The 144,179-nt window shown below is 40.9% G+C and overlaps 3 protein-coding genes across 4 annotated transcripts; 1 reads left to right on the top strand and 2 right to left on the bottom strand.

The window, feature by feature from the left end:
- Positions 1 to 81,404: 81,404 nt before the first annotated feature.
- CF2H8orf89 (chromosome F2 C8orf89 homolog) lies at positions 81,405 to 107,721 on the bottom strand. 2 transcript variants are annotated; one of them, XM_086696031.1, is made up of 6 exons: positions 107,410 to 107,721; positions 91,211 to 91,374; positions 89,286 to 89,427; positions 85,893 to 85,948; positions 84,137 to 84,172; positions 81,405 to 81,708 (listed from the first exon to the last, which is right to left on the bottom strand). In XM_086696031.1, the coding sequence occupies exons 2-6, from the start codon at positions 91,332 to 91,334 to the stop codon at positions 81,560 to 81,562; spliced, it is 507 nt and encodes a 168-aa protein (XP_086552157.1). In that variant the 5' UTR covers positions 91,335 to 91,374; positions 107,410 to 107,721; the 3' UTR covers positions 81,405 to 81,559. The 2 variants fall into 2 exon arrangements, with proteins under 2 accessions (XP_086552157.1, XP_086552156.1); XM_086696030.1 differs by lacking the exon at positions 84,137 to 84,172 and having other exon boundaries at positions 107,410 to 107,542.
- A 4,895-nt stretch (positions 107,722 to 112,616) lies between these two features.
- RPL7 (ribosomal protein L7) lies at positions 112,617 to 115,836 on the bottom strand. The gene is made up of 7 exons (XM_025922881.2): positions 115,683 to 115,836; positions 114,826 to 114,934; positions 114,364 to 114,530; positions 113,714 to 113,851; positions 113,478 to 113,587; positions 113,002 to 113,211; positions 112,617 to 112,678 (listed from the first exon to the last, which is right to left on the bottom strand). Exons 1-6 carry the CDS (start codon positions 115,694 to 115,696, stop codon positions 113,003 to 113,005), a joined length of 747 nt encoding a protein of 248 aa, XP_025778666.1. The 5' UTR covers positions 115,697 to 115,836; the 3' UTR covers positions 112,617 to 112,678; position 113,002.
- A 796-nt stretch (positions 115,837 to 116,632) lies between these two features.
- RDH10 (retinol dehydrogenase 10) lies at positions 116,633 to 143,962 on the top strand. Its single transcript, XM_025922895.2, has 6 exons — positions 116,633 to 117,692; positions 119,298 to 119,533; positions 139,163 to 139,261; positions 140,447 to 140,592; positions 142,339 to 142,470; positions 142,582 to 143,962. Exons 1-6 carry the CDS (start codon positions 117,404 to 117,406, stop codon positions 142,703 to 142,705), a joined length of 1,026 nt encoding a protein of 341 aa, XP_025778680.1. The 5' UTR covers positions 116,633 to 117,403; the 3' UTR covers positions 142,706 to 143,962.
- The last annotated feature ends 217 nt before the right edge of the window (positions 143,963 to 144,179 follow it).

The following is a 144,179-nucleotide window of genomic DNA, read 5'->3' as shown; positions in this document are numbered from 1 at the left end:
GACATTCTTCCTGGAAGAACGAGAAGGTTCATTCATAGGAAGATGAGAGCTGCCTGGTGGTCCAGGACATGAGTGCTGGGTCCTCTTACAAGCTCTTTGACCTTGGGCCAGTTAATTAAAATTTGTGTGCCTCAGTTTCCTCACTAGTAAAATAATCCCTCCTTTAGAAGGTGGTTGGAAGTATTAAATGAGTTAGTATCTGTAACTCACAAATCTTATTTCAGTGTGTGTTCAATAAATAAATGAGCTGGGTAGGCTCAACATTCCTTTGTGAGGGAAGAATAACTCTTTATTCCTTATTGCTCAGCAAGTTGTTCACACGATTATAACTAATCTCCAAATACACGGGAGCAAGACATTCACTTTATTGCTTCTTTCCACCATCCAGAAGAAATTCCATAAATGAAAGAGTTTATGAGAACCAAATATATATCACCAAACATCTTTCATAAGGGCTCAGATCCAATGCCTACTTAAGGAAGAAAGGCTGCCTCTTTCCTAGGGTGCACCCTTTATTCAAGTCCCCGGGGGACATTCCATATCTGAAATGTAGAAGTTAATGATTCCCAGAGACTACTTTTTGAGATTGTTGAACTGAATTCATCAGTTTATGCCATGTGTGGGTGGGAAGATTTTACAGTTTGCTACCAATTCTTTCCAACTGCTGGAGAAGAAGAATATTCACTCATGGTTGCTTCTTCTAAGGTCATGAGGTCACGGCATAATTTTTTTTCTCTTGTCCTTACAAGGAAATCTTCAAAACTTTCTTTAGACAGGGAACCAAAAATAGTGACAAGGAGAAAGAGTTGCCAAAGATGTGTCCTTCCCCCCTTCTTTATTTCATTTATAGTAAAATCTTAAATCTTTGAGAGCCAGTTTTGCACGTTCCTCTCCCTAGACACTGTTTATTTCAAGTTGTAATTCATGCTGCATTTACACCCTTGCGCTCAGGTTATTTTGTTTAAATATTCCTTTCTGGTTGTTTTTGCGTGCCAATAATTTTCCAGAAAGTTACACTCACCTCTTTCTGTCTCAGCCAAATTTTGCAAGATTTCTGTAGTCTCTGAGAGAGGCAGCAGTGGGTGAAACACCATGGGCTCTGAGGGCAAAAGACATGAGTTCAAGTTCTGGACCCACCATCGGCTTTGAACCCCGGGAAAGACATCTACCATATCTCCTCACTTATGGAATGTGAGTGATGATACTGAAGGCTCTCCTTCCTTCCTCACAGAGCTATTGAGAAGATCAAGTGAAATGATGATGTAGAAGCACTTGAAAGCTCTAGTTAAAAGCAAGTTACATTTATGCTGCAAGCATTTTCCCTACATGCATATCTCACAATAAATAAAGTTAAAATAATCGAATGTGAAAAATATAACTATGACACTTATACATTGTGAAATTTGCAAAACAAAAGATGTCAATTCAAATATGAGGATCCTATTTTTATGTATAATATATATTTATAAGTATATAAATATATAGCATATATATATATATATATACACACACATATATACCATATATGTTTGTAGATATATAGATATATAAATGTAGATGGTAGGGTTCTAGACACATCAGTGCTCTATTCAGGCCTATGAACTTCTGATTTAGCATCTCTGAAATATTAAAAAAAATTTTTTAACGTTTATTTATTTTTTGGGGACAGAGAGAGACAGAGCATGAACGGGGGAGGGGCAGAGAGAGAGGGAGACACAGAATCAGAAACAGGCTCCAGGCTCTGAGCCATCAGCCCAGAGCCCGACGTGGGGCTCGAACTCCCGGACCACGAGATCGTGACCTGGCTGAAGTCGGACGCTTAACCGACTGCGCCACCCAGGCGCCCCTCTCTGAAATATTAGAACCTAGGATTCAGAAAACATACTGCATTTTTTCTGTCCTTGAAACATGCATCTTTTTCTCTTTCAAACGAACTGAGCCCAGGTTTTTAGCGGGGCACACTGATCCCCAGCTACAGGAAAACTGGTCTCATGTTCCCTTACAGTTTGGTGTGGCCATCACAGTTCTGGCCAATGAGAGGTAAGCGGGAGTGTCGTGTGAGGTTTCCAGAAAGTCCTATAAGTTCTGTAATAGGGAGGAGTTGCATCTTATCTCTTCCCTTCTTCCCCCAGCTATCTGAAACGTGGCTGAGATGTCTGATAGTGCAGCCACCATCTCTGGTGTGAGGGAGCAGGCCACGCCCTAGGGAAGGCGAGGGTAACACAAGAAGGGTTCTGTGCAGCTGGTGACAATGGAGTCAACAAACAAAGCCTGGACTACCTGGCTCCAAACTTCTTATGGGCAAGAAGGAATTAAACTACTATCTTGTTTCACTTTTTTGGGGGGTGGAGTGGGGTGGGTGGGAATCTGTTATTCACAGCTGAACCAGCATTAACTGAAAAATGTCTCTCTGTGACCTGTCATTTCCAAAGACGAGTTTTAATCTCTTTCCTAAAGTAAGATGCTGAGAGGCAAAACATAGGATCCCACATGATTATTTGGCAATTCACTGATGATTTGGTGATCAACTCTTGGACTTCGGCAAGCAATATGACTTGCACAGAGGAAAGTTTGGGTCCTGTCAGCCAGAACAAAGCAGGGTGGCTTTTAAGAAGAAATCTGTCTGAGGGGCGCCTGAGTGGCTCAGGTGGTTAAGCAACTGACTTCAGCTCAGGTCATGATCTCACGGTTTGTGGGTTCGAGCCCCACGTCAGGCTCTGTGCTGACAGCTCAGAGCCTGGAGCCTCCTTCAGATTCTGTGTCTCCCTCCCTCTCTGTTCCTCCCCTGCTCATTCTCTGTCTCTCTCTGTCTCTCAAAAATACACAAACATTAAAAAAAAAATTTTTTTTTTAATCTTTCGAAAAGTACAGTGAATGAAGCAGAAGATCACCATGGAGTTGCATGTCACTTGCTCATGGAAGCTGGTCTGACAGAGCAGCACTCCATCCTCAGACACGGGTCTCATGAAGAACCAGGGCGGCGTGTGGAGCAAGGTGGATGAGCACATGTAAGTACCTGAGCCTGTAATTTTGTGCAAGGCATGAAGGGAATCTAGCACAGCAGCATCTGTAGCTGTATTTGGAAACTGATGAGGTGATTAGACAATCCATTCATACTTATTGGGCCACATGATATTTTTGCACTGACAAAATAAATAGCCTTTGTTCTCAGAATGTGTGGGGCTGCACTGTCTTCTTCATTCACTCACTTGGCGACTTTGCATGGAGTGCCTACTGCGTACCGGACTACAGATTGGCACTGGACCGCCTCGCGGACACAGTTCCCCTTTCTGAGATGACATCTTTTATTCTCCCCTCGTCAGAGGCCCTGGTCTGGTCTGAGAAGGCTTCTCTGACCTCTGCAGCCCTGAGCGGTGGTTCCCGGCTCTGCTCCAAGCTCTTGCAGCGCTTTTCATCTACACAACTAACCGGGCACTTGGCAAAGTCTACCTTAAATGTGTTTATATTTATTCTACTGTAACGTGAGTGCCTTGAGTTCAGAGACATACCTTTGGTGTTTAGTAAATGCTTGCGGACAATGTCATATTCATTCCGTACTTGCCAGTTACTTTGGTCAACATTACTTGGACATCTCCTGCAGGCCTCGCACGATACTAAGCACCGGTGAAGAGAAAGGAGGAATGAGACTCAGACTTGGGGACCGCTGGAGAAAGAGAAGTGTGAACAAACCATTACAATGCAACGCCATATATGCAAGCAAAGATCTTGGAGCAAGTGTTTGAGTTGAAGCTTCTGACTTATCCTTGGAAAGACTTCACAGGAGAAGCAGTGTCCCACCTAGCTCTTCAAGGAAGAGGAAAGGCCAAGTGTGTGAAGGAGCGATTTACACACTTTCCACCTCTGGCTCTTCATGATCTCTTGCAAAGTAGGCAGGGCAGTTGCTGTGTCTCCACTTCCCAGGAAGAACCGGGAGCAGAACACGTCAGAACATGTTGTGCAGGAGCTCCTGGCTCTAAAGAGAAGTGAAGTGGGCCCCAAAGTCAAGCTCTGAATCCTAATCCAGTGCTCTTTCTACCGTGCCTCCTGGTTTCCCTAAGTAACGTGGATGACCATGAGTTCAGCCCCGGAGGGGGTCAGGTGTTTCTTATTTTCTCAGCTAAAATGAGTAGAGCAACCCAATTCATTTAATTTATTGCATTTTCCCCTTCCATTTTTCATAATTCCCTCATTTATGAGGCCAGAGTTCTCAATAATTCCCCTTCCTGGAATCTTCCCTAAGGAAATAATCAGAGAGGTGGACATGAATTTATGTACAAAAACTTGCCTAGCAGAACTATTTATAATAACAGAAAATAGGAAGCAACCTAAATTTCCAACAAAAACAGACTAGTGGGCAGGCGCTAAACATCTTTCCAGGTATTTTAATGACATTTTTTAAATGCTTACAATTAATGTTATTATTTTTTTTAACAAAAGGACAGGATAAAAACCCACGATTCCAATTTTGTTGGGTATACATGCCAATATATGCAGAGGAAAAAGAAAGGCTTTCAGCAAGATGCTCACAGTGGCCATCTTGGTGCTATTTGTTTGTATTGTTTATGTTTTTCACAGTGTTCATTTTACCATCAGAAAAATAAATATAAATAAAGATCGTTGAGTAAACTACAAAAGTCATCAAGAAACGGAGACTGGATTCCTGTATTCATTAGGGTTGTCCAGAGAAACAGAAACAGTAGAATGAATATATATATGTATATATATATATATATATATATATATATAATATCTATCGAGAGAGAGAGAGAGAGAGAGAGACATTGATTTATTTTAAGGAATTGGTGCATGTGATGATTATGGAAACTGGCAAGTCCAAATTCTTTAGGGTAAGCAGCAGTCTGGAGACCCAGAGGAGAGTTGATGTTTGAGTTTGAGTCCAAAGATAGTCTTCTAGCTGAATTCTGTCTTATTGAGAGGTCAGCCTTTTTTCTACTAAGGCCTTCAACCAACTGAATGAGATCCACTTATATAATGGAGGCTAACTTGTTTTACTCAAAATCTGCTGACTTAAATCTTAATCTCATCTAAAAAAGACCTTCACAGAAACATTGGGAATAATGTTTGCCCAAATACCTAGCTACTGTGGCCTAGCTAAGTTGACACATAAAATTAACTGTCACATTTCCTGAACTACTTGAGATTTCTCACCTATAGACCCAACCGCTTGAAGACAGAGGCTCTGTCTCCTCCTCTCCATCTCTCTGTCACTCGGCACAGGTCTGGCTCATGGTAGATGTGCAACAGGTGTTAGAATGACTGTGTCAGTGAGTGAGGGAGAAAACTGCTGAGAAGACAGTCAACAATATTCCTAAATTATCAATCCAGAATGTCACAAATCAATAGTCAAGCTTCCTTAGCCTGGGACCTGGTCAGCCTTCAAAGGAAGCCATATCACACCATAAAGGCAGGCCCTGGCCACCACAGTTACCCCACGCCCAAGATTACCCTACCCACGCACATTTCTAGACCTACCAAAAACTTGCCCTGAGCCCAGAGACCACCAAGGACACACAGTCCACCCCAGTGATGTCACCCTGCTGTGAACAATGGTCAGTGGGAGGCACAAGTCCTGTAGGACCAGAGACATGGACCATCTGGGGGCTGCTTGAGTATAGGGTCCTCACTAGACAGCCCCCATTGCCTCAGTCCAGGTAGGTGGCTGTGAGAGCAGCAGTTCACCATGACCTACAGCCAGACAGTGGCCTCTTGCTGCCTCAGCCCCTGCAGAGAGTGTAGAGCTTCTCCAGCCACCACAGAGTCCTCTTTCACTTTCTGACATGGGCGTTTGTCCCCTCTGGGTGTCTTGCTTTGCTGATTATTTCAGACCTGCTTGGGATAGAGTCTATCCTATCCTCTCCAGGAGCCCCAGATCTCCTGACCTGCTGATATTCCACCTCCCTCCAGAGCTTCAGAAGGGCAGGAGTCTGGGTACCCAGTCAGCTCAGAACAGCCTGATTTAGTAAAAACATTCCAATAGCTATAGTCGCCTAGACACAAAGGCCAGGAAATCCCCAGAAAGTGGCCCATGAAGTGATTTGAAAGAAGGAACAGGAGCAAGTTTGCTTTTTATTTTATAATGAATAAAGGTGATGAATAAAAATCTTTAGTCAGTATGGTGATCTTGTTCTAGTTATGCAAAAGGGTTTGTTTGTTTAATGAAAAATCTACTACAAGGAGTAAGTTCTAAGTTCTCACTTATTTCATAAGATAATTCAAGGCACAAAAGTTCTTATTGAGAGAAGGAGACTATGTTTTTATATAGGGATGGGGATAGAAGCTGTGGTTGGTAGACACCTGACCATGTCAACCCCTGTGAGGTGGGGATTAGAGGGCCAGGCTCCGCCCCATAGAGGAGGTCCTGTTAGGTGAACTTGTCCCTTTCCAGGCACAAAAGTGTTGGCATGCAGTCTGGATGGAAGGTGTTAGCTTTACGTACAGCAGGTGAGAAGCATATGGGGGGGGGGGGGGGCAGCGTCCCAGGAAATCAACTGCCTAAAAGGTATGGGTCATAGATGTTGTCTGGTGTGACAAAAGCACACATTTACGGGTCACTTACCCACAGCCAGGCACTGTTCCAAGTGGTTTGCATAGATAATCTCATTTAATGCTCACAATTCCCAATTGAAGTAACTACTAAAATTCTCCTTACTTTAGAAATGTAGAATCTGATGCCTAGAGAGAGGACATGACCTAATTTGCCTAGTACACAACTAGTAAGTGATAGAGCTGGGAGATGATCCCACAACTGTCACTCACAAATGATATACAACATACACACACACAGACACATAGATTTCTTGGGATCCTTAAGTCAGACATCCTTTTTCTTCTCCTCTTACACAGAAATGGCATACACACTCCCTTTCTTACCTCTCCAATCCCAGCCTGAACCAAATTTCTCCTATCCAAGTACTAACCAGGCCCGACCTTGCTTAGCTCCCAAGATCAGACAAGATCAGGCGTGTTCAGGGTGGTGTGGCCGTAGACCTGAACCAAATTTCTGATCCCATCCCTGTTCCGTCTCATTCCATCTCACCCCGACATTCCACCTGCAAATCTAAACAGCCATATTCTGATCTTGACCTTTTCTTCATTGTGTTCCCCTCTGTGAAAGCTCTACACTGAGAAGTCACCACATACAGGATTAATAGGCATTCTATGCCTACTTGATGGCTGCCCCTGAACACCCGTGTCTTTGGCCTTGTCTGTGGAGAGGAGCTGAAGAGCTCTACATGAGGACTCGGGAGACCCCAACTCTACCTCCAGCCCGCAAGGCAGCCCCTTGGGCACAGGGCTCTCACCTCTAAACTGAAGGAATTGGTGTCAGCCATCTCTGAAACACTAACAAATTGTGTTTCAGTGGTCTATTTCCATGGCTACGAGACTGGTGATTCTTCTTTTTGTAGCTTGCCGAGTCAGCTTGGTGGTCTATTCTTTTTGTAACTCTTGCCCGGGTAGTTTGGTGGTCTGTCTTTGGGCAGAGACGAGATATGAGGAGATTTATTTGCGGAAACTGGCCATTCACACACACACACACCTGCTCCTGTCCTCGGGGGCATAAAAAGAGCAAGACCCAAACACTGACGGTGCTTGCATCGTTGCCAAGTCCTGCAGGGGAGCTTCCCGACTCACAGGGTCAAATTTATTCCTCAACTCAGAACAATTTGTTCTCCTTCCTCTCCTTCCAGGATATTTGCGAAGGAGAATTTTAGAATCACTCACAGTCATTCGGTGAAAATAAAAATGGCAGGAGACCAAATGACTAATCTTTTTAAATCAATACTTTTGAGAAAGGTAAATATTTGCAGTGTATCCATTCTGTGCCTTCTACAGCGTTTGGAAAGCACCAAAGAAGGAAAATATCTTCTGGGGGGTCAGGCAGAAACCCAGAGGCTTTAAGAAAGCAGAGTTAGTTCCAGCAGGTCATGGGTAGTTAGGAAAACCACCCCTCACAGAGGTAGGGGAGAGCTTCACCTCAGCCTTTGGAATTTGCTGATGTTTCCTTAGAAGGGAAGGATTGATGCAGGGAATCCAATTCTTTCCAACTTTGCTGGGACTACCCGAAGACAAAATAAATATGCTTAGTGGGTTGGCAGCCAGTGAGGTGGGTGGGGTGCCGATATTCTGTCATTCCTGACCAACTGACTTCTTGCTTTATGAAACCTACCCTCCTTCCCAAGGTAGAATCCCCAAGAACTGCATTGCTTAGCTTTACTCATACCCAAAGTACAAGCATGTAACCAAGGCCAGATATATAATTTGTGGGGCCAAGTGACAATTGAAAAAGTGGAGTCCCTTATTCAAAAAGGAGAAGGGAAAGGTACAGTTAAAGGTACTACAATATAATCCAATTTAAAAAACATTGTTTCTGTTACTCACAAAATGTACTATGGGTAATAGTGATGTATTAGTAACAATGTAAATTTTTAAATTGCAAAAAAATGCCTCATAATTTTATATCAGATAATAGGGAACAATACTTTATTAATGTACTATCTTGACTGATCTTTTCTAACTTGTTTTTCTGAAAATTAACTTATGAGATCCTCAAAATTTATGCTTTTAGCAACATGATTTTCAATGAATATAATCAAAATCAATATAATCAAAAGTGATGTCAATCGGTCCTTAACAAATGTAAGATCACAAATAATTTTTCATAATTTTTTATTTTGATTTTGATTTCTGATGCCACTACTGCAACTATTTCTGAGTTGTTAAGAATGCTTTACAGGCTCTGACAACATTGGGATGCATTTTTCATCAGTTGCCTTGAAATACAAATTTTAGTACATCTAGAGTTGATAATTCTTACAGAATAACTTTTCTGAAAAGATTTAACTCCTCATACAAATCAGTTTTGTGTAGGTCTGAATTTAATTTTAAATGTAAATTTATACAATGACAATTTGATGTTTCCTCTGGCACTTCCTGTAACTTGTTGAGGTCATACAGGAAGCTGAAAGTGTTCTCATAATTTGTACATAATTCAAAAAACCCGTTTACCCATTCCATCACTGTATCTTCAATGGCAAAGACAAATTAACCACAAAGGCACCTGGCTCAGTCGGTTAAGCATCCAACTTCGACTCAGGTCATGTTCTCAAGAGTTCGTGAGTTTGAGCCCCGCGTCGGGCTCTGTGCTGACAGCTCAGAGCCTGGAGCCTGCTTCGGATTCTGTGTGTGTGTGTCTCTCTCTCTGCCCCTCCCCTGCTCACGCTCTGTCTCCTAACAATAAACGTTAAAAAAAATTAAAAAAAAAAAAAAAAAAAAAAGAAACTAACCATAAAACTATCGTCCTTGTTGATAACTGGTTCATCCAAAGCTTCATATAAAATTGTGTTCTTTCCCACCAAATGTGACAATATTAAATTCGAAAATCTCTTTCTAACTCTGTGGATATTTATTTTGCAGTATTGTACAGTTTTCAAAACCAGAGATTTTAACGATTCCCTAACACATTTATTGCAATGTCTTCGTGTCTGCATTTACTTTGCAATAACTCACTAAGTGCCAGCAGTTCCAATCCTGGCTCTCAGGCTCGAGGACAGAAGTTAGATTAGATTCACTGTGTGCATGTTTGCATGGAGGTGGCAAGGATGTGCAGACAACCTGGTTTCCCATTACGGTCCCTGCTCTACCCTCCGCAGAGCTCCTTCTCTCTCCAGGGAGCAGCCGCCACCACCACAGCCGCTGCTTCCTTCCCTGCTGCCGTCACCAGCCAGCAGAGCCCAGGCCCCGGCCCAGCCACCACTAAGGAACTTCATGGTTCCCTGGACTCTCAGAGGTGAGGACATAGGCACCGAGCATCCTCACACCTGTGGGCCTGAGCGCATGTGCGCGCGCTGCTGTCGAGGGCACGTCCTCCATCGTCTCGCCAGACTTCACGTAAAAAACACAAGTTCAAAGGTCAAGTCATTAAGAATTTCAAAGCAGACCATTAAACCAAGCACGGACCCCTTCTGAGAGAGGATCCCTGTTTACCTGCACAGGTTGCGTGCCATGAGGCATGGAAACATGGGTCTAGTGATCAGACACACGCCTGAGAGTGTGATTCAGCAGCGAGCCGTGCGGAGAAACAGGTGTGGCAGGGACGTTTCTGTTTTGCCAGCACGGTGGCCAGGGGAGGCAGGCTGCTTCTGGGGTAGACAGTGGTGGCAGTTTCCACACCGCCGCAACTAGAATGGTAGACGGAGGCAGCAAGGCTTTGATCAAGCCGAGGAGGCGGCGTAGTTCTGGAAGTTATTCCTGAGACCCCAGAGACCATTCCTCTAAATCCTCTGGGGGCCCTCTGAGCCATCCACTATCTGTAATAAATCTCTCTCTGCTTAAACTAGGCCAAATGAATTCTTGTTTGCGTGTAAGACCCCTGATAATATGGTAATTTTACCCATTTTACAGATTGGAGTATTTATAAAGTGGAGTGTTTTTCATCTTACAGATGAAGAGACTAGGGCTCAGAGAGAACTTGCCTATGTCCATGGAACTGATGAATAGTACAGTAAAGGTTCAGACCCAAAGCCTGAGCTCTTAACCACCATACTGCAGTAATTCTTCCTCATACAACATCAGAGAGCTCTGTAAATCATCCTCTATACTGCATCATAACCTCGTACTGAGTATCTGTTCGTTTTTTCCTTGGATAACATATTTCCCTAGGGGGACCTACCTCTTCTGCCCTTGGTAGTATTGTTTACCACATGCCTCAATTGCCCCACAAATGGGAGGTAGGAGAACAGCGCAGCCAATCAGAGTATCCCGTCATTCAAAACACAGTGATGGGCCCAGTGCTGGACTCTTGACTCACACAAAGTCATTTCAAGTCCACTTTGGAGGACTAATACATGTGCTGGGAAAGTGGGTGTCTCCTTCTGAGATTGTAACATTGTAAGTTATTTGGGGCCATTTTTTCTATCCAAATGGGGTAAGAAGCTAACATAGAATTAAGCTGAATTGAGATACTCTGATGATTGATGTCATTTCAGCCACTGGTTCCCGCCATTCCTAAAGCCTATAAGTGATCCAATAAATTTTTCTTTTTACGTCTTCTAGTTCAAGTTGGTGTTCTGTCTGTAAACATTACAACAACAACAACAACACTACAGAGGTATTTCCCATGGCAGAAGGGACAGTAGACTTGAGTCACACTTGTTGGCTACCATCTGCTACCTGCTTCTACAACTGCTTGTGAAGACTTCTTCTTTGGCCCAAATAGCTCCTCACAAGGGACCATATCTCTCCCATTATTGCTTTTCCACTTCACGATGGAGGTCACATTGAGCAGGAACTACTGCTGTAATCACTCACTCTACATATAATTCATGAATCCTTCTTTCTCTTTACCTTCTGTTCCTGTCCATGCCTGACTCTCAAATAAAAGACATTATCAACCCCTGTCAGAGACAGAGAAAGGTATAAAGGAAGAGCTTCTCTCTTTAAAAAAAAAAAAAAAGGGGCGCCTGGGTGGCGCAGTCGGTTAAGCGGCCGACTTCAGCCAGGTCACGATCTCGCGGTCCGTGAGTTCGAGCCCCGCGTCAGGCTCTGGGCCGATGGCTCGGAGCCTGCAGCCTGTTTCCGATTCTGTGTCTCCCTCTCTCTCTGCCCCTCCCCCGTTCATGCTCTGTCTCTCTCTGTCCCAAAAATAAATAAACGTTGAAAAAAAAAAATTAAAAAAAAAAAAAAAAGTTTATTTATTTTGAGAGAGACAGAGACAGCATAAGTTGGGGGGGGGGGGCAGAGAGAAAAAGAGAAAGAGAATTCCAAGTTGGCTTCATGTTGCCAGCAGAGAGCCTGACTCAAGGCTTGAACTCACAAAACCACGAGATCATGACCTGAGCCAAAACCAAGAGTTGGACACTTAACTGACTGAGCCACCCAGGCTCCCCAGAAGAGCTGCTGTTTATTTATTTAATTTTTAAACGTTTATTTCTTTTTGAGAGAGAGACAGACAGAGTGTGAGTGGGGGAGGGTGAGAGAGAGAGGGAGACACAGAATCCAAAGTGGGCTCCAGGCTCTGAGCTGTCAGCACAGAGCCTGATGGCGGGTCTAGAACCCACAAGCTATGAGATCATGACCTGAGCCAAAGCCGGACGCTTAACCAACTGAGCCACCCAGCCGCCCCAAGAACTTCTCTAAGTTATCTATACACTATCTGGTAGTGCCAGTAACAGCATGAAATACTGTGGATCATGTGGCTTCTTATAGATAGTGTGATTAGGTTAACACCAGTGTCTGGGTTTCTTTAGAAATATAAACTAAAAGGTACTAAATGGAACCACAGAGATAATCTCTCTCAGTGTTAGTGTGGGTGGCTCTCACTGTTACACAAAAGATTTCATAGGAAACTGGACATAGCATTACATAACACTGAATCAGAAGTATGCCATTCTTTCCTGGATCTAATCAAGAGGAAACATGAGACAACGGGGAATTAAGGGCCAATCTATAACCAGCCTGTGTCCTTCCCAAATGTCAATGTCATGAAATACAAATAAAGGTGAGGAACAGTTGCAGATTAAAAAAGACCAAAGAGACATGACCACTAAATTCAGCACATGATCGGCACTGATTCCTGTACTAGGAGAAAAAAAAAAAAAAAAAACAACCTATAAATGACATTATTGAGTCAACTGACAAAATTGAAGCGTAGCCTACAGTTAGAAAGAAGTATTTCAGTGATGTTAAATTTCCTGACTATGATCATTACACCATGGTTATAAAAGAGACTATCCTTATTCTTTGGAAATACATACTGGGGTATTAAGGGTGTGGTGTTTGCAGCCTACTCAGTGGTTAAGGAAAGAACTTTAATATATACAGAATGTATATTTTGTATATATACAGAAAGAGAGAGAATGATAAAGCAAATGTGGCCAATGTTCAAAACTGGTAAATCCAGATAAAAGATCTACTGGAGTTCTTTTGTACTATTCTTATACCTTTTACATAAGTTTGAACTTATTTAAAAATAAAAAGCTTCCTACAAAAGAGTTAGTCAGTCTTTCAGGTTTCTTTCTTTTTTCTAAATTTTATTTTAGAGAGAGAGAGTGCTTGCTTGAGTTGGGGTGAGCAGAGTGGGGAAGAGAGAGAGAGAGAGAGAGAGAGAGAGAGAGAGAGAATCCAAAGAAGGTTCCATGCTCAGTGCAAAGCCCAACATGGGGCTCAATCCCATGACCCTGGGATCATGACCTGAGCCAAAGTCAAGAGTCACATGCTCAACCAACTGAGCCAGCCAGGTGCCCCTCACATTTCTTTAACCGTCATGATTATGTCAAAGAGAAAGTATCAGTTTGGAACTAATATATCTTTAACATTTTCTAACACTTGCTAATCTCCCTCTTTAATAAATAGAGAACATTTATTATGTTCTATTTATTTAATAAATAGAGCCTGGCTGGCTCAGTCAGTAGAGCATCCTACACTTGATCTCAGGGTTCTGAGTTCAAGTGCCACATCGGGTGTGGATCTCACTTACTTATATACATACATACATACATACATATATAAAATAGAGAGCAAACTTCAGGCTCAGTTTTTGGCAAGCAGCAGTTATTACCTAGAATTTAATTGCATAATTTTGTTTTCATTTTATTTCCTCTCTGTTTATGCCAAGTAAGATAGCTTTCCTTGTATGGTAAGGTATAAAATTCCTTTTAAAATAAATTTATATAATTAAAAAAGAGTTAATGTAAAGAAAAACATTAATATAAAAATGCAGGTAGCATTTGGAAGGAGGTCTCCTGCTGTTGCCCATTTTACCACAGCCTGTTGCCATGTGACTGGAGACACAAGAGTGCCAAGAGCCAACCCTACAATACGAAACACAGTTTAACCAAACGTCCATTGATGGATGAATGGATAAAGAAGATGTGGTGAATACATACAATGGAGTATCACTCGGCAATCAAAAATAATGAAATCTTGCCATTTGCAACTACATGGATGGAACTAGAGGGTATTATGCTGAGCGAAATTAGTCAGAGAAAGACAGATATCGGAAGACTTCACTCATATGATGACTTTAAGACATAGAACAGATGAACAGAAGGGAAGGGAAGCAAAAATAATATAAAAACAGGGAAGGGGACAAAATATAAGAGACTCAAATATGGAGAACAAACAGAGGGTTACTGGAGGGGTTGTGGGAGGGGGGATGGGCTAAATGGGTAAGGGGCACTAAGGAATCTACTCCTGAAGTCATTGTTGCACTATATGCTAACTTGAATGTAAATTAAAAATATAAAATAAAATAAAAAAATTTTTAATTAAAAAAAAAGAAACACAGCTCAAGACACAGCACACATCATCATCACCACAGATACATTATCTACACACCTGCACTCACTCACACACACAAATGAGGGCTCCACTTTACAAATCATGCATTCATAGCAACAGCAACCCTCACTATTGCCTTAGACCTTTGACACTGAAAAGGTGTTGTTTCTTCTCTTCTAATGTCCCAAGTGACCAGTGGGACAGAGTAAGTTGTTCCTATATAGCTTATAGACAACTTCAAAACACTCTTTTTTTTACTTTTATTTTTTATTTCTTAAAATTTATATCCAAATAAGTTAGCATATAGTGAAACAATGATTTCAGGAGTAGATTCCTTACTGACCCTTACCCATTTAGCCCATCCCCTCTCCCACAACCCCTCCAGTAACCCTCAGTTTGTTCTCCAAATTTATGAGTCTCTTCTGTTTTGTCCCCCGCCCTGTTTTTATATTATTTTTATTGCCCTTCTCTTATGTTCATCTGTTTTGTCTCTTAAAGTCCTCATATGAGTGAAGTCATATGATTTTTGTCTTTCTCTGACTAATTTCGCTTAGCATAATACCCTCCAGTTCCATCCATGTAGTTGCAAATAGCAAGATTTCACTCTTTTTGATTGCCGAGTAATACTCCATTGTATATATATACCACATCTTCTTTATCCATTCATCCATCGATGGACATTTGGGCTCTTTGCATACTTTGGCTATTGTTGGTAGTGCTGCTATAAATATGGGGGTGCATGTGTCCCTTCGAAACAGCACACCTGTATCCCATGGATAAATGCCTAGCAGTGCATGCTGGGTCGTAGGGTAGTTCTATTTTTAGGTGTTTTTTTTTTTGTTTTTTTTTTTTTAACGTTTATTTATTTTTGAGACAGAGAGAGACAGAGCATGAAGGGGGGAGGGGCAGAGAGAGAAGGAGACACAGAATCGGAAGCAGGCTCCAGGCTCTGAGCCATCAGCCCAGAGCCCGACGCGGGGCTCGAACTCGTGGACCGCAAGATCGCAAGATCGTGACCTGAGCTGAAGTCGGGCGCTTAACCGACTGCGCCACCCAGGCGCCCCTATTTTTAGTTTTTTGAAGAACCTCCATACTGTTTTCCAGAGTGGCTGCACCAGCTTGCATTGCCACCAACAATGCAAAGAGATCTTCTTTCTCCACATCCTCACCAACATCTGTGGTTGCCTGAGTTGTTAATGTTAGCCATTCTGAAAGGTGTGAGGTGGTATCTCATTGTGGTTGTGATTTGTATTTCCCTGATGATGAGTGTTGTTGAGCATTTTTTCATGTGTTGGTTGGCCATCTAGATGTCCTCCTTGGAGAAGTGTCTATTCATGTCTTTAGCCCATTTCGTCACTGAATTATTTGTTTTTTGGGTGTTGGGTTGATAAGTTCTTTATAGATTTTGGATACTAACTCTTTATCTGATATGTCATTTGCAAATATCTTCTCCCATTCTGTAGGTTGCCTTTTACTTTTGCTGATTGTTTCCTTCTCTGTGCAGAAGCTTTTTATTTTGATGAGGTTCCAGTAGTTCCATTTTTGCTTTTGTTTCCCTTGCCTCCAGAGACATGTTGAGTAAGAAGTTGATGTGGCCAAGATCAAAGAGGTTTTTCCTTGCTTTCTCTTCGAGGATTTTGATGGCTTCCTGTCTTTCATTGAGGTCTTTCATCCATTTTGAGCTTATTTTTGTGTATGGTGTAAGAATGTGGTCCGGGTTAATTCTTCTGCACGTCACTGTCCAGTTTTCCTGGCACCACTTGCTGAAGAGACTGTCTTTATTCCATTGGATGTTCTTTCCTGCTTTGTCAAAGATGAGTTGGCCATATGTTTGTGGGTCCATTTCTGGGTTCTCTATTCTGTTCCATTGATCTGAGTGTCTGTTCTTGTGCCTGTACCATACTGTCTTGATGATTACAGCTTTGTAGTATAGCTTGTAGTCTGGGATTATTATGACTCTTGCTTTGGTTTTCTTTTTCAAGATTGTTTTGGCTATTCAGGGTCTATTCTGGTTACATACAAATTTTAGGATTGTTTGTTCTAGCTCTGTGAAGAATGCTGGTGTTACTTTGATAGGGATTGCATTGAATATGTAGATTGCTTTGGGTAGTATTGATATTTTAACAATATTTTTCTTCCTATCCAGGTGCATGGAATCGTTTTCCATTTTTTTGTGTCTTCCTCAATTTCTTTCATAAGCTTTCTATAGTTTTCAGTGTATAGACTTTTCACCTCTTTGGTTAGATTTATTCCTAGGTATTTTATGTTTTTTTTTGTGCAACTGTAAATGGGATCAATTCCTTGATTTCTCTTTCTGTCGCATCATTGGTGTACAGAAATGCAACCGATTTCTGTGTATTGATTTTATATCCTGCCACTTTGCTGAATTCATGAATCAATTCTAACAGTTTTTTGGTGGAATCTTTTGGGTTTTCCATATGGAGTATCATGTCATCTGCAAAGAGTGAAAGTTGACCTCTTCCTGGCTGATTTGGATGCCTTTTATTTCTTGGTGTTGTCTGATTGCTGAGGCTAACATTTCTAATACTATGTTGAATAACAGTGGAGAGAGTGGACATCCCTGTCTTGTTCCTGACCTTAGGGGGAAAGCTCTCAGTTTTTCCACATTGAGGATGATATTAGCATTAGGTCTTTTGTATATGGCTTTTATGATCCCAAGGTATGATCCTTCTATCCCTACTTTCTTGAGGGTTTTTATCAAAAATGGATGTTGTATTTTGTCAAATGCTTTCTCTGCATCTATTGAGAGGATCATATGGTTCTTGTCCTTTCTTTTATTGATGTGATGAATCAGGTTCATTGTTTTGTGGCTATTGAACCAGCCCGACATCCAAGGCATAAATCCCACTTGGTCGTGGTGAATAATTTTTTTAATGTATTGTTGGATCCGGTTCGCTAATATCTTGTTGAGGATTTTTGCATCTGTGTTCATCAGGGAAATTGGTCTATAGTTCTCCTTTTTAGTGGGGTCTCTGTCTGGTTTTGGAATCAAGATAATGCTGGCTTCATAGAAAGAGTTTGGAAGTTTTCCTTCCATTCTACTTTTTGGAACAGCTTCAAGAGACTAGGTTTCAACTCTTCCTTAAATGCTTGGTAGAATTCCCCTGGAAAGCCATCTGGCCCTGGGCTCTTGTTTTTTGGCAGATTTTTGATTACTAAGTCGATTTCTTTACTGGTTATGGGTCTGTTCAAATTTTCTATTTCTTCCCGTTTCAGTTTTGGTAGTGTATATGTTTCTAGGAATTTGTCCATCTCTTCCAGATTGCCCATTTTATTGGCATATAATTGCTCATAATATTCTCTTATTATTGTTTTCATTTCTGCTGTGTTGGTTGTGATCTCTCTTCTTTCATTCTTGATATTATTTATTTGGGTCCTTTCCTTTTTCTTTTTGATCAAACTGACTAGTGGTTTATCAATTTTGTTAATTCTTTCAAAGAACCAGCTCTGGTTTCATTGGTCTGTTCTGTTATTTTGGTTTTGATAGCATTGATTTCTGCTCTAATCTTTATTATTTCCTGTCTTCTGCTGGGTTTGGGTTCTATTTGCTGTTCTTTTTCCAGCTCTTTAAGGCATAAGGTTAGGTTGTGTATCAGATCTTTCTTCCTTCTTTAGGAAGGCCTGGATTGCTATATACTTTCCTCTTATGACCGCCTTTGCTGCGTCCCAGAGGTTTTGGGTTGTGGTGTTATCATTTTCATTGGCTTCCATGAACTTTTAAATTTCCTCTGTAACTTCTTGGTTAGCGCGTTCATTCTTTAGTAGGATGTTCTTTAGTCTCCAAGTATTTGGTACCTTTCCAAATTTTTCTTGTGGTTGATTTCGAGTTTCATAGCGTTGTGGTCTGAAAATATGCACGGTATGATCTCAATCTTTTTGTATTTACTGAGAGCTGATTTGTGTCCCAGTATGTGGTCTATTCTGGAGAATGTTCTATGCACACTGGAGATGAATGTATATTCCGCTGCTTTAGGATGAAATGTTCTGAATATATCTGTTAAGTCCATCTGGTCCAGTGTGTCATTCAAAGCCATTGTTTCCTTGTTGATTTTTGGATTAGATGATCTGTCCATTGCTGTGAGTGGGGTGTTGAAATCTCCTACTATTATGGTATTATTAGCAATGAGTTTCTTTATGTTTGTGATTAATTGATTTATGTATTTGAGTGCTTTCACATTTGGTGCATAAATGTTAACAATTGTTAGGTCTTCTTGGTGGATAGACCCCTTGATTATGATATAATGCTCTTCTTCATCTCTTGATACAGTCTTTATGTTAAAGTCTAGAGTGTCTGATATAAGTATGGCTACTCCGGCTTTCTTTTGTTGACCGTTAGCATGATAGATGGTTCTCCATCTCCTTATTTTCAATCTGAAGGTGTCTTTAGGTCTAAAGTGGGTCTCTTGTAAGCAGCATATAGATGGATCTTGTTTTCTTATCCATTCTGTTACCCTATGTCTTTTGATTGGAGCATTGAGTCCATTGACATTCAGAGTGAATACTGAAAGATATGAATTTATTGCCATTATGTTGCTTGTAGCGTTGGAGTTTCTGGTGGTGGTCTCTGGTCCTTTCTAGTCTTCATTGTTTTTGTTCTTTATTTATTTGTTGGGTTTTTTTTTTCCCATCTTTTCTCCCCTCAGAGAGTTCCCCTTAAAATTTCTTGCAGGGATGGTTTAGTGGTCACAAACTCCTTTAATTTTTGTTTGTCTGGGAAGCTTTTTATCTCTCCTTCTCTTTTGAATGACAGCCTTGCTGGATAAAGAATTCTTGGCTGCATATTTTTCTGATTCAGCACATTGAATATATCCTGCCACTCCTTTCTGGCCTGCCAAGTTTCTGTGGGTAGGTCTGCTGCAAACCTGATCTGTCTTCCCTTGTAGGTTAGGGACCTTTTTTCCCTTGCTGCTTTCATGATTCTCTCCTTGCCTGAGTATTTTGTGAATTTGACTAGGATATGCCTTGTTGATGGTCGGTTTTTGTTGAATCTGATGGGGGTCCTCTGGGCTTCCTGGATTTTGATGTCTTTCCCCAGGTTAGGAAAGTTTTCCACTATGATTTGCTCACATAACTCTTCTACCCCTATTTCTCTTTCTTCCTCTTCTGGTACCCCTATGATTCTGATGTTGTTCCTTTTTAATGAGTCGCTGATTTCTCTAAGTCTTATATTGTGCTCTTTTGCCTTAATCTCCCTCTTTTTTTCTGCTTCGTTATTCTCTATAAGTTTGTCTTCTATATCATTGATTATCTGTTCTGCCTCGTCCATCCTTTCCGCCGCTGCATCCATCTGTGATTGCAGCTCAGTGATAACATTTTTAATTTCATTCTGGCTATTTTTTACTTCTTTTATCTCTGCAGAAAGGGATTCTAATCTATTTTCGACTCCACCTAGTATTCTTATTATCATGATTCTAAATTCTGGTTCAGACATCTTGCTTGTATCTGTGTTGATTAAATCCCTGGCTGTAGTTTCTTCATGCTCTTTCTTTTGGGGTGAATTCTTTTGTTTTGTCATTTTGAAGGGAGAAAGGAATTAATGAGATAGAAAAATTGAAATCAAAAAAATTAAAATTAAAAAAATATTAAAATTAAAAATTAAACACACACACACAGATCAAATAGATGATGCTTGATTGTAGGTGTGTTTTGGTCTGGGTGTTGAAAGTGGTTTGACAGAAAAAAAAGGGGGGGGAAGGAAATCGTTTGAGAATTTGAAAAAGTGAATACACTGAAGTGGACTAAAATGAGATGATGGGGGTAAAATAGAATTTGAAAAAATATACACAAAAGTAAAGAATATAGTAGGAAAAAAATTAAAGAAAAATGTTTTTAATAAAAATTAGAAATAAATATGAATTTTTTCGCTTTCTGTATTTAAGAAAAAAGAAAAGAAACGAAAAAGAGAAAATAGATTTTAAAAAGAAGAAAAAAAAAGAAATCGTTTGAAAATTTGAAAAAGTGAATACACTGTAGTAGACTAAAATAAAATCATGGAAGTAAAATAGAATTTGGAAAAATGTATATAAAGGCAAAAAATATAGTAATAAAAATTAAAAATATTTTTAACAGAAATTGAAAGTAAAAATGAAGTTTTTGTCTTTCAGCATTCAAGAAAAAGAAAAGAAACGAAAAAGAAAAAGAGAAAAAGGAAAAAAAGGAAATTGTTTGAAAATTTGAAAAGGTGAGTACACTGAAGTAGACTAAAATAAAATGATGGAAGTAAAGTAGAATTTGAAAAAATTTACACAAAAGTAATAAATATAGTAATAAAAATTAAAGAAAGATATTTTTAATAAAAATTGAAAACAAAAATGAATTTTTTCTCTTTCTGTATTCAAGAAAAAGAAATGAATTGTAAAAGAGAAAAAGGAAAAAGAAAAAAAAAGAAAGAAAATTGAATAGATGAACCTGCTAACAGATTGACGTAGGACTGAAATTACTCTGTTTTCCCCTAGAAGTCAGTCTATGTAGCTCTTTATAGTCCATGAATTAAGCGGGCAGTGAGACTTGTGTTCTTGAAGAGCGATGTTGGCCCAGTTGGGCGGGGCTCAGTGTAACAGCTCCGCTCTCCACTAGATGGCGCTGCTAGCCTACTGGGGCGGATTGTTGCGGGGCTCGGAGGTGCGTATGCGCATGCGCGGGATTGGTGAAACCGGCACCACCCAGCTACCCAGTCTTCTCCTGGATCAGCAATCGTGCACCCGTCCTCTGTCTTCAGCTTTTGTCCGCTTCCCGCTTTTTCACTCTCCGTGACCAGGCCGCTGGCAGTACCTCTCTCCCAAGTTTTGTCTCAGATGCGGCTGTTTCCCCTGGCCCCTTACTTCCGAAGAACTGTGGCTTTGACCCATTCCGCCCCTCTACGGGAGGGTCTCACTGAGCAATGGCCAAATGAGCAATGGCCAAATGCCGGCCGCACCCAGGAAGGTTTGAGTTACTGTGCTGCTGCTGATGCCCAGAGACTGCAGCCAGGTGCCAGCCGCCCCAGAAAAAGTTCGCGAGACAGTGTAGCAGCGGCGTTTCAGGGATTATGGAAAATCACAACACACATCTGGCACCAGGCTTCACCCTTAACGACCTCGCCCCAGCATCAGCAAATGTGGCCGTTTTCTGGGGTCTGCTGGGAACAGGTGGCTTCAACAGTCTCTACCAAATGTCCTTCCAGCAGTGGAACCGCTTTTCCCCGTGTGGCCCAAGAACCTCCCGGACCCCACTCTGCTCCTGAGGATTCGCCCTTCCCACCAGAACACCAGAGCCAGGTATTGAGCTGCGGAGTTGCAGCCTTTGCACTCCCCTTGTTTACAGTCTTAATGGAATTTAAACTCTCTCCTTTCTCCTTTCTCCCTTTTTAGTTTAGTCCCTGCGGCTGTTCCCAATTTTCCACTTTCTCTCCAGCTGCTTTTGGGGAGGCGTGCTTTTCCCGTATTCTCCGCACCCCCCCCCCCCCCAGTCTCTGTCCTCTCTCCGCCTGCAAAAGCAGCTCCCTGCCCGCCGCCGGCTTCTCTCTCCCCAAGTTCACCTCTCCGCGCCGCGTACCTGCTGAATTCTGTGGTTCAGGTTGTGCGGATTGTTGTGTTGATCCTCCAGTCAGTTTTCTAGGTGTGTAGGATGGTGTAGTGTTGGTCTGGCTGTATTTCATGGATGCGAGACACACAAAAAGCTTCCATGCTGTTCTGCCATCTTGGCTCCCCCTCCCCAAAACTCTCTTTGTTAAAAGCACAGGCATGGTCCTAGAAACCTGGAAGCTTGAAAGAGAAGCTAGTTCAATCTTGTAAATAGTTTCAGGAGTAGTTGAGGAAAGCAGATCTGGGCATTCACATGTTTCTAGGCAGTGGCCCTGTGTCCCAGCTCTCACACTTAAAATTCCTGTAGTTGACAGTTAAAATACTTCCTTTTCCTCTCATGTCCTTTCACTCAACGCTGTTTTCCATGAGTCTGTAGGTGGATTTTATTTGGCCCACCACAAACACAAAAAATTAGACTTACCGTGGTAGGCACTAATGTGTATGTCTGATCTAGTCCTCAGACTACTGTCAAGGAATTCCAGCCTCACTAGAGAAGCTCCTCGCTCACAAGGGGTGCCAGAGGAGGGCATCTGACAGCATCCTTAGAGTCATTTCAGGCTTTAAAATTCTGACTGGCAGGAGCCTTTCTCCCGCTAAGTGAATCCATCAGGGGCATGGGTCTGCGTCTCCTTGTTCACTCTTTTGTGGACAGCAAATGGCCTCCAGTCTTTGTAAAATAGTCTCTGTGTATTTGAGGATGATTACCAATCCTCCCTTTGACCATCTCTCCCCAATGTGAACTCACCCAGTTTTTCCATTTTCATGCATAAAATAATTTTCCAATCTGCTCATCATCATGGCTCACCTCTGTGCTTTCCTGTTGTTTTTTCCTATCACTCTAAAGTTGTTGAGTCCAGAACAGAGTGCAGTATTCTGAGGGTGTGTGCAGTCTGGGAGAAAACGCCCAACATTCCTGTTTCCTTAGGAGGCCAAACCTCCAGGGTATGTCAGGACCCCCTGGACTCTCCAGGCCCAAGCAAATCTATTCCAGGGCCCTTGGAGTCCTAAACATACCTTTGGTTATTCAAGTTCCATCCACACAACATTTTAAATGAAAGGTGTTATGAAAGGAAAGTTAGATCTAGTCTATAACTTCTTAAGTGGGAAGTTCTGTTCTAAGTGACTAGGGTCACTTAGTGGTCTAGAGGACTACTGAAAGGTTGGCCAGGTCCTAAATCCCCTTTAGAGAACCAAACTAACTGTTGGGGGAAATTAAGCAGGCAGGTCATTATGAGACTTGTCAAATTCCTACCAAAGTAACCTACTTATCTAAGGCTGCTATGTGGAATGATTTTAGGAACACTAAGAAATCACAGAGAGATGTCTCTCTTCCCAGTTCTATGGGAGGAATTCTATACTGTGCCTGAAAATTTCAATTTACGTAACACGTTTGAGCTTCATCTAGCAATTCTGTGTAAGACTCTTGCCCTGCCCACCTTGCAGTAATGTGAGATTATAATCACATATGGTGACACTCTGAAAAGAGTAAAAGAGAGATGACGGAGGGGGGGGGGCTGGAGGTAGAGGATTATTAAGAGCGAATATTCACAAATCTCCCTCTGAGACAGTCTCAGAATTGTCCCAGTACCTAACTGTCATGAGGCCAGTTCAGGACCTCAATGACCCATCTGGCAGATTTAGAATCAGCCCCAAAGTTCTGAGATTCCCCCATAGGTTGAAGGGGGCATTGGTTGTCAAATGGCTGCATATTGGACAGTCTACCTAAATAACAAGAAAATCATTCTGCAAGCAGTTATATGCTGATTGTTGGAGGCCAGTGAGTCTAGACTTCTGCTATGTATGGGGAAACTGAGGTCCAAGGTTCAGCAACAAGTAGTGGCAAAACCAGGACTAAAATTGGCCTCTCTTTCCTTGGCCATTTTGACCTTCCCTGCAAATACGACAGCATCAAATCACTGAATAAAATGGGAGAAATTCCTTCATCTCTCTATCTAGACATATGTGATAAATGGAAGGATGTCAAGTGCCATTTTCTGGTTCAGCTCAGATGGCAAATGCGGGGGTGGGGGGGGTAAGTGGGAGGCAGCGTTGAACAGTGAGTGTGTGTACATTTCAACTTCTTTCTTTGCATTTTGATTACATTTAACAATGTGTTACCTCTTCACAGTGTAGTTTATATCATTGCAGGATGCCAAGAATGACATCAACATCTGTTAAAGCCTAATGTTTCACATTCTCAACTGTAAACATTAACATTGCTTAGTTCTCAGATATAAACTCAAAGTCATTCTGAAGTTGCATGGTTTCTTTCCAAGAAAGTTGGTGTTACTGTAATGAAATTTGCCTAATTAATCTCCTTAAGGAGGGAAGGAATCCAATGATGACTGTTAATAAAGATCTCAACGTTCTTCTTGTAATCAGAGCAAGGCGATCTGTGGATTCATTTTGGGAGAGACCATAACTTTCCAAATAAATCTTAGTAAAGCTTTGCAGACAGGGCACTTGAGCTATTTCCCCACTTGGCTCACTTGCTTTCAGCCTTAACTAGTACTGTGTAAACTTCTCTAGAACCTCTGGGTGTGTTTATATTTCACCTGGGACCTGGGACCCCAATGTCCAGGGTCACTGTTCTTGATGCCAGAACTCATATAAAAGGTGCATTTGAATGAGTCATTGATGGAAACTCTTGGTCTGCCATATTTCAATACCATCTCCTCTCTGGGCATCATCCACATGCTGCGTGTATGGGCCCACCCCTTGATACCTGCATAAAATCCTGGTTGCACTAAGCAGTGAATATGAAGAAAAGTGCCAGCCACCCTCTGCCAGGGCCTCCCCTGAACCCCAGTGGACCTGTCTACATATATGTAGCCAACAATTTTTCTTTTCAAAGGAGTATATAGTGTAACACCAGGGTATAGGAAGCCATACTGGGGAGTAAGGAGAACAGTTTTGAGTCTCCTGGTCCTGAGTTCAAGAGATCTGGAGAAATGGCAGCCATGAACATGAGTTCTGAGAGATAGCCTTCTATGAAGATGTTGAGGGAGTAGTTGGGCCTGTTAACTCTGGAACTAGGGAGTCCAACAGAGAGAAAATGAATCACTGGATAGGAGCCTTGGGAGTTTGGGTCAAAGAGTATGGGCATGAGGGTCAAGAAGAGCTTGGAGGGTAATAGAGAAAGCCTAAGAAGGTGGCATTAATCCCATTTTCCCAGTTCAGGCAGCTGGCCATAAAGAGCCAAGGGTAACTTCATCCTCAGCTCCCAAACATAGAGCTGGATCTAAGTCCTTACTCATTCAGGACATGACCAGGCAGAGAAGTGAGGCGGGGTTGTGTTTGCAGGTGGCAAGTGGGACAAAAAATCTCAAGATTGGTAGCATGTTAGGTCTGACACTAAGTCAGCAAAGAAGGCCATAAGGAGTCCCAAAAGAGGCCAGTGACCTGGGTAGAATTTTCAAGAACAGGTTCTCTCCATGACTCCCCACCCCATCCACGGAAAACTATTGTTTAGGCCTCAGTATGGTAACATTCTGAAATAATTCATCCCTAAAAGTTCATGGCCGTCATTCTATGCTCTGAAGCTTCCATTCCCCTTGAAAGGGGTCTAAAATCTGAGACTGGGCTCAGGCTTTATTGAAATTGTTGGTTTCATCATTTGTGTTCCACACTGGATTCTAAGCTCCATGGGGGTAGGGAACAGATCTAATCCTATAGATCAATTTCCAGTACAATGCTGACACTCAATAAATAATTGACAAAAGAGTGAATAATTATGGCAGATGATTATTATGAATCACTGTGGCAGATGGTATTACTATGCTCAAGAATTTACTTCCTCCTTTCCTGTAACATATCCCTTCGGGTTTGGCCATGTGACCTGCTTTGGCCAATGGAGTACAAGTGGGCGTGACACAAGCCGTTTCTGAGCAGCCCGTTGAAGTGAGATTGCATGGCTTGACTCAGCCTTGCACTTCTCTTCTCTGTCACAAGGCTGCATGTCGCAGGTTAGGACTGCTTCTGTGGTCTGAGCCCCAGAAGAAAATGTGAGACACCAACCCAGAGTCAGCCCACAGCCTTGAGCAGAGCTGTGGCCAATCCACTGCTCTCATGTTGTATTATGAGAAAGGAATGTTTGCTGGTGTAAGCCACCTGGATTTGGGGGTTGTTTGTTACCACAGCAAAAGCCCCGAAATTGGAGGAATAAGGTGTGTCCCATTTACTTTCACTTAAGCGCTGCCACGGCTGCCTTTGATTTCTCTTTTTTGCCAAGGCTGAGAGCAGATGGCAAACCCATTCGCCTGCCCCCTGTGCCATCTAGCAAGTGACCTTTCTGCTTCCGTGTCTCCAAAAGAACACACAGGGTTTCCTCCCCTGCTAGAGAGACCTAATGGTTAACTGTCAAGGCTGCTTTATGAAAAGTTGCCTGAAGGAAAGTTTACATATCATATCTTAAACATTTACACAGTTTTTAAATAAATACAAGCCTGAAGCTAGTTCCAGCCCTCTCCCTTTCTTTACCTGCCACTGAAGCGTGTTCTCTCCAGTTCTGCAAAACACCAGAGTGTTACTCAAGCTCTGAAGGTACAGTGTTGTCTAGAATCTGCAAATGGTCTGGTTGAAATCTCGAGGGCTTCTCCCCTCGAAGTGAAGGCTTCTCCCCTGGTGAAGTCACCAGACTTCAGTTGATCTTGGGCAGAACGTTGAGTACAAAATGTGCATGGGACTTGGGGCACGAGAAAGGGCAGACTAAGGGGAATCCTGGAGACAGTATTCGTTGCTCAGTTCTGTTGTGCTCCCTGAAGCCGTCCATTGGGTGTTCAAACGTTTGAAGAAAGGTGAAAACAATGCAGAGACATCTATGAGATACCAAACAGCCAAATGTTTGTAAACAACTTAATGGTTCATCTTTTCACCAGAGTCTGTAATGACATCTACCCTCCACCAATAAGCTGATAATTCCAAGTTCTGCTTTTCTGACCTCAGCTTTTCTCACAAGGTAGAAGCCCTTAGAGCCACACGGTTGTCCACACACGTTAGATGCAATGTTTTCGAAATCAAACATTGGACAACCCCCTGAGCGTAGGCTCCTTTCCCTTCATTTCCTGTATTGATTAATGGCGCTCTGTCCGCCCCATCGTCAGATCTAGACACTGGGAATCTTGTTGGATGCTTTCCTCTCCCTCAGCCCCTGCAGCCATCTGATTATCAAGTCCTGCAGGGCTACCCCGAATCCTTTGTAGGAGAAGGCTGGCTATAAACTATTCATACCCACATATATAAATAAAGGTCCTACTTATAGTATCTCTGAAATGTCCCTAAAACTCCCCCCATTCCTCTCAGGGTCCCACCCCCTAATTGTCTCAGTTCACTTCCTCTAGTGCCAAAACCTCCTGATGGGGCTGTGCGTCCAGTCTAGTTGCTGTCCCCCTGACCCACATCAGAGTCCCGTTCCTAAAACGCAAGCCTAATGATATCATTTCCTTCCTGGAAAGCCCACTGTGACTTTCCATCCACTACGGAATAAAGTTCCAATTTGACTGCCTCATGAAGAGCTTTGTGACTGGCTTCTGGGAACTTTGCAGGCTCATCTCCCACAGTGCCCGAACTCTGAAGGTCCTTTTTCCCCTGAGAGCACTGTGTTTACCTCCGGGACTCCTGCTCATCCTTCATGGTTCAGCCCAGAGATCCTGTCCTCTGTGAAGACAGCCTTGCTGCCCCCGCCCTCTGAAGGGTTAGGCAGCCTCCTCCCACTCCCGTAGTCCACATTGCTTTTCATGGTATGTTTACATGTTTGTGTCCCCGGTCAAACCGTGAGGGATGTGAAGGTCGCAAACCTGCCCGAATTATCTCTCTAGCCTCGGGATCAGGCACACTGCACGTGTTCTGTAATGTCATCGAATAAGTGAAGAATAAATTCTCTAGCCATGGCCTTAGTATCTTTAAATGGATAAGTGACTTAGCATATTATATTTTTTAAATTTTATTTATTTTGAGACAGACAGAGACAGCGTGAGCAGGGGAGGGGCAGAGAGAGAGGGAGAGAGAGAGAATCCCAAGCAGGGTCCTCACCGTCAGCGCAGAGCCCAACGTGGGGCTCAAACCCATGAAACTGTGAGATCATGACCTGAGCTGAAACTGAGAGACGCTTAACTGACTGAGCCACCCAGGTGCCCCAATGACTAGCATATTAATTTCCCTGTCTGTAAATAAAAATGAGAATAAGAATTGGCAGGCTGATTTTTTTAAGCAATATTCTTCTAAATAGAAGGACAAAAAATTATGGTCTCCCAGCATTATATCTGTGAGGATGGCGACATTTGCTGTGGAACTAGAACACGAAGACATGGAAACAGGGACATACAGCATGATGTCCCCAACGCGGTAGTGTTGGGGAAATACTAGGGAGGAAGATGTTTAGAACCGAACATTTTTCCTTTGTAATGAGAAAACATAAAAGCTTATTTTTCAAAGCTTCACAAACTTTTCTTTGGTGGATTGTACAGTCACTAAGGGCATGAACTTTGGAGCCCAAACTCTCAAGTTTTGAGTCTCAGCTCCAACATTTAACAGCTCTGTGACTGTAAGCTTTCCTTTCTGTGTCTCAGTTTCCCTGTCTGCAAAATTACTATGCTAATAGCACCTATGTCATAAATTGTTATAAGGATTAAATGAATTAATGCATATAAAGCACACAGGACAATGTGGCAGGGGCACCTAGGTGGCTCAGTCAGTTAAGGGTCCAACCTCAGCTCAGGTCATGATCTCAGGATTCGTGAACTCGAGCCCCGATTTAGTGCAGAGCTCACTTCGGATTCTCTATCTCCCTCTCTCTTTGCCTCTCCCCCGCTTCTCACTCTGTCTCTCAAAAAAAAAATAAGTAAATAAACATTAAAAGAAAAAGACAATGTGGCATAACATAAGAACTAAGTAAACCACTTATTTTCCCCCAAATAGTAGGATCCATTTTCTAAGTCTCAAAGATGGTTGGATGCACTTGAAATGGCATGTCTCCTCCATAATAAGCATTTTTGTATTTGTGTGGTTCCTTGTCACTAGTTATTGCCCAGAGTTTTACAAAATCCACATAATTTTCATGACGTGTATATGAAGGTTTAGAGAAATAGATCCAAGATACAGAACTTCAGGGAGTTTATCCCCAGCTCCCTGCCTTAACTATCCTCCCTCCAGCTTTCCTTCAGGGAAGATCAAGCCAGGGAGAGTGAGTGAGCGCAGGAGACCCAGAGGAACGCCATGATGTGTGTGCCCAGTGTCACTGTGCCATCTAGTGGACATAGAGCTCAGCCGCCCTTTGAAGCCCCCTGAGAGGAGCTGGATTCCAGGAAGGGTTTAGCCATAACCATTCTGGTCTGTCTGGCCAGCCAGGGGGTGATCTCATAACACCACCCCCTTGACGTGCATCATCAGCAGTAATCATCTGGGACGCTGGGAATCTCCTATAAGCTGCCAGCTCTACCGATGAATTCAGCTTGTCCGTCATCCGCGACGGCCATCTTTGCAAAAAGCAGGCCAGAAGACAGCGATGGAAATTGACACAATAGTATTTATAAAAGTGAGAATAAAGCTAGTCAACATTCACCTATGTTTTAATAAGGATCTACTGGACAAGCCAGCCAGCAAGATGTGCCAACGCTTGGTAACTTTTTGACCTCCGTTTCTGGCTTCAATGCATATTGGCACAAAGGAAACTTGGAGCTGACAAGGGCTGAGCCGACTGAGGGCTGAATCCCACTTTATTGAAATGTTTTTAGGGGAGGCCAACTGCTCTTTGTAGATGATTAAAAGCTTATCCCCAGAAGGCAAGTAAACACTGCCCCGCCAATAACTCAGCTCTGGCATGCAGAGCAAGGGGTATTGAACACCATAACCGGGAGAGAGTATCCACATAAAAACCCAATCAAAGGCAAGGTTTGCCTTTGAGGGGCGCTTGGAGGCCAATAATCCACCTCGTCTTTATTTTCCATTCAAAGTTCTTGGCCACAGTGACCAGGCGGACCAATATTAAACTTGAAAGACAATGGGTTTGGAATCAACAACTAACTGAAATCACTTGCTTGGGCATATTCAGCACATTCCGTCAACAGACATATTAACCAGTTAAGCTGGCAATGGGTAAGTTCTGCTGCAACTTGCCCAGAATGCAGGTTCTTTGGGTGATCCATTTATTTCATGGTCTTTTGAAAATTTTATGCCATTATTAGAATAAAATCTCTGGGATGCTATTTGTCCCAGAACACTTAACTTTGATGAAAAGGAAAATTCCAAATCAAGAAGATTCAAGTAGGCAAGATTTTTAAATATTTTAAAATTAAAAAAAAAATTTTTTTTAAAGGAGCATGGAATGAGTTATAGCACAGGGTGAAAGTCTAGACGTGTACGTAGATTCTAATTATGTCTCTTTTTGGTAGTTCCAAATTTACAGAATCAAAGCATTATTCTTTTTCAATTTTATTATTTTATTTTATTTTCTTTTATTTTAAGGTTTTTAAAATTTATTTAAGTAATTTCTACACCCAATGTGGAGCTCGAACTCACGACCCTGAGATTGAGCATTGCCTACTCTTCCGATTGAGCCAGTCAAGAGCCACAAGTTGTTCTTTTTAAAGATCAATTAAAGAAAATAAACTGAGTCAAACCACCATTTTGTAAAGATGCTAAAGGAGCATAAAAATGTTACTAAACAGTACTGTTGATACTGAAAAGGTTTACAGGAGGGAGGAACATCTTGCCCCATCTCTTTGGTGACTAGCTGTCTGGAGCCAGGAGGCCTTGTTTACGCCCTCTAATGGCCCTAGGCAGACACAAGTCCTTGAGAGTCTAGAGCTAAGAGAGCAGAACTTCAGGCCACATACCCTCCATAATACTTCACGCTACCCAACAAAAATGGAGGTCCCAGAAAAGTCAGGGTCACTCAGCTAGTGAGTGGCAGAGTTGGAATTCAAGATTCTAAAGTTCATGTTCTTAACTTCATTTCATTGCTTGCTCAATGGGAACCCATTTTAGAGGCTTCATTCATTCATTTATTCTCCATTCATTCAAAAGAATTTTGAGCTTCCACAAAATGTGAAGATACCACAGTGAATAAGATATAGCCCCTGCCTGAAATGGATGTGTCATCCAGTAGAGAAAATAAACAAGCCACAGTTACAAAGCAGTGTGGTGAGCTGCTCTGGGTGGTTCATATGCTGTGGCTGCAGGACAGAGGTCATCCAAGTCAGCCCTGGAGGATAGGGGAAGGTTTCATGAAGAGACTTGACCCTGAATCACAAAGGATGAACAAGAGGTAATCAGAAGAGAGAGGGAAAGGAGTTCTAGAAAGACCTCCAAACATGAGAGAATATGATAAAATGCAGAAGACTAAAAATCTTGGACATGGTTAGAGCCTTGAGTGTCTATACACACATTGTGTGTGTGTGTAGGTGTGTGCTGTGTGGGGAAGAAAATGATGTGGAATGCAAGAGAGGGAGATGAGACTGGTCACAGCCAAATTAAGGGTCTTTATGCTAAGTAAGGAGTTAAGATTTCAGCCTGAAGGTAATGGAAAGCCACTGAAAGATTTTTTCTTGATTGTGATTTAATATCTACAGAGAACTTTAGCAGTAGTGTGGAACTTGAATTGAAAGGGGAAGGAGTAAAATTCAAATGGTTTCCCAAAAAACTAGCCTGTTTCCCCAATTAAAATAGTTTTCATAAATATTGACTATTACTGGACCTCCTTTATGGGAAGAAGAAGAAACAAGGTATACTTGTTTTTTGCCAGCAAACCCTCCTGAGACACATACACCCTCAGGGGTGCCAAAGGGTTTTCCCTGTAGGTGCCTTACCACTTGCCTGTGCAACAGGCACAGGGTCCCTGCCAAAGTCCCTGCCTGGAACCCCTCCACATTGGCCACACTTATTGGACAAGGGAGAGGCAGCAGACACCTGATCTAAGGCAGTCTATCCAGGATGTAAGGTGTCACATGTGAACTGCCTGTCAGGAATGATAATGACATAGTACATTAATCAAATCCTATTCTAAGGAGTTTGAACAGGAGACATAGAAAGAGGGCTGAGCAGTGGCTAAAGGAGGAGAAGTTGAAGAAATTTGTAAAAATGAAGACAGAGGCTATCTGGCCATGGTGACAGGGTACTCATGCTATTGAGGGGGCACCAGAATAACTAGCCACTGGAAATTTCCATTCCCAAACCACTTCCATTCTGGGTGAACCCCAGCTCACAAGACTGGGCTCTATGGTGGAGACTCCTTTGTCCTTATTTCTATGGTATTCTGACAACAGTGCCCTGTTAAGTCAAGTGAGTGCACGTCTGCTCCTGGTAACCAAGGAAGGGCAATGAACACACACTGGAGTCAAGGGAGCCAGACCCAGGTTCAGATTTGTTGATGCGGAGTCAGACTTAGCAGCAGTTTACTGGCTGTTATTTAATCTCCCACTGTGCAGTTTCCTGGTCCTGCGTTAGGGAAGACAGTACAGGGTACTTAAGTCCTCTTCCTGGGGTGACAATTCTGTGGCAGGTGTCACAGAAACCCCTTGAGCAGGGCCAAGAAAACATGGAGCCCATTACAAGAGCCTTGAAGTCAACCTGTAGGTGCCAGGAAACAATGGGTTCCACTCCTGTGGCTTCTCTGGAGCTGTGAAGAGTGGAGCACACAGGCAATGGCCCGAACCGTTTCTGGAACTGCATGCCTGGAGCTCTTGGAACGTGTGAGCCCAAGGCACCAACAGGCTGTGAGATCCTGCCTGAGTACCAGCCAGGCTTTTCTCCCACTAGCACCTCTGTCTGCTGACTCTGAGGGCAGCAGCGATCAGCACTGTCTACACAGAGAGATAGGAGGCTTTCTGAGAGGGATTTTACACCATGTGCACCCCCTGTCATAGGGCAGTAACAAGGACCAGGAGGTCCCGGCACTTCTGGTTATACCACTAACTTCTCTGGTACCCGACAATAATACCATCTGCATTGTCTCCTCCCATCTTCAATAAACATTAAGTTGCTGCTACACACCTCGCGGGATTATTTTGAACAATTAAAGGAAGAACTTCCACCCCCCCCCCCCAAAAAAAAGTATGAAGGTCTTTGAAAGGACAGACAGGACTAATGATCCCAAAACATAGCCAAGGACACTTTCTTCTTAAACGAAGTTATTTATTCTCATTCCTTTGTTCTTGAAAGAAAGATAATCTCAGGAGATTGGTTTCCTAGCCTTTCCTTTTATTTGCCCCTTTGGATAGCGGGCGCCTGTTCTGAATTACTCAAATATCAGAAGCATGCTTGTGATTATGCCCTTTTACACATTTAATGTGGAAAAACCTCACTAACGAGAAAATGGGAACGTTCAGAGATAACGAGCTTCCTTCCTCCTGCGAGCCCGATGCGCGCCTGTCTCGGCCAGCTCTGCCGCCCAGCTGGCCCGCAGCTGCTGGGGTGCCCGGCCCTGCAGCGGCCTCCTGCCCCCCTGCGCTGCTTCTCCCCATGCGGGCAGAGCAACCCCGGACAGCCAGGCCTGGGGGCTGTGGACTTCGACTCTACACAGGGAGGAAATGTAAGTCAATCAAGCAAACAGAGGTCACTCGGCCAGCTCTAACCGCTTCTATTTTATGACTTGGACTCCACAAAAGATGAAGACCCAGGATATGAAGCACTTTGAAGGCCACGCAGCCCCTTGGCCGGGCAGGGCTCTGATGGCTGAGGCAGCACCCCACCCTGTTGAGGTCGCCTCCTCTTCACCCTGTGGGTGAAAGGAGTCCCGCCCTAGGGCTTGGGGGATGGCCAAACACCAGTGACACTGGACAGATGCCATAGGGCAGTGTCCTATTAGTCACACCTACTCCCATCCCAGGGGAGGAGGAATCCACAGGCCGCACCTTGCAGATGTCAGGCTCCGACGTGGTAAACCAGCAGCGGGGGACATTGAGGCAGATTTTGCACTATCAAGAGGGTGGGGTGCCCCCTGGTTCCCAAGGGGCGATGTGATTGGCTTGTGGTAGTAATTCCATGAGCCGGCAGGGAACTGAAGGCTGATACTCAAGGCTAAGCAGGCCCTGTGCCTTGTGTCCCCGACATGCAGGGTTGTTTGGCTAAGGCATCTTATCCACAGGAGCAGAGTGGAAACTTCGTGGTTAGGCCATTTAAGGCCCTTCTGGTTTCAGATATCAAGACAGCACACAGGACTGGGCTTGCTTTTAGGCCCCTCACACATAGCCATCACCTTCCTTTCCATCTTCTGTGTTCAGGATACAACTTTCTCTTCAATCTCTTTATTTTTTTAAATGTTTATTTCTGAGAGCAACTGAGAGAGAGAGCACGAGTGGGGAAGGGGCAGAGAGCAGGAGACACACAATCCAAAGCAGGCTCCAGGCTCTGAGCTGCCAGCAAAGAACTTGACACAGAGCTCGAACTCACAAACTGTGAGATCATGACCTGAGCCAAAGTCGGACACTTAACTGACTGAGCCACACAGGCGCCCCTCTTCAATCTCTTTCTATATCCTATTACTTGTGCAATGTCATTCTTCATTGGCTAGGTGAGTCATAGTTGTATAAGAATTGTCTCCTACCTAAATGGCAAGATTCTGGGCCCTCAGCTCAGGAGTATTTTCTGGGGAAAACTGAGATAGTAACATGTTTAGGGCAGAATTCTACAAGGAGGCTGCCTACAGGAGTTTGGTCAATTTGAAGCAGCAGAATCCTTATTCTAAGGTCAGGTAAGGTCCTTGCAATTCAGAGCTATGTATAGCTTTATGTGCAGGAATTGCAGGAACTTTACTAAGAGGCAAAACATTTGATGATGATGACTTAGTCCTGCTCTGTAATTAGCTCTCATTTAATTTGTCATACTTTGTTAATTCCAATGAATTTCACACACACATAACCAAAGACACATGCAGCAGTGTCAGTAGTGAGATTTCTGTTGGGTGGAATGATGGGATTTCTTCTTTCTTCTACTTTAGTTTGGAAATGATCGTAGATTTAGAGGAAGTTGCTAAAATGGCACAGAGATGTCCCATGTACCCTTCATCCAGTTTCCTTCCATGGTACCCCCTTCTCTTTGCTTACCTTTCTCTCCTTCCTTTCTCCTTTCCCCTCCCTCCTTCCCTTCCTGCCTGCCTGTTTGCCTTCCTGACTTCCTTCCTCCTTTCTTTCCTTTACAATCACCATATATTACCTGAATAACCATGAAAAGAAATGATTAAGAGCAATGTCAACAATGTTAATCACACCCACATGGCTGTTAGTGGGGGTCACCCCCACTAATGTCTGCACTGGAGAAGGGAATGGCGTGGTCAGGCTGGGCTCTCACAACTTCCCTCCACCCGTGGACTGGGGGGTCTGTTGCTGTGTCCTTGGGCTCCGCTTGCACTTGGTCAGTCTCCCAAGTGCTGACTTGAAGGCTGCCTGTGCTGCTCTGTGGGGAACAGTATCATGCTGCTGCTGCTGCTGCATTTCTGGGTCCTGTGTGTTTTGGTCCCCACCCCCGTGGCAGCCGGTGTTCTGTCACCAGGCAGGCAGGGCTTCTCTCAACCACTTTCAATGGGATCATTCACTTCCAGCCTAGACACTTTCGATGCAACTTATTTTTTTTTTAATGTTTACTTATTTTTTGAGACAGAGAGACAGAGCGTGAGGAGGGGAGGGCAGAGAGAGAGAGGGAGACACAGAATCTGAAGCAGGATCCAGGCTCTGAGCTATCAGCATAGAGCCTGACACAAGCCTGAACCCACAAGCCATGAGATCATGACCTGAGCCCAAGTCAGATGCTTAACCGACTGAGCTACCCAGGCACCCTGTCTATGCAGCTTATTTTTTTTTATTTTTAATTTTTTAAAAATTAACATCCAAATTAGTTACCATACAGTGAAACAATGATTTCATGAGTAGATTCCTTAGTGCCCCCTACCCATGTAGCCCATCCCCCCTCCCACAACCCCTCCAGCAACCCTCAGTTTGTTCTCCATACTTATGAGTCTCTTCTGTTTTGTCCCCCTCCCTGTTTTTATGTTATTTTTGTTTCCCTTCCCTTATGTTCATCTGTTTTGTCTCTTAAAGTCCTCATGTGGGTGAAGTCATATGATTTTGGTCTTTCTCTGACTAATTTCACTTAGCATCATACCCTCCAGTTCCATCCATGTCGTTGCAAATGGCAAGATTTCATTCTTTTTGATTGCCTGTATATATATACGATGGAGTATTACTGTCTATGCAGCTTATTAAACAGACCTCCTCTTGGTCTCCAAGAGCTCAAGAGGAACGCTGTGGCATGCCAGCTGAATTACTGTGTGCCCCTTACTGCAGGAGTGATAAGAGTGACAGGACAGCAAGTGACAATTCTTATTTTCCTCCTATCCATCGATACTGTGGACATTATCACCAGTCCCGCCTGCTGTGAAAGTCAGGATGTTCTTGTTATTGTTCAGTCTTACATTCTTCTATTCTTTCTGACTTTGACAGTTCTCAGTTTTTGGAAAAACTTCTCAGGGAGTTGCCCAAGAATCCTCTTCTCTAAAAGTCACTCAGAACAAGACAGATAACACCCCCGAGATGTCAGAGCTGCTGGAGGTCTTGGAGAATGATGCTTTGGCCTTTGCCGTGTAACATTGCCGTGTTGACACCAACATTGGCTCCAAGCTGTACCACTGAAGAATGGGCCAGAATTTTGTTCTATGAGACACTGCAGGCCAGAGGCTTAAGAAGCTGACTTCTCCCTTCCCTGCCCCCACCAGGGCTTCTCTTTCACCCACTAAAACTTGATTTGCAAAAAGGAATTGAGAAAAAAAAGGAGGGGGTCTTAATCTTATAGTAAAGTGCTACAAAGTGGCTCAGCATGGATTATGATCGAATAGCTAAGATTTTACAAAACCAACAGGTTTGCTGTAGGAAGCATCCAGCAGAATATCCAGCACAGTCAGAGAGAGCCTGGCATATTGGCTAAATCTGGAGTCAGATCCACTTGGATGAAAATCACAGCCTCGGGATCACACAGCTGTGTGACCTTGTGTACAGCACTCAAATCTCCAATTCTTCATCCATAAAATGAAGCTGGTAAGAATAGCTAGTAGGAGAGGTTTGTAAAAAGCAAGGGAGATAAGCATGTACTGTGCTTACTATAGGGTGCTGGCACATAGCAGGCGCTTCTAAATGCTGGTTAGCTGTTACCATCTTAATAAGTACATGCTGATAATGATGATAAGAACAAAATCATAGAAAAAACTGCTCTGTCTCTAAGTATAGTTACTGTTCCCAGCCACTCTAAGGTTGGCCAGGAGTGAGGTATTTTTAGCTGTGGGCAAGAGGCAGAAGGGAGCCAGAGTAGAAGCAAAGTACAACAGGGCATTCTAGCTTTCTAGGCTTCACGTTATAAACTCTTGCTTGATAAAAAGCAAACGGGAGTTGTGCCTGCCTTTTCATTATCAATGTGTCCTGAGAGATTTGCAGGGAAACCAAATTTTACACACAAGTATATTTTAAACTCACAAGGAAATTTTCCTTTTTTTAAGAGACTCTTTATAATTAGTCTTTTTATAATATAAACTATTATAATTTAATTAAATGCGAGTGAATGTTCAGTTTCTTTAAAAGAGGACATCCTGAAAGATTTTTCAAATTGCCACTACATTGATAGCGTTTTTATAGATGTGGCTGAGTGGGGAAAATGATCATCTTAGCATCTGGACCCTGTACTCCTAGGGATGAAACTTATTTTTGCTCAGGAAAACACATTGATAAGCCACTTTGGGACAGAAAATAAGACTCAGAAGAGTCAACCAAAAGAAGTGGCCAAACTTCGCAGTGTTAGAAATAAGTGGGCATTTGGAGGTGGGAGAAAAGCAAGGACCCTGGGGTTGATGAGGAGCTCAGTGTCCTAGAAAAAGTAGGGGTGATGGTTAATTTCATGTGTCAACTTGCCTGGGCAATTGGGTTTCCAGATATGTGGTCAAACATTATTCTGGAATTTTCCATGATGGTGTTTTGGATAGATTAACATGAAAGTCAACTGCCTTCCATAATGTGGGTGGCTCTCTTTTTATCAGTTGAAGATTTAAGTGGAACAAAAGACTGACCACTGTTCCCCCTCCCCAGCCAGAGAGAATTCTGCCAGCAGGTGGCCTTTGGACTCAGCTCCTTCTGGAGTCTCTAGTCTGATGGCCTTCAGACTTAAACTGCAGATTTTGGACTTGCCAGCCTCCATAATCATATAAGCCAATTTCTTAAACTAAATCCCTCTCGATAGATAGATAGATAGATAGATAGATAGATAGATAGATAGATAGATGATACATAGATAGATAGTTTCATTTCTCTGAAGAACCCTGACTAATACAACCAGATGTCTAATATTAAATGTGAAGTTGTGCTGCTGTGAAGTCTATCTCCACTCCATTTTCTCAAACACATTCCGTCTGCAACCCACCTACCTGCCTTGTTCAAGCGGCTGTGTGTGTGTGTGTGTGTGTGTGTGCGTGTGCACGCGCATGCGTGTGACCCAAAGGAATGGGCTAAGTTCTGTGTCTGGGTTGTCATAACACAGAACAAAAATAACACCTGACAGACGGCAAGACGACCCTCAACCTGAACTAGTCCAGGAAAAGCAGAAGCCAGAAGATTCCATGAGAAATAGCCTTTGTTCTGTCTGCTCAGGAATTTGTGCACTTTCAGGGAGAGCAATAGGTTTCCACAATGTTGAAGCCAAATTCAAGGAGCTCTTAAAAGCTGGGACAGGGAAATTGCCCCTCCCTACCCCTCAGCCCCTCACCATTTGGACGTCTGTGTTCCATAAAAAAACAAAACATTTTTTTTCTTTTAAATTCAGACTACCTTCCTATTAATCATCTTCAGCTAACATGCTAAGAAGCGTGAAACCTTTGCTAATGACTACAGCTTGCTTCTAAGTATTCATACTCGTCTCTGAGACTAAGGGGGAAAACACCAGGTAAATCAAACAATGTGCAAAAAGAATGAGTGAAGCATCTTGATTCTCTAAAAGAGGAAAATGAAAAAAGCCTCCCACTGTGGTTCCAGGTACTCCACTGTGAACGCTGCATTCCCGCTGGACACATCAGTGGCGCCCTGTCCAAGGCAGGGATGGAAGAAGAAGATCCATCATGGATATTGATGGTTTGGGGGCCACTTACCACTGGACTAGCATGGTGGCCCATTTCCCGGGGTCAGCAGAGAGAACCAAGGTCCTTAAGAGGGCATGAGACAACAGAGATGCCCAAACTAACTAAAAATAAGTATCTGAAAAAATGATAAAGGTCAGGATGAATTTCAAATTTATGTATCTTAGGGAGGAAAGAATGGTCACCTAGGGACTGAGCAGTGAGTGTTCTCTAGTCCAACAGAATTCATTTCTAAAGTGTTTCTTGACAGGCTCTGGGATCAGATTGCTGTATGCTAGGCACATGCTGCAATGGTGGTCTTTTATAGTTGTTAGGAAACAGAAGTAGAATTGATGGTGTTTGGTGTTCTCAGACAAAAACCTGCCCTCTTCCATATGGTCCGTCTCATCGTTACCTCAGTCAGAAAGTTTGAGAGGGGCATTGCATTGCTCTTAACTGCCCAAAATGAAATCCAAACTCACACGAATATTTTCTTCTCTCTAAACTCTGTACACAGAGTAAGTCTGTATGTGATTCAGAGGCTACATGAAAGAAATGTGAGATTTATGATTTATTTTTAAAACCCCAAACAGCACATTCTCTGGGTTAAGTAGAAAGGTCACAACCAATAAAAGCATCTAATCAGCCTCATTAGTATGTGCCTTTAGCCACATTTCTCTTACTCAATAGAGCATGTCTCCTCTGAAGAACCAGATTTTACAATAACACATGGAAAGACCAAAGGAGGAATCCCTGTGATGCAGCCAGGACCCATCAGACCAGGGAGCATCCGCCTCAGAGGGAGAAGACAGAGAAGCAAATGTTTGAAAAGGAGCCTCAAGCCTCTGACATGTGCACATAACTGCGAAGCTTAATAAAGTTTTAATGAGCCCTTACATGTAACTACAGGAAACCTCGTACTGAGCTCCAAATGAAAGGCTCAGTCTGCTCCTGTGGAACTTGGAGCAGGGTTTCTTTCAAGAACAAATTAGACTTTGTCTACAGTTGCTCCTGGAAAGATACGGGCTCTTGCCCTCTTCCCAGCGATGGCAGACTTGTGCCTGGTATCATGAAAAAGCCTGGGTCCAGGAATCCAGAAGCAATTGGCAGTCATTTACCTAATAATCAAAAGGGTTAATAGAGTTTTCTTATGTCAAGTTCCTGTTGAATGAATTACAGTGTCTTTGTGACTTATGGAGTCTTACCAAATCTAGATTAAAATCTTCCTCCAAGGGATCATTAGTCTTTCCTCTGTGTTCCTGGCCACAGCTCCTCTGTCTTCTTTATGCTCCCTCCTGTTCCTCCCCCCATCTTATGTCAAATGGGTGACATCTTCTGTCGACATGCTTTCCCCAGGTAACGCCATCCAGTCCAGAGACTTAAAATATCATATATACACCGTTAACTCTCCCAGGTAAATTGTCAGACCAGAACTCTTCTTTGACTCTGGAAGGGGAGCATCCAACTTCTGGCTTGATGCCTCCACTTGATTTAGAACTTCTCATGTCCAGTATAGAACTATTGACTTTCCCTCCAGATCTGATTACTGTCAGGAAGCAGCACTGGCATTTATTCCATTGCTCGACCTAAGCCTAGGAGGCCTCCTCGAGGGCTCTCTTTCCCTCCTTCTTTTCACCCGGCACATCATCAGATCCCATTGGTTCACTTCTAAAATGGATTTCACTTCTAAAATCCCTCCTTCTCCTCTGGCACCTCCTGAGTGCAGAGTACATTCTCTCAGGACCAGGCTCCATGCTAGCACCCTCAATGGTCTCCCCACTTCCACTCTTATCCCTCTAAGATGTGTTCTCCACAAAGCAGCCAGAGGGAGGTTTTAAACATGTAAATCAAATAATGACACTCTGTTGGTTACAAGCCGCCCGGAAGCTCTGCTCCCACTTAGGATGTAGAAAGCCACAGGACAACAGAGCTCTGACAACAATGCGAACATGGCAGATAATCTACAAAATCATCATTTTCTTGAACCCATCAAGGAGCTGAGGTCACAAGGCAATTAAGCAAACTCAATCCTAAAGACTGAGAAGCACCGTGAGGAGAGACAGAACACAAATGTTGTTTCACCTCTGACAGAGCAGGGACAGAGGAGGTGGCTGCCACACAAGTGGGTGGAAAAAAATTATCTAAAATTGTGAAATATTCTTAAAAGCCAGTGTGGACTAGTATGTCAGTTTGGAAGAAGTAGGATCACCAGACACAAGGAAAGTTGGCACTCACTCACAGGCTCTATACCAGTGGCCTCCAGATGGTACTCATGAGGAAAACTGGGGAAAGAGCAAGAGACCAGAGACAGACCCTCTTAGTGGAAGGAATATAACTGAAGCCCCAACCAAAAGACTAAGCTTGTCAGATTGGATTAAAAAACAAGACCCAACTATATGCTGTCTATAAGAAACCCACCTGAAAAACAGGGAAACATAAACTGATTAAAAGTGAAAGGATGGAAAAAAGATATACTATAAAATTACTACTCCAAATAAACAGAAATGCTCATATTAATATCAGAATATCGGTGTTTCAGAAACAAAAGAAAATCACCTGGGATAAAGAAACACATTGCAGGGGCGCCTGGGTGGCTCAGTCGGTTAAGCGTCCGACTTCAGCTCAGGTCACGATCTCGCGGTCCATGAGTTCGAGCCCTGCATCGGGCTCTGGGCTGATGGCTCAGAGCCTGGATCCTGCTTCCGATTCTGTGTCTCCCTCTCTCTCTGCCCCTCCCCCGTTCATGCTCTGTCTCTCTCTCTGTCTCAAAAATAAATAAACGTTAAAAAAATTTTTTTTTTTTTTTTTTTAAAAGAAACACATTGCAGGTGCCTGGGTATCCAACTCTTGGTTTTAGCTCAGGTCATGATCTCACAGTTCATGCATTCAAACCCTGCATCAGGCTCTGCCCAGAGCCTGCTTGGGATTCTCTCCCTCCTCTTTCTCTGCCCCTCCCTCCACTTGTACACACACTCTCTCTTTCTCTCAAAATAATAAGTAAACATTAAAAGAAAAAAGAAACACATTGCATAATGACAAAGTGGTCAATTCATCAAACAACGATAACAATCCCACATGTTCGTACATCTAACAGAGCTTCCAAATACATGTTGATTGAACAAGAAGAAAAAATAGATAAATATACAATTGTAATTGGAGATTTTGACACTCTTCTCTCAGTAATTTATAGAAAAAGTAGATGGAAAATCAGTAAGACTATGTTGACCAAAACTATTAAACAAATTGGCCTAATTACATTTAAAGAACACTTTAACTAACAACATCTGAATACATATTCACTTAATGTGCTTAGGAAATATTCACCAAGACAGACCGTATTCTGAGTCATAAAAGAAAGCCTCAACAATTTTTTTAAAAAATTAAAATCATATAAATGTCTGTTCTCTGACCACAGTGAATTAAAAGTAGAAATCAGTAACAGAAACACATCTAGAAAAATCACCAAAACACATTATATTAAGCAATATCCTTCTAAATAATCCTTGGTTAAAAGAGGAATTCACAAGAAATGTTAGAAAATGTTTTAGGGGCGTCTGGGTGGTGGCTCAGTCAGTTGAGCCTCGGACTCTTGATTTCAGCTCAGGTCATGATCTCACAGTTTGTGAAATGGAGCCCGGCATTGGGCTCTGTGCTGACAGCGCATTCTGCTTGCGATTTTCTGTCTCTCCTTCTCTCTCTGCCCCTCACCCATGCATTCGATCTCTCTCTCTCTCCCTCAAAAATAAATAAACTTTAAAAAGAAGCAAATGTTTTAATAAGATTAAATAGAAAACATAACATATCAGAATTTGAGGGATGCAGCTAAAGTACTTCTTAGAGGGAAATTTGTAACATTAAATGTTTACATTAGAAAATAGAAGAGATCTTGGTACCTGGCTGGCTCAGTTGGTAAAGCATGCAATTCTTGATCTTGGGGTTGTGAGCCCAGAGAGTTGTGAGTTCAAGCCCCATGGTGTGGGTAGATATTACCTAAAAAACAAACAAACAAACAAAACCCTACATGAGAATAATCTATCAAAAAGTAAAATAGATCTCAAATCAATCATGTAGATTTTGGGGCACCTGGGTGGCTCAGTCGGTTGAACATCCAACTCTTGCTTTCAGCTCAGGTCATGATTCCAGGATTGTGGGATCAAGCCCTGAGTCAGGCTCCGTGCTGAATCTAGAGCCTGCTTAAGACTCTCCCTCTCTCTGTCTCTCTCTCTCTCTCTCTCCCTCTCTCTCTCTCTCTGCTCCTCTCTCCCCTGTTCACGCTTTCTCTCTCGCAAATAACATATAAAAATAAATTTAAAAATGTTTTAAATGTAAATCTTGACCTTGAGAATCTAAAGAAAGGAGAGCAAATCAAGCTCAAGCAAACAGAAGAAAAAAAAATCAGAATAAGAGCATATATCAAGTAAATGGAAAATCGATAGAGATCATCAATGAAATCAACATCTGGCTTTTTGAGAGGATCAATAAAATATATAAACTTTGAACAAGTCTGATAAAAAGAAAAGAGAAGACACAAACTACTAATATCAGGAAGGAAAGAGAGAAAATCCCTACAGATCTTACAGATATTAAAAAGATAATAATAAAGTATTGTGAACTATATATCAAAAAATCTGATAAATAAAATAAAGTCATTGAAACCACAAACTACAAAGATCACTCAAGAAGAAATAGATGTCTAGAGTAGTTCTATATCTATGAAAACGTTGGAATTTGTAGTTAAAAACCTGCTCACGAAGGAAACTCCAGGCCCAGATGCTTTATTGGTAAATTCTACCAAACATTTTTTTTTTTAATTTTTTTTTTAACGTTTATTTATTTTTTTGGGACAGAGAGAGACAGAGCATGAATGGGGGAGGGGCAGAGAGAGAGGGAGACACAGAATCAGAAACAGGCTCCAGGCTCTGAGCCATCAGCCCAGAGCCCGACGCGGGGCTGGAACTCACGGACCGCGAGATCGTGACCTGGCTGAAGTCGGACGCTTAACCGACTGCGCCACCCAGGCGCCCCTCTACCAAACATTTAAGAAAGAAATAATACCAGCTGTAGAAAATGGAAGTGGAAAGAATATTTCTCAAACTATTTTATGAAGGCAGAATTATTCTGATACCAACCTAGACAAAGATATTACAAGAAAAGAAAGGTACAGGTAAGTATCCCTCATGAATATAAATCCAAAATTTTAGCAAATTAAACTCAGAAATATATAAAAGGGATAATATATCATGATCAACTAAGGTTTATCCCTGGTTAAAGGGATGGTCCAACAATAAAAACAATTGATCAGCTTAATCAGTGCAATATTAAAAAGAAACCTGGAACTAAAACAAACTTATGATTGTCTTAATAGATGCACCCCAAAAAGGGGGAGGGCAATTTTAAAAATCCACCACTCATTCCTGAGAAAAGATCTCAACAATCCAGGGATAGAAGGGAACTTCCACATTCTGATAAAGGGTATCAATGAAAGACCTACAGCTAAAATCAAAATTAATGATGAAAGACTGAACACTTTTCCCATAAGTTCAGTAACAAGGCAAAGATGGCTTCTCTCACCATTGCACTGCAGAAACTTCAATAGGACAAGACAAAATATACAAGATTGGAAAAGAAGGAGTAAAAGTCTTCAGTTGCAGGCAATATGGATTTTGCAAAAAAAAAAAAATGTTATTAGAATAAGTGAGTTAGGCAATGTTGCAGATGCAAGATAAATACACAAAAGTCAGTTGTATTTCTATATCCTAGCAATGAATAATCGGAAATTGGAACTATAAAGAGCAAAATCAGTCACAATCACATCCCCACCGAAATGAAAGATTTAAGGATAAGTATGACAAAACATATGAAAAACGTGTAGCCTCAAAATTACAAAGTATTGCTGAGAGAAATTTTAAGAGATATAAACAAATTGAGAGAGATGTGTCTTTGAATTGAAAAAAATTGATGCCAATTCATACTAAATTAACCTATAGATTTGATTCAGTCTCATGCAAAATCCCAGCAGACTTCTTTTGTAGAAGTTGACAAACTGATTCTAAAATCTATATGGAGATTTAAAATACTTAGAATAGCCAAAAACAACTTTGAAAAAGAACAAGTTTGGACTAACACCACCTGACCTCAAGACTTATTGTAAAGCTACAGTAATCAAGACAGTGTGATATCGACATCAACACAGACAAATAGACAATGAAATGGAACAGAAGGTCCAGAATTAGGCATATATATATACATATATATATGTATGTGTATGTGTATATGTATATGTATGTTTGGTTTTAACAAAGGTGCAAAGGCAATTCAATGGAGAAAAGACAGTCTTTTCAACAAATGGATATCCATATGCAAAAATGAACTGAGTCATACCTCATTTCATACACAAAAATTAACTCAAAATGGATTATAGATCAAAATATAAAACCTAAGACGATGACACTGCTAGAAGAAAACATAGGTTAAAATATTCACAACCCTGGAATAGGCAAAGAGTTCTTAGATACAACACCAAAAGCTCAATTCATAAAAGAAAAAAAAAAGATACATTGACTATCATCAAAATTAAGAACTGCTTTTCAAAAAACACTGGTAATAAAAATCAAAAGATAAACCACAGACTGGGAAAAGTATACATCTGATAAAGGAATTATATGCAGAATATGTAAAGAATTGTCAACAACCTATAAAAAGGAAACAACCTAGCTAAAAGAAAAAATGGGCAAGAAAGCTGAAAACCCAGTTTGCCAAAGAATGATATGGACATCATAGAAGCATATGAAAATATGCTCAGTAACATTAGTCATTAAAGAACTACAAATTAAAACCACAATTACATACCACTATACACCTATCTGAATGGCTAAAATTAAAAATTAAAAATCTTACCAAGTGCTTCTAAAATGTGGGGATTACCAACTGCTGATGAGAATGTACAGCAACTAGAATTTTCTTACACTGCTGGTGGGAATGAAAAATGGTACAGCCACTTTGGAAAAGTTTGGTAGTTTTTTATTCCCAGACCTAGCAGTCCCAGACCTAGTTATTTATCCCAGTCCCAGACCTAGTTATTTATCCTAGAGAAAGACGTGCACATGTTTATACCTGAGTTATATTATAGCAGCTTTAGTTATAATCAACAACCACTAAAAATAACTGAAATGTCCATCAACTGGTGAATGGGTAAACAAACTGTGCCCTATCCATGCAATGGAACACCACTCGGCGATCAAAAGGCGCAAATGCAATGACATGGATAAAAAGCATTGTACTAAGTCAAAGAGGCCAGACACAAAGGGTGACACACTGTAGGATTCCATTTATATGACTTTCTAGAAAAGGCAAAACTGAAGAGCCAGATTGCAATGGTGGCAAGGGTGAGATTGGGGGAAAGGGGTTGACTACAAAAGGTCACAAAGGAAATTTTTTTGTGGCAATAGAAACATCATACATCTTGGTTGTGGTGATGTGTTACCTGATATATGTACATTCATCAAACTCATCAAGTTTTACACCCCAGTATTTACCCAAAGAATATGAAAACACTAATTTGAAGGGATATATGCACCCCTATGTTTATTGAAGCATTATTTACAATAGCCAAAGTATGGAAGCAGCCCATGTGTCTATCAATAGATGAACATATAATGAAGATGTGGTATGTATGTGTGTGTGTGTATAATATTTTTATTATACAATATATATAACAAATTATGTATATATAATGGAATATAATTCAGCCATAAAAAAGAATGAAATCTTGCCATTTGCAACAACACAGATCGATCTAAACAGGATAATGCTAAGTGAAACAAGCCAGAGAAACACAAATGCCATATGATTTCACTCATACATGGAATTTAACAAATGAACAAAGGGGGGGAAAGGAGAGAGAGAGAGACAAACCAAGAAATGGACTCTTAACTATAGAGAACATACTTGTGGTTACCAGAGGTGGGGGGTAATGGGTGAAATAGGGAAAGGGGATTAAAAGTACACTTATCATGGTGAGCATGGAGCAATGTACAGAATTGTTGAATCATTATATTGTACACGAAACTAACATAACACTGCATGTTAACCACACTGGAATTAAAATTTGTTTTAAAGCTGTACACTCCAAATGTGAATTATTCCTCAAATAATCTGACCTAGAAAACGTCTCTGGGGAATTCCCACTGCTCTTAGGATAAAATCTAAACTCTTAAACATGGCCTATCAGGATATATCCTCTGCATGCTTCTCCAGCTTCACGCTTTTGAAGAACATTTGATGACATTGTAGAAAATTCTTGGAATAAAATATCAAGTGAAAAACAATATATGTAAGTCAGTTTTGCGCTTGTATCAAATTTGTGTTTGCTATATACACATATGTGTGGGGGAAAAAACTACTGACGGAAAGTATGTAAAAATGTTAATGGTTTTCTCTGGGACGTAGACTTAGTGATTTATGCTATCCTCTTTTGTTTATTCATGTGTTATTCTTATTATGATTCCTGCTATTATCTATTATCTCGTCTTTTAGAAACAGCCCATAGTCTTTGGCTCTTTGACTCCCAATTTCTGTTCCTTCTCCTTTTCTCCGGTCCTTCCCCACCATCCCCTGATCCTACCCTCCCTCCCCAGCCAGAAGCTTCTGTAGCCCCAAGACAGACCCTCCCCTTCATGACTCTCCCAGGAGATCTATGGGTTTGAATTGATATGCTCAGGGGCTGAGATTTCTAGGAGCTCTATGGGAGGCAGGCGGAGAGTAGGGGTACTGCCCTGGCAAAAGCGATTGCAACCTTCCACCTTTGAAGCCTTTGTAGGTAACAGATTGCAAAATAACCAAGAGAAGATGGAGCCTTGCCGAATACCATAGAGTTACCTTGTGTATATTGTGTTGATTTTATAATCAATTTTTTAAAAAGAATACTATTCTCTGAAGTTAGTAACTTAGCAAGACTGTTGCAGTGGAATTCACTGCTATCTCTCCAGGGTCTCGAACAGTCCCTGGCACCTGGCAGGCATTCAATAATATTTGTTGATTGAATGAAAACCAGAATGGCTGATGATGAACAAGTAAACCAGTGAACGAATGAGAATAAAGGTAAATGAACAGAAACAAGAGTCAGGGAGGTTTGGAGTAGAGGAAGTTGATACAGTAACTGAGGAGCATATTTTGGAAAAAAAATTTTCCAAAATTTTAGAATAATAGCTAGATTGGATTATAGCTATTATTGGATAGATTGGATAATAGCTAGAGGGGGACAGAGAATCCAGATGGGAGTTTTGGCTTGTTTTGGGTTTATTTGTTTAGAATGAGAAGGTCTTTACCATGTTCATAATCTGAGGAGAAAGAACCAGCAGGGAAAGAGAGAGCAGAGACTACCAGGAAGAGGGAGAGGTGATCAATGCTACCGTGGAGTCCCAAAGAAGATGAGGGAAAATGAGATGGGAACACAGTAATACTGTTGGTAGGAGAAGAGCCTCCCCAGCCTCTTGAGACTCGGGACTGGTGTGGATTCACAAGAGGGTGTGGGAGATGGTGAGAGAATTGGACAAATTCCTTAGGTGAAATAGCAGATTAGGGCAACTGCTGGGAGGACGGAGCAGGAGAGTAATGAATGAAGAGCTGATAACACAAGGAAGAGGGGTTAACAAAGAGAAGCAAAAAGATGACTGGCAAAACTGAGGGCCCGTCCGAACCCAGAAATATGAATTTGTGGCTGCCCCACTTGATGGCCACATGGGCCTCTCCAAGAGTTCACTATCACCTCAAGATCGATGGGTTAGAGTGGGATTGACTCCAGGTTAGCAGTTTGCAAGGGGTGTAAGGGACATGAGGCTGAGGAGCTGGGGATCTGCAGAAGGAGAGATTCAGTCAGGGCTTCTGAGAACCCAGCTCGTAGCTCATAAGATGCCCCAGACTCCTTATCAGAGTGGTATATGGGAAGCTTTGTTCCTGTGTCCCTTGTGAACTCAAGGACAACCCAAACCAAGGAAGGGAGCATTGTCCAGTGAGAGTGAGAACTGCATTACTTTCTGCTTGGTCTTTGATTCACAGATACATTTCATCTTAATGCTTCAACAACATTGGTTACAAATATGCCGCTGCCCTTTCATAAACTATGAATCTAACTCATCTGAACTTTACCTCCTGATGTGTGAACCAACAAGACAATGGGGCAACAGTGAATCGATGTCATTTCTAACAAGCACTTGTGAGCTCCAAATAAGTATAAAGGATGAGATGATCTAAAAAGGAAGGCCTCATCATATCTGATGAAGTTATTAATGTCTAGAAGACCACTTTTATTATTTTTTTTCATGACTCCAAATTTATTCTGCAAGACAACGTGTGCGGATAAGAGTTATATTTTATTTTTTGGGTTTTTTTTGTTTTTAATTTTTTTTAATTTACATCCAAATTAGTTAGCATATAGTGCAACAATGATTTCAAGAGTAGATTCCTTAATGCCCCTAATTCCTCAATGGGTAACCATTTAGCCCATCCTCCCTCCCACAATCCCTCCAGTAACCCTCTGTTTGTTTTCCATATTTAAGAGTCTCTTATGTTTTGTCTCCCTCCCTGTTTTTATATTATTTTTGCTTCCATTTCCTTATGTTCATCTGTTTTGTATCTAAAAGACCACCTTTAAAAAATTAATAACAACTGACAGGTAGTTTGGTAACAACATTAGGAATCAGACACCTTGGGTCTTAGATTTGGTTCTACAATTAACAAGTTGTATGACCTTGAGAAAAGCACTTACTGATACTTGGAAGAAAAGGATCAAGCAAGATGCTTTTTAAAATTCCTCCCAATTTTACAGACTTCTATTTTTGAGGATTTGTATCAAATTCAAGCCCATCTCAGTACATACATATAACAAACACTTCATAAATGGTATTGAACCAAAGGTGAATATTAGGAAACCAAATAGAAAACACCGTTATCCTTGAAAGAAGTCATGGGTCACATTTGTGCATCCTTGTGAATCTGGAGACCATCTGAGAGAGAGATTAGCATCAGACTCAGTCTCTCTCTCTCTCTCTCAGGCATCTCTTTAAAAAGCCTTACAGGGGCGCCTGGGTGGTGCAGTCGGTTAAGCGTCTGACTTCAGCCAGGTCACGATCTCGCCGTCCGTGAGTTCGAGCCCCGCGTCAGGCTCTGGGCTGATGGCTCGGAGCCTGGAGCCTGTTTCCGATTCTGTGTCTCCCTCTCTCTCTGCTCCTCCCCCGTTCATGCTCTGTCTCAAAAATAAATAAACGTTAAAAAAAAATACGATTTTGTACTTATAATGTTTGTGGTATTTGTCAACTTTTAAACATATATTTTCCATGCTTTATTATCTTATTCTAAATAAAGGCTTAATTTCTTATATGGTATTTTATTTTTTTATTTTTTAAGTTTACATCGAAATTAGTTAGCATATAGTACAACAATGATTTCAGGAGTAGATTTCTTAACGCCCCTTACCCATTTAGCCCATCCCCCCCATCCCACAACCCCTCCAGCAACCCTCAGTTTGTTTTCCATATTTAAGAGTCTTTTATGTTTTGTCCCCCTACCTGTTTTTATATTATTTTTGATTTCCTTCCCTTGTGTTCATCTGTTCTGTGTCTTAAAGTCCTTATATGAGTGAAGTCATATGATATTTGTCTTTCTCTAATTTTGCTTAGCATAATACCCTCTAGTTTCATCCACGTAGTTGCAAATGGCAAGATTTCATTCTTTTTGGTTGCCGAGTAATACTCCATTGTATATATATACCACATCTTCTTTATCCATTCATCCATCGAGGGACACTTGGGCTCTTTCCATACTTTGGCTATTGTTGATAGTGCTGCTATAGACATTGGGGTGCATGTGTCCCTTCGAAAGAGCATACCTGTATCCTATGGATAATTACGTAGTAGTGCAATTGCTGGGTTGTAGGTTAGTTCTATTTTTAATTTTTTGAGGAACCTCCATACTGTTTTCCAGAGTGGCTGCACCAGCTTGCATTGCCACCAACAACGCAAAGAGATCCTCTTTCTCCGCATCCTCACCAACATCTGTGGTTGCCTGAGTTGTTAATGTTAGACATTCTGACAGGTGTGAGGTGGTATCTCATTGTGGTTTTGATTTGTATTTCCCTGATGATAAGTGATGTTGAGCATTTTTTCATGTGTCGGTTGGCCATCTGGATGTCTTCTTTGGAGAAGTGTCTATTCATATCTTTTGCCCATTTCTTCACTGGATTATTTGTTTTTTGGGTGTTGAGTTTGAGAAGTTCTTTATACATTTTGGATACTAATGCTTTATCTGATATGTCTTTTGCAAATATCTTCTCCCATTCTGTTGGTTGCCTATTAGTTTTGCTGACTGTTTCCTTCACTGTGCAGAAGTTTTTATTTTGATGAGGTCCCAATAGTTCATTTTTGCTTTTGTTTCCCTTGCCTCTGGAGACGTGTTGAGTAAGAAGTTGCTGCAGCCAAGATCAAAGAGGTTTTTGCCTGCTTTCTCCTCAAGGATTTTGATGGCTTCCTGTCTTACATTTAGGTCTTCCACCCATTTAGAGTTTATTTTTGTGTATGGTGTAAGAAAGTGGTCCGGTTATTTTTCTGCATGTTGCTGTCTAGTTTTCCCAGCACCACTTGCTGAAGAGACTGTCTTTATTCCATTGGATATTCTTTCCTGCTTTGTCAAAGATTAGTTGGCCATATGTTTGTGGGTCTATTTCTGGGTTCTCTATTTTGTTCCATTGATCTGAGTGTCTGTTTTTGTGCCAGTACCATACTGTCTTGATGATTACAGCTTTGTAGTATAGCTTGAAGTCCGGGATTGTGATGCCTTCTGCTTTGGTTTTATTTTTCAAGATTGCTTTGGTTATTTGGGGTCTTTTCTGGTTCTATAAAAATTTAGGATTATTTGTTCTAGCTCTGTGAAGAAGGCTGGTGTTATTTTGATAGGGATTGCATTGAATATGTAGATTGCTTTGGGTAGTATTGGCATTTTAACAATATTTTTCTTCCTATCCAGGTGCATGGAATATTCTTCCTTTTTTTGTGTATGTGTGTCTTCTTCAATTTCTTTCATAAGATTTCTATACTTTTCAGTGTATAGATTGTTTAACCTCTTTGGTTAGATTTATTCCTAAGTATTTCATGGCTTATTGTGCAATTGTAAAAAGGATCGATTCCTTGATTTCTCTTTCTGTTGTTCATTGTTGGTGTATAGGAATGCAACCAATTTCTGTGCATTGCTTTTATATCCTGCCACTTTGCTGAATTCATGAATCAATTCTAGCAGTTTTTTGGTAGAATCTTAAGGTTTTCCACACAGAGTATTTTGTCATCTGCGAAGAGTGAAAGTTTGACCTCTTCCTGGCCAATTTGGATGTCTTTTATTTCTTGGTGTTGTCTGATTGCAGAGGCTAAGACTTCCAATACTATGTTGAATAACAGTGGCAAGAGTGGATATCCCATCTTGTTCCTGACCTTAGGGGCAAAGCTCTCAGTTTTTCCACATTGAGAATGATATTAACATTAGGTCTTTTGTATATGGCTTTTATGATCCCAAGGTATGATCCTTCTATCCCTACTTTCTTGAGGGTTTTTATCAAAAATGGATGTTGTATTTTGTCAAATGCTTTCTCTGCATCTATTGAGAGGATCATATGGTTCTTGTCCTTTCTTTTATTGATGTGATGAATCAGGTTCATTGTTTTGTGGCTATTGAACCAGCCCGACATCCAAGGCATAAATCCCACTTGGTCGTGGTGAATAATTTTTTTAATGTATTGTTGGATCCGGTTCGCTAATATCTTGTTGAGGATTTTTGCATCTGTGTTCATCAGGGAAATTGGTCTATAGTTCTCCTTTTTAGTGGGGTCTCTGTCTGGTTTTGGAATCAAGATAATGCTGGCTTCATAGAAAGAGTTTGGAAGTTTTCCTTCCATTCTACTTTTTGGAACAGCTTCAAGAGAATAGGTTTCAACTCTTCCTTAAATGCTTGGTAGAATTCCCCTGGAAAGCCATCTGGCCCTGGGCTCTTGTTTTTTGGCAGATTTTTGATTACTAAGTCGATTTCTTTACTGGTTATGGGTCTGTTCAAATTTTCTATTTCTTCCCGTTTCAGTTTTGGTAGTGTATATGTTTCTAGGAATTTGTCCATCTCTTCCAGATTGCCCATTTTATTGGCATATAATTGCTCATAATATTCTCTTATTATTGTTTTCATTTCTGCTGTGTTGGTTGTGATCTCTCTTCTTTCATTCTTTTTTTTTTATTTATTTTTTTTTAATTTTTTTTTTCAACGTTTATTTATTTTGGGGACAGAGAGAGACAGAGCATGAACGGGGGAGGGGCAGAGAGAGAGGGAGACACAGAATCGGAAACAGGCTCCAGGCTCCGAGCCATGAGCCCAGAGCCTGACGCGGGGCTCGAACTCACAGACCGTGAGATCGTGACCTGGCTGAAGTCGGACGCTTAACCGACTGCGCCACCCAGGCACCCCTTTCATTCTTGATATTATTTATTTGGGTCCTTTCCTTTTTCTTTTTGATCAAACTGACTAGTGATTTATCAATTTTGTTAATTCTTTCAAAGAACCAGCTTCTGGTTTCATTGGTCTGTTCTACTGTTATTTTGGTTTTGATAGCATTGATTTCTGCTCTAATCTTTATTATTTCCTGTCTTCTGCTGGGTTTGGGTTCTATTTGCTGTTCTTTTTCCAGCTCTTTAAGGCATAAGGTTAGGTTGTGTATCTGAGATCTTTCTTCCTTCTTTAGGAAGGCCTGGATTGCTATGCACTTTCCTCTTATGACCGCCTTTGCTGCGTCCCAGAGGTTTTGGGTTGTGGTGTTATCATTTTCATTGGCTTCCATGAACTTTTAAATTTCCTCTGTAACTTCTTGGTTAGCGCGTTCATTCTTTAGTAGGATGTTCTTTAGTCTCCAAGTATTTGGTACCTTTCCAAATTTTTCTTGTGGTTGATTTCGAGTTTCATAGTGTTATGGTCTGAAAATATGCACGGTATGATCTCAATCTTTTTGTATTTACTGAGAGCTGATTTGTGTCCCAGTATGTGGTCTATTCTGAAGAATGTTCCATGTGCACTGGAGACAAATGTATATTCCACTGCTTTAGGATGAAATGTTCTGAATATATCTGTTAAGTCCACCTGGTCCAGTGTGTCATTCAAAGCCATTGTTTCCTTGTTGATTTTTGGATTAGATGATCTGTCCATTGCTGTGAGTGGGGTGTTGAAATCTCCTACTATTATGGTATTATTAGCAATGAGTTTCTTTATGTTTGTGATTAATTGATTTATGTATTTGAGTGCTTTCACATTTGGTGCATAAATGTTAACAATTGTTAGGTCTTCTTGGTGGATAGACCCCTTGATTATGATATAATGCTCTTCTTCATCTCTTGATACAGTCTTTATGTTAAAGTCTAGAGTGTCTGATATAAGTATGGCTACTCCGGCTTTCTTTTGTTGACCGTTAGCATGATAGATGGTTCTCCATCTCCTTATTTTCAATCTGAAGGTGTCTTTAGGTCTAAAGTGGGTCTCTTGTAAGCAGCATATAGATGGATCTTGTTTTCTTATCCATTCTGTTACCCTATGTCTTTTGATTGGAGCATTGAGTCCATTGACATTCAGAGTGAATACTGAAAGATATGAATTTATTGCCATTGTGTTGCTTTAGCATTGGAGTTTCTGGTGGTGGTCTCCGGTCCTTTCTGATCTTTGTTGGTTTTGGTCTTTATTTATTTGCGTTTTTTTTTCCATCTTTTCTCCCCTCAGAGAGTCCCCCTTAAAATTTCTTGCAGGGATGGTTTAGTGGTCACAAACTCCTTTAATTTTTGTTTGTCTGGGAAACCTTTTATCTCTCCTTCTCTTTTGAATGACGGCCTTGCTGGATAAAGAATTCTTGGCTGCATATTTTTCTGATTCAGCACATTGAGTATGTCCTTCCACTCCTTTCTGGCCTGCCAAGTTTCTGTGGGTAAGTCTGCTGCAAACCTGATCTGTCTTCCCTTGTAGATTAAGGACTTTTTTTCCCTTGCTGCTTTCATGATTCTCTCCTTGCCTGAGTGTTTTGTGAATTTGACTATCATATGCCTTGTTGATGGTTGGTTTTTGTTGAATCTGATGGGGATCCACTGGGCTTCCTGGATTTTGATGTCTGTGTCTTTCCCCAGGTTAGGAAAGTTTTCCACTATGATTTGCTCACATAACTCTTCTACCCCTATTTCTCTTTCTTCCTCTTCTGGTACCCCTATGATTCTGATGTTGTTCCTTTTTAATGAGTCGCTGATTTCTCTAAGTCTTATATTGTGCTCTTTTGCCTTAATCTCCCTCTTTTTTTCTGCTTCATTATTCTCCATAAGTTTGTCTTTATATTGCTGATTCTCTGTTCTGCCTCATGCATCCTTGCTGCCATGACATCATTGGAGATGGCAGCTCAGTTAAGGCATTTTTTATTTCATCCTGACTAACTTTTATTTCTTTTATCTCTGCAGAAAGGGATTCTAATCTATTTTTGGCTCTGTCTAGTATCTTACTATAGTGATTCTAAATTCTGGTTCAGACATCTTATTTGTATCTTTATTGGTTAAGGCCCTGGCTTTCATTTCTTCCTGCTCTTTCTTTTGGGGTGAATTCCTCCATTTTGTCAATTTTAAGGGAGAAAAGGAATTAATGAGGTAAAAAAAATTAAAACTAAAAAAATATTAAAATTTTAAAAAGTATTAAAATTAAAAAAATTAAACACACACACACACACAAATCGAATAAATGATGCTAGGTCCTAGGTATGTTTTCGTCTAAATGTTGAAAGGGGCTTGATAGATTAGAGAAAAAGGGGAAAGAAAAAAAAAAAAGGAAATCATTTGAAAATTTGACAAAATGAATACACTGAAGTAGACTAAAATGAAATGAGGGAAGTAAAATAGAATTTGAAAAAATTTACACAAAAGTAAAAAATAGGGGCGCCTGGGTGGCTCAGTCAGTTGAGTGTCCGACTTCAGCTCAGGTCATGATCTCACAGTCTGTGAGTTCGAGCCCCGCGTCGGACTCTGGGCTGATGGCCCAGAGCCTGGAGCCTGCTTCTGATTCTGTGTCTCCCTCTCTCTCTGCTCCTCCCCCGTTCATGTTCTGTCTCTCTCTGTCTCAAAAATAAATACACGTTAAAAAAAATTTAAAAAAAAAGTAAAAAATATAGTAGAAAAAAATAAAATAAAAATATTTTTAATAAAAATTGAAAATAAAAAAATTTTTTCTCTTTCTGTATTCAAGAAAAAGAAACAGAGAAGAGAAAAAAGAAAAAAGAAGGAAAATTGAATAGATAGACTGGTGAACAGACTGAAGTATGACTAAAGTTACTTTGTTTTCCCCTAGAAGTCAGAATATGTAGTGCTTTATAGTCCGTAAACTAAGCAGGCGGAGAGACTTGTGTTCCTGAAGAGCGAGGTTGGCCCAGTTCGGCAGGGCTCCGTATAATGGCTCCGTTCTCCACCAGATGGCACTGCTGAGCTTACTGAGGTGGATTATGGTGGCGCTTGTAGGGGTGTGTGCACGCGCGCATGCGCGGAAGTAGTGAAAATGGCGTCACCCAGGTACCCAGTCTCTAGTATCAGAACTCTGTTCTCCCTGATCAGCAATCATGCACTTGTCCTTTGTCTTTGGCTTCCGTCTACTCCTTGCTTTTACACTGTCTGTGACCAAGCTCCAGGCAGAACCTCTCTCCTGAGTTTTGTCTCAGATGCGGCTGTTTCCCCAGGGCCCTTACTTCTGAGGGACTGTGGCTTTGACCCCTTCTGCCCCTCTCCAGAGGGTCTCACCGAGCACTGGCTGGGAGCCGGCGGCACCCAGGAACATTTGTGGGACCTTGTTGCTGTCAATGCCAAGAGTGCAGCTGGGTGCCAGCCCACCCCAGAAAAAGTTTATGCGATCATGTAGCAGCAGCGTTTCAGGGATTATGGAAAATCACAACACACATCTAGCACCAGGCTCCACCCTTAACGACCTTGTTCCAGCACCAGCGAATGTGGTTGTTCTCCCGGGTCCACTGGGCCTTGCTTTGGGGGAGCCACACAGCCTCTACCAGGTGTCCTCCCAGCAGGGGAACTGCCTCTCCCCGTGTGGCCTGAAGAACTCTGGACCCCACTCTGCTCCTGGGTATTCGCCCTTCCCACCAGAGCACCGCCAGGTATCGAGCTGTGGAGTTGCACACTCTGTACAACTTTGTTTACAGTCTTAATGGAATTTAAACCCTCTCCTTTCTCCTTTCTCCCTTACTCCCTTTTAATTCAGTCCCTGCAGCTGTTTCAACTTTTCCACTTTCTCTCCAGCCACTTTTGGGGGGAGTGCTTTTCTCGTATTCTCCATCATCCCCCCCCATCTCCATCTTCTTTCTGCATGCAAAAGTGGCTCCCTGCCCTCTGGGGCTTCTCTCCCCCAGTTCACCTCTCTGCACCGTGTACCTGCTGAGTTCTGTGGTTCAGGTTGTGCAGATTGTTGTGTTAATACTCAGATCAGTTTTCTCGGTGTGCAGGATGGTTTAGTGTTGGTCTGGCTGTATTTCGTGGATTCAAGACACAGAAAAAACTAACATACTGTTCTGCCATATTGGCTCCTCCTACAAGAAATAAGTCTTAGTATAACTAGTATAGGTCTTGAAAGGATTTCCTTAAATGACTATGTAAAAATCACTTGTTTTAGCATTTCAACTATTTCTTTGTCAGCTAGAACTTATGAGTACTTGGAGAAAATATTTTCCTGAGTAAGATAATCTTATACTTTAGTATATGCTACTAAAGGTCTATGAAAACTCACTACAGAGAGTATAAAATTAAATTTTAACTAGTATCTGTGTGAATGGCACAAAATTTAAAATTAGCAATCTGAATTGATGTGTGTTTTCTCCTTATGTGTGTTTGTATGTGTGCGGCATGACATTTCTATATAGTACTCACAGGAGATACCAGCATTTGGGGTCAATGTGTTAAAGGCTGTCAGGCCTGCGGGCTATTCAGAGTAGAAACAACCTTCATCCATTTTACAACTGGCAACTTCTACATTCTTTGCTACTTAGTGTTTTAGAAGTGTAGAACTATGTTTTTCTTCCCCTCCTGACAATTCTGGACATATCTCAGGTACATAGTGTTTCTCTGGTTGACAGGTTGGAGCAGAACCCTGCAGATACATCTCTTATTTAGGGCTCAGGAAATGGATCTTTTCAAAATTCTGGGTTATCATTAACTATGGACTGGCCCGGGCTGAATAATACAGGGATGGGCACGGTGGTGTTCATTTTGTCAATCCCCTGGCATGATCCCCTCCTTTGGATGGAGTCAGTTATTAGGAATCCAATTCCATGCAGAATTCAGTATTCATGAGGATCTGAGCAGGCAGCAGCATAGAGGGGATTCCAACACAATCTCATGACTGAGACACTTTGAGGGAGCCTGGCTGACTAATAGAGAACAGACCTGACCTTCAACCCTACAAATTCAAATGCAATTTGTCATCCAATATAAAATGAATTTGGCCATGTGTAATCCTGCATGATGGAGAGACCTTGTCCCAGAAAAACTCCCGAACATGAAAGAGGGGCATTGAAAAATAAAATCCACAAAATGCTTGAGAAGACTCATCAATATGCTAATAGCAAATTCCTTTTCTAAAATAATGGGCAGCCCTGTGATTCCGTGGGCGGTATAGACTCCAGCATCACACAAGGCGTAGAAGTGGGAAATTGCTGCTAGTTTTCTTCCCTCCATGGAATTTGAATTATGTTTTTGTCATTTATTATGTTTTTGAATTATGTTTTTATATTTATTTTTCACTATCTCCTTTTATAACTTAAAATTAGGCCATTCTGTTATGATTATTGTGTTCTACCTCTCCCTGGATCACTGAAGAAGAAAGGTTGCATTTCAGTAGTCTTTCTCTTGTTCCAGAAACTTCTTTCCCCTGAGGACTTTCTGAGTGGGTCAGGAGCCAGGACTGGATGGAACTCATCCTTTGGGAGAGGCTCAGAGAACCAAACCTGAAATTAAAGCACCAAATCACTCAAACTCTGTGAGGGTTTCAGGACTGTCCCTCTCCTTTCCACCTAGGGAGGGGTTTTTTTGTTGTTGTTATTGTCGTTGTTAATGTTTATTTATTTTTGAGAGGAGGGGAGCAGAGAGAGAGAGAGTCCCAAGCAGATTCCATACCATCAGTGCACAGCGTGGGCTCCGACTTGACGAACCATGAGATTATGACCTTAGCCAAAGTTGGACACAACCAACTGAGCCAGCCAGGCGCCCCTCCACCTAGGGAGTTTTTGACTGCTTCAGCATTATCCCAAAGATCATTCTCAAAGTAGATTGCCCTTTCACTCGGTTTCTAACTGGCTTAAGTGTCACCATTAATTGTGTACCAGATATGAAAGCTGGAATGGCCTGGAAGCCCTATGAATTATGATATGCCTCAAGTTCTTTCATTTGATATTTTGGGTTCATTATTAACACCCATGTGAAAGCTTAAACTATGAAATAGATCAATCTCATAAATAGCTACAAATAATTCTCCAGGGGGTTCTTTGCACAGCATAGAACTTTTTCATGGAAGTTACTTGCATGATAAGAGTAAAGAAGAAAACTTCTATGGGTTTACTCTGTCTTATTTAATCTCAAAGTGTTTTTTAAATTTCTTCCCTTGCAAGACCAAGAAAATATTCAAAAATCCCACCCTTGTCTTCCAGAGACACTTCTTAAGGCACAGTAAGTTATCTTCTGTCTTGTCCTCTATAACTGTAAGAGGAGTAGCTTTACTTTCTAGAGTTCTATTTTAACAGAGAAGTCAGCGGCCCAAAATTTACCATGACTCAAGGGAATCATTATGCTGTTGAATATTTGGAAATGTGAATCTTTTTCTAAAAAGACTGGTGATGAAAATTATATGCAGTGCTTCCTTTCCCACTTTTATTGATATCAAGCTGGGCTTAAAATATAAAAGGATGAGATTTGCTGCGTGTCTTTGTCATAAACCCTACCTATGGGGGTCCCATATTCCTCACCTCCCCATACACATCTCATGCCTTAGTCACAAATTTCTCATTATCCCATAATAGCAACATATATGTTCATACCCCAGAGCCATTGAATACTCTGTTTCCTTGACTTGATATGAAATTTATTGTCAAATTGGTTTCCATACAACACCCAGTGCTCCTTCCAACAGGTGACCTCCTCAATGCCCATCACCCACCCTCCCCTCCCTCCCACTCCCCATCAACCCTCAGTTTATTCTCAGTTTTTAAGAGTCTCTTATGGTTTGGCTCTCTCCCTCTCTAATTTTTTTTTCCTTCCCCTCCCCCATGGTCTTCTGTTAAGTTTCTCAGGATCCACATAAGAGTGAAAACATATGGTACCTGTCTTTCTCTGTATGACTTATTTCACTTAGCATAACACTCTCCAGTTCCATCCACGTTGCTACAAAAGGCCATATTTCATTCTTTCTCATTGCCACGTAGTATTCCATTGGGTATATAAACCACAATTTATCAATTCATCAGTCGATGGACATTTAGGCTCTTTCCATAATTTGGCTATTGTTGAAAGTGCTGCTATAAACATTGGGTACAAGTGCCCCTATGCATCATCACTCCTGTATCCCTTGGGTAAATTCCTAGCAGTGCTACTGCTGGGTCATAGGGTAGATCTATTTTTAATTTTCTGAGGAACCTCCACACTGTTTTCCAGAGCAGCTGCACCAGTTTGCATTCCCACCAACAGTGCAAGAGGGTTCCCGTTTCTCCACACCCTCGCCAGCATCTATAGTCTCCTGATTTGTTCATGTTAGCCACTCTGACTGGCATGAGGTGGTATCTCAGTGTGGTTTTGATTTGTATTTCTCTGTTGAGGAGTGATGTTGAGAATCTTTTTGTGTGCCTGTTGGCCATCTGGATGTCTTCTTTAGAGAAGTATCTATTCATGTTTTCTGCCCATTTCTTCACTGGATTATTTGTTTTTCAGGTGTGGGGTTTGGTGAGTTCTTTATAGATTTTGGATACTAGCCCTTTGATATGTCATTTGCAAATATCTTTTCCCATTCTGTCAGTTTCCTTTTAGTTTTGTTGATTGTTTCCTTTGCAGTGCAGAAGCTTTTTATCTTCATGAGGTCCCCATAGTTCATTTTTGCTTTTAATCCCCTTGCCTTTGGAGATGTGTCAAGTAAGAAATTGCTGCAGCTGAGGTCAGAGAGGTTTGTTCCTGCTTTCTCCTCTAGGTTTTTGATGGTTTCCTGTCCCACATTCAGGTCCTTTATCCATTTTGACTTTATTTTTGTGAATGGTGTAAGAAAGTGGTCTAGTTTCATCCTTCTGCATGTTGCTGTCCAGTTCTCCCAGCACCATTTGTTAAAGAGACTGTCTTTTTTTCCATAGGATATTCTTTCCTGCTTTGTCAAAGATTAGTTGGCCATACTTTTGTGGGTCCAATTCTGGAGTCTCTATTCTATTCCATTGGTCTATGTGTCTGTTTTTGTGCCAAAACCATGCTGTCTTAATGATTACAGCTTTGTAGTAGAGGCTAAAGTCTGGGATTGTGATGCCTCCCACTTTGGTCTTCTTCAATATTACTTTGGCTATTCGGGGTCTTTTGTGGTTCCATACAAATTTTAGGATTGCTTGTTCTAGCTTCAAGAAGAATGCTGGTGCAATTTGATTGGGATTGCATTGAATGTGTAGAGAGCTTTGGGTAATACTGACTTTTTAACAATATTTATTCTTCCAATCCATGAGCACGGAATGTTTTTCCATTTCTTTGTATCTTCTTCAATTTCCTTCATAAGCTTTCTAAAGCTTTCAGCATACAGATCTTTTACATCTTTGGTTAGGTCTATTCCTAGGTATTATATGATTTTTGGTGCAATTGTGAATGGGATCAGTTTCTTTATTTGTCTTTCTGTTGTTTCATTATTAGTGTGTTAAGAATGCAAGTGATTTCTGTACATTGATTTTGTATCCTGCAACTTTGCTGAATTCATGTATCAGTTCTAGCAGACTTTTGGTGGAGTCTACCAGGTTTTCCATGCATAATATCATGTCATCTGCAAAAAGTGAAAGCTTGACTTCATCTTTGCCAATTTTGATGCCTTGATTTCCTTTTGTTGTCTGATTGCTGATGCTAGAACTTCCAGCACTATGTTAAACAACAGCGGTGAGAGTGGGCATCCCTGTCATGTTCCTGATCTCAGGCAGAAAGCTCTCAGTTTTTCCCCATTGAGAATGATATTAGCTGTGGGCTTTTCATAAGTGGCTTTTATGATGTTTAAGTATGTCCCTTCTATCCTGACTTTCTCAAGGGCTTTTATTAAGAAATGATGCTGAATTTTGTCAAATGTTTTTTTCTGCATCGATTGACAGGATCATATGGTTTTTTTCTTTTCTTTTATTAATGTGATATATCACATTATTGATTTGTGAATGTTGAACCAGCCCTGCAGCCCAGAAATGAATCCCACTTGATCATGGTGAATAACTCTTTTTATATGCTGTTGAATTCGATTTTCTAGTATCTTATTGAGAATTTTTGCATCCATATTCATCAGGGATATTGGTCTGTAGTTCTCGTTTTTTGCTGGGTATCTCTCTGGTTTAGGAATCAAAGTAATGCTGGCTTCATAGAATGAGTCTGGAAATTTTCCTTTTTTCTATTTTTTGGAACAGCTTGAGAAGGATGGATATTATCTCTGCTTTAAATGTCTGGTAGAATTCCCCAGGGAAGCCATCTGGTCCTGGACTCTTATTTGTTGGGAGATTTTTGATAATTGATTCAATTTCTTTTCTGGTTATGGGTCTGTTCAAGTTTTCTATTTCTAATCCTTTTTTGAGTTTTGGAAGTGGGTGGATGCTTAGGAATTTGTCCATTTCTACCAGGTTGTCCAGTTTGTTGGCATATAACTTTTCATAGTATTCCCTGATAATTGCTTGTATTTCTGAGGGATTGGTTGTAATAATTCCTTGTTCATTCATGATTTTATCTATTTGGGTCATCTCCCTTTTCTTTTTGAGAAGCCTGGCTAGAGGTTTATCAATTTTGTTTATTTTTTAAAAAAACCAACTCTTGGTTTCATTGATCTGCTCTACAGTTTTTTAGATTCTATATTATTTATTTCTGCTCTGATATTTATTATTTCTCTTCTTCTGCTGGGTTTGGGGTGTCTTTGCTGTTCTGCTTCTATTTCCTTTAGGTGTGCTGTTAGATTTTGTATTTGGGATTTTTCTTGTTTCTTGAGATAGGCCTGGATTGCAATGTATTTTCCTCTCAGGACTGCCTTTGCTGCATCCCAAAGCACTTGGATTGTTGTCTTTTCATTTTCATTTGTTTCCACATTTTTTAAAATTTCTTCTCTAATTGTCTGGTTGACCCACTCATTCTTTAGTAGGGTGTTCTTTAACCTCCATGCTTTTGGAGGTTTCCAGACTTTTTCCTGTGGTTGATTTCAAGTTTCATAGCATTGTGGTCTGAAAGTGTGCATGGTATGATCTCAATTCTTGTATAATTATGAAGGGCTGTTTTGTGACCCAGTATGTGCTCTATCTTGGAGAATGTTCCATGTGCACTCGAGAAGAAAGTATATTCTGTCGCTTTGGGATGCAGAGTTCTAAATATATCTGTCAAGTCCATCTGATCCAATGTCTCATTCAGGGCCCTTGTTTCTTTATTGATCCTGTGTCTAGATGATCTATCCATTGTTGTAAGTGGGGTACTAAAGTCCCCTGCAATTACCACATTCTTATCAATAAGGTTGCTTATGTTTGTGACTAATTGTTTTATATATTTGGGGCTCCCGTATTCAGTGCATAGACATTTATAATTGTTAGCTCTTCCTGATGGATAGACCCTGTAATTATTATATAATGCCCTTCTTCATCTCTTGTTACAGCCTTTAATTTAAAGTCTAGTTTGTCTGATATAAGTATGACTACTCCAGCTTTCTTTTGACTTCCAGTAGCATGATAGATAGTTCTCCATCCCCTCACTTTCAATCTGAAGGTGTCCTCAGGTCTAAAATGAGTCTCTTGTAGACAGCAAATAGATGGGTCTTGTTTTTTTATCCATTCTGATACCCTCTGTGTTTTGGTTGGAGCATTTAGTCCATTTACGTTCAGCGTTATTATAGAAAGATATGGGTTTAGAGTCATTGTGATGTCTGTAGGTTTCATGCTTGTAGGGATGTCTCTGGTACTTTGTGGTCCTTGTAACATTTCACTCACAGAATCCCCCTTATCTCTTGTAGGGCTTATTTAGTGGTGATGAATTCCTTCAGTTTTTGTTTGTTTGGGAAGACCTTTATCTCTCTTATTCTGAATGACAGACCTTCTGGATAAAGGATTCTCAGCTGCATATTTTTTCTGTTCATCACATTGAAGATTTCCTGCCATTCCTTTCTGGCCTGCCAAGTTTCAGTAGATAGGTCTGCCACTAGTCTTATGGGTCTCCCTTTGTAGGTTAGAGCCTGTTTATCCCAAGCTGCTTTCAGAATTTTCTCTTTATCCTTGTATTTTGCCAGTTTCACTATGATATGTTGTGCAGAAGATCTATTCAAGTTACGTGTGAAGGGAGTTCTCTGTGCCTCTTGGATTTCAATGCCTTTTTCCTTCCCCAGATCAGGGAAGTTCTTAGCTATGATTTGTTCAAGTACACCTTCAGCCCCTTTCTCTCTCTCTTCCTCTTCTGGAACTCCTATTATATGGATATAGTTCCATTTGATTGCATCACTTAGTTCTCTAATTCTCCCCTCAAACTCCTGGATTTTTTTTATCTCTTTTTCTCAGCTTCCTCTTTTTCCATAATTTTATCTTCTAATTCACCTATTCTAGCCTCTGCCTCTTCAATCCGTGCTATGGCCACCTCCATTTTATTCTGCACTTCATTTATAGGATTTTTTAGCTCCTCATGACTATTTCTTAGTCCCTTGATCTCTGTAGCAATAGATTCTCTGCTGTCCTCTATGCTTTTTTCAAGCCCAGCAATTAATTTTATGACTATTATTCTAAATTCTTGTTCAGTTATATTGCTTAAATCATTTTTGATCAGTTCATTAGCTGTCGCTACTTCCTGGAGTTTCTTCTGAGGAGAATTCTTCCATTTTGTCATTTTGGGTAGTCCCTGCGGTGGCTCCAAACTGCAGGACACTTCCCCTGTGCTGTCAGGAGTAGCTTGTATTGGTGGGCGGGCCACAGTCAGGCCTGATGTCCGCCCCCAGCCCACCACTGGGGCCACAGTCAGACTGGTGTGTACCTTATCTTCTCCTCTCCCAGGGGCAGGACTCACTGTGAGTGGCCCCTGTCTGGGCTACTTGCACACTGCCAGGCTTGTGGTGCTGCTTTGATGGGATCTGGCATAGTAGCCAGGGTGGATCCGTAAGGTGCATTGGGGTGGGAGGGGCAGGCTTAGCTCACTTTGCCATGGGTGGTCCCCTGCGGGAGGGGCCCTGCAGCACTGGGAGGGAGGCAGACCCATCGGAGGCATGGATCCACAGAAGCGCAGCCTTGGGCGTTTGCATGGTGCAAGCAAGTTTGGTGATGGGAACTGGTTAATTTTGGAATTTTGGCTGGGGGATGGGAGAGGGAGATGGCGCTGGCCAGCACCTTTGTTCCCTGCCAAGCTGAGCTCTGTCCTCCGGGGCTCAACAACTCTCCCTCCCGTTGTCCTCTAGACCTCCCGCTCTCCAAGCAGAGCTGTTGACTTATAACATTCCAGATGTTAAGTCCCATTGGCTGTCAGAACACACTCTGTCCGGCCCCTCTGCTTTTACAAGCCAGACTTGGGGGCTCTGCCTTGCTGGGCAGGCTGCCCCTCCACCACCCTGGCTCCCTCCCACCAGTCCGTGTAGCATGCACTGCCTCTCCACCCTTCCTGCCCTCTTCTGTGGGTCTCTTGTCTATGCTTGGCTCCAGAGAATCCATTCTGCTAGTCTTCTGGCAGTTTTCTGGGTTATTTAGGCAGATGTGGGTAGAATCTAAGCGATCAGCAGGACGAGGTGAGCCCAGTGTTCCCCTACACCTCCATCTTCTGGGCACCCGCTGTTTCCTTGACTTGAAATGACTTTTTCTCTTCTCTGTCTGGCAAATCCTCCCCCCAAATGATAAGAATCTGTAAGGCTCACAAGCAGAATTAGCCCCTCTAACTTCTGTGCTCATACAGAACCTTATACATACTTCCATTTCTGCACTTGAAGCTCCATGTTAGGATTGGTTGCTTGTGGGTCTGCATTTCCCTCAGTGAAGAACCAAAGGGGAAAAGTATCTCTGTGTTCCTAATCTCTATCACAGTGCCTTCCACAGCACAGCTAGTGGTAAATCATTCCTGGGGGGAAGTAGATCAGCAATAACTGGGGAACCCATCCTTCTGTCACACTAGGGGCCCAAACATTGCCACTCCTGGGAGAGACTGTACTTTTCATTCAACAAAAATACTGAGATTTGTCTTCAACACTTCACAACCATTGCCATATCATTCCCTCATATTCCGCCTACTCCTGTCCCTGAGCCTCATCTTCACCTAGTGGCACTGCACTAAGCTTGCTCTTTGTGCCTACAGAGTAAATAGTCACCTCTCCATACGACTGATTTTGAGGAAAATAAGTCTACACCACACACTGGGATGCAAATCTATCAGTGTGACTCTTCCCTCACATAGAAAAATCGGATGCTCCATTTGTTCTTTTTGATAAATGAATAGCAAAGATAAGCTCAGGGACAGCATCAAGATACAATTACACACGTTCCAGCTCATTCTAGGCTATAAGCTGCTGGAGAGGAGCAGCTTGTCTTTTCTATAATCTCACAGTGGATCTCATGTCCTGGAGGGCAACATAATGGTTGAGAGCATGAGCTTCGGAATAGGACAGACATGGGTTCAAATCTCAGTTCTGCCATTAAGTGGCTATGGGACCTCAAGAAAATTACCTAACCACTTGAGCCTTACCAAAAATTAGATGTAATAATAATAATACCTGGATCATTGAGCCGTTGTGAAGAATAAATGAACTGTTGCTAATACCTGACGTAGACTGGGCAGACAACAATGATCACGACTCATCTGAGCATCCTCTAAATATTACCTGCTTTGGCCTATCACCATCTCACAGGTCTCCATGGAGATGTCATATTCCCTCTTAGCAACCTAACAACTCTTACAATTTAGTGTTCTGACTTTGGGTACTACTCCCTTGACAACCAGCGGGTAGGAGGTAGGGAGGAGACAGTGAAAGTTGCTATTTTCAAGATGGAGGCATAATATAGTAACTCACTCACTGACTGACTATTTCAAGCTCATGATTCATATATGCCTTTCCTGTGCCAGTGTTGAGCATTGAACAATAGGGCTGCGAAGAAAGAAAAAAAATCATTGGGAGGGAGGAGAAAACCATTATGGGGCTGGCAGGGGGAATATGTGGGAAGGAATTCTAGATTCTGTGCTATTTTCTTGAAGCAAATATTGGATGTTGGTGTCCTTTACTTGGAAAGTAAAGGGGGAAAAGAAGTTTATTTAAGAGGCTATGCATCAACATTTGAACTCTCATATGAGCATTTACTTATTTTGTCTTTCAAAAATGTACTGATTTTTCCCTACGTTGAAATTGTAAACTGTCACCAGGTAATTTAAGCAATCAGAACTTCCGCCCTGCTGGGACATAGTTCTAGAATGTTCAGAAAGCCTTGCGAAACACACTTGCCCCATCAACCCCACATTAGCATCAGCATTTCTGGAAAGAGGACTCAAGCTGGGTTCCTCTCCCATCCCATGCCCCCAGAGGGAAAGCCAGGTTCTCCAGGAGGGCACCAGGTCATCCCTTCACTGCAGATTCCTTAATCCAATCCTTAAGAAGATGCAGAGAAAGAACGGGCACACAGCAGGGGCTTGTGATGTTCTTTGTTATCAGGACCCTGCGAGCCTTCTTTCATCTTACTAAAATTATACCCTTTCTGCTAAGATAGAAAAGAAAACCAGGAATTGGTAACTGTATCCCACTCAACCCCTTCCAGTACAAGGGTATGGAAAAGGGAAGTGGCTGATCCATCCTTCTCCGGTTACAGTACTATTCATGCAGAGCTTCTATTTCCCACATCATCCCAACACTCCAAGGGTTTTGCTCAACCCTTGAGAGATGGGAACCATCCTGAAGGATTAAAATAACACAATCAAACACCATATGTTAAAAGCTTTTAGTACATTATTTTTCTTAACTCTCCCAACATCCCCAAAGAAGTAGGTGTTGTTATTACTTTGGTGTTTTTACATCTCAAGTCTCCAGATGATACTTGGGGCGGCAAAGAAACCAGATCACAGTTAAACAGCTAGCAAATTTCAGATTGGGGATTTGACCCCAGGCAGCCTGGCATCAGAGCTCACGTGGTTAACCTGCGTTCTAACATCAACTTCGGAACTCCATCCTGCTGGGTGAGGATAGTCACCATGTTGTAGAAGGTCCGCGACACTCCTTGTCCACAACTGCTCTGAAAGCAACTGATGTGGTACTTAGCAGCCAGCTGGCCACGTGTGGTTCTTATCCGGCCTTCAAGGCCACCTCCTTAACCCCTGGGTTGGAGTTCAGGAAGGACTGGAAATCACTTCAGGCCATAGCTACACTCAATGTTGGTCTTCCCAGGTCATGGACAAGCTGGACTGTGATAAATTTGCAAAGAAATAGGAGGGGCACATGGGTTCACTTGAAGGGCTGGTACATGTCAGGCAGCTTAGAAAACTACAGCTTGGGGCGCCTGGGTGGCGCAGTCGGTTAAGCGTCCGACTTCAGCCAGGTCACGATCTCGCGGTCTGTGAGTTCGAGCCCCGCGTCGGGCTCTGGACTGATGGCTCGGAGCCTGGAGCCTGTTTCCGATTCTGTGTCTCCCTCTCTCTCTGCCCCTCCCCCGTTCATGCTCTGTCTCTCTCTGTCCCAAAAATAAATAAACGTTGAAAAAAAAAATTAAAAAAAAAAAAAAGAAAACTACAGCTTTATTCTGTCTTAAAAGGTAGCTATGGCAGAGCCATCACTGAGACTCCTGAGGGGAAATGTCCAGACTCTTGGTGGATCACCTTCCTCCCTCTGCCCTGTGTGGCACTGCCCTTGCTTCTCTTTCCTTCCCCTGTCCAACCAAGCACCGCAGGACCCGGCCTGCTGCTCCTTCAATAACTTCAGTTATCAGGGTGTTCCAGGGTCCAAGCGATCCTGAGTAAGAAGCATGGAGATGCGGGGACCCGATGCCTCTTCTTACACTGTGTTGCCAGTGGCTGTCATTTCCCATTTCTGCATGTCAGACCTTCAAGGACAGGAACTGTGCTCATTTTCTTCTGGGTTTCCAGTGACTTAACCCAGTTGTCTAGTATATGTGAGATCAATATATACTGAAGTAGATTGATTAATTAGTAGTTCTTCTTATAGATCTCTTCACAACTGCATTTTACTTATCAGCTTCATATACACTCCATACCAGGAATGAAGTCTTACATTCAGTGTTGTGCATTTACATTAGTTTACAATACTTATGCCATATCATACATGTTCACCCATCCACACTAGTGTGAAAACCCTTGAAGGCAAAAACTATACCCTACTTACCTTTAAAGGTCTGCTGCGATGCCTTACACACGGTTGGCTCAGTGGTTGTTTAGTTGATCTAAGTAATCTCTCTGAAAGCAGAAACTGTATGCATAGATGGAGATATTCATCCAAGGCCTTCTAAAACTTCTACTAAAGAATTCAGTAGTAGAATTCTAATTTTGCCAAATTATAGGAAAACATTCCTTGAGCTAATATGACTTTCACAGGAATTCACGGGGTTCAAATTATATTCTAACAAGAATACCTTTTGTTCCTCACTTGGGAGCCCCCATTCCCAAAGCATAAGCTTGCCACATCTTACCACTGTGTGTTGAATTTTCCTCTCAGTATATGACTAGGATTGTATTTGTCTTTAGCCTGACCCAGTCTATATAAGCTATACCAGAGTCCTTATATTTCCCTGAGAGTTTGCATCTCCTTGTCTAAGGCCAACTTCTGTCATTGTTGAAGTCATGAGAATTCCACTTTTTCCACGTGCTGTGGAGTTGAGACAGATGGATCTTCTGGTCCAAACACCCTTTCTAGACACCAGCACAAGTGTCCACCAGCCCCAAATGTCTTGGACCCTATGCTGACTCTCAGATGTCATGTTGGGGCTCAAGCATCTGATCTTTAGGACACAGAGACCTTTCTTTTCTTCCTTCCCACCTGTTTGGATTAGAGTCCTCCACAACACAAAAGAGCTCATTCGTCCTCTGCCACCATAGAACTTGACAGCCTATCAGCTGGAGTTGGGCAACAGAAGGATCCTAATGCATATAAAGGTCTGGTTGGCTTCCCTACGGTTAAGGAAGACCTGACCTAGAAACAGAAAAAACCTTTCAACTCTGTCCTGGGAAGTTAGTATTTTCCCTCCTCCCCACTACTGGCCAGGTTGCCACTTTACCCCAGCCCAGAAGAGGGGGGCTCTTCCCTTAGCAGTGGAAAATAAAACACAAGGAGGGCCTCCACACACCATGACTTGCATTTGTGCTGTGCTATCCTGCCACAGGGGCCACATGGATCATTCTTTTTCCCCTTTTGTACAAAGCTTCAGAATTTTTTTGCTTATGTGTTGGGATGGCAGGAGTTAAGCCAAGAAGAGAAAAGTAAAAGAAGAGGGAAGAAAGGAAGTCAGTCCTGAATAAAAGAATTTAAGACTGTCAGTGAGAATGTACTTAATGCCACCGAATTGTACACATAAAAATGATTAAGGTGGTAAAGGCTCTGTTTTGTATATTTCACGAAACACACAAAAAGATTATACAAACAAGACCTGATAGTTGTCACACATTGTTTCAAGCATGTGTGCCAAACCTCCTAATGTGTAAATCAATTTATGGATATATTTAATCTGCTAAAATAGATTTACATTAAGTGAAATTGACTTGTCATAAGCCACAGGTCTCCTCTCTTCATTGTTGTCAAAACAACACTCCACACATATAGACTTTAAGTCTGTCAGCTACCTCAGAAATCATCATTTTTAGGATGGGGTCTCTGAGATATTTTATCAAATCCAGTTTTTGGAAGATAGGTTTTTGGGCTCTGTTCATGTGCACGTTGTCTCAGATAGTACCCAAGCTTATAGAGTTGTAGAAAAATTACAGACTGGTATCTCTTTTGTTTCAGATAAAAACATGGCACAAGCTTAATATGTATCCATATTGTCTGTTTTGTGTAGATATCAACTGGAATTCCCAGGAAAGGAATTGCGCCCCTAACTGGGCACCCATCTACTTTCTGTGTTTAGCCGAATACTTTTGTGAAATCACCAGGCACCGGTGGCAATTGTTACACTTCTTTAAACACAAGTGTCAGTCAGGGTACAGACAATAAGCACTTTGAAAAAGCCATACATTAAGAGGCAAGAACTGCTTGAGGAATCACAAATATTTATTCTAAAGTGGGTCTTAGTTTAGCTTTCTTCTGACTCAGGCTGTCTGCTGACATCAGCCATTTATCCAACATCTCAAACCCATTCAAATAGGAGCCAGTTCCCCATACTTCCAGCTGGCAATCGCCTCTTTTTTTTTTTTTTTTTTTTTTTGGATTTTAGTTTAGTTTAGTTTTTTTTTTTTTTTTAATTTTTTTTTTCAACGTTTATTTTTGCGACAGAGAGAGACAGAGCATGAACGGGGGAGGGGCAGAGAGAGAGGGAGACACAGAATCGGAAACAGGCTCCAGGCTCTGAGCCATCAGCCCAGAGCCTGACGCGGGGCTCGAACTCGCGGACGGCAAGATCGTGACCTGGCTGAAGTCGGACGCTTAACCGACTGCGCCACCCAGGCGCCCCTAGTTTAGTTTAGTTTTAATTTAAATCCCAGTTAGTTAATATACAGTGTAATATTAGTTTCAGGTGTACAATTTAGGGATTCAACACTTAACACCCAGTGCTCATCACAAGTGCCCTCCTTAATCTCCATCATCTATTTAACCCATTCCCCCACCCACCTCCATCCATCAACCCTCTTTTGTTCTCTATAGTTAAGAGTTTGTTTTATGGTTTGTCCCCATTTTTTTTTTCTTTTTTTCCCTCTTCATCTGTTTTGTTTCTTAAATTCCATATATGAGTGAAATCATAGTATTTGTCTTTCTCTGACTTATTTCACTTAGCATAATACTCTCTACCTCCATCCATGTCATTGCAAATGGCAAGATTTCATTCTTTTTTTGTGGCTCAGTAATATTCCATTATATATATACCACATCTTCTTTATCCATTCACAGTCAGTGGACATTTGGGCTCTTGGGAAGATCATGGTATGATGTCAATTGTTTTGTACTTGTTAAGTACCTGTTTGCACTGTTTGTACTATTGAGGTCTGATTTATGTATGTGATCTATTGTGGAGAATGTCCCCTGTGCCCTTGAAAAAAAAATGTATTCTACTTCTTTAGGATGGAATGTTGTGAATATATCTGTTAAGTCCATCCGGTCCAGTGTGTCATTCAAGGCCATTGTTTCCTTGTTGATTTTCTGCTTAGATGATCCATCCATTGATGTAAGTGGGATGTTAAAGTCCCATACTATTATCATATTATTATCACTGAGTTTCTTTATGTTTGTTATTGTTTTATATATTTTGGTTCTTTCATGTTGGGGGCATAAATATTTACAATTGTTAGATCTTCTTGTAGGATTGTCCCCTTTATCATGATACAGTGCCCTTCTTCATCTCTTGTTACAGTCTTTGGTTTGAATTTAGTTTGTCTGATATTATTGTTAGTCTGGTTTTCTTTGATGTCCATTCACACGATAAATGTTTCTCCGCCCCCTCACTTTTAATCTGGTGGTGTCTTTAGGTCTAAAATGAGTCTCTTGTAGGCAGCATACAGATAAATCTTGTTTTTTTATGCATTCTGATTTTTTGCTTTCTCGGGCTTTACATTTCCCTCCACATCTCCTTTCCCCTCAGTCCCTCTATCCTTCTACCATCCTTTGTTCAACCCCACTCCCGTGCTTTTAGGTCCAATAGTCACATCAGAAAACCCAGACAAAACTCATGTCCACTCCAGACTCTAGGTCAGCCTCAGTCTTGGTTAATAGAGAAGTCTGGAAGACGGGGTGGAGCAACATCTCAACCTTTGTCCCTGGTTGTGATCTTGGGACTGTTTTTAATTTGTGGTCTTTGCTAGTTGTTCTCCATTTGCTTACCCCAAATCCACTCTGCTTAACCTGCTCAGTACCATGAAGTTGACTCATGTGGAACACCTCACTCAGGCTCCATTGCCAAGTGACTTTCAGCTGGTTTGGCCAATGGGAGGCACTGCAGGAGGTAGAGAATGGCAGTAAAAAGAGGTCATGGACTTACCTGCTCCCTTGGTGCACCTTCCAGCATCCATCATGACTATGGTTCCTGCCAGACAGTTGTTCTTCTACAAGTCAGATCCCACTGGGCTCAGGTGATACTCCTTTCCTCCCTTCACCCTTCAGCCCTACGGGTGGTAATAGCCTTCCACCGTTGGTTGTCTCTAGGTTCTTCATGACCTTGTCTGCTTCCTTGACACTGACCATGAAGTCTCTTTATTTGAACGGCTTCCTAGCAAGAGCTTTACCAGTTCCTGGTCAAACCATCTTCTCCCTTCTCCTTAGGTGCTCATTTTCATTCCTTACCTGATACTTTGGGTGTACTAGATCTCTCTTTCAGGACTGCAGCACTCATTCCCCTCTTGGGGGAGGCGGTCATGGCTGATGGTTCTCATGGTTGTGTCCTTCTTCAGGAATTTCCCTCAGCAGAAGCAAGCCACCTTGCCCAGGGTCACACCCTTCCCCATACAAACACGGTTCGTATCCAGTGGTCCACTGATCAGTGGGGTGAGGGGTGAGGTATATAAAGTGAAATCTCCTTGCTTCAGGGTTAGAAAACCTCGAAGGGCCTTTCCAGCTCTATCTCTCCATGTGGGATTGGCTGAAGATTTCATTGACATTGCATTGCTGTTCAACTCCTCTGCCCTTCATTCTGCCTATTCTCCCTCATCAGTGCTGTTCCTGACAGCACTCTCCAGTAAACTTCTTGGGCACACACCCAACTGTAGTTTCTTTTTCCCCAAGAACCTGTCCTGAGACAATGGGTTCCTGGCTAATGTCCAAGAAGTAGTTTCTCAACTCCATGCTGCCAGCCTTTGAAGACAGTGCTTGCCACACTAGACCAAACTTCCTTCTGTCGAGTCCTAACCACAGTTTGCCACTCACCTGTCTGGATCTCCCACTTGTCCCCCACCCATCAGAAATCCCACTATTTGGTTCTCTCTCCCTCTGTGACTAGAGAGTCCAGTGTCTCTGGATTGAACCATCTCATCACCAACTGACCTCTGGCTCAGATGTTCTTATAAAATAATAAAAATGTGGGGCGCCTGGGTGGCGCAGTCGGTTAAGCGTCCGACTTCGGCCAGGTCACGATCTCGCGGTCCGTGAGTTTGAGCCCCGCGTCGGGCTCTGGGCTGATGGCTCAGAGTCTGGAGCCTGTTTCCGATTCTGTGTCTCCCTCTCTCTCTGCCCCTCCCCCATTCATGCTCTGTCTCTCTCTGTCCCAAAAATAAATAAACGTTGAAAAAAAATGTTTCTCAGTTTATACTATGTGCTGAACACAGTGCCAGGTACTAGGGACACAGAAATTGATAAGAAGTAGTTTCTGCCTCTGAGGGTTCAAATCCCAGATATGCCACTTTACTAGCTGTATGACTTTATTAAGGAGACTAAGAAGTGGCTAGAAAGGTAGGAGGAAGATTCAAAGAGAATGGTGCTCTGGCAGCCTCCTCAGGGGGGAGGGAGAGATCAACTGTGTTAGATGCTGCTTGATCGGCTAAATAACATAAACACTGAGAATTTTCATTGGCTATGGATACACAGATGTTACCAGAAAGCTTGACAAGAGCTGTTTTAGTGGAACAGTGGGGGCAACAACCAAACTGTGGAGTAGGCTCAAGAGGGAAATGGGGTCAATGATGCGGAGATGGAGTGCATGATGTAGAGATAGTTTTGCTGTAAAGGGAAACAAAGCAATGCAGTGGCAGATCATAAGAGGAACAGGAGATTTTGGAACAAGTATTTTTACCATTGAAATGATCAAGAGGAGAAATTTTGATGATTTGGGGATACAGCTGCTGGAGTGAGAGGAGATAGAGATGTATCTAGTGCACAAGTGAGGATGCTACTCTTAGGAGCGTGGAGATGAAGTGTAGGAGGACAGCGGAAAGCAGGCTCATAGACAAGAGACTGACCTTCCATTGCTTCCATTTTCTCGATGAAATAAGGAGAAAAGTCAGAAGCTAAAGTGAGAAGTTGGGAAAAGGCACGAGTGATTTGAGGACAAAAGAAGGGTGTAGATAGTCATTCTGGGGAATGGATAGAAAATGAGTTGACTAGGGCGTGTAAATTGGGTTGTTGGGATGATTCAATTAGATAGTGAATGAAAATCATTTAGTACGATGCCCTCTACATAGTGAATATATTTAAAAATAGTTATTAATTAAGTCAATCTGGTGATGACCTCAAAGTACTTTGAGAATATGGAGGAAACACGCCTCCGAGGAAACCTGGGGAGCTATCCCCAGAGGTGACAAATTCAGAGATGGTCTTGAGGAAAGAAGGAACAACGTAACAAAGAACAATACATACTACACATAGTACTGCTACTGAGAATGAACCAGCTGGTGACCTGTTTGCATCAATAAAGCTTTATTGGAATGCAGTGATACCCATTTTTCTACAGACTGTCTATAGCTACTTTCACACTATACTGTCGGAGTTAGGTAATTGCAATAGAAACTGCATGGCCTGCAAAGCCATAGTATTCACTATCTAGTTTTTTACCAAAAAAAGTTTGTTGATCCCTGAACATGGAATTAGATAAGGAGTGATTGTGGACCTAAGAAAACAAATTAGAGACACAAACAATATCATTATAGAATGAATCAACTAGAAACAATGAGGAAGAAAAGCAATACTACTAGAAATAGAATTGCTGACCTAGAAGAAATTGCTAAAATCATCAATAGCCAATGTAGTTCGGAGAGGAAAAAACTCATGGATTAAAGCAATCAGAAGGAAAACAGAAAAATATTGACAAATCTTACTCTCCAACTCTCCAGAAATTTAGAACAGCTGAAGATGATCTCAAGGATATTTAGTATTCCTAAAGTAGAGAATTATAAAAAATATGGAATAGAAAGAGTAAGAATTAAAGTAGAATAAAAGAAATTTTCCAAAAAATGCAGAAAGAATTGAATCAGTCACCCTTAAAGATCATACCATGTTCCAGGAAACCTTGATCTAGGACACTGCACAGTGAATCATATTCTGATTCAGTTTTAAGAATAGAGAAAATCTTCAGGTATCCAGGCATAAATTGCAAATGATCCACAGGGATAAAAAATTGTGAGGAATCAGATTTCCCCACAGCAACAATTAATACCAAGACACAATAGAATAATACCCATAAAGCTCTGAAGGGGAGAAAATATTGTTATTTTTCATAATCTCTCAACCTTAAAACAGTAGCTCCCAGACCTAGCTTCACATTAGGATCTCTGGGGAAATTTTAAAAATGTCCCATGTTCAGAGGCCACCCCAATCAGCTGGATCAGAATTTCTTTGAGTAGAGCCTGGAGAAGGGTATTTTGCAAAAATTCACCAGGTGACTCTAAGTGAAAGGTCAGGATCCTCAAAGTGTGGACCCTGGTTCAGCAGTAATGAGCCTGGAGCTTGGTAGAAATGCCCAGTGTCAACACCTACTCTAGACCTATAGAAATAAATGCAGACCTATCTGTATTTTAACAAGCTGTCTAGGAAATACAGATTTGAAGTTTAAAAAGGCGTGAGGAAGAATCTCTCTCTCTCTCTTAACATTGTGTTCACTTTATTGTTACAAGGACTCACTGGCTCTGAGAAAGGGTTATCTTTTGGTGTGGTGACTTACTGCTCCTTAGAAGACCAGGGAGTAACCACTGTGTGAATGACCAAGTGAAGCAGAGGCCAGTGCTAATGGAGAATGCCATTCAAGTCCCAAGGTCTCTGTTTACGACCTAAGCTCAAGTTTCCCCTGCAACAAAGATTGTATTTGGAAGCTCCTTTTGTTAATTCTTCTTTAGAAGACTTCACGTAGGTTCTTCTAAGTTGACAAATGCCGTAGATCAGAACCAGAAGTTTCTTGCAGAGGAATCTTCAGGAAAGAATATCTCTTTTAGGAAAGAAGGTCTAGATCTAGATTAAGAGATAAATCTACAAAGATGGATCTAAATACAGATTAATAAAATTTTTTAAAACAAATAACATTTGGATTTTAGCAATGTTTTCTGTTGCATTTAAATTTATTTTTCTTATATCTGAGTAAAATTAAGTTGACTGACTTTTACATAGCATGCATAGAATGATCGCATTACAATAAAAGTTTTTCACCTAATGTTATTTATGATTGGTGAGATTTGAGGTGTTATTTGAATATTCTCCTTCTGCACTGTTGAAATTTCTGGAAATGTAAATTATTCTTCCAAAAATACTAACGTTATTTTTCTAATTAAAAAAAAAAAAACCCTGGGGGTGCCTGAGTGTCTCAGTCGGTTAAGCACCTGCCTTTGGCTCAGGTCGTGATCTCACAATTCATGGGTTTGAGCCCTGCATTGGGCTCTCTGCTGTCTGCACAGAGCCTGGTTTGGACCCTCTGTCCGCAACCCCCACCCACCCTGCACACCTCCCCTGCTTATGCACTCTCTCTTGCTTTCAAACAAACAAAACAAAACAAAAACAAAACCCCTCAATTCGTTAATTTGATCAGGATGATCAGAATCTGTGCACCAGCTCACAACAACCAAATTCACAGAGACAGTGAATCAGAATTGCAATACATTAATTAACATACCCATTCCTAGATCTAAGATATGTCATCCAGACAAGGCACCTACTTTTTGGTGACTATATTTACTCAGGACTCAAAACTACACACGAGAGGGCTACTTAATGAACATAGAATTAGAGAAAAGGCAGTGAGTCTTATCTTCTTAGGAAATTTCCTTGAAACTATCATTGACTAACTATCGTTCAGTCTTTCACTGAAGTAATTATTCTTTCTAAAGAACTGCTTTCTCATCCTAAAATCAAAACTCCATCTTCCCATCCTAAATATTTACCATAAGTTACAGTTTCCCAAGATTATGATTGATATTGCTTACACTGGAAGAATTTCCAAATCACAAATGCAAAAAGACCATTTCTGGCAAGATTGTTTTCAATCTCAAACATAAATTTAACATCGATGGTAAGCTACAATATCAGAAGTTTGCATCTCATACTTATCTCTAAAATCTTGGATTTATCTCACTTGGGGGTTGTTTGAACCTTCTGTGTACTAAATACATCCTGTTCACTGGAACAAAAAGACTACACACAGTGTAAGGAAGTGGAGCCTGTGGGGCTTTTCTTCATTTTAAAGATTTAATGAAAAATGTAAGTCAAATTAAATTCCATCCAAGGCTTGAAAGGTGATTAATTATTGTCAGTATATCTCATATCTTTGTTTATTAAAAAGACATAAACATTCCACTCCTTTCTTGCATTGGCCTGCATTGAACTCTTTCATGGGGGAGATGGGGACAAGAGACTTTACACTCTACTAATATAAATGCTACAGGATATGTACGTGTCATAACTTAGGAAGTCAACTCAATATCAAGAGATATTTTTCCCTGTGGAAAGACTGTCTCCCTCTAAATTTTAAGTAACTAAACCATGATGTATCAACTAAATTTAAGTTTTTAAAAAATTATTATTCTAGGGGTGCCTGGGTGGCTTGGTCAGTTGGGCATCCAACTTTAGCTCAGGTCACGATCTCATGGTTTATGAGTCTGAGCCCCATGTCAAGCTCTGTGCTGACAACTTAGAGCCTGGAGCCTGCTTCAGATTCTGTGTCTTCCTCTCTCCCTGCCCCTCCCCACTTGCTTGCTCACTCTCTCTAAATAAATAAATAAACAAACAAACAAACAAACTTATTATTCCATTAAGTTTATGTATATAGGCATTGAATCCTACCAGGTTAGAATCCTAATTCTCCTGTTTTCAAACTAGAGACTCAGTGTAAAACAAAAACCCTTTATTTCTTTCATTTATAAAACAGAAACATCACTTACTTTTTAGGGTTTTCATAAGGTTTGCAAAGTAATATTAAATGTTTAGAGTACATACTAGGAGGTCAATAAATGAAATCCATTTGATAATCAAAGATGTTTAGAAGTGCTCATCCAAATAAGAGTTCATCAAATTTTCATTTGAGAGAAGCTTTTCTCCTGTTTCCCATTTCTCACATCACTGGCCATGCTTGGAGTAGGTGATCAGAAGATAGAAAAGGTATTGGTAATATCTTAATCATTCTCAATTGAGATTCAGATGTAAGCACAAACATACCCACTTAAGTTTCCTTGGTTATCCCCCTAGGAATGAATGCATTGGGATAATGCATACAAACACATACATATTCATAATGTATTTTATACATTAATACAAAACAGTCAAGGATATGCAATACGTTCATTCTCCCACATCTGTGGTGGTTTCTTTTATTCTTCTGTTTTTGCTTTCTTCCTATTTCCTCCCATCCCTTATGAATTTGGGCTCTCTTCTCACTCTACTTCTTTTTATTGGAGAAAACAGCCTACGCTATGCAAATGTTTCTCCAAGTTCTAATTCTAGTGAGTATCTTTTTCCAGAACTACATACCTGCTTCCAACTACCTGTTTGGCATCTCTGTCCTGATGGCACCCTACACTGAATATACCCGAAGCTGCATTCATCATCTTATTCCCCCCAAATTGGGACCTCCTTCTGAGAATCTTATGTCTAAAATTAGAAATGAGATGGTTTGGAGTCTTCCTCTACTGTTACCCTATGTCTAATCAGTTAATCATAAGTCCTTCACCGTGATGTCTTAATTATCTTGTCTCTCCTTCCCATTCCCATTTCTACCTTTCTACTGAGAGAGTCTTACCTCGATTTTTGTAACAATCTCCTACTTTCCCTACCTCCAGCCCCTTCCCATTACAATCTGGCCTACACATTATACCTGGATGCATCTTCCTAAATCACAAAAGCAGTAATTTACCTTCATTCTTAAAATCGCCCATTGTGAAACAGAGGAAATATAAACTCATGCTTGGCATCTAAGATTCCCTGCCAGGTATCATCCAGTTATCTTTTGAACCCTATCGCCCTCGATTCTTTTGACCCCGAGGTTGCATAAATGAATGGCCCCACAAAGGCAGATCTAGTTTGCACGTGAAATTTTCTTTTACCCACACATGGTTTATAAATTGTGAATGTTAGTTGCTTATTTCAATTAATTGCTAACATTTACACATTCTTGCAACTTTGGGGCTACGTTGCCATATGACACAAAGCTGGCCAATGAGTGCCCTTTTAAATGCAATAGCACGGAGAAACATGCCCCAGCTCACCAGAGCCTTCATCTGATTGGTTCTGTATCACTCAATCTGGTACTGGCTCAGTGCTTGTAAGCACATGAATTTATGACACTTGCCTTATACTACCTAGTGCTCCAGCAAATGCATCATTCCCAAATGCACAACTGTCTTTGCTTATGTTATTCAATCTTTGTAGAAGATCTCCCTACCTCTTTCCTGTCTTTAAGGTCCATTTCAAACACTGTATCTTCCATGAAGCTTTTTCTGACCACCCAGCTGGATGTTACTGCCCCATTTTTGAGCCTCAGTAACACTCTGTGGTTCTCCTATGGCCTGTATCCCGCTCTTCACTGGATTAGTCATTCGTATCCTTGACTTCTCGCCGTTTCTCAGGGAGGTGTATTGATGACGCTTGTCCCCCACTCCCCAAGGCTTTCTGAAGGAGGGGTTCTCCTCTTGACCTACACCTTCCCTCCTCCTCCCCAACGAGAGGGAGCAAGTCTCCATCTCTGATGTGGAGGGTGAGCTTGTCAGCAATGCCCGAGCATGTACCTTTGTCTAATTCTGAAGTTCAGGATTAGGAGGCCCTCTGTTGCCACACATCTAAGACAGGATTTTCCTTCCAGGTTTTACTGGCAAATAAAGTCAATATTTTCATCTGCTTGAATACTTATCTCACAACTGTTTTTAAACTCCAGTAGGGAAAAGGAGGGGTTTGTATTGGGCATCTTCTAACCCCAATAATGATTCACTCTGTCTTGAATCTTTCTGAAGTTCCCTGCAAAGTCATTTACTGTGCAGATAGGCACTCAAAATACATGTATCAAATTAAGTCAAAGGACACAATCAATGTGCATGAAGTTCGTGGAATGTAATTTCTCCTATGCTGTTTTCCTATAGACCATAACTTAAATTTCTTTTTTGTAGTTGTTAATGAAATACAAACAATTCTGTATATTACATAAAACATTTATTTCCTATTTACATTTCCATTTTTATGTAAATCATTGCACATCATATCACATATCAAAAAAAGAAAAAGAAGGGAAAAATATATAAACCCTACATATCAGTGAAGAAAGCATCATACCACGTGATATTTATCAGCAGTCTCGCAGGTCTCGTTTCTTGCCCTTTTTTGGTCTTCTAGTAGTTTCTTGACGAATGGTATCATACTCCAATATGGCCATTTTGGAAAGTCTCTGTAAGAATTGAGATGGTGCTCCAGCAAGAGGATCGCTGAAACCAGAACCTGTAAAGAAAAAGAAATCAGCTATTAAAGTTAAGTTAGTGCATGGAATGATAAGCTCTAAACTATCTCTTTCTCTAAATAAATAAATAAATAAATAATCTCTTTCTCAAATGACCATTAAACACTACTAGTTTTTGATATATCACATTCTTTGAATTAGCAATAGAAAGTGTTTACCTTCTAAAGTGAGTGTGATATTACATCATCTCAAAAAATATTTAACTAAAACAACCTATATGTTTGTATTTAATCATATAAAACTAAATCTGAGTCTGCACTTCTTTTTTTTAATGTTTATTTATTTTGAGAGAGAGAGCATGCATGCATGTGTACAAGAAGGGAAGAGGCAGAGAGAGGGGGGGCAGAGGGAAAATCCCAAATAGGCTCTGTACTGTCAGCACAGAACCCAACATGGGGCTTGATCCCATGACCATGAGATCATGACCTGCGCCAAAATCAAGAGTCGGACACTTAACTGACTGAGTCACCCAGGCACTCCCTGACTATGTATTTCTTAAAACATGGGATGGCTGTGGAATTTATTCCAAAGCAAAAGGCACAATCTCCATAAATAATTAACTTGTTTCATAATTTATATGCTCATCAAGTTATTTTCTCCAAATATGCTGTTTCTCATAAATGCTAAGTTTAGTAAAATAGCAAAATTGTAAAGTAAAATAATCATTCACTAACTGAACAGCATTACTCAAGCTTCTATTATAGAGTGGTAGTAATAATAGTAATAGATAACATATATTGAATGATCTCTCTGGGCCAAGTACTTTACATTTATTTCATCCATGCAACACTATAAAATAGGTAACTAGTAGTATCTTGGACCACAGATATAAAAAGAAGATTTACCAGGGCTAAAAAATTTGCCCAAGGGCAAAGGATTTGAACCCAGATTCATCAAAATCAAACTTCCTATGCAAATACTACATATTGCTCTAAATATGTAACTATGTATAAATACTTCTATTACAAAATATATAAAACTTTGAAAATATACAGATTCAAACTGTTTTAAAATACTACTACTTAATTTCAAATGGTCATGTATCAGAAAAACTATCTACAGTTATCCAGTATGGTTGTTATTTTTGGTTTGTTTTGTTATTTGAGTGTATAACATAAATAGAAAGTTCAGAGACAGACAAAGAGATAGAGTAGAGGGGAAGAATATGATCAGGATACCGTTCTTAGCAGTACAATGAACTTGACACTTAGAAAAACACTCTGGTGGAGTGCCTGGGTGGCTCAGTCAGTTAAGCCTCCAACTCTTGATTCTGGCTCAGGTCATGATCTCACGGTTTGTGAGTTCAAGCCCCACGTCCAGCTCTGCATTGACAGCACAGAGTCTGCCTGGGATTCTCTGTCTCCCTGTCTCTCTGCCCCTCCCCTGCTTGCTCTCTCTCTCTTTCTCAAAATAAATAAGCATTAAAAGAAAAACCTCTGGCTACAAATGCACTATATTCTAGACCATAAGCAAATGTCAAAAAATTTCAAAATTGCAGCTAAGTTGAAAGTTGTCAATATTAAGATAAATTTTAAATTCTCAAATACTTAGAAATTTATACATACATTCTAGATTATTCATCAGTCAAAAAAGAAATCAAAATAAACATTAAAATATCTGTAACTAAATAATAAAATATTACAAAACTTGTGCAATGCAACAGAAGTTATACATGCAGAGGTTTATACCCAAAATCTCTATGTCAGAAAAGAAGGCTTGAAAATTAATAAGCTAGATATAAGATATACATTAGGAGAATAATAAACCCAAAGAACATGGAAGACAAAAGCTAATACAGGAAAGAGAAGAAATCAATGAAGTAGAAAACAAATTTACAATAAGAAAGAGTTTTTAGATAAGTTCTTGATTGAAGAGACTAATAAAAGAGACAAGTCTCATAAGAGCAATCAAAAAATGCAGAAGGCACAAAGAAATAACATTAAAAAAGAGGAAAAGGTTGGGGGTTCCTGGGTGATTCAGTCGGTTAAGCATTTGACTTTGGCTCAAATCATGATCTCCCGGTTTGTGAGTTTGAGGCCTGCATCAGGCTCTTTGCTGACAGCTCAGAGCCTGGAGCTTGTTTCAGATTCTGTGTCTCCCTCTCTCTATGCCCCTCCCTGGCTCGTGCTGTGTCTTGCACTATCTCTCTCAAAAATAAACATTAAGGAAAAAAAAAGAGGAACAGGTAAAGCATGTGACTCTTGATCTCAGGATTGTAGTTGTGAGCCCCATATTGGATGCAGAGATTACTTATAAATAAAATCTTAAAAAAATAATAATAAAAATAAAAATAAATAAAAATAAAATCTTAAAAAAAAGAGATAGTACAGATAGAATAAAAACTAAATTTGTGCCAATGTATCTGAAAAATTCTATACAATGCAAAAAATTTTAGAAAATATAACTTACCAAAATTGATTGAAGAATTAGAATGCCTTATAAATCCTAAAATTAAAATGATTGGATCAATATTAAAATAATAATTCTTGCCTTGCAGTCTATTTTGTTTGATATTAGTGTACCTATACAATTATTTTTATTAGTGTTTGCATGGCTTATATTTTTCCATCCTTGTACTTTTGATCCTTCTTGCCCTTAAATTTAAGGTATGCCTCTTGTAAGCAACATATAGTTATTTTTCTCAGTCTCATACTTTGTTCTTTCATTGAAATATTTAGTCTGCTTATATCTAATTGTTGTTATGTTTAACTTTAAATCTTCAATCTCACTAGTTGTTTTCTATTTGTCCTGTGTTTTATGTTCCTTTTTTCCTCCTTTCTTGTCCTCTTTTGAAATGATCAAGTATTTTCTTGTTATTTATCATATTTCCCCTTTCTATTATTAGCTTGTTACTTGTATTATTTTATTGTTCTTTTAGTGGTTACCAGATTATCACATGTCTCTTTGATATATTACAATCTACTTTAATTTGTTATTTCACCATTTTCCAGATAATGCAAGTATCTTACAATATTTTAACTCCACATATGCCCCTCCTACCTCTGTGCTACTATTGTCAAGTATATTATTTCTACATATATTTTTAAACTTCGTAATACTACCGCTACCGCTTTTCATTCTTTCCCAAGTTGTACTTTCATTTTGTATCATTACTCCCTTAATATTTTTTAGTGAAGCTCTGCAGAAAAGAAATTCTTTCAACTTCTATCTGAATGAAAATGTATTTGTTTCACTTTTACTTTTAAAAATATTTTCACTGAATTGAATACAATTCAAGTTTGGCAGTTACTCTTTTAGCACTTGAAAATGCCATTCCACTGTCTTCTTGCTTCCATTGTCTACATTTAAAAAGTCAGTTGTGTATCTTACCATTGCTCCTTTGAAAGTAACATTTGTTTTTTCTCTTTTGGGTGTTTTGTTTTGTTTTGTTTTGTTTTAATTTAGTCTTTTTCTTATGATGTGCCTACCTGTGGTTTTCTTTGTTTCTATCCTGCTGAGGATTCATAGAACTTCTTGTATCTGTGCCTTTGTATTTTTCATCAATTTGGGAACTTATCAGTCAGTATGTAAATAGTGTTCCTGTCCTACTCTCTCTCCTCTTATTCTGGAATTAGAATTACACACAAGTAAAGCAGGTTTACCTTGTCATGTAATGACTTGCACACTCTGTTCAGTATTATGTTTTTTCTCCCTCCACTTTAACTGGGTATTTTCTAATGACCTTTCATCTTACTAATCCTATGATGTTGTTTTCCACTTTTTCCCCAACTTTAATGCAGTATATTTGACAAATAGAAATTGTATATATTTAAGGTATACAACATGATGACTTGATATACATATACATTGTTACATGATTACCACAATTAAGTTAATTAACACATCCATCACCTCAGGGTCCTGAGATAATAAAGGTATGTGCACATGGGACATAGCACCCACTAAGTTTACAAAATAGACAAAGCTTAAAAGAAGCATTAACAGAACAAAGCAATTAAATCAGTGGAAAGGACCTCAGGGTCCTGAGATAATAAAGGTATGTGCACATGGGACATAGCACCCACTAAGTTTACAAAATAGACAAAGCTTAAAAGAAGCATTAACAGAACAAAGCAATTAAATCAGTGGAAAGAAAGGAAGTTAAAAATATAAACATTAGACAACCTATTACATGTAGTAGGAGAAAAAAAATGAGCCAACTTACCCTTTGGTTTCTCCTGAATTGGTACTACAGTGCATGTCTCCTTAGTCTTCCTTGTCCTAAAATTATATATTTTCATAAAATAAGTTTATATAAATCCACAGTACACTAATTTTTAAAAAAAAATTTTAATGTTTACTTATTTTTGAGAGAGAGAGAGAGAGCGAGAGCGCAAGCATGCACAAACAGGGAGGGGGAGAGAGGGAGGGAGACAGAGGATAGGAAGCAGGTCCTGTGCTGACAACAAACAATCAGATGTGGGGCTTGAACTCATGACTTCAGCCAAAGTTGGACCCTTACACTTAACCGACTGAGCCACCCAGACGCCCCAGAGTACACTAATTTAAAATACATAGTAAGAGATAAGAAGTTGTCTCACTTGGTGAAAGACATCACATGGAAAATGAATAAACATTAAAGAAGGCGAATTCATTCTATTGTAACTAATCCAATCAGAAGCAGATATGAACCAACTCAATCCGTCCGTTTTTGTTAATAAATTTTACCAGTAGGTAAGTGTTATGTCTAACTTTCCCTGTATTTATCTTATTTTTTTTAAGTTTATTAATTATTTGTTTATTTTGAGAGAAACAGAGACAGCGCAAGTTGGGGAGGGGCAGAGAGGGAGAGAGAGGATCCCAAGCAGACTCCACACTCAGTGTGGATCCCCAGGCAGGGCTTGAACCCACGAAGCTATGAGATCATGAACTGAGCTGAAACTAAGGGTCGGATGCTTAACCAACTGAGCCAGCCAGGCTCCCCTATTTATCTTATTTTTATCTTAACTTTATCTAATCATGATTCAGGGAATGCTAAGAGGAAGGTAGTCAAGATTAGATTAAGAGAGTGTCTAGATATGCCAAACATCAACTATCACTTATTTGTGCACATTTTACCTATTAATCACCATAAAATCTGAATTTTATCTTAATTAACTTTTGTTCCTACTGGAACAGACCTACATAACAAGTGGGTTATTAGAGGAAGTGTGTCATGATTGAATCTGCTGTGGGGGAGATAATCCATGCGAACTGCAAACTTCCTGTAACTATATTAAACTTTAGAAGTCAGCCAGAATTTTTAGATGCCCTTTACCTCTAGGATTACCGCTATCAGTTATATTACCAGAGTGTGCCTTGAAAGTCACTGAAAATGTATGATTATAATTAAAGAAATTTGAAAACACAAACTTTTATCCACATTTTAAAAACAAATGTTCACAAATATTCATATGGAGGGAAACAAGGTATTAAGGGGTTGTACACAAGACAAAGAAAAATGAGTTACTTTCCTGCTTTGCCACGGCTGTTCCCTCACAGGACACTGTGCAATATGCAGAGGAGAATAAAATACTTGCAGGCAACTCGACAGGTTGTCACCAGAAGGGCTAAAATAAAGACACTTGTTTCAAAGACAGTGAAGAGAACTAACATTTACGTTTGCCAAGCACTTCATAAACATGATGGCACGAAGTCACCATTCTTGTACTTCGTATATGAAGGATACTTGTCATAGCATGAATTTAATATATTGAAATGATCTCTCACTGACTACATAAATTCACACTTGAGTCCATGTAAAATGGTGAGGAGTCATTGCACAGACAGCTAAATCGCAAATGGGAAGAAAAAAAAAAACTGAAATAGAGTGAAAACAGTAGGAAGTAAAATGAAGACTTAAGAGGTAATTGGGCTAATACAAGGAGTGCTTTCGGGGCTTCCAGTTTCTTAAAGATGGATCATATGCATTGGAAGAAGGGTAACAAGACTGGTCGGTACCAAGAAAAGTCCATTGCCAGAGGCAGTCCTACACCCTCCTCAAAGGGCCCTGGGGCTCCTGATGAAAATGACAAGAGTGAGGTGAATGTTAGGGACACAAGTGTGTCAGTAAAGATGGAAACTCACTGTCCTTAAGCAGGTATTTTACTCATGTTTCCAAAAGCCTCTCTCCTTTCTATCCCTGCCATTCCTCCTCTTTTCCCATTATCTACTCCATTAGCAGCTTACTCTTTCTCTTCCACTATCCCTCAATCTGCCTTATTGCATCATTGACTCATGGAAGAAAGAGTAATTTTGCTTTTAATATTTTTATAGCTTGGAAACCCGCCCTCAGATAATATTAAAAATGATGGGAAAGGCTTCATGTATGCTGTTGTTCATTGTGATATTACTTAGGAAACCAAAAAGTCAAAGCAACTTGTAAGTACAATGATAGGAAACGGTTAAATAAACCATGGATCTATCAGTGGGATATAATGTAGCCAGTAAGGACCGTCTGAAGATTATGCACTGACCTGAAAAAGTGAATATATGTGATAATAAGTTAAAAAGGCAGAGTAAAAAATTGTAAGTACACTAAAATCACAGCTAAAATAAAAGTCCATGAAAATGAGGAAGAAAAGAGAACCAACAGCCGATAATAAAAATGGATATGTGAGGATATGTATATTATCAAAGCATTGTTTTTCTTTTTCCAAATTTTCTTCAAAGTTCTTATTTGTTTTCATAATTTCATAAATAATGCACAACTTTTCATTTTTAGCATATTGTAGTTCTCCATTTATATGACCAAAATTTATTTCAAGAGTAATTAGCAAGAACAGTAACACTAGTGGAAAGCTCAAGAAATATATTCTAAGACTTCGATATTTGTGTGCTACATATAACTAGCTGACTTTAAAGCACACTTTAGCAGGAAAAGAATATGAAAACATAAATTTTCCCCTAAAGAGAGTAACAACACAGACGACTATAAATGCTTTGTCTTTTTCAGGCTGGCAGAGTGAACAAGTACTAGACATGCAATAAATACCTGATGAATAAATAAATAAACCAAAGCAGCAACAAAATAGAGTACGAGACTGTCTTACTATAGATCCCTTTGGAGAAAGGGGTTTTCTTTTCATGGTATGTCAGTCAGTCTGATTTATAAAAAGGAAGGCAATTACGATAATGTTTTTAAACACCAATATTCAAAGTGGGTGGGACTTTTCTGGCTGACAAACTCCATTCTGATAGTCAGTGCAGGGTTTTCATTAGGCTGACATCTCATTTAGAATCTCCCCTCACACTACATCAGTCAAACTATAAACAAAATATTGCAAAGAGTTCATTTATTTTCATTGTGAAAAATCCCAATATTCTCATAGGCAATCTATTCTAGGGCAACGAATACTTTCAAAAGGATTTCCTTAAATCCTTTCAGGAAATGTCACTTGAAAACTGAGAAAAGTGCCTACTTGTCAAACTGAATAAAACTGCTACCTTAGATTTAAAAAATTAAATCTTTTATGAAAAAAAATATTAGTGGGCAAGAAAGAATTAAATTCACTAGCCAGGAAACCTCTATACTACAAATAAATGTCAAATGAAAGAGAATTGAGTAGAAATGGTGTACCTGACTGGAGGCATCTCGGTATTAGTATGCAGCAGTCTTGGATGAACTTCCAGTGGACTTGAACTTACACTTTTTTGGCAACTTTGCAGTCCTAGTAAATATGGCATTTTGACACATTCTTTGAGCTCTTCTAGACCAAATGCTGTGGTGTATTCAAATTAAAAATAGTATCATAATCAACTATATTATTTCTTCATGAAATGTCTTCTTTTGTGACATACTAAAACACATAATACAATATACTAAATCAGTCATTAAGTAGAGAAAAATAAAGCTACTGTAATTTATCTAGTGTCTTTCCCAAGAGAATACCTTTTAACTCCTACTATAGGGACTGTAGGGAAGAGATGATTAAGGGGCTGATTAAGAAGTAGAATAAGGAAAAAGGACAGCTTCATGGATCTCCCAGTCGTCACTGTCCCCTGCCTCATTATTTTATATAATTATAATTTCCAGAATATTAGAGACATTTATGTTGAAATAGAGTTTAAAAGCACTTTTAAGACTCTTATATTACCTGCTATTTTAAATCTTTCTACCTTCCTGCTTTTATGTAAAGTAAGAGGTATAAATACATGATTATTGAGCTAGCAATGACAGATAAATGAATTTTACTTCAGGCATTGATTTTAATTTTCTCTCTGCAAAATTTCATACCAAATCTAGGAACACTAACACTGAAGCATCAAGATTGCTTCTCCTATTGACCTCACATAAAATTGGACAAAGACACTGTCAAATTATTAAAACAAAACAAAACACAATTTCAAAATGAAGGCAATGAATGGAAAAAAAACAGATTAAGAAATTAAAGGTTCGGGTGATCTTTAAATTAAATGTTGAGAATTGGTTTTTAAACTTCCCCTCTCTCTTTTTTTGTTTTAAGCGTGGGGGGTGGGGGAGGGGCAGAGAGAGCGGGAAAGAGAGTCCCAAGCAGGCTCCACGCTCAATGCAGACCCTGATGCGGGGCTTGATCCCTTGACCCTGAGATCATAACCTGAGCTAAAATCAGGAGCCGGACACTTAACTGATGAGCCACCCAGATGCCCCTTAAGCTTTCCCTACTAAGTAAGTCTAGCACAGGAATAAAAATAGTATCTAATGGGACTGGAGTTATATTAAATGTTCCAAATGCTATTTTGCAACGTTTGATATTTTCTCATTTGGAAAAAAAAAAAAACTGCTTCTCCTGATCAAAAAACATACAAATTTTCTTTTCAGCAATTAGATTTGGGTATAAAAGGGCAGATAAACTAAAGTATCTTTAATGGGAATCTAGTGAAAACGTTGAAGAAATAGAGCAACACATTCAAAACCAGGAGTGATGAAATGGGTTGGGGAGTTTGAATTTTGTGATTTTGAAGAATTACATCTCTACTTATAAAGCTGAAGACAGAATTCAGGATAAATAAGATAATACAATTATAACTTGAAATATAAATTAAAATTAAGCTATTAATACATTCATACACATATCAAAAGTCCTCAAATCAGTCTTTATCGAGCATCTATAGAATATAAGATACTTTCCATATAACTCGCACAAAAACCAAAGTTTTGGTTAGAATTACTAATACAAAAAGGTGCTGTCAAAGATTTGGGTTTCTTAAAACATAAAAACCAACTTGAGGTGCTTAAAAACAAACACAATTTAGGAAAAGTAGAATGACTCAATGGAGATATTACTGCACTGATATCAAGAGAAGTAGTTCTTCAAAATTTGCTTCCATCATGATTACAGAATTACATTAAGTAAATTAATTCTAATTTGCTTCCATTTTTATTTTCCATAAGCTCAGGATATTATCCTGACATAAATGTTACAAAAATTATGTCTCTCGACTGCTTAAAAAAAATACATGTGTAAATTGAAGGCACTATTGTTATATTTTCTTCAGCAAAATAATTGTAAAAAAACAAGTTACCTTTCTTCATTTTTTGTGTTTCCAAAACTGCTTTCCTCCAACTACTCTCAAACAGAAAACAGTCAAGGGAATTTCTGGTGACATTAGAAGTATCAAATTTGATTTCAGGGGATAACACTGGCATTGTTTCTTCTTCTTTCAGCAGTGTTGATGAAAGTGAGATGCTACTTCAGATACAGGACACAAAATACAAAAAAAAAAAAAGTACTGCAGAGATAAATACTCTTTCTAATTTGTTTTCCATCATGCAGAGTAAATACTAACATAGACTTACAAGAAAAGTTCACTTATAACATGTAAATACATATTCTTGGGATTTTAAAGTAAGAGGCCTTTAATAATGCAGCTAAAACAGATAGTAGGAGTCACTTAAAACATTTTAATAAATTCTTTCAAACCCTAGGTCACAGATATTTAGCAATATAAAAAAAACTGAAGTCCAATGGCAAGTTATTGTGTACAAGACAATAAAATGCTTAGGACTCTCTCAAATATATTACCATTATACACAATAACCAAGTGGTACTTATCTCTGGGATGCAAGGATGGTTCAACACCCCAAAATTAATGTGATATACCACTTTAATAGAATAAAGGATAAAAAAAAAATCACATGATCATCTCAATAGATGCAGAAAAAGCATTTGATAAAATTCCACACTCTTTCATGATAAAAATCTCAACAAACTAGTAATAGAAATTAGCTCAACATTATAAAGGCTATACATGAAAAGTCCACAATTAATGTCACAATCAATGGTGAAGAATCAAAAGCTTTTCCTCTAAGGTAAGGAATAAGGCAAGGATGACCACTCTTACCACTTCTATTCAACTATAAGTAATAGCCAGAGTAATCAGGGAAAAAAAGGAATCTAGACTGGAAAAGAAGTAAAACCATCCCTATATACAGATGACAGAAATCCTAAAGACTCCACCAAAAAAATGATAGAACAAATAAAGGAATTCAACAAAGTTGCAGGATACAAAATCAATAAACAAAAATCACTTGCACTTTTATACACTGACAATAAACTATCTGAAAAGGAAATTAGGAAAACAACCAAATTTACAATAGCATCAGAAAGAAAAAAATACTTAGGAATAAACTTAACCAAGGAGAGAACAACTTATACACTGAAAAACAGTGATGAAAAATTAAAGACAAAAACAAATGGAAAGACATCCCTCATGTTTATAAACTGGAACTTAATTTTGTCCAAATAACCATACTACCCAAAATGATCAACAGATTCAATGCAATTGAAATCCCAATGCATTTTTTACATAAATAGTAAAACAAGTCAAAAATTCATATGGCTTCACAAAGGACCCTAGATAGCCAAAACAATCTTGGAAAGAAGATCAAGCTGGAGGCATCAAACTTCCTAATTGCAAAATATATCACAAAGCTAAAGTAATTAAAACAATATGGTACTGTTAGAAAAAACAGACCACGGGAAGAATAGAATCCAGAAGTAAATCGACATGTATACAGTCAGCTGATCTTTTACAAGGATACCAAGGGGTACACAATAAGGAAAAGGCAATGTCTTCAACAAATGTCATTGGAAAAACTAGTTATCCACATGCAAAAGAATGAAACTGAACCCTTACCTTACACCATGTACAAAAATCAACTCAAAATGGATTAAAGACTTAAACCTAAGACCTAAAACTGTAAAACTCCTATAAGAAAACATAGGGGAAAATCTTCATGACATTGATCTTGCAAGGATTTTATGGATATAACACCAAAGACCCAGGAAATAAAAGCAAAATATAGATAAGTGGGACCTACACAAAACTAAAAAGCTTCTGCATAGCAAAGGAAACAATCAACAGAGTGAAAAGGAAACCTCTGGAGAAAAACATTAGGAAGAAAATATTTGCAAATCATATATCTGATAAGGGGCTAATATCCAAAATATATAACTCCAAAGCAAAACAAAACAAAACTAATAACCTTGGTTAAAAATGGGCTTGGACTTGAATAGACATTTCTTCAAAGAAGACATACAAATGGGCAAAAGGCATATGAAAAGATGCTCAATGTCATTAACCATCAGGGCAATGCAAATCAAAAGCACAGTGAGATACCACCTAACACCTATTATGATGGCTACTAGAAAAAAATTGTTTAATGTTTATTTATTTTAAGAGAGAGAGAGAGAGTGAGTGCTAGCAGGGGAGGGGAACAGAGAAAGGGAGAGAACCCCAAGCAGGCTCCACACTGTCAGCACAGAGCCTGATGTGGGGCTTGATCCCATGACCCTCAAGATCATGATCTGAGCTGAAATCAAGAGTCAGACACTTTACTGAATGAGCCACCCAGGCGCCCTAAAAAAATTTTCTTAAAGACAGGTATTGATGAGGATGTAGAGAAATTGGAACTGTTGTCCACTATTGGTGGAAATGCAAAATGGTGCAGCCACTATGGAAAAGAGTATGGAGGTTCCTCAAAAAGTAAAAGTAGAACTACCCTAGGATCCAGCAATCCCACTTCTGGGTATTAACACAAAATAACTGAAATCAGAATATCGAAGAGATACCGGCACTCCCATACTCACTGTTGGCACTCTTTACAATGGCCAAGATGTGAAAACAATCTAAAAATCCACCAACACCTGAATGAATAAAGAAAATGTGGTATATATATATATATATATATATATATATATATATATATATATACACACAATGAGATATAGATACCACATATGTGGTATATATATCTGTGGTATATATATGTGGTATATATATATATATATATATATATATATATATATACACACACACACAATGAGATATTAATCAGCCAGCCACAGAAAAAGAATAAAATCTTGAAATATGTAACAACATGATGAACCTTGAGGACATTCTGCTGAGTGAAATAAGCCAGTCATAGAAAGACAAATACTGCAAGATTCCACTTATATGAGGTATCTAAAATAGTGAAACTCATAGAAGCACAGAATGGTGGTTTCCAGGGGTTGGGGGGAGGAGAAAATGGGGAGCTGCTAATTAGAGGGTATAAAGTTTCGATTATGCAAGATGAGTAAATTCTAGAGATCTGCTGTTCAACATTGTACCTATAGACAACAATACTGTATTTTACACTTAAAAATATGTTAAGAGGGTAAATCTCATGTTACCAGAAAAAAATTAAAATGTTAAAAAATATATGTAAGTAATAAATCACTGAATTCTACTCCTGAAACCAATATTGCGCTGTATGTTAACTAAAATTTTAAACAAAAAAAAAATTTTTAAATGACAAATATGGAGTAAATTATAATTTTCAAAGTCTTAAAAGACTCTTAGAATCACAGTCCATACTCTATTCTAAGTCCTTCTTTCTCCTTTTACTTGTAAAGGTGAAAATGACCAGAGAATTTTCTTTCAGCCCCAAGGCAGACCCTCCTTCTCTTCTTAGTAACCTCTCTATCAGGACAGAAGAAACAACCAGAGACTAACAATTAAATGCCTCTTGGGATATTTTTCAAACCAGGTTAAGAGAAAACTTTCTTAACATGGAGTATTTTTAAAAAGGTTCACACAATGAATACAAGAGGGTTCATCATACTATTATCTCTACAGTTTTTTGTCTATGTTTGAAATTTTCCTTAATTAAAAGGAGTAAAAAAGCCCACAGATGCAAGAATGTACAACTTAAGGAATGTGCTGGGAAACACACACACACACACACACACACATACACATTTTTGATCCGATGTTTCCTCAAAATATAACCAACTATAGTGGAGGGAGAAAAATTAAGGTTACTTCATAAGTCTTAAAAAATAAAAAGGAGTGGGGCACCTGGGTGGTTCAGTTGGTTGAGCATCCAACTCTTGATTTCAGCTCAGGTCATAATCTCACAGTTCGTGGGTCTGAGCCCTGTGTCTGCCGGCAAGGAGCCTGCTTGGGATTCTCTCCCTCTCTCTCTGACCCTCCCCTGCTTGTGTACATGTTCTCTCTCTCTCTCAAAATAAATAAACTTTAAAAAAAATTAAAAAATAAAAAGGGCTGATAGAAAAACCTCACAGAGAAAGAGATTTTTTAATTAGGTTCTAAGGCAGACCATAAAAACTCACTCAAAACAAATGCTTTTGCAAATTAATGGTAAGGAGACTCAGGATTGAGATAAACTAACTGTTTAAAACAGCTATAAAACAATTACTATATTTTCAAGGCACCTCAAAACATGGTTGTGTTTAAACATTTTTTTGTATTAAAAATATTCCAAATATTTTTTTAAATTAAGATTATCTTTTTATCACCTAGCTTAGAACTAGAAGGACATGTTAATTAAATGTTTGTTCATTATTCATTATTCATCTATTCATTCATTTATGACAATCCTACGTCAGGCACCAGATAAGGTCTCTGTTCTGAAGCTTAGTAAGGGGAGACAGACATTAAATGAGCAAAGAAATTAATAAAGTTTACTTTAGATAAAATACAACTAAAGTATAGCTGATTCTTATTATTCACAATAGTTATGTCCTATAAAGTTGCCATAAACGCTAAAGTAGCATATATAGAACCACTGCTCCTAGAGGAAATATGAAATTAGGTTCCTGTGAGCCTCTGGTCACAACATTTTTATCAACTGACCAATACTTTCTTTTTAGTGTGTTTCTGTTTAAAGATACCTTATTTAATATATATTGTTGAGTCATTAACATCAGACCCATGGCCAACAGCAGTATAACTCATGCCTGAAGGAAGCTTATCTAACACATGTATTTTCTCCATAAGACACAGCATCATCTTCTTGTGCTTAGGAACACCAGACAGAACTTCAGCACTACACTTCTAGCAAAATCACCAAAAAAAGCACAAACATATAAAAACACATGGCACTAAATAGATAGTGAAAAGGACATTTCCATACAGTTTGAACACTGTAACAAGAAGGTGGACTATGACCTTGTTCGACCTCAGTGGCAAAGTGTATGTCAGGCAACACAAATTTTTTACAACTCTGCACATGTCCGCAAGTGACTGGGAATGCACCACAACTACTGATTTCCGAATTACAAATAGATTTTAACGAGTAGGTGAATTAGTAAATACAGAATCCATGAATATTAAGGATTGACTATAGTTCATCATGGCAATGTGCCAAGGGGAAGGAAGTACTTTGGACTGGGTAGCTAAGGAAGACCATATAGATGAGGTGGTCTTGAGCAGAGATCCAAACGGACCAGAAGCAGAGATATTCAGAGAAAACGTAAGGAGGGAGAGAATTCTCCGCAAAGAGAACAGGGAGTGCAAAGAGCCCCAAGCCAGAATAAGGTTGGCATGTTCTAAAGGAGAAAAAGATCCAATTTCTATGCTGTCCAATAGAGTAGCCACTAGCCATATGTGGCTATTGAGCGCTTGAAATGTGGCTAGTCAGAAGTGAGATGTACTGGAAGTGTGAAATACACAGCAGATTTCAAAGACTTTGAATGGAAAAAAAAGAATGTAAACCATCTCATTAATCATTTTTATTTTGATTTTATGTTGATAATATATGGATATGCTGAATCAAATAAAATAGATGATTTAAATTAATTTCACCTGTCTCTTTTTACCTTTGTATGTGGCTTCTAGAAAATTTTAAATTACATATATGGCTTACAACAAAGAGGGGAATAAGATAAGGCTGGAGAGAGAGCAGGTATCAGATATTTTGTGGCTTTATACATCATAAAGAGTTTGGATTTTATTCTAGGTGCACTGAAAATCCATCAAAAAGTTTTGAGTGGGAAAGAAAATATATTGGTGTTGGGTAAAAAGTAAATCTCAAGTTAAAAGGTGCATAAGGGGTGCTGTGGAAACACAAAGGGAGTAGTTAATTCTCAGGAAAGGCTTTGAGGAGATGACCCTTAAGCTAAGTCTTAAGCCAAATCCAGGTCACAGGGAGTGGGTCAGGGCACTCTAGAGTGTCACTGCTGGGTGATGACACAGGGGTATCAAAGAGAGTGCTCTATACAAGGAATGCAAGCAGTTAAGTATGGCCAGAGTGACAATGTCTTCCTTGACATTCTTCAAAGAACCCTAAATCTGTATCTTCAGGCCTCTCTTCTGAGCAATAGGCACATATAAATGACTACTTATTAGATATTTTCCCTCAAAATATGTTAACCCCATCAAAATCTGTTTCCCTCAGTATTCCCTAACATAGTGCATGACATTGCCGTCCTTCGATGGCACAAAATAGAAAGCTGGTAGGCAACAGCGACAACCTCTCTTTTCTCCTAAATCTAGTCATTCAAAACCCATTAGTAGTGAAGGCCTAAACCAAAGAAACAGCAGACTGAAAGCCAACCTGGGTAGAGGTGAATGAGGTGACATCAAGAGGACCTGGGGAGTCTATATGACTGGTACTATTCACAAAGTTAGGAAGATGGGGTGAGGAATCAGTGTGAGTGAGAAGAGAAATTCACTTGTGCATAAAACGAGTTTGAGGTGCCTGTGTGACATTCACAGCAGGGGATATCCAGAGGTGGGAGTGAGGTTAACCAAGAGATTCAGTTTGGTAGGCATCAGCACAGGTAGAGCCTTGAGAACAGATCAGGCTGTCCAGGGTGAGTGGAGTGTACAAGTGAAGAGTTATGAAGAATAAGAGCAAGTCCAAGGCAACTAATACTTGAAAGACAGAAGAAGAATCTGTTGACCATAGAGAAGACCAAAAAGGACTGGCAAAAGAGAAGAACGAAGTAAGGGGTGCCAATAAAAACCAAAGGCAAAGAGAGTTTTAAGAAAAAGGAAGTGGTGGGATGCCTGGATGGCTCAGTTGGTTAAGTGTTTGACTCTTGACTTTGGCTCAGGTCATGATGTCACAGTTCATGAGTTCAAGCCCCACGTCAGGCTACGCACTGGCAGTGTGGAGCCTGCTTGGGATTCTCTCTCCTTCTCCCTCTCTGCCCCTCCTGTGGTCTCTCTCTCTCCCTCAATAATGAATGAATGAATGAATGAATGAATGAATGAATAAACTTTAAAAATAAAAAAAGGATGGTGCCTGGTGGCTCAGTCAGTTGGGCGTCCGACTTCAGTTCAGGGCATGATCTCACAGTCCGTGAGTTCGAGCCCCACATCAGGCTCTCTGCTGACAGCTCAGAGCCTGGAGCCTGCTTTGGATTCTGTGTCTCCCTCTCTCTCTGCCCCTTCCCTGCTCATGCTCTGTCTCTCTCTGTCTCAAAAATAAATTTAAAAAAACATTAAAAAAAATAAAATAAAATAAAAAAGGAAAAGAAAAGGAAGTGATGACCAATTTCATCAGAGAGCAACATACTGCCAAAAGAGCTGTATTTAAACGTGAGAGACTCTTGAGCACGAGTATAGTCCTCTAAGGATAAAGACAATCAAAAAGGAGAGATTGAAAATACAAAAGAGGAAAAGAACTAATGAAGCATTATCCTGGAGGAGATGGGGGAGTGAGAATCAAAAATATCTGCCTTTTACAATCAAAGATTTTTTTAAAAAATGTTTCTATTAAACAACAGCAGGCAGAATAAGGAAACAGTGCAAAAAAAACAAGAATACATATAAGTTTGCCAGCGCTTCCATAACAAAGTACCACAGACTGGGTGGCTTCAACAACAGAGATTTAGGGTCTCACAGTTCTGGAGGCTGGAAGTTCAAAATCAGTGTCAATAGGGTTGGGTTGCTCTAAGGGCTGTGAGTAAAAGATCTGTCCCAGGCCTTTCTCCTCAGCTTGTAGAAGGCTGTCCTCTCCCTTTGTCTTCACGTCACCTTCCCATTGTACATATCTTGTGTCCAAATTACCCCTTTTTATAAGGGCACTGGTCATACTAGGTTAGGGCCCACTCTAATGACCTCATATTAAGTTGATTACCTCTGTAAAGATCCTATCTCCAAATAGGTCACATTCTGAGGTTGAGTTAGGACTTTGACATATGAATTTGGGGTGGGGGACAAAATTCAATACATAACACTACATCATAGCCTATATAAAATATGTGTTGGAGACAACTTTTAATTCTATTAAGTAGACATAAAAATTTATTCACTCCCTCAAAACCAGTTTCTAAAAATAAAAAAAAGGATAATATACTACAATTGAGATCTTCACAATTCTACAATACAGTAATAACTGTTGACATTCTTGGTAACATTTGAGGGAGAAAAATACTCTGAAAAGTCTTCTGTATCAAAGACAACAGTAAGTTCAGGAACATGTTGGTATTAAATGCATTTGCCATACACTAATCCTTTAAAAATTGGAAATCCATAGTAGTTACCTGTACTATTCAGTCTTCAAAGTTTAGAAAATCCAAAATATGTGCTTAAACAAAAGATTTTTCCTCAGATAAAAGCCTGGCCAGACACCTAAGCTTTGGTGCCAAGATATCAGGGACCCCCATACACTTCTATCTCACTGCTCCAATGCCCTCAATATATAGTATCTACTTTATAGTTCAAGATAGCTGGTTGAGTAAATGAACATTTATACTGGTGCTGATGGGAACCAGGATTTTTAGAGTGGACGAAAAAGATACAGACTTAACATCAATAAAATTAAGCAAAAACCCTGAAGTCCCAACTACGAATTGGAAGTATAAGACTTTCATCTAAAAAAGAAAAAAGACAAAAAAACTGTTTTCTATCTCTGTCCACTAAACCTAATAATTAAAATGTGACTTAAAAAACTCACAAATACAAAAACGCTGATTTGAAGGGGCACACTCACCCCAATGTTTATAGCAGCATTATCAACAATAGCCAAAGCATGGAAAGAGCCCAAATGTCCATCGACAGATGAACAGATAAAGAAGATTTGGTATATATATATACAATGGAATATTACTGGTGATCAAAAAGAATGAAATCTTGCCATTTGCAACAATATGGATGGAACTAGAGTGTACCATGCTGAGGGAAATAAGTCAGAAAAGACATATGATTTCACTCATATGTGGAATTTAAGAAACAAAACAGATGAACGTACGGGAAGGAAAGCAAAAACAATATAAAAACAGAGGAAGACAAACTGTAAGAGACTCTTAAATACAGAGAACAAACGGTTGCTGGCAGGGTGTTGGGTGGGGGGATGGGCTAAATGGGTGACGGACATTAAGGAGGACACTTGTTGGGATGAGCACTGGGTGTTGTATGTAAGTGATGGATCACTAAATTCTACTCCTGAAGTCATTATTATACTATATATTAACTAACTTGGATTTAAATTAAAAAAAAATTTTTTTTTAAGCCACAGACAACCAGGGCCTCTTGAAGAAATAGCTGATTCCAGGTCTGTGGAAGGAAATGTACAAGATGAGCCTAGAACATACTGCCATTCCAGAGACCTAGTAATCTATCAATGAAGATTATAATCATTAGTCATCAACCTAAAAAGGTTCCCAACCGACCAAAAATGAGAATTATAAGTGTGAATAAGAATATTAACTGCAATGAACCTAAATATATTAAATATGTATAATACACACATGTACAGGCTTATCTTCTTTTTTTGTTCTTTGCTTTATTGTACTTCACAGATAATTGTTTTTTTACAAATTGAAGGTGTGTGCCAACCCTGAGTGAAGCAATTCTATTGGTGCCATTTTTCTGACAGCAACTTACTTACAATACATCCCATCCACCTATATAATCCCTATTCCTGTCATCTATTCCTGGATAGGGAAAAATATTTATTTTATTAAACTTTCCATGCCTCAGTCTCCCTACCTAGGGAACTAATAAGCTCTACCTTACAGAGTTATTGTGAAGTTTAAAGGTAATTTTAAAAAAGCATCTAGCTAAATGCCTAGTATGCTGCTTTACTTCTCAAAAACGAACCTTCAGTTCAGACTGCAGTAAAGGTGTCTTTATATGCAGAAACATGTGATGGCTACTATTATTATCATAATTATCATGATTATTATCATGGGCCAAGAATCAAGTAATGGCTGGGTATGAGAGGTACAGCTTGACTCAACACCTCTTCCTCTCTTCCTCTTTTCCTTTCAGCTGTAACCTTCCTCTTTTCCTTAAAGCTGTAACCCTAGACCTCTCCTCTTTTTCTTCATACTGTCCTGTTCTTGCCTTATGGTTTCCATGCCTTCGTCTCCTTGTATATTACAAATTTAACTATTTTCCCATGATGTTCTATTCAGTTTGGTGGTTTACATCTCCCATTTCCTGCATCTGCCAAGTCTCCTTCTTTGGGGCTTATTTCCTTATATAATTTGTAAACTTTGTGAGCTCATCTTTAAAGAGATTGCTATTTATAGGAGTCTAGTATTCCCTGAGCTATGAGAACTTTGCTATACAGAGTTTTCCATTAGTCTCTGTCTCGCCCTGGGTTTTGGAGGTGCCAGACCAGTTAATATGTCAATTTCCTGGACTGTGGTCTCTGAAGCATGTGGTAATGTGACACCAGACACCAGACTTGAGCTGTGTGGGTATGAAGCTGTGCAGAGTCTATGTGCAGGGTTTAACAATGAACTCTTTTCCTGCCATAGTTCAAATGGATGGCAAGCTTCCTTGTAACCTCCTCAGGCCAATGAGGGGGCATTTTTCTAGTTATCATCTCAGTATCTGTACCAGGTTGTATTTTTCAAAGAAGGATGCACTAAAACATGTCTATTCCTACATGTTCTTCCTTCAATGTGATAGTGACATTCCTCCTTCAAGAGGTGAGGTCTGCGGGGCGCCTGGGTGGCGCAGTCGGTTAAGCGTCCGACTTCAGCCAGGTCACGATCTCGCGGTCCGTGAGTTCGAGCCCCGCGTCAGGCTCTGGGCTGATGGCTCGGAGCCTGGAGCCTGTTTCCGATTCTGTGTCTCCCTCTCTCTCTGCCCCTCCCCCGTTCATGCTCTGTCTCTCTCTGTCCCAAAAATAAATAAAACAAGAGGTGAGGTCTGTGTTCCCCCTCCCTGAAACTAACTTTGTGAGTCAATAAAGTATAGTAGAAGTGACACTGCATGATTTCCAAGGCTAGGGCATAAAAGGCCATAGAACTTTCGCTGGCTCTCTCTTGGGATATTCACCTTTGAAATCCAGCCACCATTTTGTGAGGAAGCCAGGTGACAAGAAGAAGCCACCATATAAGGTTGCAGCTGACATGCACAGCTAAGGTCTCAGTCCACAGCCAGCATCAACCATCAGACATGGGAATGAATGAGCCTGCAGGTGATTCTAGCCCCAAGCTTTCAATTCTTCCATCTGAGGCCCCAGACATCATGAAGCAGAGCCAAGCTGTCCCTGCTGTGCACTGTCCGAATTCCTGACCCACAGAATCCCTGAGCACAATAAATGGTTGTTTTCCACGACTAAGTTTTGGAGAAATTTGTGATGCAGTCATAGTAACTGGAACAGTACTCCTTTGTGACTTCCAGCTTTCAGCAGATGCTCAACAGTGGCTTCCTATGTGAGCATTCCTTCATTTGTGGCACCTGGGGATTTCCTTCCCATGGTCTCTAGCTCAGCTACATTTCCATAAATTATCTTATTATATTTTACCCAGCATTGGAAATATACAGAAATACAATGGAGTCCCTTCCCTGTCAGCTCATTCTGCCACACTGCTCAGAAGTTCCCATAACTTTTCAAATGAGGACATAAAAACACTGATGAATTTGATTTCTTTTATATATAAAGATACTTACAAATAAAAAAAGGGGTGTCTGGGTGGCTCAGTTGGTTAAGTGTCCAACTTTGGCAGGGTTTAACAGCAAACTCTTTTCCTGCCATAGTTCAAGTGGATGGCACCAATTGGAACCAACCAGCTCAGGTCATGATCTCGCAGTTTGTGAGTTTGAGCCCCGCGTCGGGCTCTGTGCTGACAGCTTGCAGCCTGGAGCCTGCTGCAGATTCTGTGTCTCTGTCTCTTTACCCCTCCCCTACTCAGGAACCATCTCTCTCTCCCTCTGTCTCTTAAATAAAAACCAAATATTTTTTCAATTTAGAAAAAAAGAGAAAAAGAAAATGACCCTATAGAAAATGTATTTACTAAAGAACAGATAGTTCATTTCAGAAAAAAAAAAAAAATACAAATGGTCAATAAAAGTTCACTAGTTCTCAAATAAAAGCAAAATAATATAATGAGCTACGGCTTCTGCCAACCAAAATGGCAAGGAGTTTTCTCTAATAGTAGACAATGTAAGATGGGGCTCAAGGAAAACAGGTGGTCTCATAAAGTTTCAGTGTATGTATGGGTATACTTCCAGAAAGCAATCTAGCAACATATATGTCCTTATAATCTTACATACTTTTGGCCCGTCTACTCCACTTCCAAGTATTTATCCTAAAGGAAGGATCATTGATATATACAAATATTTATCTTCAAGGATGTCAAATCCTGCGTTTTGTATAATAGAAAATAAGACTGAAAAGAAAAAAGGCTGAAAATAACCCAAGCATCAAAGGGCAGATGGTAAGATTATTTTTAGCTTTGTTTAAAGCAAAATATTTATCAAGTGAACATAAAGACAAGTTGTGGATTCAGTGAGAAAGCTAGTTATTTATTTATCCACAATGCCAGTCATTGTTCTAGGAGCTAAAATACGAAAATGATGAAGACGCAAAAGCGTATAGCATGTTGGGGGGAACAAAGTAAACAAGCAGCTATAGTTCATTATGACAAACATTTCTTTTTAAGTTTATTTATTTATCTTGAGAGAGAAAGAGAGTGTGTGGGAGGGGCAGAGAGAGAGAGAAAGAGGGAGAAAGAGAATCCCAAGCAAGCTCTGTTCCGTCAGCACCAAGCCCCCACGCAGGGCTTGAAATCCCGAACTGTGAGATCATGACCTGAGCTGAGATCAAGAGTCAGACACTCAACTGACTGAGCTACCCAGGCGCCCCCATGATGATAAATCCTGATGATAAAGCTGTGTTTCATTTCTGTGGTACAACAGAGAGCATTTGCTAACCTAACCAGATTGGGAAAGTGGGAGCCTTGCTTTTGTTTTGAGCGAGGGATGGTCAAGCGCAGTCCCACGGGTTTTCCTAAGTAGAAATTGTGACACAGAAGGTGGAATGTCTACTAAAGCTCTTGCTCCTCCAGAGAATAGAGTTGTTTCTGAGAAATGGCTACCTCCCTGTGGTCAGAACTTGAGTGAGTATAATGTGTAATACTCTCTGCAAGAAGCTTTTAAGAAGCAGGTCCGCTTTCTCCATACCTTCTCCCTTCCCTTCTGCTGACTGCAGTGACATAATAGGGAAGTGTTAATAAATGGTAGAGTCTGGGTCCTGCAACCAATTGGAAGAAAGCTGCCTGCTGACCAGGAATACCTGCCTTGGAATTGCTAGGTGAGCAAGAATAAACTTTTGCATGTTAAGTCACTAAAACGTTGAGGTCTGTTTGTCATCATATCTAGCAACAGACTAATACATGCCCAAGTGTGACGATATTAGCTCACTTATTCAAATATACTAAGCATGTACTATGTGCGAATCAATATGCCGTGTGCATGACAAATACGAAGATGAACTAAATAGAGATTCTGCCTTCACAGAAGTTCCAATCCAAAAGGAAAAACAGTAGCCACTCATACAACTGTAAGAGAAAGCAGAGTGTGACATTACAGCCTGAGGGGAGATAGCTATCTCACATCAGGAGGGTTAAAAGAAGGCAGATATTATTTTCACACAGAAGTTCCAAAAAGACTTGGAAAAGCTAGAAAATGACATTCAGATAGAATTTAGACAGGCAGAAATGTTGGAATGGGCATTCCAGGAAAAGATGTAGATGTGAAAGATGCCCTGGAGAACAGAGGGGGTTCAGATAGGGGTGCTGTGAGAGATAAAGAAATGGCAGATTGGGGAGATCACAGACGAATCTGAATGCCAGCCAATGTGGTTTGCACTTCCTTCTTTGAGCAACAGGAAGGCACCGGTGGGGTTTTGAACAGAGGTGCGGCAAATTCACAGCTAAGCTTTAGGAAGATTGATCTGGCAGAGACTGGATCTAAGTTAAGAGGCCAGAGGGCTTACATTAGAGTAGCAACAGTGAGAATACAAGTTGATTGAGTTTAGGAGGTTCAGCAAAGACAAAAGAGTCAAAGATGACTGAGACTGTGAACTTGGGTGACTAAGAGAATTATGAATTACATGCAAAGAGAAATTGCTAGTCTGGGGGTGGAGAGCAAGAGAGCTCAGTTTTAGATAAAAGGAGTGCGGGACATCCAGGCTGAGCTATGGAAACTGGATCTAAATTGTAGGAATTGAGGACTGTAGCTTTGGTTGGGAGAAGAAATTTTAAGAGTTATCTGTTCACCTAGTAAGAATTAAGGCCAGAGACTGGATTAAAGTTGCCAAAGAAGACTTGAGAGGGAGAAGAAAGCCAGATTTCCTTAAAATGTACACAAACGAGGAAGATAAAGAAAAGGCTGAGAGGTGATTGGAGAGGCAGACAATACAGAGAAACGAGAATCATCGAAAGCACTGCACCGTGTCCAATTCTATAGGAGTTGGGAGCGGGAAGAGCTGCTAATAACACTGTAGCACCAAAAGCACGATCTCATTTAATCTTCAAACAACCCGATGAAACACAATTCTCTGATCAATTACTGACCAGGAATTCATACCCAACAAAGAACACATTTTATTTAATTGGAGTAAAATGAGTCTGGATGCTAATCTTGATTCTGCCCTTCAATGGCTGCATAACTATAGGGTCATGAAGAAAATAACAGTGTCTCAGATTCTCATAGGGTTAGTGAGAATTAAATTTCAAAATGCATGTAAAGTTTTCAGCACAGTGCTGGACATGTGATAAACATTCAGCAAGTGGAAACTATGTTTTTAATTTTTTTTTTAAATAATAATGAACACAGATTTTTCCCAACACGGTCTGTTGATGGAAATATAAATTAGTAAAGAGTTTTTGTAAGGCAAGATGCTACCAAAAATTTTTTACATACACACATCTGACCCAGCAATTCTGCTTCAAGGAATTCATTTTATAGAACTGTTCCCATGTATGGGAATGTTCACCGATGCATTATTTGTAACAAGGAAAGATTGGAACCAATCTTAATGAGGAATGGTTACGTAAATTACAATACAATAAATTACATACGGATCACCTCTACCACATCAATGCAGACCTAAATAAACTGAGAGGAAAGGTATCTGCCACATGTCAAGTGAAAAGGACAACTTCTCAAAAGATATGATTCCAATGATGATAGAAAAAACAGATGCAAAAAGAGTAGAAAGATAAACACTAAAATAATTCTAAGAAGTCTGAGAAAGAAAGAAGGAAAAGGTAAAGAGGGCTTTCATCTCTAAGGCTATATACTTCTGTTCGAGTGACAACTACTAATGTATTATAATGTAATTTCAAAAATGTAAGAACTTAAAAAAAGAAATGTCAGGAGTATTTTTGAAGAAATGCCGCCGGAAAGGGCGATTTAAATTCACCATTAGCAATGCAGATAAAGTCAAAGCAGGGCAGGAATTCTTGTGCTTCGCAGAGGACAATACCCTGAAAATGGTGGCCAAATTGCATTTCTTTGGACAGAGGCTTCCGTTTTCATGTTTAATGACCCCAAAAAGGTTGTAGGGTAGAATGACCCATACAATAGAACAGACTCTCTACATTGCACAATTTTTTCCTAGTATTTTTAGCCCACGAAAAAAGTAACCAACAACAAACTCCAGGTAAATCAGAAATGGCACAAAGCAAAATCGGCGGTGAAAACGGGGCCAGAGCTAAGACGCTGACCGTCCCAAGCTCTGCTGCACAGGGCGGGGTGCAAGAGGGAAAGTGAGGGAAGTACGGTGGCAGTCAAGGGCAGAGGGTAAACACATTCTCCCTCGCCCCGCTTCAGTTTAAATCCTGGGCGGGCTGGAGGGCCACCCTGTAAGGGCGTGTCCACTTGACGCACGGATGTCCACGCTACAGCCTGTACGGAGCTTGAGGAGTGTGGACACGTACAGATCTGGCAGGCCGGTCCTCGGTGCCCGGGTTTCGTCCTGTCTCTCTGCTTCACCCGACCCCGCCCAGCAGCCTTGGTCCGGTCCTTCAGCCCCCGCATACCCGCCAGCTCCCCTCCAAGTGCGTCCAGAGAATCCCTGGAGTGACCCACGAGCCTCGCTGGGCTAGTTTCCCCTGCCCAGGAAGGGGCCTGACCAGCTGACCTCTTGGGCCCCCACCTCCCCTTCAGCCCTGCCCCTGCAAGGTCCTCTGCCCCCCCGGAGCCCCTCGGCCGGGGCTCCCCCGGAGATCGCCCGCACTCACTGTCCCCACAGATCCACCGCGGAGGGGCGGGGCTTCTTCGCGTGCCTGGACCTCGGCGGTGGTGCCCAGGTCTGAGGCTCCCGCGGCGGGACCAAGGGGGGCAGCGGACAGCGCGGGAGCCAGCGACGGCTCTCAGCCGACCCGAGCCCCTGGCTCAACCCGGCCTGGGCGCGGGGCTGGCCGTGGCGGCGGGGCGGGGCGGGCAGCCCGTCGCTCTCAGGGGCTCGGCTCTCGGGGCGAACACGCTCGGCGGCCGGCAGCCCGGCGACGCTCGGGAGCGCTGCACGCCCGCCACTCAGCCCCGCCCGGCCCGGCCTGCGGCTCCGGTGGCTGCAGCCCCGCCCGCCCGTTGCGTGCCGGTTGCCAGGCGCCAGGGGCTTCCGGCTGCCTCCCGCGCGAGGTCACCGGCCGCGGCCCCAGTAGCAGGGACCAACAGTTGGGGTGCCGCGCCAGGAAAGCACTTGGGCGGCTAGGAGGCCGCTAGGACTCACTCGACAACTACTATCGGTGCCACGGCCTTTGCAGTCACAGCTGCAGGGGTGGGAGGGAGGGTGCTGAAACAAGGCCGGGTGTATAGGAGTCAGTGGTGGCACAAGGTCAGTGGGGCACGAAAAGTTGTGTCAGGCATCGACAGGGTGGGTAGTGGGCGGCTGGACCAGGTTGGTGATATGCAGTTCCCTGGGTTGCATTTTTAAGATTCAAACTAACCAGGCTCTCCGGTGTATTGATGAGTCTGGAACTTTCAAACAGCCCAGCAATACTTGCCCAGCCCATCTTAGGTTAAGTGACAGTCATCCCCGCCCCACCCCCCACCCCCAGTCCCCTCACCATGGCAACCCGCATTCCATGTTCTATATGTCCTTTGTCTAAGTTCCTTGGTGAAAGGTTAGGTGTCCTCTCCCCAGTTAAGCCTAGCACCTTGACTTGCGCGGTAGGATCTTAGCATCAATACTTTTGTCAAATTATATTCTAAACCCTGTGCCTCCGTTTCTTGACCCCAAATAGGGCTGCAAGTTTAGCCCTAGTAAAATACACGGTTTCAGGTTCGACAAAACTGAAGGTACTCCCAAACACACTTTTCTGTTTTCATCAAGCTCCCTACTCACCTTCCTTAGCTCCTCTGGTTATGAAAACTCAAATTAGGCCTGGAACCTAATACTAGCCACACCACTTATTTGGATGATCCTGGGGGAGGGAAAGTTAACCCCTCATCTTTTTTTTTTTTTTTTTATTTTTTTTTTTTCAACGTTTTTTATTTATTTTTGGGACAGAGAGAGACAGAGCATGAACGGGGGAGGGGCAGAGAGAGAGGGAGGCACAGAATCGGAAACAGCCTCCAGGCTCCGAGCCATCAGCCCAGAGCCCGATGCGGGGCTCGAACTCACGGACCGCGAGATCGTGACCTGGCTGAGGTCGGACGCTTAACCGACTGCGCCACCCAGGCGCCCCAGCCCCTCATCTTAAAAATGGGGACAGTGGTATACTTACCTAATGGAATAGGCTGCACATTAAAACTCACGTGGAGAATTTAAAGGGCAAGGCCTGGGACCCATCCCCCAATTAATCGGTTTTGTGATTGCAAAATGGAGACAATTGAGGGAGGATTATGTGGATTAAGTGTACACTAGCAGTCAATACGTGATCAACTGTTATTAAATGGTCTGCTCTTGAGTTTTGCTATCACATCTGCCACTGCATTGTCTCCCAACTGTTGGCTCCTGCCTGCTCTTCTATCACCAGGTGTCCAAATTCTACCTCCTTTGTGAAATTTCCCAATCTGCACAGCATGAACCATCTCCTATATTCCCCGAACACACTGTTCTATTTTCACAAACTATTATCCCTACACAATAACTCACTTTTTGAGTCCTTTACAGGAATACATATACCCATGAACCCACAATGCAGGCGCCACTCCTCTCAGCATTCATCAAGAATAACATGCCAGCAACTGGAAAATCCAAATTTTAAATTGCTATTACTTTTTGGTTTATTCATTTACTTTTAGTGTTTACTTATTTTTGAGAGAGAGAGAGTGCAAGCTGGGGAAGGGCAGAGAGAGAGAGAGAGAGAGAGAGAGAGAGAGAGAGAGAGAGAGAGAGAAACACAGAATGGAAAGCAGGCTCCAGGCTCTGTCAGCAGAGCTGATGCAGGGCTTGAACTCACGAACCGCGAGATCATGACCTAAGCTGAAGTCTGACACTTAATGGACTGAGCCACCCAAGCGCCCCAAAATTGCTATTACTCTTAAGAGGCTCGAATCAATCAAAAAAGCAAAAGGCCTGCAATGCAACAGGTCTATTCTAAGTGCTAGAACAGACAGCAAACGCTCAAACCTTACAGTGGTTTCGGTACATATTCTCAAAACTTTGATGAGAGGCTGTGAAAAGCAACAAGAATAAATGGAAAAAGTATTGCAGGTAATAAAAAGTACTATGAAAAATACAGGGTTATATGGAGATGTGTCAGAGAAAAAACCCTTTTCCAGAACGAAAAAGAAGCAATGTACAAAGACCTGAGGGCTGAGTGTTCCAGACAGAAGATTACAAGGGCCAAGACCCTACATTAGAAGCTTGTCATTTTTGAGGAACAAGAAAAAATATAGCTACCTGCTATAAAGATCACATAGCCCTCCCAAAACACTTCCCTGCCATGATTTCTGGAACCTGCGAACACGCTGCTTAATGTAGAGACTTTGCTGATGTACTTAAGGAATTTGAGATGGAGAGATTATCCTGGATTATCTGGGTGGCACAATTTGATCACAAGGGTTCTTATAAGAGGGAGGAGGCAGAGGATCAGAGCCAGTGATGATGGAAGAATGGAAGGAGAGATTGATTACACTTTGAAGACTGAAGCATGGCCTGCCTATAAGCCAAGAAATGCCAAGTGGTTGCTAGAAAATGGAAGAAAATGATTCTCTCCTAGCCTTCAGAGCTACGGTAGGCAGGCCTACTGACACCGATTTAGCCCAGTGAAACCAAATCTAGATTTCTTACCCCTGAAATTGTTAAAGACAATAAATCTGAGTTTTAAGTCAAAGTTTGTAATTTGTTACAGCACCAACAGTAAACAAAAACTTAGCACCTACTCTGTCAGGTACTGGTTAGGAGGGACAAAAAGGCTGGCCTTACATGTTTTATTACCCTAGAGAAGGGAGGCACCTGTATGAAAGCAATGTTTTGGCTGGTTTGATACCAAATCTGTAATGCAAACAGTGGGGGTAGAATGTTGTCAATTTCCCCCACAGGTTGTCCCAACACCCCAAAAAGCAAATACATCTAGACATCCCTGTAGCACTTATCTCACATTACTTGCGTTGTCTACCTTGCCCGTTAGACTGACATACGAGAAAGTAGAGGCCATCTCCATTTGTATGCCCCTGCGAGGTGCTCACGTGGCACAGTATTTACTCAGTACTTTTAGCCAGGAACTGCTGTAAGCATTTTACATGAACTGACATCATTAAAATCCTATGGTATTATGCACAATTTCCCCTATTTTGCTAAGAAACAGATTTATTGGCCCAAATGATTAAGTGAAGGCTGGGTATGAACCAGTTTGGCTTCAGAGCCAGCACTCAATCCAGCCAACCATGAAGGAACTTTCAAAGGTAAGTAATTTGAGGGAACACCTGCTAAAAAACCAGTGAGCACAACTAAACTTTGTGACTTGAAGAGATTGGGGTAATTAGCAGAAGATTTTTATGAAGCTGGAATGTTAAAGGGTAGAAATGCAAATTTACATTTGTGGGGTGAATTTTTGTAGGACAACCTGCTGGGCAGGACCCAGACTTTCAAAGTTTGGTTAGCCTTCTAGTGGACAGTCCCTTTTAGGTGACATTTTAGGAGGTAGCTTTTCTAAGTTAGCTTTTCCAGGTGCATTTCAAGAAGTTTTAACAGTTCACAAAATATTTTCATACCCCTTTTCTGAAGCAAGTGTTTGAGAGTTTTCTATAGTGGTATTAGACATCTGCCAACTCCTCCCTACCTAGCCTCTGGCCCCACTTTGAAAGTAATTCTTATGGAGAACTGGATTTCCCAGACGGAAAACAGAAAAGTGCCTGCAGAGAACACACATACAGCCAATATACTTTGTCAGTTTTTTTATCCTACACGTTCCTATTCCTTACCAGCTTCAAAAGCTTCGCTACTTTGCGTGATGTGTCCACCATTCGTGGGCTATTAACAAATGTACCAGACTATTCATAGTGTTTACCAAGATACCCTATTTCTTGCAAAACCCTGCCACACTCAAACATGTAACACTGATTTTATAAAGAATCTTCTCAATTTTTCTGAATTCACTGACCATAAACTCACTAATTCAGAGATTGCTTCCAAGTCTAGAGAATTTGAATTATTAAATATAAATACTAAGAAGTAATGATCCTAGTGCAAGTGTCAAAGGAATGAACAGGGCACCTGTTCATCACACCACTGGCACAATGAAGACTGCAAAAACTTCTTTTATTAGATGTACTTACTTCACATGTTCTATACCGAAAACCTGCAGCTCACTAATCTGAGATATATACGATATATAAAAATGTTACTTATAAAATAACTAATCTTTTCTATTTCAAGCTTTTGCTCACTAGTTTCATTAGGAGTTCTGAGGGTGCTCCAAAATAAGTGGCATCCATGGGCAGCAATTTCATTTTTCCTTTTCTAACATATATAATGGTATTATTAGAAACTCACCTGGATAGGTGAAGATACACAGCAAAAAACAAAAAAGGAATGCAAAAGGAAAACATGTTCACACAGTACTTTATAGAAAAACCAAGCCTCAGCAGATGGAATTTCATCAACAGTATAATTCAAATTTTATTACCTTACCTATAAATCACGCACATAAGTCTATGAAACAGGCTTTCTTAGAACAAACCCATCTTGGCTAACTCAGTGGCACAACTGAAAAGTGAAAAATTAAAAAAAAAAAGTGAAATGATTTTTTCTTTTCACAAGAGAGTTTTTAATAAACCCAAGGAATGTTTTCCACCAAAATACAAACCAGACCCCAGTTTCGTACATAAAGGCAAAACTTGGCACAGTTCATTCGATCCCTGGAGCCTGCTTGGGATTCTCTCTCAAAATAAATAAAAATTTTAAAAGTTTAAGAAAAAGACGGCTTACTCTTATCACACATCATGATTTGTCCCAATAGTTAAAGGACAGCAGAGTCTAGCAAAAAGTCACAACACATTTTAATTTGAAAGTAGTCGTTTATTAACTGACCAGATTACAAAAATAATCATGGTGGATACCTGAAAGGGGGGAAAAAAAAAAACTCATTAAAGAAACCACCTTGATAGATTAGAATTAACATAAATGAGGAAATTATAAGAAAGTACTTCAATTTCCATTAAGTAGGATAAAACCCTGGGCCTTTTCTTTCCTCCATAAATGCCCTCAAAAGGAAGGAACAATCAAACCAACTGTACAGATAACATGGTTGGCTTTTCCCCCTTAAACAATATTGCTTAGAACCCAACCAAACCCTTATCAATATTTAACGGAAAAAGTAGGAGACTAACACCACTTTTACCCTTATTACTAAGTAAACTTCTATCGAGATGAAGCTACTCACCTTAGTTCATTCTTCTAATAAGCCTATTGATCTGGTCTTCCCTGTTGCCAGCATCTCCACCTTCTACAAAATGGGTGGTCTTCTTCTTCATTCCCCCTCGTGGAGAAGATAACTTGAAGGGCCATAAAAAGTTGTTTGCTTCTTTGAAACGTTTTCCAACAGTGTAGATCTCATGAATCAGATCCTCCATGCAGATGATGCCGTATTTACCTGAACATTAAGATCATTAAAAATTGCTAGCTGTTTTTACAGATTAAGATATCCAGCAAGGACAACCAGAGGCTATGATAGTTTAAATTAAGAATAAAGCAACAAAGAAGGAAATACACGGCTGTATTTACAAATACTCAAGCCAACGAAATCTTAACTTACATCTTCCATAAACTTCTGCATTGTAGAGAACATGGGAAGATTCGTTGACAGAAAAATCAACTTTGTCTAATTATCAAACCCTTCCCCAAATAGGTAGAACCTACCAAGAGATCGAGCGATCAATGTGTTATCTGTCAGGGCAATTCGCTTCTTGTTGATTTTGCCATAACCACGCTTGTAGATCAATTCATTCACTGACTTCAGGTTTGGGTACCTGATATATGAAAAACAGACATAAATGACCAAATATAATAAGGTTATCACCATCAGAACACCTCAAATGCACCTCGTCAACAGAGCCAATTTGCCAAAAAGAACTCAAAGGAAAAGACAGACTTACCCCCATGCAATATATGGTTCCACAATCCTTAGCATGTTAACTGAAGCCTTGTTGAGCTTAACAAAGGTGCCGTTGAAGATCTGGCGAAGGCGAAGAAGCTGCAACACCTTTCGAACCTTTGGGCTCACACCATTGATACTGCAGTGAAGAAAAAAGACAAAATGCACTGAGCTTTAACCCAATCATTAATAGAGGATAAGAAAGTAACCATTATGATTCGGCACAACTCAAGTCCCACCTAAATAAACAGGAATTGTTACGAAGACCACTGGCATTTCTTAGCTTATTCTAGCCCGTGTCCCAACCTGCCTCTTTCACAAATAAGTGATCTTTGATACATACCTTTGACACTTCAAACTTCCCCAGGCCCTTTTACCCCATCCTACCTTTGTATTTGTCTTTGTTAGCTTTTTTTGAAAATAATATCCAGGACACTGAACAAAACTCAGATGCTCAGAGAGCTTTGGACACAGCACTTGCAACTAAACCATTAAAATACTACCCACCCCCCCCCACCCCGTTCTAGCTATGACCAAAATATCTCTATTCCAATGTTCCAGAACCAACACTCCCAAGAAGTTAACGGGAAGTTTTGCTGAGACTGTGTAACTTTCCCTTCAAAACCAGAATGCGGTTAAAACTGAACTTACCCTCGGATCCTGATGACAAATGCCAATTTGGGTTCTGCAGGTACGTAGAAGTTGCCAGCTTTTCTTGCCATTCTAGCCATTCGAATCTCAGTTCTGTACATCTGCCTGTATTCCTTGTGGTAATGCTTAGCTTTTTCATAAATAAGCTTCCTCCTTGCCTTTCGAAGCTGAAAACCAATACCAGTTATTCATCTGATTCTTAGCTCCCCAATACAGTCACCACCACCCGTTCTTCAGAAGAGTAATTTCCCCTTGAAACTTTTTCCTTGTCAGAGCATGTGTTAACATTTCAACGCGCAGACACTACCTCCAATTAAAAACACTTTTAGAAAGCCGATGATCCAGCTCACTGGTACAGTAGGTCAAGTCCACAAGCCTTGCTGAGAAAGAACACTCCCCTATTTTCAACCCAAACACAAGGCCTCTCTTTACAGGTTAAGTGCCTTAAAAAAATTTACCTACCATTTTTTGGGCAAATTTCTTTCTCAGACGCTTGATCTTCAACTCTGCGAAATTCCTTCGCTTTTTCTTGAGAGTTTCTGGCACAGCAGGAACCTTCTTTTTCTTCTCTCTGGCGTTAGCAAACAGAACTTTATTAATAGTTCAAACAGCACACAATACCGCATTACTCTTGTATTGCACAGGCTTTCCCATTTAGCAGTACTACCGTCACTGGCTCTAAACATTTCTATCTTCAGCTGCTCTCTAGCAGGTTATGGTGAAAAATAGAGTTTAGAGAGTTTTTATACCGATAATCTTCGCCTTTAACACAGACCACTTCACTTAAATACACAGAATTCACAGAAAATACAATAAATTCACATCTGTCCTGACCTCCGACAACTAAAATATCCACAACAAAGTTAACACAGACTGAGAAACTACTGCAAGAAGGGGGCCTGGAATTCTCAAGAAAATTAACAAACAAACAAACACCTCCCAGCTACCACCTTGGTTCAGGTCTGAAGTTCCACATGCTAAAAGCAAAGGCCTGACGACGGGGACGACTGGGCCAAATACGAGCTAAGATGACCGCAATTCAAAGGTTCTGCACCTCCCTTGAAAGGGAATTGGAAAACTCGCCGGTCCCGTACATAGTTAGGCTTTCACACCGCGTTCCCAGTATCTCCAAAACCTCTGACCCAAGGCCATCTGCATCCTATCTTTGCCCGGCGCCTCCACCAGCGTCACAGAGCGTCACAAACACACAGACAAATGGGCAAAGGTACAGGCTACAGCCAGACCGAGGGAAAACGAGACAAAAAGTCGTTGGATTCGTGGATGGAGAAGGATTCTCGAGTGGGCGAGGAGCTACTTACTCTGCACCCTCCATGGTTCCAGCCGGAAAAAGAGGAAGTTAGCGCATGCGCGCTGTCCACTTAAAGACGACAAGAGCGAAGCCCCACAACTCAGAGGTGTCCCAGGATAAGCCAGAAAAGAACTCGGAACAGAGAACTCGTCTTGCAGACGCAAAATTGAGAACTGCCTGATTCAGCCCCTTACGATCGACTTTCGGGTAAAATTTGTATGGGAAATACATGCACCCACTAGACTCTTTAATCAATATGACAAGAGCACAGAGTGCTGACACCTTTACTACTCGGGGTCCTAGTCTCTAGGCTGCGTTGACAGGGTACCTTCTCGTATTCCACCCAGTAATGTACGCAAATGACACACCACACAGGCGCGAACTACAAATCCCGGCATGCCCCATTTTCACTGCGTGGGGAGGGCAAGGCTTGACTGGGACTGTAGGCAACCACTGCAGTGGTGATTACAGCCAGGGAAAACGAGAGCCTTTTGGCCCACGTTCCGGATGGTTAGGTGCGATTCTAAGTCGCTTCCGAGACCCGGCTTTTGACGGGCTTCTCGGCTCTGCCAGCCCCAGCCATAAACCGGCACTCTACTGCCGCGCTGCCGAGGTCCTTCTATTCGTTCCGCCAGCCTGCAGGGCTGTCTTCCGCGGCGCCTGATCGCAGGGGTGACCGTCCGAGTCTCACGCTTAACCAAAGTGGCGAAATAGGGACAAGCGAGGACCCGACGGCAGGAGGAGGATGGCCCGGGCACTGCAGACCGTCAGGCCTGGCCGGCGGAGGCCGGGACACCCCAAGGCAGGGGGCGTGAGCTGTGTAGGGAGGTGCGACGAGGGCTGGAGGCTGCAGCCACGGCCATGTGAGAGGGGCTGCCCCGCCGCGGTTTGGCGGACGGCTGCGGGCGGGCGGGGGGCTGGGCCGGGGGCGGGGTGCGCCCGGGGGCGGGGAGGGCCGAGCGGAGGGAGGGCCGATGCCGCCGCCGGCTCTTCCCGGTCGAGGGTTATATAGCTCGGAGCGTGGAGCCCGCTCAGAGGCGGCCGGGAGCGCTCCGACTTGCAAGCGGCGCTGCGCTGCGGAGCCCAGTGCCCAAGTGACAGCCGTGGGGAGTGCAGGGCAGGGGACACGAGACCGCGGGGGCAGCTGCAAGCCGTTGGGCAGCGGTCGACTGCGCCGAGCGAGTCGCCCCTTCCCGGCGCTCCCGCTGCCCCGCACCCCACTCTCCCACCCTCTCGCAACTTGGGTCAAGTTGACAACTCCCGAGGCGGCCGGCGGGCCCGTGCGGTCTCCGCTGTGCGCCCCTCCCCCGGGGTGAGAGGGAGCCGCCGCGCCGGCTCCGGGGACGCTCGGGCGGCGGCGGCTTGGCCATGAGTGCAGCGCGCGCCGACTAACTCGCGGCTGTCACCGCCGCTGCAGCGGGACCGGCCGGGCGGGCGCTGCGGGACGGACGGGCGGGCGGGCGGCCGCCGGCAGGAGGCGCCGAGCCGGGCGGCTGCCGCGGCGGGCACAACCCCGGGGCCACCGCGCCGAGCCCGGGCGGGAGTGGCCCCGCGCGAGCAGGGAGCGGCGCCGCGCACTCCAGCCCGGAGGGCACCTCGAGAGAGGGCGCGGGGCGCAGCCTTCTGGTCTGGGCGGCTCTGACAAACGCCCGGGGGCCGGGAGCCGGGCTGCCCTGCGCGGGGTGAGCGCGGACGCGGACGCTGGACTCGTGCGGGGTTCCGGGCGTCGCGATGAACATCGTGGTGGAGTTCTTCGTGGTCACTTTCAAAGTGCTCTGGGCGTTCGTGCTGGCCGCGGCGCGCTGGCTGGTGCGGCCCAAGGAGAAGAGCGTGGCCGGCCAGGTGTGCCTCATCACGGGCGCCGGCAGCGGCCTGGGCCGCCTCTTCGCGCTCGAGTTCGCCCGGCGCCGGGCGCTGCTGGTGCTCTGGGACATCAATACTCAGAGCAACGAGGAGACGGCGGGCATGGTGCGCCACATCTACCGAGACCTGGAGGCGGCCGACGCCGCGGCGCTGCAAGGTAACTCGGACCTGCGCCGGATCAAGCCTCGCCCCACCCCCGAGCCCTCCCCTGGAGGGCCCCAAACCCCATTGCCCTGGTCAGCCCGGTTCGTCTTCGGCGAGTGGAGTTGGCCCCCTGGGAAAGGAGCACGGTCACCTCTGTTCTAGAAGGGGGAAGGTGTGCCGACCCTTGTCTTTACGGGGGTCCTCTTTGGGGGCGAATGTCGGGTTTCCTAAACCCTCTGGGGATATCGGGAAGGCAGAGCTTGTTAGCACAGGTGTGAATCCTTAAGAAATGGCTCACTCGCTTTTGCGATGGGAGACTAAGGAGTCTGGGAAGTTGTTCTCAGACTCGACTGATGCATGTCTGTGTGTTACTGTGGTCTGAACCGCTGGGGCTAAGGCGGCATTGATGATTTCACTATAACTTTAGCCGCCAGAAAATAATTACATTGTTGCACCACAGACAGGTAAGTGCTTTAGTTACATACTCAGCCTGATTGAAAGGTGTGCTGCCTCTTGGAAAGCGCTTGGAGGATTTAAGCCTCATTGTAAATTTATTCCGTGTTTTTGATAACCTCAGGAAATCTGCCTCACTGTATACTTATTAACTAACCTGAACCTGAGGGGTTTTGTTTTTTATTTCTTGTTTTTTAAGCCAATGCGGAGACCATAACCAACCGTAAATATTGGTCCAGGAAATTTGATAATGGCTCTTGCTCTTTGACAAAATTTTTCATTTTCGGAAAATACATAGAACTATACGGAGGAGATTAACTTGGACCCCACCCCTCCCCCCATATCGATCAATTTTCACCATAAGTATTGGCACCTGCCTTTTAGGCCAGAAAAGCAAAGGTCAAAACTGTTACATTTTCAAAAGTGGTACGGAAGGGTAGCAAATACAGATTTTTGTGTTCCCTGCTGAAACCTAGAAGATAAAGGTATTCAAAAACCAGGAAAGAGATTTGGGCTTTCAAAATTGAGATCTTCTGTGGTAAAATTGCATATTTACCTGTAAACTTGATTTATGCAAGGTGCTTCTGAGGAGAACTCGGAGATTCCAGTTAAAACAAACCAGTGACCTCCATTCTTTCATGAGAAACTTTAGGTTCATTTCTTGGGTTTGGATGACTTCAGATTGTTAGCTACAGTTTTGATTTGTGAGCCTTAAGGAGGGTTCCCATTTTGAAGGTGCTCTTACTAAAAGAAAAAGAGCCGATTCTGGCCCCTGGTCCTCAAAAAAAGAGGAGTGTGTATTATTTGTGTTTGGGAGGAGGGGGTGTTATTCTCTGGGCTGAGATCAGTTCTTTCCAGGTGTCTTTAGCTCCAGGAAGCTGATCCCATGAGGTCTGACTTGTATTGGGCTTGTCACAATTACATGATTTTCCCCTAAGCAAAGTTATCCAGTAAATTGCTATAATTCCCAAAGACTCTTGGGGGAGGAAGGCAGCTGTAAGTTCAGTCATTGGCAAGCCTTATGGTGTTAGAAATCTGAAGCTCACTGTAGTATTTTTGTTTTGTGTGATCTTTGTCCTACTGATTGCCACGTGACTCACATTTTGCACCCCCCACCCTTTCTCTGTTCCATTTTCTCCCCCTTCATCTGGACTTCCGAGGACAGCTGGAAATGGTGAGGAAGAAATTCTGCCCCACTGTAACTTGCAGGTTTTTACCTACACCTGTGATGTGGGAAAGAGGGAGAATGTCTACCTGACTGCAGAAAGGGTCCGCAAGGAGGTTGGCGAGGTCTCAGTCCTGGTCAATAATGCCGGCGTGGTCTCTGGGCATCACCTTCTGGAATGTCCTGATGAGCTCATTGAGAGAACCATGATGGTCAATTGCCACGCACACTTCTGGGTAAATATAAACATCCTTGTTTTTATTACTAGGCCTTCCTCAATGAGAAGGTTGGGAAGGAGCCAGACTTCAATACCATCCTGGAAGACACCTATACTGTTTCACCACAAAGCTTCCTTCCAATTTGCTATTTCCCCATGGTGAATTACACTGTATGCCAGTTACTATCAAATAATTATTTTCTCCCCCGTCCCATGCAGTCTTTCTTGAGAGAGTAAAGGACTGAACATTTTGAACTAGTTTGAAAGATTGCCATAAAAATAACTAGAGGGAGCATAAAACCCTGGGTTTGTTTATTTTACTTTCTGTTGAGTTTGTAAAACATTGGTTGTTCTTATGAATTCCTGAAGTCAGAGTTTAGGCTTCCAAATTACTGCTCAGCCACATTTTAGAAAGTGCCAGAGATTCTGAGATCAGCATTTGTGGTCCATTGGGAGTGGTCAGGCCACCCTGGCAGTCACTTAACATCCATTGACCAGCCACAGGGTCTGTGGCATTGTCCTGATGGAGTAGGTCTCAGAACTGTCTCAGCTTACAAGATGCCTCTCTCAGGAGAACTGAAGTCACCCTGATAGGACCACAGAGTCGCTATATAAGGGGCAGGAGGACAGTGAGACTTGAGGAAGGAGAGACTTGAACCATATCCGCTTCTAACCGTCAGAACTACAGCATCTAAGGATGAGAGGGAAGGAGGGCCTTCTGTTGCTCTGGGGACAAAATGAATCCCAATTTTCCAGCTAAACTTCAGTAATGTTGGGTGTGAAGCTCTCCCCTATAACTGTACACTGTTGACCCACTTTATTCTCTTCCTCCTCTGAAGTAATTCCCCTTGATTTTCGTAGATAGGCAAGAGCCAATAAGGAAAGGGTAAGGAGGTAGGATGTTGAGTTGTTGTTTTGTTTTTTGTTGTTGTTTTTTTTTGTATTTTCCATAGGCGGATTAGCCTTCTAATGGAACACAACAAAGAACTGTTTCTTTTAAATAGGTCACATTAAACCTCATTAATTTTTTAGCAACTGCTTAAAAACTTAATCTGGCTTTAGAAGTGCTTATTCAAATGTTGTTCCTTGAATATCAAACCATTTCTCTGATCCTGAAAGAAGCTTCCTTTAACGTTATATTTTCAAACATGAGCTCTATTTAACCCATTTTCAAACCTCAAGAAATGAACACATAAATGACTTAACTAACTCATATTGATCTTTTAAATGAGTAAGGAGATTACCAAATACAGTTTGGGGGAACTTAAGTGTGTTTTGGGGGGGGCGCATGTGCATAGGTTGTGTGTGTGTGTGTGTGTGTGTGTGTGTGTGTGTGTGTGTGTGTGTCTGTGTGTCTGGTGTGCAGTGGGGGTGGGCAACTGAATAAAAGTCCCTGCTGCCATGGGGTCCACAAGAACAAGTGGCAAGGGTTGCATCAGGTGAGTAAAGGGCACTGCAGATGAATAAACTTGGCAATACAGTTTATCAAGAATCCTATGTATTGACAATTCTGAGTAAAACAAGCAGCCACCATTTGAAATAACACATGTGAATTGCAGGTGGCCTTGTAGTTTTTGTATTTGAATGATAAGGATGGAAGTACCTTAGAAATTCCAGTTGATTTTAGTCAGCTTGTCATCCTTAAACAGATATATAGCCATTGGTAGGCTAGTTGTGAACCAACACCAGTATTTTTTTTTTCTCCATAGCCTTTGACTGAGATGATCCTCAGTTTCTGAACCATAAACTTTGCCCTACCCAGTGCTCTAAAATCTTGCCTACTTTCTCTGTATGATTACTTTCCTGAATTGTAAAATTGCAAATGAAACCACACTTTTAAAGAAACCCCATACAGTCTGCAGTTAAATACTTTGAAGAGGAAAGCAGCCTTTTCTCGCTAGACATCCTATAAAATGGGAGCTAATTTAGAGTGTGTTAAGCACAGAAAATCCATAGCTTTAGCTTTGAAAATGCACATCATTTGATATACTGTACTCTAATATTGGACTACTTTCTAACCTAAGGAGAAAATTGAATCAGGTCTCTGACAGAAAAATTATTGTGGAATTGAATCTGTATACTAAGGAGGAATATACCACCTTCCCAGAGTCCTTACTTTGCTTTGAGATGTTGCTTAACTACACAATTTAGGGAGTTCTTGGAAGCCTTGACCATAATGACGTCACTTCATATTAAAATATGGGAGGCTCCTGAATTCTCCAGCTGTTTTTCCCCTAAGCATCTAAACTTAAGAATTTATTTTCAATATTGAGTCAGAAAATTCATTTTAGAGTTGGAATTTCTGACTTCTTGCCGAGACTTACAAACCTTTTAAGAAGTTGAGAACTAGCAACTAAAATTTAAAGGAAGACTTACTATAATTTTTACAGGGACTGGCAGTGGGGGTGGGTGGGTGCACATATGCTGTGATGTAAGAGCTACCTGAATTCAGCTTCCTTTCCAGTAGTCCTCTTTAACAAAAATGTGTGTGACAACTGTCTAAGGATGTATTGGTTTATGCTGTTTTCCTTCCAGAGAAAATAACCAGTGTGTCTTTTTACTATATTTGGCTGGGGGAAAGAAGTTGCCCCGTTCATTTTAAAAAGTAGATCAGCTGAGCAAACAGTTGTGTAGTCATTTGAACAGATTGTCTGGAGCCAGACTTCTAAGTAGCAGTCGATGTCTGTTTTCATAAAACACTAAATGGTATGTTGATCGTGACCCAGAGTTAAAGTCCCATGTAGTGAATTGGAAAGCCGTGTGGACTTCCACTGAAAAGCTGTGGGTGCTCCTACTTCCAAACCCTTCTACTACTGGCCCTACCTGGAGACCCTCTTCCTCCACTCTTCTACCTTTTAAGGCCTAGCTCAAGTTCTTACTATAATCTTCCCTCCCCACTCCAGCCCTTTTCTGGCATTTTTGCATATTAGAGCTGCAAGGATCCTTAGAGATCATCTTATTTTCTAATCCCTTATTTTCTGATGAAGCTGCAGTTAAATGACTTGTGTAAAGCTTTTTCTCTTCTTGCCATTATTTAAAAAAATTTTTTTTTGTTCACGTTTATTTATTATTGAGAGACAGACACAGAGCATGAGCAGGGGAGGGGCCGAGAGATGGAGAGACAGAATCCGAAGCAGGCTCCAGGCTCTGAGCTGCCAGCACAGAGCTCCATGTGGGGCTCGAACTCACAAACCGCGAGATCACGACCTGAGCCGAAGTCAGACACCAGAGCCACCCAGGTGCCCCTCTCTTCTTGCCATTATTAATCTCTTGCAACATCTCTTTATTCTCCTCCTTTGTGGCACAGTACATGCTCTTTTGTGTAATTTTTTTACGCATTGTGCCCTGAAATTCTGAAATAGATGGCAAGCTTTCTGAAGGCAGTTTGTTATATACTTCTATTTGTTTTCCCCTGCCTGCAATAGAACTCTACTCCTGAGACTAAATAAACACTCAATAAATGTTTGATAGCATAGGCTAGACTTCTGCTTAAATATTTAGAAGATAGCCTACTCAGAGGATACTCACAGGAACCTGTCTTCTGAAATTTCAAAAGGTAATAGGCATTATGTTGGACTAATTCAAGCTGCATAAGATTGAGGAAATTTCAAAATGGGGCTGGCTCACATTCATAATTGTTTGTATCTCCTTTTTTTTTTTCCTATACAACTTTTCCATTCTCCCGGCCTTGCCTGTGTGCTCGTATTTACTGTAGTATATTAACTCTGCTCATTGGTGCAAGGCTAGCGACTGTGAGAAGGCCGGTGTTTATAAACCAATTTGAATCAAGCTCCAATTGAATTTATGGCAACCATTCATATTTCCTAATGGCTGGGCCTCAAGGAGAGGATTTTTCCTGTGTTCCTTCCTTGATTCTTAACCTCGTAGTCTGTACTTCTAAGCAATTGGAAGTTTTCACAGAACTTGCCATTGTTCTGCACAGCCCTCCAGTGTCCTGTGATCCTTCATCGTCCAGTATTCTTCCATCACCAGCAGCTCTCCTAGGAACCTTCTCTTGGTCACCAGTTAAGAAGTGATAGATTTGGGATGGATTCTAGTCAGTATAATCTGTTGTGCGACATTCATGGTTAGGACGAGACCAAGGAGAATGTATGCAATACGATGCACATTAATTGGGGCATAATCACAGAAAACATTCACTTAGGCTCCCTCTGTATCTCTGTGTGCTACAAAAACTTGAAAATACCTCTCTAGGCTCCTTTGAAATATGGCAGGTTGGCCTCCATACAGGAATTACAAACCCATGTTTCCCCCCAAAACGTTAATGTTGCTTCACTTGCTATTTTTTTAAGAGGAGTCCAATCTTAGCTTGCTGTTTTTGCGAGACATAGTTTATCTGTAGATCCTTTTTGACCAGAGAGCTGCATTTGGCCTTTATACGTGAGCAGCAAATTGATCCCTGATTAACCAAAAGGGGGTAGCAAAAGCATTTAACTCCAGGCCTTTTATGTTCTGCAGAAATTTTGCATGGTAAAGGGCTAAATCTGTCAAATAGCTAGTCGGTAATTTACTTCTATTGATACGGTAGTCAGACAAGATAATTGGTAGTTAATTAATAGACCACTTAACTTAAAAGGTTTCACAGTTTTAAAATACTAATTACTGAATTAGGCATTTATCTATATCCAAATGTCTAAAGTCTATTTAGTTAAAATCCATCCAGGAAAAGTAAAAGCCCACCACCTAGATCTGAGTAATGTAGCACTTAAAGACATTAGTGCTATGGTAGTACCTAATATCTCATGAATGGTCCCTAATCATTAGTGTTTAAGTTCCTATGTGATTTACTGGTTTTTAATCTCAAATACTGTATTGTTCTCTGGTTAGAGAAACCTAGTTTTGTTCAAGTCCTCTTAGGTTTAGAATTAAAAAAAAAAAATCATTTCTAAAGTGTTCATATAAAACTGCTAGGCCAGTACTTCCTCCTTCAAACCATAATATAAGAATTGTTATACCAAATGTTTTATAAAATATTATTTTCCTATCTTACAATAGCTACTAAAAGGTTGGAATTCATGGCCAATTTTTAAGTCTCTGATAGAGCGGGTCTGTTAAATAAATAACATGCATAAGTATCATGTTTGAGCTTTAGAAATAAAGATTTTTTAGGTCTTGAACTGAACTGCAAATTGACCTGGGGTGTGAATACTCTATCTTATTAATTCTTGTGAGCCCACTTCAGAATATCTCTTAGGTAGCAACCACTCAGGTACTTGGGACTGTGTCCCTAAGAGGGTCATTTCATAGCCTTGTTTCCTAACAGAGAATAAGATCACATGCCCATCGAACATCGAGTTCGGTATGTTACATGCTAGGCCCAAATCTATTGCTACTAGAAATCAGTATCTATGACTTGATAAAACATCACTTTACATAACTGGTATGAGCAGAGAACCATCCTCTAAAAATCTTTCCAATATTTTAGATACGTGTTTTAATCTGTGTCTGGTTACCTCAGTTCAGAAAAATATTGCTGAGTAACCAATATCATATGAAGAAGTAATAGTGCTCCCGTAATTGCCAAATCCAGTGTGCAGCTTGATCATTCTACAGAATGTGATCCTGTTAACCATCTCTGAAACTCCTCTTTAGTTTCCATAAAAAGCCCACTTTTTCCTGCTTCTCTTGTCTTCCCAGTCCTCCTGGCCTCCCTGCTTCTGAGATGTAATGATTAGGATTGCATACTCAGACCTCTTCTCACTGTGTACCTCTAGCTGGGTAATCTGTTTATTTCAGTGGCTTCATCTGATTTCTAACACAGTTCCCAAGTTCACACACCTGTCTTGGCTGTTCCACTCATTCCCTAAAATCAACAAATCTCAAAACTGAACTCACTTCTTTTTGCCCCTTCTTGAATTCCCTGGTGTGGCCAGTGCCAAACTTGGGAACATCAGCAGTATCTTTAATTCTCCATCCTGCCCGCATTCATGAGTCCTGACCTGTTGCTACCATGTACTTTGATCCCCTCCTTCCCAGTCCTGTCTTATCCCATGTGCTTCCATCACCTCTTGCCTGGACTTTGGGAGGAGTCTCTGAACTTCTTTCCCTGTTCCCAGCCTTTGCTCTTCAACGTAGGGTTATCTTAGCAGACTCGAATTTGTTATGTGCCTGCTTAAAGATTATGCTACCCCAAACCCTTGGGTGACCATATTGTTCACAGCATGAAGTCCAGGCTTATTAGCATGGCAGCTTAGATCTTCTAAAGCTGATTTCCACCTGCCTTCCAAACTCATCATCTATCATATCTCCTGGTCAACCCAAAACTCCCACAGGGCTGGATACCTCACTGTGCCTTGATGGAGCCCTGAGCACTCCGCTGCCTGCCATTTGAGTCCTGGGAGACAAAAGAAGTTGAATAGTTTAGACAAAATGTATCACTACTCCTGAGAGAGGAAAAAAATATTCATAATATTTTCGTGTTAACTTAATAGTCTCTTTGTATATTAGGGTGTAGTCCTTGTAGAATAGTTTAAAGTTCCATCCAGGGAATGGCCCACTCTTGTTTGATTATGTCCTGTTATCTCGATTCCTGGAAGCGGAGTTGATGTTTGTTCTTTTCTCCCTCATTATTTCTTCATCTAGGGCTTTATCCATTATCTGCCCAAGTAGAAATTAATCTACAGGACATGTCAAAGTGAAAGCATTCTTTAACCTGTGCTAATGTTAACACTGATTGAATAGCTTGTTCAAAAAGCTTGAATGGAGTGTGCCTGGGTGGTGTCCTTTGCTGTTCATTGCAGGATTGGGTCACTGGGGCCTAGGGAAGAGCTACAAACCCTGTGGCCAAATACTTAACTGCTCGTATTCTCCTCATTTATTCTCTCCCTTTAAATTTGTTTTTACCCTAACCGTTTTTCAGACTTTTAAGATCTTTGGCAAATTCTAGTGAATTGACTTTAGTTAACTTGAATACAATTCCTTTCAAGAAGTTTAATAACCTCACTTGGGACTTAGAATAATTTTTTAAAGTAGGGAACCCCTTTTTATTTGTTTTTTTCCTTGAATTAAAGAATATTAACAGACTCATCTAAAATTTCTGTTCTGTTTCTTTCAGAAACCAAAATTAAGCTTCGTTCAATTATAAGTAGCCAGTATGCCTCTGTTTAATTCAGATACCTGCCTACCTGGATAGATGTATAGATGACATGTTTGTTTTCTTGATTTGGAATGCTTGATGAATAATAAGGCTCATGACTATGGTGTATTTATAGCCAGCGGACTGGAAAAAGTTCATTTGAGCCACTGTGTTAAGTCCTAAATACCCAGGATGTTTTTGGAACCCCAAATTGTATGTACTATGCTGAATTTCCACTAGGGGGTGTCCTGGCAGGGTGGATTTGTATCTTCTTTCCTTGTGCACGTACAAGCGGTAATTTTCCCAAGATAAAGGGCCTTTTGTAGCTAATCTTTGGAGTATGACAAACTCTGATAGTCTTTAAGAAATCGGGAACTACTCCCTGTATCAACTGAATGAGTTAAATCCAATGTTTTGAGCCTGGAACTCTAGGGATCAGATTAAAATGTGTTAATCTCTCTTGGTTTAATTACTGATTTTTTTTTTTTTTAAATCTCAGAAGTTACTATAGGAGTTAGCTATTCAAAGAACTAACCCTTTATAGTTTCTATTATCATCTGACCTAAAGATTTCTTTTAGGCTGAGACTTCTTGTAAGCATAATGGGAAAATAACTCAGAGGGTGGTATCTTGTAATTCTTTCTTTGAAAATCTGTAGTGGACAGGTAGAGTGTACAGGCAGTCTTTGGAGTGGGCCAGCCTTAGAGAACTTCGCTATATTGTGGCCTCACACTTAAGATACCACTGTTTGGAGTACAGGTTGTCAGAGCAGGGCTGTAGGATTTAATCCCAGTCACCTTGACACATTTGGCCAGCCATTGGGTCCCGGTCGGCCTGGGTTTGCAGGCTTACGCCATCCCAGCCCTGGAGGGTGTGTCTTTCAACACAGGGAACACTTACATCTTTCACTTGATCTTACCCAGCATGGCCCATTCTTAGATTCCTTTTTCATTTTACTTTATTTGTCAATTCTCTTAGAAATCAAGTTCACACCTGTCAGGGACCATTTTCCTAAACGCTCTGAGACTAAAATTAAGTGAACCACAGGGAAAAAACTGAATATCCTCTCCTAATGATCATAAAACTTTCAACACTGCAGCAAATGCTGCTAGAATATTTAACAAGTCAGGGCAATTACTGCCGCAGCCTTGAGTGCTGTCAAATTAGCCCAACTGACAAGCCACTTACGATGAATTCACATTTGGAAACAAAACATTACTTGGTCTGTGAAACTTTCAAAGATCACACAAAGTGATGCATGAAAGATGGCCATGGTGTTAATATTGTGAAGGTTGTTTTTTGTGGGGGTTTTGTTGTTGTCTTGCTTTTTTTGTTTTGCTTGGTTTGGTTTGGGGAAACCGTGCTGTTTCTCTCTCATTTGCTGCTTGCATAAAAACGTGAATTTTTCTTGCCTTTCTTTCAAATAGCTTAGTACTGGAATTTTTAAATATTAACAAGGTTCAGCTTCTTAGTGTTATTCTAAACAATGGGGCTCAAAATAACACTTCCCAAATCAGTGTAACTGGGAAAATATTTGTGGTATAACTTATGTAAGCACATGGGTATTTTGAGGACAACTGAAACTTAAAATTCAAAGCCTGAATTTTCCCACCTGCAAATTGCACTTAACATACTGCCCCCTACTGATTTCTCAAGGGTTTTTAAAGACGAGATAGTTCTATTATCTCTTGGGAAAAAGATACATCAGGTATAATAAGTTATCTTAAAATAGTTCTGTACTAACTTTTAATATTTTTATGTTTGCTAGACTCTTCTCTGTCAGGTGTCGTAATTTATATTTTCAGCGGTTGTTTCTGCTCCTAGTAAAAGAGGACTGGAGGAGAGAGGGTTAGAGGAGAGGTGTTACTGGAAAGCGTTGTTGTTTCCCAGCAGCATCTAAGGTTCTGAACGGAAGGGGCTGAGCAACTGAAACAGCTGCTTAGCAATGTGGTTTTGAGGCTGCTTCTGGTGGTCAGCTACTGGCATTTTGCCGGAAGCGTGGTCTGGTGCTGTGTGGAGGGCAGGGAGGCCTGGGAGCCATACATAGTAAGAACCAGGAACTGCAGGAACTTGAAGAAACAACATCACCAAAAATAGATGGCACTTGTAACCAAAATAGCCTGTAAATATATGCTTAATGAGTCTTGAGTGCATTTACTATACTTTTATATAGCACTTAAATTTTACAGACCCTTTCATAAACACTCTCCTCTCATTGGAGCCTCAAAGCAACCCTGAATTAAAGAGAGCCATTATCCCCATTTTTATGGATGAGGAAACAAACTGAGAGAGATTATAGGACTAGCCTAAGGTCACCCCTGGGGAAAGAAGAACCTAGGACCCAGACCCTCATCCCAAGACTTTAGTTTAGAACTTCTACAAATACTTAGCTGGGCCACCGGTTCAAAGCTCCTTGTCAGTTTTCTTCTGTGAGTCACTTATGAAAGAATCCCCCTTCAAATGCTGATTTTTTTTTTTTTTTTTTTTACTAGCTTAGTTCTTTTAGCAATGACTAATGAACCCTAGCTTAATATCTCCAGAAAGTTTGCTCCATAAATTAGACAAGAATGTAAAATTCTAGGCTAAAGAACCAGCACCTCATCAGAATTTTATTACTAAAGCCCAGTTCATGTGTTTTTTCCCTGCCTTTTCTGTAATTTTCCATGGTTTGCATCTGAGATGGTTACCTCATTGAGAAGACTGTAGGATATTCTCAGTCACTTGGCTTCCTTGCTTTTTCTGGTTCACATGTCGACACTGACAAGCTGGACACAAAAGGTAGCAAATAAACGGGGCACTTCTATGAGGACTGGCCACACAAAGTTCTAGAAATACTTGGTACCATAAAGTGTCAGTAACAGGATGATTTGAGTTTTGTTTTTTGTTGGTGTTGTTTTAAAGCTTATCTCCTGGAAAATGTAAAACTTTTATTCTGTTACATAATCATCTTACGGGATTAGAATTCCAGATAACTCTATAAGCTTTGCCTTTGGAAATGCTAATCATGGATTTTCAAAATTATGCAGTTTTGCCCAGCTGCTGTTGTCCAAACTTCTGGCCCAAGCATCTGATTTGTAAAGGGCTGATGTTTTCCTAGGTGGGGTTTTTTCATAGGCTTACCAAAGCATGAAAGCTTCAGAAAGGTAAATGTGAAAAATGGAAAAGGTAAAAGCTGAGGTGGAATGGGCCTAAATTCCTGGTCTTGAAAGCTGAGCCGTCAAAGCCTCTGTGGATGCAGGGAGAGGACTTTGAAGCCTCCTAGGTCTCTGTTTGGGAGCCTGTTCTAATGGCTAAGGGGTTGTCCTAGTCCATTTGCACTGCTGTAACAATGCCATACACTGCATGGGCTATAGACAACAGAAATTTCTGTCTCACAATTCTGGAAGCTACAAGTCTAAGAAGATCAGGGTGCCAACAGATTTGGCATCTGGTGAGGGCCCACTTCTTGGTTCATAGACAGCTGTCTGCTGAAACCTCACATGGCGGAAGGGGTGAGGGGTTTCTCTGGGGCCTTCATTAGAAGGGCACTGATCCCATTGCTGAGGGCTCCCTAAGGCCCCGCCTTCTCACGCCATCACTTTGAGTATCAGATTTTAACATACATTAACGTTCAAAATGACAACAGAGGGGCTTGCCACTGCTAAAAATGGATCCAAGGCAAATATACAGAGAATCAGTCCATAAACTCTCATAGTTGTCTGTAGAAGGCACTGGGAGCCCTTGACATTGGTTTGAACCAGGCTTTATCTTACAAGAATGGAATGGTATGGAGAGTGGGGCTTCCCAACCCCTAATATCCCGGTTCAGAGAGTGAGGGTAGGATAGAGGGCAGCAAACTTAATCTTCCAATTCTGCTGAGTTTGTAGGAGAAATTGATCTGAAGCCCCTTGAGGTTTAGAGTAGACAGATTCCCTAGCTCTCGCTAGAACCCTGTGCTCAGCCTGTGTTCCAGAGCAGTGGCAGTGATGGCATCATCTGGCAGATTGTACATTAGAAAAGCGGACTCTCAGACCCCCTCCCAGACCTCCTGGGCCAGAATCTGTATTGGACTCGGATCCCGGGTGATTCTTTGGCACATCAAAGTTTGAGGAGGAGCCGGTCTTGAATACGCATTTTCCTTCTCACTTTCTCAGTATTCTCCTTACCCTGCCTTTTTGTTTTTCTTTCCTGAGCTAATCAGCCCTTTAGAAATCTCCCAGACAAGAAAAATGCCAGACCACACACTCTGTGTTCCAATCTTACTCTAGGTTTATTATTATTATTATTATTTTTTTTTTTTTTGAATTCCGGTCCAGTATCTAAAAGGAAGAGTGCAGGTGCACTTTTGCTCCCTATTCCCCTTGGTCACCGTGCCCAGGATGGAGTTTCCAAAGCCCTAAGAGTCACGAAACAAAATGAAGACCATGCATTAAAGAGCTGCCCAGGATAAGTTACAACCTTGCCTGTTGTGCATGCCCCTTTTCTCCGCTCCTGGCCCCTGGCGTATCGCTGGCATCCAGTATCAGATAATGGAGGGCATGATTTCTCAGACACCTGCTGTACCTAAGAGGAGGTCTTCCTTTTTAGTTTTCACAATTTAGGAACAGTTTAGGTGGTTTTGCCAGAGTTGTGATTGATAAGTGATTAGTGCTGTCTTCTGTGATGAAGCTAGAATATACCAGACCAGTTACTGGATTAGCAATCATTGTCCTTGAAGATATCTCTTAATTTAGTAGTGGAGTGGTAGTTTGAAAGTACTGACATATAAGCTACAACTGATGGGCTTTTGAGCCCAAATTTAAGTTGTGATTTTTTTTTTTTAAGTCCAAAATGCTTTCTGAATCCAGAAAAATGTCATACACTACGAGAACTAAAGCTTAGAAACAGTCATCAGCATGGAACCTGATTTGCTAACATGCATGTTCCCTCAGATGTTGACGAAAGTTTTCTCTTTAACTGTGCCTCACACAACATAGAGACCTCATAGACCCTCATCTGTAATGAGTAAATTCTATGTTGTTACAGTGCACACTTCAGAATAAGTTTTCAGGAGTAACTTCTTGATTATATTTTTTACTTACGTAACGATTTTATTATTTTTGAAGATTCCACCGTAAGCAAACTAGGAAGCAAGGGAGGATGTAAACTGTTTACACATACGAAATACAGAGGATGATGAAAGGTGATCACGGGGACGTTGCTGGGCCATGCTGTTGGAATGGGGGCAGAGGGACAAAGGAGTCCGGCCCCTACAGAGGGCCTGAGCAGTGGCTGAGCTTGTGTGTGCAGTGTTTATGCCTCCTGGAAGTGGTTAGTAGTCACTAGAGCAGAAGCGGGGCCTCTGCCCTTTGGAAGATCTGTCGTTATTACAAGTTCTGAGATGCGATCTGAGTTTGGGGCAAAGCAAAGGGATTAATGACAACATGTTGTTTAGCAGACTATTTGGCTGCAATTTTGTGGGTTATTTTCATCATTCTGTAAAGCGTTATTAAATAGGGAGAGGGGCCTGAGCTTGAAGGAGATCATGGAACACTCCTTTGATCATCTGGGACTCGGCCAGGGGGAGGGTCAGGGAAGACAGCACTTCAGGAACAGTGTTCAGCGTTCAGTTTCTTTTAACATACCAAGCTTCCCTGAGTTTAACCGAGACACAGAAAAACAATGTTTTGCAGATAATGTGTAATTTTGTTAATATGTAAGAGGTTTGAACTCAAGTTCCATTATTTTAAAAGGCACAGTCATGACATCATATAAATGTTTAATGAATAGATTTTTACTGCTTACCAGATGCTGGCATCTACACTAATGGAACTGATACCGTATTGAGTCATTTACGAGAGTCTTATGCAAGTTATACCTCAGTGTTACAACTTGTATTTTGGATGTGTGGTAGGAATCGAAGAAAGCATTATTGGATATAAGTCGCCGTAACATTTTGGAACAAAGAAACCTTGGAGAACCTTCTCTTTTTGTCTCACAAATGAGTTAAAATCAAGATTCAAAGAGGTCAAGTAATAAGGATGGTTAGCTGATTGGCAGTTGGGACCATGTGGACTCCAAAGACCAGTGTACTTTACAGACAGATTGAGTTTTAAGTTACCTCCTTTCCAGCATTTCTGCATAGCAAACCCTAAAATGCAAGGGAATGTTGATGTGTGAGTTGCTGCCTTGGGGTAGATTCATCCCATGCTTTAACAGTGGGAAGGCAAGTTAATGAAGCATTTATTTTTGCTGAATAACTCATGGTGTCATCATCTAGGTGTTCATTTGAAAAGCCCAGCTCTTTTATTAGCTTCTTGGTTGCAGGGCAACTGTAGGAATGTACTAGTGCATGTGTGTTAAGCATTAACTGCTGATGCCTTCAAACGTTAAACTAATCCCCATAGCCTCAAAATAATAACAAAAAGGACAGTAGATGTAACATTGGTATGCATTCAACAGTTATGACATATTCTTTAGCCTCTCTTCTATAGCTAAAGACAGAATGTTTTGTGTCAATCTGATAAGAGATTTTGATGAACGTTTTGTTAAGTCCAAGATTAGTTCCAGGCTTCAGTATCGTGGGGCTCTGTTGCACAATTTGGAGACTTTCCTGTCTCTACAAACACACCAAATAAGAACAACAAAAAAAAAAGCTGTCATTCAATTATAATGATTTCAGAATTTGTGCTGTTAAGTGAAACTAAAAGATTTAGAGTCAATCAATATATTGCTAGCAAGTTCAGATTTAGTTTTTACTTCCTAGTTAAAGATGATTTTGTGGGGCCCCCTGGCTGGCTCAGTCAGAAGAGCATGCAACTCTTGATCTCAGGGTCGTGAGTTCGAGCCCTCATGTTGGATGTAGAAATTACATAAATAAATAAAATTTTTTAAAAGATAATTTTGTAATGAAAACTTTCAACTATCACATTCTTTGGTCAGAGTGAAATTTCTTAAGTTTGGTGGTCAGTATATTTACCAAGCAGATACCTGTAAATCTACAGAATTAAGAGTATTTAGCCATATGTTCCTTTCCCAGGTTAGCTTGGGGGGGGTATGTCACTGTTTTTCAATCTTTAAACATGCTGATGACTTATCCTATTAGCCTTTTTAACTGCGCTCACTATATTTTCAGAGCACCTTCAATAGTTTGTATGTACTACTGAATCATAGTTTTCCAGGAGCAGTGACTGAGTTTTCAGAGAAGAGTGCCACCAGATGTCATTTTAGCCTTGTAAATAAGCAGTATGTTCCTTTGTGATTCTGATAAAGATAAGTTACTCCAGGAGGCGACAAAGGCAGAAGGAGCAGAACAGCAAGTAGAGTTCTTGCACCAGGTGGAGGGGCCGTGAGGGTGTCCAGTTAGGTGTTCTTTGTGCAGTGGAGTCTTAACTGTACTTTTCTTTTTTTTTTTTTTTTCAAGTTGTGTATATACTGCTGTTAATTTGAGGATTCTGAAAAGCCTTACTATTTTATATGTGCTGATGATGTTAATCCTTTTCCCATCAAAATATGATTTATGACCTTCTTTACAAATGAAAGTCTTCTGTTTTTTGGTGTTCACATGAGAGATAAACACTTTAAAATGATTCTTTTTCAAAGATGCTTTTTCTGGACTTGACCGTAAGACAGTTATACAAACACACAAAAATATGGCATGAGGCCTTTTTCCTACTGTGAGAAATTAACTTTGCTTTTCCCTTAGTGTCCATTAACCTGGCATGGCTTGCAAATATGGAAAACACATTCTAGGTGTTTTACCTACACCTTTAAAATGTCATCAGTCTCGAAATTTCAAAAGCCAGGCTTTGCCAGACACCACATTTCTTCACATTCCCTTTTGTCGAACATTAGGCTAATTTGTCCTGACAGTGCAGCCACAGGCTGTGTGTTGCTGTGTGTCATTAAGAGCACCAGGAATGATCTGGAGGGTTACAACTGTTGGAAGTTAATTTGGCGTAAACCTAACTTTCAAAGATTTCTCAAGATATGACATGTCATGTCTGTGTCCAGTCACACTTCTGTTTAAGGAATTCTTGTTTATATTATAAATATGACCTTTACAGTTATCTTTCAAAGTGCCCAGTGCTCTGAAGAACCCCGAGGAGCTGTAGCAATATTAGATTTAAGTATGTTTCATAAGAATGTCAGTGTCCATTTGAATGTCCTCCTCCCTCCTTTGTTTTTTCTTTTTAGTCAGCAGTAACAACCCCATCAGCTCGTGGCCAATTATGGTATTGGAGTCATGTGATAAAATTACTCATGAGTATTCAAAGGTCTGTCTCCACACTTTTTAGACAGATGCAGAAGGAGACAGAGATAAGAGTTATCTCTTGCTCCAGATAAAATACTCCCTAGATCTGTTCCAACTTTAAATTCTCCCACCGACAATGCCAATGAATGTATATTGGTTCCTGACTCTGAGACCCCCTGGATCGAGAGTCAGCCATTTTTCCTGATGGAGAACTACATGTCCTCTGTTTCACAGACATTTGAACAGAAGGACGCAGCGACGGAGCGCAGTTCTCCGACTTGGGTTAAGCATCTAGCTAACTTTGCCAGCCACCACTGACACCAGCTAATAACTCTGCACTTTCTTTAGAGGCCCCTGTATTAGGTGGTAACTTCTGATCTAGGTAATCCGTCCTGAGTGGAGATCACACAGCAGTCCAGGTGTTCAGTGAGTTATCTGAGTTGCCCCTCTCAGATCCACCGATGGTGGCAGACGCATGAATTTATACTTAAGCCGTTTGGATGTGCTTTTAGATGTGCCCTTTATGTTCTTTTAATGACTCTTTGAGACAAAGTTAAAGATCACGAACCTTAGCTTGAACTGACTGGTGTCATGGCAACTAGCACTTCACCTTTTGCTGGTCCCCATCTCATACATGCTACAATATTTGTGCACATTAATAATTCATTGCAAAGTGCCAGATTTCTTTGTGCTGTCAGACTGTGTCAAGGACGGAATATGCTGTGCTATCTCAGATGTCATCTACCAGACTGTTGAGGGCAAGAGTAATTAGAAAAGAAAACTAGTCAGGTTACTTGGGAAAATTCCTGAAAATATGATGCTTTCTAGCCACCCATTTATAGCATTTTTCTTGTAAAGTAAGGGATAGAATTAGTGTTGATCAAAGTTTATTTGGTAATGTGCCCCAGACACAAGGCAGGACTTGGGTTGTGGAAATAAGGCACAAGCAGTAATTGCTTGCCTCCATTCAGGCAGCAAAGGAAATGATTAACAGCCTGAGTGCTCAGTCACGTGGATCAGGCTCCAGTGCAAACCCTGAAAACTCAGGTTTAAAAAGAAACCTCAGTGGTCCTGATGTGAACGCTCTTACCTCAGGCTTGCCTTTGCCTGGCACACACTAGGAGCTGAGTGTTTGACCCCAGTTTTGGGAAACCGTGAGTTTGGGTTTTGAGGCTGACCCTGGCCTTGGATGCCTTTTCTCACTTCCCAGTTTCCTCAACCTTGTTTGTTCTCAGCCTTGATAGCAGTGTCATTGTATTAGGCCTATAATTGGTGAGCTTCCTAAAGAATATAGGCCTTTGTCTGAGGATGTAGAAAATGCAATGAAACGACACATTGGATTTCACTTATACAGAAGGTCGTGTTTGTCCCTGATTGGGCAAAGAAATCACATATTTTAAACCAGACATTGACCTGCCACTACGTTTTTTTGTTTAACTCTCCCTCCCTAAAGGAAGCTTTAAAACAAACCTGTGTCACACTTTACTAGCTACTCAAAGTGAAGCATATTTCTCTGAAAAATGTTTACAACCCACAATTGGAAAAGATTTTAGCCAGCCATATTTGGATTCTTTTCTTCCTCTTTCTCTTTTTTTCTTCCTTCCTTTAAACACAAAACGAGTAGCTTAAATGTCCCTGCAGACTACTTGGTGGGAGGGTGGGTGGGGAGGAAAGCAGGCCCAAGTCACAGTTTTTAGAATACACAGGCATAATACCCTGTGGACACACTAGAACTGTTCTAGTGCTTTAACAATTAAGTGCCAGTAAGTGTAAATTCTGCTTAGAGACAGGCACAGAACCAGCTCCCGTTTTAGCCATCATCATTTGGCCAGATCATAAAACAGTACCTGCCTGTGATAGATGTTCAAGAAACACTTGTTGAATGAGTAAGTTAATACCACCAGACTAATTTCAGGAAAAGGGGAAGGGGTCATTAATCAGTTTTAGAACATGCAACAAATTAAACTTAAAAAAAAAAGTTAGGAACTTGTTAATCTGGTATCACCTACATTTATATGGTGCAGGGGATCTGGATTGGTCATTTAACACCTGCAGGCAACAACGAACGTCACACACGAGCACGGGGAGGTCATTAGAGCCAAACTGCTCTGTGTCCATGTGTTTCTAGTCAGGGCCAGCTGCCAGCTGGAGTGAGTGGTCACTGGTGATGCGAACAAGCAGGGTCAGCGATTCAGATTCATCAGGTGATTAAGCAGCAAGTTCTTGCCAGTATTCTATGCTGTGTGTCGTTTCTTGGGATTTAATATTGAGACTTTCTACGTACTTAAGAACTTAAAAGTAAGATCCTTTGAACTAAACCTATCCCTGTCTTCTAAGACTAGGCAAACTTTTAATACTTAGAACTGGTCTCCGAATAACGTCAAGAATAAATTTTATACTTTTTAGTTAATCTGGGAACAGTTCATCATAACCAGATACTTAAAAGAAGACTTACAGACTTGATTACTTAAGGATACATTTTCTTATTTAGATTTAATGATGTTACTTTATTGTAATTCTTAATATAATGGCCATATATAAGCTGTTGAGTCTAAAATTGAACGTATAATGACCTGAAGTACCAGGTCTTGCCTTTTTTGGCTATCAAGCAGACCAAAATAATAATTATTATCGTAATTGCCCTAGCCATTCCCACTAACTACTGCAAAGAGGTAAAAATCCAGCTGAAACGTGTCTCTCTTCCATCCAGTAGTATGCCAGGTCTCTGAAGTACGTAAGGCACATGGTTCACATTCTCTCCTCCACAGGGTATCACAGGGGAGTAATTCTCCCATAATCTTTGAAGCTTCATCTCCCAGCTTCATCTGAGGCAGCCAGACAAATAAATATAAAACAATCAAAATCCCATAGAACATGTAATTATATGTTACAGTGAATGGTACTGACCATATGTCTTAAAGAAATATGAACAAAATTAAGGTGGTATAGAATTATATAAAGGCTCAACACCTCCAGTACAGAATTATTTCGAAACTCCTGTGACATAAGCATGTTGAAAAGCATAAGAGGTTTTGTAAACACGTGATTAATATTATAGTTTGAATGATGTAGGAGGGCATTGGCAGTAGATTGTCAGATTAGAGAAGAATTCATGGGTAAAACCTCACAGGTGAGAAGGGTGCCCTGGGCACCAGCAGTGAGGTGGCCCAGAAAAATGGGGTAAGAGCTGGGGCAGGGGAGTTGCATGCTAATCAGGAGGCAGACTGGGGACCACCTTGGGACCCTTGACAGACATTCATCTGGCAACTGTGTGCACCATGGATTGGAACACAGAAAAGCTTCAAAATAAATGGAATGACCGTTTTTGATCTTGTACATGCAAAAATTATTGTAACAAATTAGATATTTATGCAAAAATTCAGTGATCCCTTAGCCAGGAAATCCTCAGAGAAGGGCATGCAACTCTTCTTTAAGTCCAGTGTGTATTGTTTGGGTTTTTTTAACTTCATAAATCACGGGGAGGCTGTGTTGGCAATGGGATATAACTCAACAGTAGACAGATTGCTCTTTGCTGCTTTCTTTTAAGAAGCAGGTTATAAAACTGTTGGGAGCCTGGTGAAGTAGTTAATAGATCATCTTAAGCAATTTGAAGTAATTTTTTTTTTTTTTTAATACAGCCTTGTTGTGTCTTGAAGGCAAAAGATCCAGAGAAAAAAAGAGTTTAGCGAATAAGAAATCAATGCTGTCCCTGGGTCTGTTGCCCTGGAACTTCTGCTACTTGCTTGGCTACACTGGCCAGTCACCTGCTTTTGTGGGAAAGTCACTGCCCTGTAAACCTCCACAGAGGGGTGTGTGCATTCAGAATGCTGTAAGCTCTTGGCAGTGCAGTCAGAATAGGCCACAGTTTTCATTAAAATGATCCTGTACTTTCATCCCGCGTTTTTACATCCTGAACTACTTTACCTCCTGTAGATACAGGGTAAGCTGGAGGTCCTCTCACAGATCAGGAGATAGCTGTGTTAAAGTGTCATGAGCATAAAAAGATCTCTGACCTGGGAGTAGTTTAGATTAGCAGATAACTATCACTTGAAAGGTGATAAAGAGTCTTCGACTAACGGCTTTCTTTTCATCTCTGGAGATTGTCCCCAAAAGCTCTTGTGTTACAGTCCTTTTGGTCACGGCTTTATAATAGGCCTGCCATACCAATGATACGGTGTTATGTTAACCAGACACTTCAAGGATCTTCTCTTTTCATGGATGTGTAAGATTTTTAAATGAATTGGGAAACATTTATTATGTGGGTAAAACATTAGGTAGGATTGGCTTTTAGATGAAACTCACAATGTCAGTTCTAAAGCTTGAATCTTCCTTCTCTTTCAGACCACTAAGGCTTTTCTTCCTACAATGCTGGAGATTAATCATGGTCATATTGTGACAGTTGCAAGTTCCCTGGGATTGTTCAGTACTGCTGGAGTTGAGGTTTGTTTGTCTAATATAAAGCATTTCCTTCCTTCAGTCGCTTTATCCCGAATATCCCCAAATCCTGTAAAGAGTACCTGTTGCCCATACATTTATGAAAGCACTCTACCTGTGTGCTGTTTGTGGAATGTTCTGCGATACCCCAGGGCCAGCTGGTGAGGTGCAACTCTAGTATCTTGTGCCATAAAATCACTTCTGCTAGTTTGACAAAGCAGCAGCAGCACTGGGTGGACCAGTCCTCAGTGTGCCCCATTTTCATTAGCAGTTCTGCATGATGATGGTGGGGAGGTGCAGGGTCAAGAACGAAACCATGGAGGGCAGTGGCAGTGCCACGGGAAACAGATGAATGAGGCCAAAGGTTGACGTTCTGTTTTGGTCAACTTGCCAGAAGTGAGCCATCCTGTATCAGCTCATCAGAGAAGATGGCTACGGCAGATGTGAGGTGTCTCGCAATGTTAGATCTGTAGAACTGGGCTTAATCAAGCCCTGTTGTTCACCACAAATTGTAAAGTGCATGTGTGTGTATCAGCCTGTGCTGTCTGTCCTGTGGGAGCCTATAGCATAGAGTTAAAAATTGCATGCAAATATGCAAAAGAACACCAAATAACAGATGGCTTCCATGTTCTACATTTCCACTCCTACATTGCAAATGGGACAAAGGAGAACTTTCTATACTGTGTGTTCTTAGGTAAAGGTTTGGCTTAAGTTTGCAAAGTGTAGTTATCATTTTCTTCACTTTACACTAAAAAGACAAGTGGATCATAACTTATAACCTAAGCTAGACTCACCTTTGCTCTCATAGAATTAAACAAACTGGATTTTTATTCTCCTTTACTGAACAAGAGGCCATTTGTAAATTTCCAGAAACTTCAAAGTGAACCTTTCTCCATTTTTAGCTTCAGTGTGTTAGCCTTTATAGAATCCTTTGTGGTAACTTCCCCAAAGTAATACGATACTTGGTCGATGTGGCAAAAAGTGTTCGTCTGCTGTTGCTTTGAAAATATTATTTCTGCATCAAACCACATCAGATAGCTGTCTTTTAAAATGCTTTCCTTTTCTTTGCTTAGTCACCTGTAACCTTCTGTATCAAACACATCACCAAAGTAATAGGATCACGGAAGCTTGGGTTTGGTGGGGGATCTGTGCACATACTTAGTGTTTCTGTTCTCTCCCCCTCTAACTCAGGATTATTGTGCCAGTAAATTTGGAGTGGTGGGTTTTCATGAATCCCTGAGCCATGAGTTAAAGGCTGCTGAAAAGGATGGAATTAAAACAACGTTGGTTTGCCCTTACCTTGTAGACACGGGCATGTTCAGAGGCTGCCGAATCAGGTCAGTGAGAACCTATCTTATTGATAAAAAAGCTGGTTTAGAAATCATCTTTCCATATTGGGAGAATATGTAGAATCAGATCTTACCCTATAACTATCATTTCACAGTTCAACCTGTCATTTCATTGGTCAAGGTTTGTAAAGTTCCAATGAAAAAGCTTAACAGGTGAGGGTCGGGTACCACACAGATACTAACGCGAAGAAGTCAGTCTAGAAGCATCAGAAAGGAATTGGCCCCTCTGCACCTTCAAGAAGAAAACATAAATATCCAGGATTTTCCTTAGAAGCTACTTCCTTAGGAGTTTTTTTTTTTTCTTTAGTATTGGTAAATGAATGTGACTTTGATTTGGATCTGAAACAATGTCACTGTCACAAAAGAGTAAGCTTTTCTTTTAAAAAGACCTTTGAATATTGCTCTCCAGATTTGGGAGCTTCCTTTTTGTGGAGAGTATATATAGGTAGATTCATTGTGACAGAATGAGAAGAACTATTTAGATTTACTAAAGACAAAGTAAAATTCCCACCCACTTTGAAAGGAGGCATATGGGAATATAAATGCCAGGTCACGTCAGACTTGAACTAAGCCGGTAAACAAGCTCACAAATCTTAATAGGATACCTGTGAAGACATGCTTACTTTGAGATCTTTTCTGGGAAGAATTTGAAAGGCAAAGGAAGATAACTGAACCAGTTCCCTGTTGGTGAGGGCCATTCTTAACACATCCTGAGCCTGGCCAAGCTGGGAAGCAGGTGGAGCTTGATTTGAGTCATTCCAGTCTCAGGCTGACTCCCAGTCTGGACGGGAACAGACTCAAGCTCTGCCTCTTTTCCCATGTGTGTGTGTGTGTGTGTGTGTGTGTGTGTCTTCGTCTTATATACTTAGAAGCCAATTGCTGAGAGTGTAAGGAGTCCTGTTTCCTATTTAGCATCATGGCAGGTGTCCAAAACTGTGGTGAGACAATGAAAAGTGAAAGGAGTACGTTATACTATTAGGTTATTTTAACGTGTAATGTAATGGATTCAGCTGAAGGTAGGATGTCTATATGTACTTTGTTTCAGAGACCCCCGAGAGAAAATACCTTGGAATGTGTGTAGCTGACTTTCTTCACTCAGGAAGGTTATGCCAGTATACACGCCATCATTTCAGCAACACTTAGCACTGAAAGTTTGGCGTTGTTGGGGTGCCTGGGTGGCTCAGTCAGTTAAGTGTCCAATGTTGGCTCAGGCTCAGGTCATGACCTCACGGTTCATGAGTTCTAGCCCCACGCTGGGCTCTGTGCTGACAGCTCAGAGCCTGGAGTCTGTTTTGGATTCTGTGTCTCCCTCTCTCATTGCCCCTCCCCCACTAGTGCTTGGTCTCTGTCAAAAATAAATGTTAAAAAAAATATATTAGAAATAAATAAAAAGTATGGCATAATGTTTGGGTTGAGTGTTATGCCAAACACTCTCTTCTTTTTCTATTGAAAAAAAATAGAAAAATAATATGAAATACATTTTAAGGCATTTTAAAAACATGATTTTCTCATTTTAGAGAAAAGCAGACTGATTTTGCTTTTTTTTTTTTTAGCTCGTTTTCCAGACTATGCAAATAAAATGTATTCATAGTAAGAAATTGTGGAAAATACATAAAAGCACAATGAAGGAAACAATGAACCTATGTTAGATAACGCCGTTATTAATGTTTGGATGTGTATTTCCAGTCTTCCCTACTTTGCGTTAATTTCATTTTTCTAATGTATAACTTCCAGGAAAGAAATTGAGCCTTTTCTGCCCCCTCTGAAGCCGGATTACTGTGTGAAGCAGGCCATGAAGGCCATCCTCACCGACCAGCCCATGATCTGCACCCCCCGCCTCATGTACATCGTGACGTTCATGAAGAGGTAACTCGGGTGGGGTTCCCTGGTGCAATGCGTCTGTCTCATGCCCGCCCCACCCCTATAACTTCACATGAGACGTCACACGTTTGCTAATAGCCCCCTTTCCCTTTTCAGCATCCTCCCTTTTGAAGCAGTCGTGTGCATGTATCGGTTCCTAGGAGCAGACAAGTGTATGTACCCATTTATCGCTCAAAGAAAACAAGCCACAAACAATAATGAAGCAAAAAATGGAATCTGAGAATCGATCTTTTTTGTATGGAATATCATTTCTATCAGAAGACGATCAAGGTATTTCAGTCCTATCTACATCAGCATTATTGACATTCTCTGGATTCCAAATCCATGTTGACTTTTTTTTAAATCAACTTTTTAAAAAATAAATAAAGTGTAAATTAACCGACTAGAATACTTGGAAAATGTGATCAGCAAAAGTGAGCTTACCTTGTTGCCAGCAGGCTCCTTTTCGGCCGAACCCTAAAACCTGTCAAATCTTTTAGACAAGCACTGTGTGACATCTCCAGGCTACCATTATTTTTTTTAATGAGCAGAAAGTCTAGAGATGATAACAACAGTGTGTTTCAGCCGTGTGGGTTTTTTTTTTTTTTAATCTCCATGGAGTTTATTAATTCTTGTAATTAAACTCTAGCCAATTGACGCCCTTGCAACTTCAAGGACTGATAGTGCTCTATTTTCTCATGTTTTATAAGTTTCAGTTTTGCAAAGCCTGTGTGGCTTTTCGTGGTGTTTGTGTGTACAGCTCTTTTGAAAAGGAATTTTGAAATCTCCACCAATTTGAAGTAAATGATGTTTGATTATTACAGTAAAGGTGATCAGGTCTCTTTCTTAAAGTCATAATGACTGAAGTGTTAGCCGGATTTTTAATTTTATCTCTGAAATCTTCCCTTAAGGATCTATTACTCTGGAGACCTAGTTATCCACAAAGGTCATACATTTTCTACCTGTGAATTTTGCTGCATACAGAAAGTGCCCTTTCCTCAGGAAGTTGCTGTGTTTCATTTCTCTGAGTGGACTTTTATCTAGAATACATAGCAGCTCTGCAAAGAAACAGTTCCTAAAATTGGGAACGTCTGCATTAAAAAAAAAGTCCCCATTTTTGTGCCAACTATCATTACTGAGGGGGAAAAACCATATTCTATGGAGTACTTATGGAAGGGTGTAAAGATTCTTCTGAAAGTTTTATTCACATTGTAGAACAGCAATTGACATTTTTACAGTATTTTTTTGTAAAGCAAACTATTTTGTGCCTTGAATTTGGTAAATGTGTATTAGTGAAATGTTGTTAAAGTGGACCTCTACCTCTGTATCTAAATGTATACCATCCACTTGTAAATTACTATAAACTATTATGTGATTGCCTTTTTTTTTAGAATGTCTTGTTTAAATAGCGACCAATGTTTAAGGCTATTAAGATAAGCCATCTTTTACTAATTGGGACGTTTTATAAAGGACTGATTAAATTTAAAGAATTAACCTACATGTGCAATGGACTGTGATTATTAGTTATCAGTAATATTGTAGAGAAAATCATTGCGTCCCCTTTTTTACTCATGCCAGATCACACTTAAAAGAAGAAACGTTTGAATGGGGTAATGTTCACGTACCGCCATTAACAACTCAGGGTGCCGTGCACTCAAGTTTCTATTGTTACCGTCTCCTCAGATGAGATACTTCATCAGGGGCTTGTTCGCACT

Source organism: Puma concolor, chromosome F2, assembly GCF_028749965.1.
Source record: "Puma concolor isolate L17-30 chromosome F2, mPumCon1.1.hap2, whole genome shotgun sequence".
Classification (NCBI taxonomy): Eukaryota; Metazoa; Chordata; class Mammalia; order Carnivora; family Felidae; genus Puma; species Puma concolor.
This window is presented reverse-complemented; position numbering and strand designations above follow the sequence as displayed.

What these genes read in the sequence shown, in the direction of transcription:
- RDH10 (XM_025922895.2), top strand. Translation starts at nt 117,404, where the DNA reads ATGAACATCGTGGTGGAGTTCTTCGTGGTCACTTTCAAAGTGCTCTGG. An exon ending in CGACGCCGCGGCGCTGCAAG is followed by an intron (nt 117,693 to 119,297) that starts GTAACTCGGACC and finishes TTCCGAGGACAG; the next exon opens with CTGGAAATGGTGAGGAAGAA. An exon ending in ATCGTGACGTTCATGAAGAG is followed by an intron (nt 142,471 to 142,581) that starts GTAACTCGGGTG and finishes TTCCCTTTTCAG; the next exon opens with CATCCTCCCTTTTGAAGCAG.
- RPL7 (XM_025922881.2), bottom strand. An exon ending in TTTGTCATCAGGATCCGAGG is followed by an intron (nt 113,852 to 114,363) that starts GTAAGTTCAGTT and finishes TCTTCACTGCAG; the next exon opens with TATCAATGGTGTGAGCCCAA. An exon ending in ATTGATCGCTCGATCTCTTG is followed by an intron (nt 113,212 to 113,477) that starts GTAGGTTCTACC and finishes CTTAATGTTCAG; the next exon opens with GTAAATACGGCATCATCTGC.
- CF2H8orf89 (XM_086696031.1), bottom strand. Translation starts at nt 91,334, where the DNA reads ATGCCAGTGTTATCCCCTGAAATCAAATTTGATACTTCTAATGTCACC. An exon ending in AATTCAGGAGAAACCAAAGG is followed by an intron (nt 84,173 to 85,892) that starts GTAAGTTGGCTC and finishes TTTTAATTTTAG; the next exon opens with GATTTATAAGGCATTCTAAT. An exon ending in TAATTCTTCAATCAATTTTG is followed by an intron (nt 81,709 to 84,136) that starts GTAAGTTATATT and finishes TTTTCTTTACAG; the next exon opens with GTTCTGGTTTCAGCGATCCT.